This window comes from Ochotona curzoniae, unplaced genomic scaffold (genome assembly GCF_017591425.1).
Source record: "Ochotona curzoniae isolate NIBS_2020 unplaced genomic scaffold, NIBS_Ocur_1.0 scaffold_2453, whole genome shotgun sequence".
Classification (NCBI taxonomy): Eukaryota; Metazoa; Chordata; class Mammalia; order Lagomorpha; family Ochotonidae; genus Ochotona; species Ochotona curzoniae.
In genome coordinates this window covers 1,796,674-1,938,187 of record NW_024467094.1, presented here as the reverse complement: position 1 = coordinate 1,938,187, position 141,514 = coordinate 1,796,674, and the positions used below count along the sequence as shown (strand labels likewise).

General features: G+C 49.2%; 4 protein-coding genes, 1 non-coding gene and 1 pseudogene across 10 annotated transcripts; 2 read left to right on the top strand and 4 right to left on the bottom strand.

Annotated features, from left to right (window-relative positions):
* Nucleotides 1-43,852: 43,852 nt before the first annotated feature.
* Nucleotides 43,853-59,738, bottom strand: LOC121169976 (Golgi apparatus membrane protein TVP23 homolog B). Of its 4 annotated transcripts, XM_041000822.1 has the most exons (7): nucleotides 59,604-59,733; nucleotides 55,551-55,633; nucleotides 54,625-54,769; nucleotides 48,925-49,014; nucleotides 47,823-47,954; nucleotides 45,857-45,985; nucleotides 43,853-44,603 (listed from the first exon to the last, which is right to left on the bottom strand). In XM_041000822.1, exons 1-7 carry the CDS (start codon nucleotides 59,613-59,615, stop codon nucleotides 44,577-44,579), a joined length of 618 nt encoding a protein of 205 aa, XP_040856756.1. In that variant the 5' UTR covers nucleotides 59,616-59,733; the 3' UTR covers nucleotides 43,853-44,576. The 4 variants fall into 4 exon arrangements, with proteins under 4 accessions (XP_040856756.1, XP_040856757.1, XP_040856758.1 ...); XM_041000823.1 differs by lacking the exon at nucleotides 45,857-45,985 and having other exon boundaries at nucleotides 59,604-59,738; XM_041000824.1 differs by lacking the exon at nucleotides 47,823-47,954 and having other exon boundaries at nucleotides 59,604-59,736.
* An 807-nt stretch (nucleotides 59,739-60,545) lies between these two features.
* CDRT1 (CMT1A duplicated region transcript 1) lies at nucleotides 60,546-91,631 on the bottom strand. The gene is made up of 13 exons (XM_041000783.1): nucleotides 91,103-91,631; nucleotides 88,952-89,109; nucleotides 87,774-87,972; nucleotides 87,563-87,690; nucleotides 86,208-86,330; nucleotides 83,587-83,696; nucleotides 81,982-82,182; nucleotides 78,116-78,237; nucleotides 74,583-74,731; nucleotides 72,814-72,956; nucleotides 69,618-69,776; nucleotides 65,933-66,204; nucleotides 60,546-61,369 (listed from the first exon to the last, which is right to left on the bottom strand). The coding sequence occupies exons 1-13, from the start codon at nucleotides 91,629-91,631 to the stop codon at nucleotides 60,546-60,548; spliced, it is 3,117 nt and encodes a 1,038-aa protein (XP_040856717.1).
* LOC121170488 lies at nucleotides 67,848-68,299 on the top strand (annotated as a pseudogene).
* Nucleotides 91,632-96,703: 5,072 nt separating the features above from the next.
* On the bottom strand, nucleotides 96,704-110,688 carry TRIM16 (tripartite motif containing 16). 3 transcript variants are annotated; one of them, XM_041000744.1, is made up of 7 exons: nucleotides 110,515-110,688; nucleotides 110,047-110,379; nucleotides 105,324-105,419; nucleotides 100,653-100,886; nucleotides 99,148-99,313; nucleotides 98,607-98,702; nucleotides 96,704-97,620 (listed from the first exon to the last, which is right to left on the bottom strand). In XM_041000744.1, the coding sequence occupies exons 1-7, from the start codon at nucleotides 110,686-110,688 to the stop codon at nucleotides 97,037-97,039; spliced, it is 1,683 nt and encodes a 560-aa protein (XP_040856678.1). In that variant the 3' UTR covers nucleotides 96,704-97,036. The 3 variants fall into 3 exon arrangements, with proteins under 3 accessions (XP_040856678.1, XP_040856679.1, XP_040856677.1); XM_041000745.1 differs by having other exon boundaries at nucleotides 110,047-110,424; nucleotides 110,563-110,688; XM_041000743.1 differs by having other exon boundaries at nucleotides 110,047-110,442; nucleotides 110,566-110,688.
* A 1,245-nt stretch (nucleotides 110,689-111,933) lies between these two features.
* Nucleotides 111,934-112,124, bottom strand: LOC121170607. The gene has a single exon (XR_005886031.1). It is a non-coding gene; the product is annotated as a U2 spliceosomal RNA (small nuclear RNA).
* Nucleotides 112,125-125,954: 13,830 nt separating this feature from the next.
* ZNF286A (zinc finger protein 286A) lies at nucleotides 125,955-137,542 on the top strand. The gene is made up of 5 exons (XM_041001435.1): nucleotides 125,955-126,233; nucleotides 127,033-127,121; nucleotides 131,411-131,525; nucleotides 132,393-132,485; nucleotides 135,729-137,542. The coding sequence occupies exons 1-5, from the start codon at nucleotides 126,179-126,181 to the stop codon at nucleotides 136,943-136,945; spliced, it is 1,569 nt and encodes a 522-aa protein (XP_040857369.1). The 5' UTR covers nucleotides 125,955-126,178; the 3' UTR covers nucleotides 136,946-137,542.
* The last annotated feature ends 3,972 nt before the right edge of the window (nucleotides 137,543-141,514 follow it).

Below are 141,514 nucleotides of genomic sequence, written 5' to 3'. Positions count from 1 at the left end.
TAGTCATCAAGCTGCACTGGGCATTCCCTTGAGACATTTCTCCCTGTCTTCCAGGTTCCTTGATCTTCTCCTCCAAAACCCCTCTCCCATCCCTCTAATCCCCACCCTTGACCTAAAGTGTCTTTGTCCATGTACATCGAAAGCAAACCCTCTTATTTTTCCTTCATTTTATTTCTTTGAGTGACAAGAGACACGTGGAGAAGAACAGAGATCATCCACCTGCTAATTCACTCCCCAGTTGGCAGTAGCAGTAAGCAGTCTGGACCAAGCTGAAACCAGGAGCCAAGCACTCCATCCAGGTCTCCCACATGGACACAGGGATCCAAGCACTTGGGGCATTTTTCATTGCCTTCCCGGATGTATTAGCAGGGAGTTGGATGGGAAGTGGAACATCTGGGATCAGAACCAGCACCTATTGGGATGCAGCAATCACAGGTTTAACTCACTGTGTCTCAATACCAGCCCCCCATTCAGCCCTAAAAACAAGCTCCTTTCACCTTCAGTGAAGGGGACTTTGGGACCAGGGAAGTATCATGAACAAAGTCATGGAAGGCAGAGTGGCCTGGACTTTCAACAATGCTCTGGGGTCTGCCTGGGTGAGGAGGGGGAAGCTGGATTGATCCATTCTAATATGATTCTTGTGCTCCATCCTAGCAAAGCTAATGGACATGCGTCCATGGGGGGGCAGGGGGCAGGGAAGTGGGCGCACAAATGGCCAGGGGCAGGGGCGGGTTTGAAGGGTGGACTTCAGAGCCCCACTAGAAAATTTGCAAGCTCCCTGCAACTGGAAGTGACTCCGTAACCTGCTTAGAGACCTAGCATTGCACCTGCAGTGGGCCAGGAAGATGATTTAGAGAACCACCTGAGGAGACATCACCCCCACCACCTGCCGGTGCTACCCCATGCTGCTTTCAGGAAGCCGTGATGATAACCACGTCTAACTGTCTGCTGCTCGTGGCAGGACTCCAAGCCTGGAAAAAGGAAATCTACAACCCAGGGTATTTTTCCTCCCACCGGGCTTGCCAGGCCTTGGGCTGTGAGCTTTAGGGAGGTGCATGGGGCAGCAGATTTCCCCCACAAGTCAGCATGACGTGAGCCTGCACTCACCACCAGTTTCTACTGCCTGTGGGCATGGGTGAGTGAGCCAAGCAGGTGTGCCTTGGGACTTAGGGACTGGACCTCAACACTATCAGAACCCCTTGGTGCCTGCCTCTTCCCTGTCGTCTTCCCTGCCACCTCCCACCTGCCCCCTCGTTTGGGCAGAATGAATTAAGCAGCTTAGGCCCTCAGAGCTGGGCTCAGGGTCCCCCATACCCAGGCCCTGCCAGCAGCAAGCACTGAAGTTAACTCTCTGATGTCCAATGCCTGAAGGAGGAGTTTAGGACAAGCCTGAAAAGCAGGCTCCTTGGGCTCTAAGTCCCCATCGCACAAGACGATAACATTGAAGGGGTGCAGAGGCTAAATGAGTTGCCCACTGTCTCAGCCTGGTTCTTGCAGCTGGTAGTTTAAAAGGAATAGACACTTTTGACTCCTCCTTTGCAGTCCTGGAATGGGGAACACCCAGGAACACAGCGCTGGCATATGACTGACCTTCAATGAAGGTCACAGTGTGGGGGAAGACTTCCCGTGGTGGGACAAGAGCAGGTCCACCAGACAGGGCTCAAGTTCACAGCAAACTCATTTTCCCCCTTGATTCCTCTACCCAGTCACCCTCCAGAGGTCCCATCTCCAAATAGCAGCCATGAGGCTTTGCAGATTGGTTTCCAACTTTCAAATCACAGCCCTAGTGGACACAGAGTTCATGGGTGGAACAGGCCAAGGACAAGGTACCACTTGAACCACTGAGAGGAGGATTCCCAGGGCATCTCTGTAGGCTGGTTCCACAGGAGAGGCCACTCAGTCCAGAGCCCTCAACCCAGCTCTCCCTCCTGTCCCCATCCCCGTGCCGGGGGCGGGGGGTCAGGGGCACACAGGCCCTGGCTTGTTATCTCTGGTTCAGTGGGATTGCCTGAATGTCCAGTCGACTGAAGTAAGGAACACCTAGGGGACTGGCTGAGCATTATCCAGGACACGTCTGTGAGGGTGGACAATTCCAGAGGTCAGCATGTGTGTCTGAATGGATGAGATGAGAAGGCCGACATGGGCAGGAACCTTGATATGGGGGCCAGTTCTGGAGAGAATGAATACAGAAGGTGGGATGTACTCTACACACTGAGATCCCACCTTGGACATTGCATTTGCTGCCTTGGGGACCCCAGGACTTAGACTAGGGCCTACCTAACTGCTAAGCTTCCAGCTCAGTGCCCTTGACTCCAAGGTCTTTGCACTTGCCATCCCAGGGTGTCCAGCCCACAGGCACCTGTCTTGGAACATTCCCACTTTTTTCCTTCATTTATGTGTACATTCTATTATTTTTGTCTCTTTTTACCTGCACATTCACATTGTACATGAAAACCAAACAGAAAAAAAGATGTATTTGGTCGGAGGTCTGTTAATTCTCCCTCTGGGTGCCTATGCTGGTTTTGGGGCACCCGGATCCATCACTCCTCACCTCTCCCTAGTGGACACTCCCATGGTCCAGTATGTCCAATGGAATAAGTCAAGGGTGGCGGGGAGGTGGGAATATGGACTCAACTCAGGAAATATGGAACAAGAGGGTCAGGGCAATTCTGTCTTGGACATCCAGACTGGAGGCAGGGAAAGAACTGGCCGTTGGCCGAGGCTTGGTGGAGTCTTTGAGTAATGAAAAGTCCATGAGGGGTTATAGAGAGAAAGGGCCCGAGTGAGATCCCCATGTTGCAGCTGGTGGACACAACTCCCAAGTCTGTCTGTCTGTCTCTCTCTCTCTCTCATGCTGAGGCTCTCCATCCACAGAGAAGCTGCGTGCTGCACAGTGAGAAGTGTGCTAAGTCCGTCTCTGCAATGATCTTCTTGCAAGCCCCTCAGTTCCCCTCTAACTCAGCCATCAGATCAGAAGCCTTGAGTGTGCCCGAGTTTGTCCGTAGATGTACTGTATGATTCAGGAGGCACGCAGTTCGGAGTTGCGTCTTCTGCTATGACGTCAGGAGCTGCTGGTGACCTACCAGTCGCAGAATTATTTCATGAGTAACTGCAGGTGACAAAGATGTCATTCGCTCAGTCCCTCTTCATTTTTTGCCTGGAATATTGAAGTGGGAAGGCACCTGCCATCAATACTTTTGGTCTTGCAAAAGTACAGTACGCGTTGCATTGTGCCTCCTTCACCTACTGTTTCTCCAAGGAATAAATGGGATTCATGCAAGCTCCAGAAAGAACTAAAGTTACAGAGCTTCTGCGGTGGACCTACAGGCTTCAGTAGCACCCCCTTATTCACAGGGGATACTCTCCACGACCTCCAGGGCATGCCTGAAACCTCAGGTAGTATGCTACTCTAGGTATGTTATGAATTTCCCTTTAAAAAGACAAACCTATGACAAAGCTGTATGTATAAATTAGGCATACAGCTGACTTCCAGCAATGACTAATGATACAATAGAACAGTTGGGTCCGACATGGTAGCCTAGTGGTTTAAGTTCTCGCTTTGCACGTGCCAGGATCCCATACAGGCACCGGTTTTAATCTCGGCAGCCCTGCTTCCCATCCAACTCCCTACTTGTGCCTGGGAAAGCAGTCGAGGACAGTCCAAAGCCCTAGGACCCTACACCCACATGGGAGACCTGCAGGCGGTTCCTGGCTCCTGGCTTCAGAACAGCTAAACTCCAACCATTGAGGCTGCTTGAGGAGTGAACCAGTGGATGGAAGATCTTCCTCTCTGTCTCTTCTCCTCTCTGAATATCTGCCTTTCAAATAAAAAGAAATAAATCTTTAAAAAAAAAAAAAAAAAGAACAGTTATGGCTAACTGCTCCAGTAAAGTTGCCAGCCTGCTCTTAGGAGCCATCATCAGGTAATATAGAGTTAAGAGACCATTGGCACTGTCCAGGGCTGTCTATCCACAAAGGCAGTCACCAACTTGGCAAATGGGCTGGTAGTGCAGGCTGCATGGGGGATCGCAGACAAAGCGGTGATTCACGTCCTGGATGGACAGATCACACACATCGGAGTGCAATTGAAGCCTTCTGAACTGTGTCCTTCTGGGACTTTCTACTTCATAGTTTTGGTTGACTGTGGGTGACTGAAACCACAGAGGGAAAACCACAGATAAGGAAGGACTACTGTGAATACTTTGAAGTTGTTTTTCAAAGAGTTCCTCGCTATTTCATTGCAAGCTAGAGTTGCAGAAAGCGTGAGAGACCTTCCATCTGCGGTTTACTTACCCCCAAAATGACTTGCAATGGCTGGGGCTTGATCCAGTCCGAAGCCAGGAGCCAAGAATTCCTCCTGGGTCTTCCGTGTGGGTGGCAGGGACCCAAGCACTTGGGCAATCTTCTGCTACCTTCCCAAGCGCATTCACAAGGAGCTGGGTGGGAACGCGAGCAACCAGGACTGAAACCGGCGCTCACATGCTATGTTAGCCATGCAGCCTAACCCACTATGCCACAACACTGGTGCCTGCAACTCTGTTGCCCAAATTGCACCTTCTCCAGCTTGTCAGAGCTTGGCTAATTGGTTCTTAATGCCTTTTGACACGATGGCTGTAGAAGTCTGTCTTGAGAGGCAGAGAAACAGATGAGAAGAGGACGAAGGCAAAGAGAGAGAGGACCCATCTACTGGTTCACTTCCCAAATGCCATTAACAGCCAGTATTCAGTGCTGGGAGCTCAGTTCAGATTTCCCATATGGAAAGCAGAAAGCCAGCTACTTGAACCATCATAGCTGCCTATCTGTGTTAGCAGGAATGTGGGACTGGGCACAGGGGTGGGACTGGACCCCAGGCACCCTGATACAGAGCGGGAGCAGATTAGCTAGTACCTTACCTGCTATGCCAAACACCTGCCCACCTAGGTCTTCCTGTTTCCTAATGCTGTTCCAGGCTTGTCTAGACCATGAAAGGAACACTTTTGGGGAGGTCCCCTGGTGGGAGAGCAGTTCTCAGAGGTTGTGACTACGTCTGGACACTTGCTCCTCTCCTGGGACCTTCTCCACAGGTTCCTGCAGCCTATGTCCCAGGCCTTCAGAGCAGAGCACCCCAAGCTGGACTTCTGTGGCTCCTACAAAATGTATCTCACTTTGGGGTCCAGAATTCAGAAAAGGTGCCGGCGGCCAATGTATCTTGATCTCGGCACCAAGCAAGAGCAGCTGGGCTGGGAACACCCACTTGCTGCAACATCTCAACTCACATGTCTGGCATCGCGATGCTCCAGGGTCTCTGCCTGTAGGTCTGTCTTATTCTCTCACCTTCTCTCTCCATTTGGCCTTTCCCTTCCAGCTTTCTTACTGAGCGGAGTGCAGACATGATGTGCCATTCGGTGACTTTGGGAGGGGATCGGACGGGAGGCAAACCAGAGCAGAGCGATTCCCCTGCTAGACTCTCTAGAGTGTGTGTCCCGCACATTCTCACATCTGCAGTGTTGTCACAGGCGCTCAGTTTGCAGCAGGTGCTCAAAGTGAATTCTCCAAATTACAGAGCAAAAGCAGACGCATGTTCACCAACCAAGATGCGTAGAAATGGGTCACCTGAGCTTGCCTCCAAGCTTGCACACCCTGATAGGAAATATTAAATCCACACAAGGACTAACCACCCAGACAGCAGAGTGGAGACCTCTGATTGTCACACAAGGGCATCAAGCCGAATGTGTCCGGTGACACTGACTGTGATGTCAAACCTGATCGCACACTGTGTCTCTAAAACATACAAACAAATCCATGTCAACCGGGACCACAGTTTGTATGTAAGCAACAACAGTTTTCCATACATTTGAGAAAAATTCTGTTAATAAAGATGAGCATGGGGACCTGGCGCAATATCTTAGTGGTTAAATCCTTGCCTTGCATGTGTCAGGATCCCACATGAGCACCAGTTCATATCCCAGCTGCACTTCCCATCCAGTTTCCTGCTTGTGGCCTGGGAAAGCCATGGAGGACGGCCCAAAACCTTGGGATCCTGCACCCACATGGGAGACCTGGAAGAGGCTCCTGGCTCCTGGCTTTGGATCAGCTCAATTCCAGGGTTTGGAGAGTGAAACAACTGACGGAAGATCTTCCTGTCTGTCTCTCCTCCTGTCTGCATATCTGCCTTTCCAATAAAAACAAATAATTCTTTTTTTAAAAAATGAGCACACGTCAGGGAAGAGCTGAGTTTTAAATGGAGACATGGGAAAGAGGAATCTCCCATCACTGGTCCTCTAAGTCTGTAACCTTTGAGATCCATACAGTGGGACATCCCCGCTGCCCCACCCTGGCCGCTGGGACTCTGTTGAGTTAATGCCAAAGGGACCAATCGAGACCATCTCCCACAGCAGGAGACCAGAGGTTAGGAGGAGGAGGGACAAAGAGGAGGTTGGCAACAAAAACAAAGATACTTAGTATCTGAGGTACTGAGAGCTGGTAGTTGCCCAGTTAGGGGCTGAATTCCATGGGCTTCAAAATACATCAGCAGCCCTCCCCAACCCACCCCCACGGGCTGCTTGTTGACACTTTCATCTGTCTCTCCTCCCCTGCCAGCACCACCCCTGCCCCCAGGGAGGAGCAGCCTGTCCCTTCTGCTGCACCCCAACCCCACAGACCTTTGAGCCTATCAAATGCTGATGCATTTATATGGCCTGGCAGCTTTGCCTGTGCCTATCACAGTACAGCTCGCTAAACAACTAAGGGCAATGCTTGCCAAGCTTTACTGAACACTGCTTATCCCGGGTCAAGCGAGAGGCTAAGAGTCTCTCTAGTTCTCGACAGAAATTAGACTTGACTTTCCAGCTCCATTTTTCAGATGAGTCCCAGAGAGGTCCAACAGCCCCCTCGAGCTCATTCACCAGCAATGATGCGGGCAGAATCCACCTGCTGAGCCAGGGGCTTGGGTCCTAACCCCAAGTGGAGCACCCTCATTTAGATAGAGTGAAATGAACTTGGCAATTCTTTATCAGGTGCTTGCCAAAAACAAGGTGCCTTTCCCTGCCTCCACAAAGGCGCCACAAGGAATCATTTTTACTGTTCCTTTCTCAGACCCCCGAGATCTTCACAGGGAAGATAATCACTGGAGAAGGCTTGGAAGCACCATGGAGGGGACTGGTGAGGCCATGGGGTGGCCCCCTCCTGCACTGGGGCAGCAATGGATCCCATGGATCAGCACAGCAGAGAGTGAGGGCGCATCTGGTGTGGCGAAGATGCTGTGTGGGATGCCGGCATCCCATATCCAAGGAGCCATCCATGGTTCAGTCCTGGCTCTGCTCTCTGCTCCACCTTCCTGCAGATGTGCACCCGAGAGAGGCAGCAGACTCAGATGAAGTCATTCGGGTACCTGGATGGAGTTCTGGACTCCCAATTCACCCTGGGCCAGCCCTGACTCTCATGGGCATTTGGGGAGTGAACCAATGGTTGGACGATCTCTCTCCTCCTCCTCCTCCTCTCCCTCTCTGCTTCTCTTTCTCCTTGTCTTTTAAATAAAATGAAAACAAATGTACTTTTTTTTTTAAGAAAATGCCCTTGGGCTGGCCCCGTGGTGCCAGCATCCCATATGAGCGCCAGTTTGTGTCCCAGCTGCTCCACTTCCAATCCAACTCCCTGCCTATTGTCTGGCAGAACAGCAGAGGATGACTCAAGTCCTTGGGACCCTGAACCCACATGGGAGACCCAGAGGAGGCTCCTGGCTCAGCTCTAGCCATTGAGGCCATTTGGGGAGTGAGTCAGGATAGAAGAGTCTTTCTCTCTCTCGCTCGCTCTCTTGCTCTCTTTCTTTCTCTCTCTTTCTCTTTTTCCTTTTCAAATAAAAACAAAATAAATCTTAAAACACAAACAAATAAGAACAAAAATGTCCTAAAAATTGATTGCAGTGATCATTGCATACTTTTGTAGATAATCTACAAACAACTGAACTGTACAATTTAAACTGGTATACTACGTGAAATTATGTGGAAGATGAATTTTATCTCCAATAAAGCTGTTTTAAGGTGAGAAAAAAAAAAAAACTACCGAATTGTCTTTTTTCAAATACATGCTGATGGATGGATGAAGAAAGAACAGATAAAAGACACAATTAATAAATAACGGGCAATAGTTGGCCAGCTTAGGGAGACAAGACACCTCAGCACACGGAAGACTGAGAGTCGTAGGCATCTGATTCCTGATTATGTTTTCCTGGGGTTCTCCCTTCTAACACCAGCAGCCCAAGAGGACAGAAGATCTATCAACAAGCCATAAGAGTGGCTACGTAGCTACTGTGGCAACAAAAGGGGGAGACTCATACACTCAAGTTCTCCCTCCCCAAATGCCTACGACATTGGGTCCAGGCAGGCAGAAGCTCCGGGCAGCCAGGAGCTCCACCCGGGTCTCCCTCGTGGGTGTCAGGGACCTAAGTACTGGGGCCATATTTCATTGCTTTCTCAGGTGCCTTAGCAGGGAGCTGGGTGGACAACTTGGTGGTGGTGGCGATGGGGAGGCTACCTGTAACTTCGCTTTTTAACTTATTCATGTTTGTGACAGACACGCAGAGGTCTCCCATCCATTGGTTCACTTTCCAAATTCCTCTCCCCATGCCCGCCACCCTTTCCCCCAACAGCCGAGGCTGGATCAAGCCAAAACCAGGGAGCAGAAACTCCATCCAGAGGTCTCCCTGCATAGATGCCAGGGAGCCAGTTACTACAGCGGTTCTTGTGGAAACTGACTACTAAGCCTCATCTCCTGCCTCCCAAGTTCTGCATGAGCAAGATGCTGGGATTGGGGGCAAAGCCAGACCACAATCAATTTCCCAAGCTCATCCATTAACATAGCTGGAGGAAGGGTCAGGATTAGGTGTTTGTGGGGGTCATGATTCCAGGATGAGGTTTAGCATCTGAACTAAGAAAAGGGAGAAAGATTCCCACTAGTGGGCTTGCTCTGTTCTGCCTTGGATGTGTCTGCCAGGCTGTGTCCCGGCAGCCTCCCCAGTGCTGGCACCACCTTCTTAGACCTGAACCATGAACCAATACAGCTCTGTTCTTTATCACTCTCAGTCTCTGGTATTTAGTGACACAAAGGCTCAACACTTAATAATTGAAACTGTGTGTGGTTTTTTTTAAAAGATTTATTTATTTTTATTGGAAAGGCAGATATACAGATATGAAGACAGTAAGATCTTCTATTCCATGGTTCACTCCTTAAGTGGTCCAACGGCCAGAGCTTACCCGATCCAAAGCCAGAAGCCTCCTCCAGATCTCCCACATGGGTGCAGGGTCCCAAGGCTTTGGACCATCCTTGACTGCGTCCCCAGGCCACAAACAGGGAGCTGGATGGGAAGCAGGGCTGCCGGGATTAGAACCAACAACCATGTGGAATCCCAGAGCATTCAAGGTGAGGACTTTCGCCACTGCGTTATCACACTGGGCTCTTGAAACTGTGTCTTTAACCACAGTTGCCTGTTCTAAAGGGAGTGAGACTTCTCAACGTCAATGTGGCTTCAAAGTACAGACAGCGACGAAAAGAGGTTAAACTATCAAGAGAATCACAGCAGCTGAAGACAAAAACCAAAAATGAGACCTGTAACCAAGCCTTGTATCACACACACACACATACACACACACACACACACACACACACACACACACACACACACACACACGAGACAAAGTTCCTGGGAAGGCTGCCTTAGTAGGAACAATGCAAGCAGCCCACAGCCATAAAGTGGGCGGGTAAGAGCTACATGGCCTGATCAGCAGGTGCACAGTAGAAAGTTCTCTGATGACAGCCAGGAGAATCAGCCTCGCCAACCCAAGATCAATGCAAGTTTGATGGATAAGATTCTACAGAACTAGGGTTCATATATACACATACATATATATGTGTGTAAATATGGAATTATCCGATAGGAAATATGTAATATGGCCTTCTTTCCCTCAAATCCATTGTCTTATGTTTCTAGCTTCCTCCCTCCCCCGCCCCACAATGACATGGAAAGATTGTATGAAAGAAGTGGCAGTTCGTGTGCTTATGTTTGTTGTATATTTGCCATTTGTATGTGACAAACATAGGGTTCTCTGTAGAGAAACCAAAACATGATACAGATAAGGCTCTCAGTTGCTAGATGGTCAGAGGTTGAATTGTGTCCTCCAAAATGACAGTGATGCCCTGGCCCCCAACATCTGCATGATGCGACAGCATTGGCGCCCAGGGTCTTTGCAAAGGTCATGGACTTCTGATCCAGCTTCGTGCTAGTCAGAGCACATCCTGAGATGCAGCAGGGATGGCTCAGGAGCTTGGGTCCCTGTCACCCATGTGACAGACCTGGGGACAATTCCTGGCTCTTGCCTTCAGTCTGGCGCAGCCCCAGCTATGGTAGAAATTGGGAGGTAGAGCAACGAAATGGAAACACACACTCTCTGCCCCCTCCCCTTTCAAATAAAATGAAAATAAATAGTAAATATATTTTAGTGAGGTCATTAGGGTGCATAATAACCTAATACGACTGGTCTCCTTATAGACAGGAGAAAACCGGCCAGGACAGTGTGCTCATGGGGAAACAGCAAGTAAAATGAAGGCAGATCCTGGGGTACACGTCTCCAAGCCAGGGAACACCAATGATGGCAGAAAATCACTGAGCTGGGAGAAGAGATCTGGAACAGCTTCTCCCTTCTTCTCCTTGGCAGGAACCAACCTGCCACCACCCCGTGAACTTGGAGTCTCCAAAACCCAGAGGCAGTAAGTGTAACTTCCTGTCGTGTGGGACACCTAGCTTGTGTCCTTGGCAATGGTGGCTCCAGGAAATTAACACAGAGGGACACCCCTGTTCTCACGGAAAGCAGCGTCACTGAGACTTGAACGTTCCAGACTCCAACAAGGTTCTCCCCACACCCCACCAGCCTGGTCTCAGCTCCCGGGAAAGCTGTCATTTCCCAGAGGTCCCGGGAAGCCCACGATTTGCAATCGTTCAGTTTCCTGTCTTTGGCAGAGGGGTGAGCGTCTCTTCCCAGGATTTCCCAAAGACCTGGAATCACTTCTTAGTGATTTGAGCTTGAGAGTGGAACCGGCTGCACTGACTCCACCGGGTCTGAGAGAGAGACAGGGGTTGTTCGTTTTCCCTCCGGTGGAAAGCAGAGGAGAAGAGAATAAAGGAGACTCACCTGGCCAAGCACAGGAAGGTTATCTAAAATCACGGCAAAGATTCACATATAACTGGGTACAGGACACTGTTCTAGATTCGCCCATGAGCAAAACGGACAAAGATTTCCGCCCTTTTGGAGCTTACGATACTCCAGTGGGTGTCACTGAGGGCCAAGAAAAATCTCTGAGCAGTTCGCTGTCTGCTGTCTTGAGAGCTCTGGAGGTTTGTTGAATGAATGAATGAGGATGGAAGTCCCATTACTCAGGAGCCTACAGCGGTACAGGTGGAGCGGGCGGTTCATCAGATTCCCAAATGATCTGTAGCCCAGAGGTCAGTAAATAAAGAGTGCCACGGAGGATATACCAACTTCATTCTCGCAGAACCTGCCTCCTAGTTATTTGGCACTTAAAAAAAAAAAAGAATCAATTAAAAACAACCAAGAACCCAGCAACCATAGTGCTTTCACGGACTTAAAACTGGCTATGTCCTAATTATCAGCTTTCTGTTCCCTTGAAGAAGTCAGCACCAGGCTGTGGAGAGAATGATGCTTATTCTAAAGCAGAAAAGACAGACAGAGAGAGAATGAAGTCATCGGATTTTGCAATCAGGATTGTTCAGTAGCCAAATGTGTCCACATCCAAAATGTCCCTCCCTGGGTGAGATCACGGATGGAGTGAAGCCTTCAAACTGTGTTTTGAAATTTTGGGGAGGAAAAAAAAAGGAACCTTCTAAAACAGTGGTCTCGGCACCCACAGCTCCCTCTGAACTCCTGAATCACTCAAACGCTGAATCCCCACTCCCTGGGGTAAAGGGCCAGGCCTAGTGCCTACGGTCAAGGGCAAAGCTGGTGACCCCTGGCGAAGGCAAAATGCAGATTCACCACCTCCAAAACCATCACTGATGTCTCCTTCCTTGATGTAGTCATTCATCTTTTTCGTTTTGAGAACTGTATCCAGGCATGCGAAACAATAAACAAAAAACAGAATAAAGTCCTCCCCGGCCCTCATACAGCCTGTCCTTGCTCACAGTTTGTGTGGCCTGCACACTGGCACCTGTCCATCTCACCGATGCCAGATGACTTCAAGTTGCACAGGGGCCGTAACACGGAGACGGGAGCCAACCAGGGAGGTCGGAGAAGACCTCCCAGGGAGTGACTGTCTCTCTGGATGTAAAGGACTGAGCAGAAGGTATCAGATGAAAGCAGAAGGACATTTCCAAGAGAAGGAACAGAATGTACCAAGGTCAGTCGCAAGAACACACAAGGGAACGCGGTGGGGAATGAACTTGGAAATGCTGGCAGAGAAAAACAGACCAGGAAGAGAAGCCATGTCTTCTTATTAAGAGCGAGAGAAGTTGGGGAGAAGTTAGCTGGTGAGTTTGACTTTAGTCAACACGTTATGTGACAGCAGTTTTTGTTTCCTTTTTTAAAAATTGGAGAAATATAGTGTTCTTGCCATTCCCCACCATTAACAATTGCCATCGGAGCAGCTTGATTTGGATTTTTTATTTGTTTTTACAGTTGGTAAGTCACTACTGAGAGTTGTTGTAAGCCAGGGTCCGTAGTTGATGCTAGCTAGGGTTCATGCTGTGTTGTCTATTTCTATGGATTTGGAAGACTGCACACTGTGCCCACCATGTACAAGCAAGAGTGTTTCTGCCCTCAAAATACCTTGTTCACCTGTTCATCCCCCTCTTGGCATCACTTAGCTGAACAATTTTACCTTTCCAAGAGTGTTCAAATCATACAAGCAACAGGCTTCTCAGACTGTCTCTTTTCATTTAGCAACCTGATATAAGCTTCTTTGACGCCTTGTTTATGCCTTAACAGCTCAGTTGTTTTTCTTGTTCAATAACATTCCGTTGTGTATGCATGTGTCAATATTTTATCTACTCATTCCCTGACAGATTCCAATATGGACAATTGTGAATAAAGATATAATGAAGATTTATATGCAGAGACCCACTTGGGAGACCCAGGGCTCCTGGTTCCTGACCCTAGCCCTGCCTGTTGCGGCCAGGTGGGGAGTGAACCAATAGATGGAAAATTTCTCTCTCCATGTCCTTTTTTTTCTTCTCTTTCTGTAATTCTGCCTTTCCGATAAGTAAATAAATATTTGAAATAATAAATATTGCTGGACTTATGTGGGAGGAATATGATTATGTCATCCAAAGAAGTTGTCCCATTTTTCCATCCCCACCAGTGATGAATGAGGGTTCCTGTCACTCCTTATCCTCACAGGTATTTGATACTGTCAATGTTTGGGATGTTAGCCACTCTACTAGGTATGTGGAAATGACTCACTGTGGCTTGTATTTGCAGTTCCTGAAGACACAAGCTGCTGGCCATCTTCATGTAAGTGTGTCTTCCACCTGTACGTCTTTTGTTGGAGAATCTGATATTTTTGCCGACTTTTAATAGCCCTGGTTACTTTTTTTTTTTACTATTCAGTAGGGAGATTTCTTTGTATCCATTGGGTAAAATGCTGTCTCATCTATGTCTCTTTTTGTGGCTTAACTTTTCATCCTCTTAGCCTTGTCTTTTGCAAAGTATAAGTGAGTGAATCTGACTTTGAACTTGTTAACCTCTGTATTACCATTGTAGTATCAAGAAGGAGGGAATGCCAAACAGCAGAACAAAAGCCCAAGGGTAAGTAAGCTCCAGGAGCTCAAGATGCTGAGTGTGGCTAGAACAAAGTGAGAGCAGGCCACAGGCCACTCTGTCCAGGGCTCTGGGTTGTAAGGAGATGTTTGAGCTTTCCTCCCCAAAGGAGTCCATTCCTGAGGTTTTGACACAGCCCCTTTAAAGACAACCCTTTCAAGTTATTCTCATTCCCTTGTAGGCACCAGTTCATGTCCCAATTGCTCCACTTTCCATCTAGCATCCTGATTCTGGCTTGGGAAAGCAACAGAGGATGGCCCAAATCCTTGCACACGGGTAAGTGGGAGACTCAGAAGTTGTTCCTGGTTTCCAGCTTCAAGTCAGTTCAGGTCTGGCCGTCGGAACCATTTGGAGAGTGAGCCAGCAGATGGAAGACATTTTCTCTATCTGGCTATGTCTCTGAAAAAGAAAATGCCTTTTAGGAAGGAAGGGAAGGAAAGGAAGAAAAGGCCCTGGGGTATTGAGTTAAGGAAGGATCTGGAAATTTCCAGGAAAGGCAAGAATAACAGGTTGCTGTAACAAAGAAATGGAGTAGAACATAAGAGGTGAGGCCCTAGGAGACAGCAGGCCAGGCTGCAGAAAGGCTCATAGGCCAAATGGTCACTACACCCAGGGCCAGGCTGAAACCAGGAGCCTGGAACTCCACTTGGGTCTGCTGCATGGGTGTCAGGGCTTCCGGCACTCAGACCATCATCAGCCGCTTTCCTAGGCACATTAGCACAGAGCTGGGCTGGAAGTGGAGCAGCGGAAACTCAAACTGGCAATCACAGGAATGCTGATATCATAGGCAGTGGCTTAAGCTGAACACACGCATTACTCCTACAGTCAGGGCAAAAATATAACAGGGAAAGGAATCCTGCTACTGCCCCCTCGCCCCCTGCCCCAGCTGTCTTATAGGATGAAACTCTAAAGACCTTAGCAGGCTTTGGTCTACCCAAAATCAAAATTCTCCATCCGCGCTGCACCCTAGACCAGCCAGGTCCTTTGCAGCTCTGGCTCTCCAAGACAAACGTAGACATTTCCCAAAACAAAAGGACAGGGCCCCCCGTGCTCCCACATGGTTACCAGGGTGTTTGCCGTGCTTGGAGCCTTGGCTTTGCGTGCTGTGGAGCCCCAGGAAGGCTTGTGTGGTGGCAATCCTACCTGACAGAGTTGACCCCACAGCCCTCCTAGGATTCTAGGCCCATCTCCAAGGACCAGAGTTCTACAGAACAAGTTGTGGGAGCACCACCCTGGTCCAACAGGACTCCTGGCAGCACCGACGGGTCTCATGCTGTCACCAACTCAGGCTTCTGAAATTCTCTCCCTCTTTCCACCTGCAGAAACCCCTCCCTTGCTACCTTGTGCCCAGCCCACGACATCTTCCCCATTTCCTGCTTGGGTGCCTTAAGCTCTTGCATTTCTCAGAACCCGAGTTCTCTGATGAGAGCCCTCGTCGTAGTGGCTGCTGGGGCTGCAATCAGTTTGTGCAGACGTCTCTCTCCAGTACCCAAGTGTGACAGCCTTTTGAGAAGTTAGCCATGGTACCTCCTCTGGGTGGACTTCCTGACATGGAGCCAGGACCCTATGTGCTCAGGCTCCTGGAGCCACCTTTTGAAAGCTGACAGGCCTCCCTCCCCGACATTGCAAAGTTCAGCAAGTAGGCTAGGGAAGAACCTCATTCATCTTGTTCGGCTCTCCACCTAGCGATGGTGTTAGCCCATTTCCTGTGGCTACTAATCCAGCATCACAGACTGCACTGCAGCCCACAGAGACCTAAAAGCATGGCACCTTGCAGCAGCTCCTGCTGAGGGCATTATGGCAGGTGGCATCATATGGCAGGAGCACAGGTAGAGAAGAAAAAAAAAAACACAAAGGAAGTCATCTCAGGGCCTGAAGGGGGCAAATGAGAAATCCAAACTCATTTTATAACAAGCTCTCACAGTAACCAAGCCAGTCCTGGGAAACCTAACCCATGACCACATTGAGGAATCAATTCCTTCATGCAAGCAGTGCCTCCATCCACCTTCCCCTGGGCCCCACCACCTCTCAACACCTCCACACGTGGAGACCTTGTGTCCAGCACACAAGCCTTTGGGATGGGGACACAGTACCTAGCCCACCATCCTGCAAAGGCCCCAGCAACCTAGGCTGAGCATCCTCAGTGCCATTTTCTGAGTTGTTCTCCATCTGTATCTGGAATGTTTTCAAATGGCTGTCTTTAAATTAAACAGTCTAGGGCCCGGCACAGTGGCTTAACAGCTAAAGTAGTCATGTTGAACGCCCCAGGACCTCAGATGGGCGCCAGTTCTAATCCCGACAGTCTGCTTCCCATTCAGCTCCCTGATTGTGACCTAGGAAAGCAGTCGAGAATGGCTCAAAGACTTGGGATCCTGAACCCGTGTGGGAGAGCCAGAAGAGCTCCTGGCTCCTGGCTTCAGATCGGCTCAGTTCTAGCCACTGTGGTCACTTGGGGAGTGAATCGTCGAGCAGAAGATCTCCTCTTCTACATATATATATCTAACTTTGCAATAAAAATAAGTCAATCTTAAAAAAAAAATTAAACAGTCTAGGTTTTGGAATTCAACTGGTCTAGTCACGATGGTGTCACATTGGTCCCCCATCTTTCACCAACATTTAGGCAAGCAGAGGAGCCATTCAGACCACAAGGAGGGTCTGCTCTGTGGGAAGAGGAGTGGAAGCTGACCTTTGAGTCGTATCAATTGTGCTAGTGTTATCGAGCCTTGAGCAGATCACTTAGCTCTTCCAATACTCTTATTTCCTCCATTCTAAGGTGCAAGAACCTTAGAGATTCTTGATAGGTCAAAGGCTAAAGATCAACTTAAAATTAATGAATCTAGGGGGGAGAGGAGGGGTGCGCATTGGCTGAGATTGTTCTTATAAAACATTCTGGTGACCATGCATCCCTTCCAATGACCAATGAGGACTGCCCCCTCTAGCAAGAGGTCCATGGCCTTCCCTGCCCTCAATAGCCAATATCAGATGGGATTGTTTGCTTCTCTAGTCGCTTCCAAGATGGTCTTGTAGCAGGTGGGTATAGAGGAAGCTTCTATCTCAATAGAATATGGGTGGTCCAGGTCAAGGAGAGCTTGAGTGTCCTTTGTACCCACCCTAACACACCTCCCTATGGGTAAATGATATCCACAGAACCCATTTATAAGGTCAATTTCTTTTTGGTTCATATTTATTAAAAGCAGAGAAAGAGAGAGACAAAGACAGACACAGAACAAATCTCCCATCTGTTGGTTCACTCCCCGAAAGCCCACAGTAGCTGGAACTGAGCCAGACCTAAGCCAGGAGCTGGGAAATCAATCCAGGTCCCCCAAGCGTGTGGTGGGGATGCAGTTGGTGAACTAGGACATGCTGCCTCTCAGAGTGTGCATTCGCAGGAAGCTGCAGTCCGAAGTGGAGCTGAGCCTTGACTGCAGGCCTTCCAGTGTAGGACATGGGGATCTCAACTGTCCGGGCTCCTCCACCACAGGCCAATGTAAAATATTTGGTCATCCTGCTCCATCAGTCACCCTCTCTTTAGCCGGGCCTCTTGACCCAGTTCAGCTAGGAAAAACAGGATGATTGTCCTGCTGGTTCCATTCCTGCTGCAGGCAAGGAGTCCTGAGAAGAATTAGTCATTTCTTCCAAGAGGCTCAGGAGCTTCTGAGCAGAGGGAGGATGGAAAAACAAAGAGAAGCCCTTAGAGAGCCAATCATCCTGGGCTGTTCCCAGGACCCACCCTGGGGAGCAGTGAAAGGCCCGCTCATCTGGCCGGGCAGGGAGTGGCCCTGCCTGGGGGACACTTGGGGCAAAGGAAGGCACAGATGTCTGTGCTGGCCGAGATAAGGAGGCTTCTCAGGAAGTCTGTGTTACGTTGGGCTGACGCTCACTCGAAGCATAGAGGCCCCAGTGCGGCACAGCCAAGACTTCCCCCCAAGCTTGGGGAGGGGAGAGCCTGGAGGTTCGCATTTCCTGCTGGTACCCTTTGACCTCTAGTCGCCACCCTCACCCCATGCATGCTCAGCCTGGTTATTCACAGCCCTGTGTCTCTATACTGCTCATCTTGCTTTGGTTTCCTCTGGAATGTTCCAAGCCTCTTGGGTCGTCTTGTGTGCCAGGAATCTGAGCATTCCAGGGTGGGAGCAAGACAACTTCGTGTTACTCATCCCCTGTGTGTGATTCCCGGGTGGAGGATCGGGCGATCTGCACACCCTGTATAAACAACTAATAGTCACGGTCAAAGCCCTTCTCTAGGTCTTAGTCTCTTCATATGCCCCCATTGGCGGAGGATGTAGAGTGGCACAACTCAGAGGAAACAGGTCTGTAGAACGGAAATGATACCAGGAACTTGACGTTTCCTGCAAATTACTACACTTGCTGCTGCCTGCGCTGCCATTAGCTAGAACAGAACTTAAACTTAAGAGTCATCCCTTGATAGCTATGCGGGATTGGTTCCAGAACTCAGATGCCAAAACCCAGAGGCATAGTATCCCTGGGCAAGCATTGGGGTACCACAGGCAAAGATGCTCATATTCCCAATCAGAACGTGGGTCCTCTGTCTCCAATCCAGCTCCCTGCTAAGGCACACCGTGACAGGCAGCACGTGATGGCTCAAGTGCTTGGGCCCCTGCCACCCACATGGAAGACCTGGATGGAGTTCTAGGTCCCCAGCTTCAGCCTGGTCCAGCCCTGGACATAGCAGGCATTTGGGGAGTGAAGCAGGGGATGTGTCTCCCTCATTCTCTGCCTTTCAAGTAGATGAAATAAGCCTTTAAAATGATGCAGCATCTGCTTACAACCTATATCTCTTTTTCCCTACACTAAATCATCTCTAGGTAACTTACAATATCTAATAAAGTCACAGGCGATGCTATACTGTGTCACCTAGGAAGCAATGACAGGCAAAAAAGAGCCTGTATGTGTTCAGCACAGAGGCAGTTGTACAATCCTTGTTCTATTCAGGGTGTGCTTGGTTGTATCCACAAACACAGAAAATGTAGAGAAGTTGGGGTGGGGAGTCAACAGCAGTCTCTGTCCTTCTTCTTTCCTTAGAGGGCTTCAGCGGGGGTCTCTGGTAGAGACAAAAACAGCAATAGAAGTCACCAAAGGTGCTGCTGACCTAGACAAAGCCCCGGTAAACGCTGGGAGAAGGGCCGGAGCATATGGGGAAGATTCCACAGCAAATACGGCTTCGGTTATGGCTTCAGTAGAGAAACATCCAGAGACTACCACACAAGTTTGCTAGAGTAAAACTTCATTGGAATGCAAGGGATCCATCCTTCTTTTTTTTTTAGGAATAAAAATATTTATTTATTTTCATTGTTTGCTTGTTTGTTTGAAAGGTGGACAGAGAGAGAGAGAGAAAGATCTTCCATCCGCCAGTTCACAACCCCAAAGAGGACACAGCAACCAGCTTTGGACTAGGCTGAAGCCAGGAACCAGGGATTCCATCCAGGTCTCCCACATGGGTGGTGGGGACCCAGGATTTGAGCCACCATCTGCTACTCCCCAGGCTGATTAGCAGGAAGTTGTATTCAAAGTGGAGCAGCGGGGACTGAAACCAGCACTCCAGCACGGGATATGAGCATCCCAAGCTGAGGCCTAACCTGATATGGCACCGCACTCATTGCTTCTCCTATATTTTCCGACCAGGGAGACCATATTCCCGCAGCCAGTAGTAGTACCAGGTGGCTGGCCTTAACAGCCCATGACCTTGGGGTACTCAGTCTCTCAGATCCAAGGGTCCTTAATGTTGGGATGGGGGTGATTGTTAGAGATAAATGAGAGCAGACAGACCACATCCAGCAACAGTAAGTATGCAATAAGGATCATCATTGTGATGCTATTGTTTGGCTCTACTTACTGTCCTTGCCACCTGGGTCTCCCAAGAAGTCCTCCCCCTAAAACCATACCTTTACCATGCTCCTAACCAACACCCCACCCCCAAAAAATGGAAATTGTTATTGAATAGTTCTTACATGAGGCAAAGCTCAATTTGGCACATTCATGTCCCACAAGACCCACCCACCAAGTAAAGATGGAAAACTCACCACCATAATCCCACTTCCCCCCATGAAGACCACGATGTGGGTCATGGTGCTCAAGCCCTCCACAAGTGCACCCTGGAACCCCCAAGGCAAAGTAAGGACATGGACGCATTTGGAGCCCTGTGCTGACCCAGCAACGGGGTGCATGCGGGGCAGGCACTGAAGGAAAGACTGGTGTGTGGTTGAGGCTTTCCCTCACTTTCCCAACCTGAGTCTGAATCTGAGTTGGAAGCTAATGAGCTGAAAGAGAGACAGCTGCTGACAGGGGAGGACAGCCATGTGGCCCTGCCAGGCACCAGAGCGCCAGAGCACCAACCAAGGGAGTCCAGAGTCTGCCCCCAGTGCAGCTGCCAGGGCCACGGCTGGGGTCAGCTCGTGCTGCTGAGCTGTCCCGCTCCCTGCGAGCATGCCGGTCTCTGTCAAAAGGATGGATTTGTGCAGCTAAAGCCCAGGCAGCTAGGCCATTGTGGACCTGTCTCTCTGCATTTCAGCCACGGGTGTCAGAGCTCGGGTGAGAGAGGAACCTCTAGTTGTACAAGCAAGCCAGAGTGGAAAGGGCAACATCACCTCATGCTTTTCATGCAGGAGTTCCACGTGACTTCCGGCCACAGCCCGACGGTGGGGGACAGTGGGAGATTGGCAGGAATCTGGACATCTACCCCTGGTCTCTTGGAGTATGCTCTCCGCGTGGTGTGTGAGCAGTGAATTTCTTGGCCATTACTGCTCACACAAACACTAGCTTGGCCTTTGTTAAAATGTTGTGTTGAAAGTCACCCATTGGTGGTGGGGGGTCTTGGGAGGTAATTAGAGGGAGCCTGAGGAATTAGTGCTTTTAGAAAGGAATGGATAGACAACAGCAAGTCTCTCTCTCTCTCTTTTCACGCAAAGGAAAATGGGCCAGCTACAAGCCAAGGAGAGTCCCTTCACTGGACACCCCATTTGGGGCTCCCCTGCCCTCTGAGCTGTAAGCAATAAATGTCTGTTGTTAAAACCAAAGGTGAAAGCTTAACCAACTACACAGTTCCAATGAAGCAGATCTCGGAACCTTCAACCTGTTCAGTTGGCAGAGGACCCAGTGTTCAGGTCACTCACCAACAAGAGGCGTGTGGTCAGCTGTGGTCATGGGAAGTCCATCTTCTGAGTTTGCCTTGATGAAGAAAGGACTGTAGGTCTAGATTTTTTCCTTTTCCACTCTCAAGAATGTAGACCCTGGGGCGGAGGGCAGGGAGAGAGCTTCCTTGAAGTATTGAAAGGATTATTTGCATTAAAATCTTTTTTTTTCCTTGACAAAAATTATGTCCAAAAAGGCCAGTCTAGAAGTTTCAAGCAGTTACATCCGCCTAGGAAGGAGTGGAAACCAAGACTGAGCTTGCTGCTGGAGGTCCCAGAGGATGAACAAAGCCCACCTGCTCTCTGCTGTTGGTCTGTTAAGCCCACTCAGGGACTCCCCTATCTGCCCCCAACCTCATCCTTTGGAGCTAAGCTTGTCAGAGGAGCCGGTGGGCCTTCTAAGAAAATTCCACTGTCACAGTAACTACACGAGGACTCTCAAGTTGAGATGATTCCAACGCCTCCCATTTCCCACAAGAACAAACCAAAATGCAGCTCAGCATACACGGTGGAACGCAACGCAGACACGACCAAGCAGAAACCACCAAGCAACAGCAGGCTGGGGACTCTCGCCTTCAGTCAATCACCTGTTTTCTTTGTCTTGTTCCCTGGAGCTTCCAGTTCTCCCTCCAGGCCCCTGGGTGGAGCGCTGAGCCCCTTCTGGTCTGGTGCTGTCTAATGTATGAACGCATGAATTTGCAAACAAACGTGTTGCCATTTCAGTGCACGAGGCAGTTAAGACACTGACAGCCACCGTCAAGGTCCCTGGGTTTGGTGCCCTTACACAGACCCTGGCAGGCAGTGGTCATTCCTGCTCCCCATACGTGAGACCTAGATTGCATTGCAAGCCTCTTGGCGAGTGAACCAGCAGACATGGGAGTTCTGTCTCTGCCCTTTAAATCATAATTAAAAAAAAAAAAATCAGGAGTTGTCCAAAAACAAAAACCAAAAAAAAAAAACCAACCTGAAGCATGTAATTTTCCAAAACTTCAGTGTGCCCGAGTGTTTTCTGGTTTAACAACTCTTTTGTTTCTCCTTTATCCCTTTTTTTTTCTTTTAAAGATTTACTTATTACTTCAATTTGAAAGACAAGGAGAGGAGAGAGAGAAAGAGATCTTCCATCCACTGGTTCATCCCCCCCCGATGGCCACAATGGCTGGAGCTGAGCCGATCTGAAGCCAAAAGCTTCCTCTGGATCTCCCACATGGGTGCAGGCACCCACGGCTTTGGGCCGCCCTCTGCTATTTTCCCAGGTCATAAGTAAGGAGCTGGATTAGATAGAAGCAGAGCAGTCAGGACACAGAGCAGCACCCATATGGGACGCTGGTGCTACAGGCAGAGGATTAAAGTGCTATGCCACCATGCTGGGTCCCTCTCCTTCATCCTTTTCTCTTCCATATCAAAGAGAGTTTCATTCTCTTGGGTAAGAGGATTTCTGTCTCATGTTGGGAAAGTGGCCACCAGGAGAGTGGCCTAGGGATTTCTCCATAGGGTGCCCAGGTGACAGAGCCACAGGTGACCTTCTAGAGTCCTTGTTCACTGCCTGGACTAGGGGAGCAGTCCCACGTCCACTTTCCCACAAGGTGCAGAGAGAAGCAAGCACAAGAATGAGAGACCTAGCCCCCGAAGCCCAAGGAACAGGCTACGAAGGCAAGTCCAGGGAGAACTGTGTGGCTTGAGACCAGGCAGGGAGAAGGACCCATCGAGGGTCGCAATGCGGACCTGCCGAATCGCCACCATGAGTGTCTCTCCATTGTCACAGGAGTGTCCAAACCCAGGTAACCTTTCCCGGAAGACCCTGGGAAGTGGAAGAATTCCATGCTCGAATTGAAGCAGAAAAGAAACATTCTCGCAGTGACTAAGAGAGGACTCTTGGCTGGCAAGACTGCGGGTCCTATGACCAGGCAAGACAACCTCAGAATTGACTTTCTCAGGATGACATATAGTAACAACATGAGGATAATAAACAAAGTTTCTTGGCTTGCAAAGCCAAGTATGAGACCTGGCAAGGTAGCCTAGTGGATCAAGTTCTCGCCTTGCATACGCCAAGATCCCATATAGGTGCCAGTTTATATCCTGGCTGCTCCACCTCCCTCCCAGCTCCCTGCTTGTGGCCTGGGAAAGCAGTCCAGGACAGCCCAAAGCCTTGGGACCCTGCACCCACATGGGAGACCTGGAAGAATCTCCTGGCTCCTGGCTTCGAATTGGCTCAGCTCTGGCCATTGCAGCTACTTGGAGAGTGAGCCAGCAGATGGAAGATCTTCCTCCCTGTCTCTCCTTCTCCCTGTATATCTGACTTTCCAATAAAAAATAAATAATCTTAAAACAACAACATCAATTGAGGTCCCTGGGATACGCATCAGGTTGGGTAGCAATAGTGGGAATACGTGGATTTTTACCTTACAGATGAGACAAGCATTCGGAAAGGAAAAATTTTGCCCAACCTCGAGCAAATTAAAAATCCAGGCCTTGGGGAATGTTATTCCGGCCCCAGCTCTTACCCTAACGACCACGCAAACACAAGCTCCATGACCACGTCAGGAGGGCTCTGGCCTGAAGCATCCATGGCACATTGAGAACAGACACCTGCAATTTAGAACATTTCCTTGGAGTGTACTCTTTGGGAAAGCGGGGGGGGGGGATGGGGGAAATGTCTACAAAAACACGACCATGTCCTTCGGAGAAATCAGAAGAGTTTGGGAAAAGCTGCAGACGCCTCTAGGTGGAGGAAAGTAAGCAGTTTCCGCAAGTCCTGTCTTGAAATATCCATGCAGATGCAAATTCCCAGAAAGCAGTCAGTTAATTCTAGCAAGTGGTAGCTCTATGCAGGCAAAGGCCGGGAGAGGCCCTAAGTATACCACTGACGATCCTTTTCGAAGCCAGCCCTCGCGGAAGGAGGGGATGACTCCCAAATTAAGCACACACCCACATTCACCAACAGGCTGCAAGAGAAATGGCAGCTGAGAAGCGTTTCCAAAATCACCCAGTCTGGCAGCATCGTTCTCTGAATGAGCACACGTTAAGACCATCAGGCCATGCCCGTCGTTACTGAGCGAGCTGGATCTTGCCATTCCTAGTGCCAACTGCTTGGATCCACCACCAGCAGTCTTAAAAGAGAAACAAACAAAGAGGGCATTATTACTTGGTTTTCTAACATGGTCTGTCTCCGGGATGACAGCAGGACATATCAAGGAGGGAAAACATCGCAGTTTTCGTTTGTTTGTTTGTTTGTTTGTTTACTATTAGAAGGTAGGAAGCTAGCAGCGGGCACCGTCTGAGAGGCCATGGCCCTGAGGAAGAGAGCAGCCTGGGTCAGGGGTTCCTGAATGTTCTCCCATGCCACACGCTAAGTCACAGATGCATCCTGCTAGATCAAAACGTGTGCGCCCAAAGACAGGACAGAATAAAGGATGACATTATTAAACAAAAATAAACTGTAACAGAAGTTGGCAGCCAGTACAGGCAGATGACTTGAATGTAAAAGTATATTCCCCACATGTCAGTGGCGTGATGGAAACAGATCTAGTTCTTTTTTTTTTTTGCAAAGACATAATTTTAATCCACTCTGTAATCACAACCTTAATTCACCACTAACCATAATACTCTACAAATGAAAAGTTGGAAGACCACAAGCCAACAGGAGGTATGAATAAGAGCCAAAATTGTCCACCATACCACAAGATGGCCCTTGCATCCTATATTTTTTTTGGGGGGGGGCAGGGGGGGATCCTATATTAGCTGCTACATTGCAGTTAATAAAGAGAAAAACATGTGCTATTTGGCGTTTTTTTTTTTCCCCCAGACTGGCTTATTTTATTGAATGCAATGGTTTCCAATGACATCCATTTTGTCACAGAAGACAGCACTTCACTCATTTTTACGGCTGAGTAGTATGACATTTTTTGACGTTGTATGTATCCAGTCATCCGTTGGTGGACATCTGCGTTGTTCATGTTGGGGTTCATGGAGGGGGTTCACGGAGAGGGTTCTGCCCCTCGCATTCGCTTGAGGGTGCAGGAGCCCCACCCCCGCCACCGCCTCTGTCCCTGCCACCATGTCGCCTCCCTCCTATAGCGCCTGGGAATCTTCATTCAGCCAGTGGATGCAGCAAGAGAGCGAGCCTTGAGGACTTCATGGCACCCAGGCATTGAAAAGCTATATTAGGAAGGGATATCCTGGGGCCATTAGAGCCACTCGGATTCTGTTGGTGCAGGTGCACCTGCCATGTGCTTTACTGATGACGGAGAAAAAGAGGCTGGGGGATACGGTCCAGCTTGTACCCATGGGGAAAGGCAATGAGGGTTGGTGATAGTAGCAAACACTGATGCAGAAATTCCCAGAGCCGAATTCCCCAGAGGGAAGTTGCTGGTCTGTAGGACAAGGCATACACCCTCCCTGCTGCCCCTCATTCTCTCTCTCTCTCTCTAAAACAGGACTTCCTGGGGACAGCCAGATGTGGGTTAAAATGAGAAGATGATGAAAATCATGGCTAATACTGGGATGGGCATTTAACCCAGTGGTCAAGATTTCAGTTGGGGGCGGGGGGGGAGGGGAAGGCACTGTGACCCAGAAAGTTAAGCTGCCTCCTACCAATCTGGCAGCCCACAGGAACACAGGTTTGAGTTCTAGCTGCTCCATTTCCAATTCAGCCCCCTGGGGAGGCAGCAAAAGATGACCCAGGTGCATGCGCCCCTGCCACCCCTTGTGAGAGAGCTACCAGACAGAGCTACAAGGCCCCTAGCCTGGCCCAGCCCCAGGCTCTGGGTCCTGAAGTTGGATTCCTGTTATATAAGTCCTGGGAGGCAACAGAGCCAGTGGCTCGAGAGACTGGATTCAGACACAGACACACACAGATATGCACACACACGAGACCCACATTGCATTTCTGGTTCCTGCTTTGGCCCCCAACTGGATAGGGAGGAGGGCACTGCAGGCATTTGAGACATAAACCAATACAACAAACACACACACACACACACACACACTCTCTCTCTCTCTCTCTCTCCATCTCCATCCATCTCTTTCAAAGAAAAGATAATCAAGCCACAGCAAATCCTACTGAGCACTCACTCTCTGCCCACAGATTAACTCATTTACTCCAACACACAACTCAAGGAGGTGAGTGGAATTCCTATCCACACTTTTCCTGGGAGGAAACAGAAGCCCAGGAGAGCTGGCATCACCTGCCCACAGCAGCAGGCATGAGATCTGGCCTCAGCTTCTGGCACCGGAGTCTGTGCTCAAAGCCACCACCCTGGGCTGACCCCAGTGGGAGAGCTAGCTGACTGCATTGCCAACACAGCCACACTGGGGGCCAGGCTTCCAACAGCTGAACCTGCAGCAGCCGAACCACTTCACCCAGACACGCGGGCCGCAGGGAACCATGGGGCGGGTGAGACCGAGGTGGAAATGGCAAAGGTCCTGAGGACAGGTGCGACCGGACAAGGCTGCACACAGGCCGACCCAGACCCTCCTCCACGTTACTTGGCCATAGGAGAGGGAAAAGGATGAGAACAGATCTCACCTCCCCAAACCCAAGAGTGGGCACCCCGAAGCAAAGCATGTCCTCAGAACCCAGCCAGCTCCTCAGCGCTAAGTGGTATGTTGGGAAAAACAATAATTATCTCTGGAATGTGACCTGTGTGGGGCCCCTGGCCCATGAAGGGACGACCTGCAGAGGCAAAAGGCCATGTCCCCAGGCAGAGTCACCCAGCTCCAGGCCGAGGGAGGAAGCCTTGGGCCTCCACCCCGTCCCTCTCGGTCCCCGCCTGGGAGGGGCTATCCTGCCAGGAACAGACTCTGAGGATCCAGTCCAGGGACTTCCAGCACCTCCAGCTCCTGTCTCCCCTCTGCCCAGCCACACAGCCACCCGCACCAGCTGGCTCAGGTTGCAAGGACCCCAATGATGGGCACACAGACCCTGGGCAGCCCTGACCCTGGCCCTGCTTGCCCTGCTCCCTGTTGCTGCCTCTCTGGCCCTCTGGCTCATTCCCTCCTTTGAGACTCAGAGTTGTGGGTTGTTCTTAATGCATTCCAGATGCCCTTGGAGATCCTGAGCCACCCCCTCCCGCTCTGGCATCTCTCTGGACTCTAGCTCTCTGTGGTGGGCCTGCTGGTCGGGAGGAAGGCGAGGCTGGCTGGCGCCATCTGCCGGCAACGTCCGGGAGTGTAACCGAGTTGGAGGAGGATTTGAGGGGCGGGGCCAAGGGTTTCCTGGACCGGATACCAGACGCGCGTCATTGATGGAAAAACAAGTTTTGGAGCCCCAAGAGTTCGCTAAGCACAGGGCTTGGATCCCTGGGCTGCGTGCGTTCAGGCCTCTAAAGATGCATGAGGCATCTACCATTTTTCTTGTCTGTTTAAACTGCAGTCTAGAACACACCTGGATTGCTTCCCTACACACACACACACACACACACACACACACACACACACACACACACACGCATCCATTGTGATGCTAGAAGGCTCCCTGCAACGTTTATTACGAAGAATACGGTTTGGCGAAATCCACTAAGGAAAATTTAAAGGATTTAAAGCAGTTAATGGGGGCCGATGTGATGTTGTGGTGCATCGGATTAACCCACCACCTTTGATGCCTGCATCCCATACAAGCAGCAGTTCGAGTCCTGAATGCTCTCGTTTTCCATCTAGCTCTCTGCTGATGCATTGATAGCCCAGCTGCTTGGCTCGGAAGTTCCTGGCTCTTGGCTTCCACCCGGCCCATTCCTGGCTGTTGCCAGCATCTGGGGGGAGTGAACCAGCACATGGAAGATTCCTTTTTTCTGTGTCTGTCTCTCTTTTTTAAAAATAAATAAATAAATAAATAAGCACATTTTTTTCATGGTGAGCAAAGCTCCTCCGAGGCAGTGAATTAGGGCAGAGTCCTAGAAGGGACAGTCTCAAGTTCCTTGGAAACAGGCAGGGGAAGGGCTTGGCAGAGAATGAGCAGCACAGGATGAAAGTTCACGGTCAAGGAGCTGGCACAACCTGGGGCCACGTGAACGGCACAAGGTCTTTCCTGGGAAGCTCGAAAGACAGACAGCCCGGCTCCCGGGAGCAGAGACAGTGTGTCTACACCCGGCTGTGTCTATACTGTACCTGTGTATGCACGCTCACAGCCCCGTCAAGCCTGGCCTCACTGAGGCCCCTGAAACACCTTCCAGATGTGGGCATGCCAGCCCAAGAACAAGCGTTCAGCCTCAGATCCTGGAAGCTTCCAGTCCGTGCAGCAGGAACGGAACTGACACGTGGGCCTTCTCATCTCTTCTCCCACCCCCCCTCCAGTGAAAAGCACCCCGTGTCCTGGCCTGTTTGCTCCTGGACTGCTGACACGAAGCCCGCAGCCAGGAGTGGCCGAGAGAGGCGTGTTCATGGGCAAGATGGCGGGGCCGCGGGAGGGGAGAGATTGTTGGGACAAAGCCGAGATTCACTGAGACCTGCACAGTGAGCAGGGAAAGAACTGGGCAGGCTGCGCTTCTGGGACAAGGTTTACAACGAAGAGTCAAGAGGGAGGGAGAGAAAGTCCCTCTGTGGATAGGTAGCCACGTGACCACTCAGAAAGCCAGTCCTGGCATCTCCCACCAGGCTCACGCCCACACCAAGGACACTCCCAAGACATGGGGGACAAACCACATCTGTACTATAGCAATACCCTGATAGGCATGCTCCACGCTGAAGATGCGCTGTAACGTGTAAACAGAATCTACAGCCTCGAGCTTTTCTTCCCCGCTGTGGTATGTACGTAAAGCAAACGCGTCCAGCTAGGCGAAGTGCTCCCTCCAGTCTCGGCAGTGGAGAGCAGCAGATCCCAGATCCAGATCCCACCCCCACAAACCGGGGGTTCAAGTCCTAAGGCTGCCACTTCCTCCCCTTATGAGACTTAGATAAGTCACTTGACTCTTAGTACTCTCATCTTTTCTCTGATCTGCCAGGTGCATGTCCAAATCGACCGGCTGCCTTCTAGGCAGTGCAGGATGCCATGACCGAAGGGGTCGGTTAGCCACAACGATCGCCTTCTCGTAACAGGGTCTTCACTGTCGGTGACTCACCCAGGCAGGGCGAAGCGGAGCTTGTGATGCATCAGCCCAGAACCTCGACACATGCCTGTGGGCTGACCAGCCAGCTGCTCGGAGGGACCCAGAGGCCAGCAGACACCGGTTCCAGGGACTGCCGTCGGCTCCGCGGGGAGCGCCTCTGTGGGGCCTGAGGGGCCTTCAGGTTGATGGGGGCTGGCTCCGCATCCTCCACCTGACTCTCTCCTCCGTCTTGCCTCTTGTCGAAGCTGGGGAAGGAAGGGTATTGGCAGACACCTCTGAGTCTGTGTCCAGACCCGGGGCAGCCACGGTCTTTGTCTTGTTTCTAAGAGATTTCTGGAGCAATGGAGAGGCATCACGCAATTCCATTCAGATTCCACAGAACCGCCCTGGCCACGACGCACCAGGGACAGGCAGCACGCACGTGTGTACGCACGCACAGGCCGTGAGCTGCCAGCATTGCACCTGCTCCGCTCCAACCTGTCCAGGAGGTCCTCTCTCATTTCTTGGGACAACTGAGGGTCCCAATCTTCATTTGCTCTTTCGGAGACAACTGTCAGACCCTTGTTGCCCTCTCCTGTGGCTTCCCTGTCACTTGTCATTCGCCTACTGTGTGGAGTCATGTAAGTAAAGTATGTCATGTCACTGCGGGAACCAGGCAAATGACCAGTGGGCTCAAATATGCCTGTCATGTCTGAAAATGTTCCTGGGTCTGCTTCCCGGTCGTGTGTCTGAAGGCCATCTCCTCAGCCGCAGTTCTTCTGCATCTTTCCCGCAGCACATCCACAGCTGGTCCGTTTCCTTGGCAGGGTCCCAATCAGCAGGCTCCCCTCGCCCAGGGCAGGAGGCTCTCTGGACTCACCGTGGGATGGACAGAAAGCACTCTAACTTGCGTCTCTCTATGTTTGAGCCTTATTTTTGTTTCACTGTGTTTTAGATTGTGCGTAATAGCACAGCAGTACCTGTGTGTTTAGATGGACACACAGCGGGATGCTTGGCTGGAAGCCGCACGCGTCCTCCTGCATGCCCCAGCTCAGTTCCAGACCACTTAGGATAGCCAAGGCAGTGGAAATGTCATCGGAGCACTTTGCTTTAGTGCAACTGGATAGGGAGCGCTGTGTTCCTCCTCCCCCTCCTCCCCCAGAGGCCTCGGTGTGTTTGGCATGGATGCAATCATCTCCTCTGATTATTTCTAAGCGTCGGCCGGTTGGACCCGGACTTGGCTGAGCTCAGGCGTGTAGAAGCCGCAGCACCTAAGGCCTCACACTCTCCCCATGCACCCCCTTTGCTCTGTGCTGCATGGCAGCGGCTCTTTCTTCCCCCCAGCTCTCTGCAGCTCTCTTACCTCGAAGGAGGATTGTCAGTGCCAGAGAGGAATGCGTTTCAACAAACCTAAGACACAACAACTGCAACATGAACCATGACAGATTAGAAGACATAACTTTGACCTCAGAGACACTGAAACTAATACACACACGTGCTCCTTCACATGAGCAATGCGTGATGCCCAATGTGCCTTTGTATCTGCATCAGCCCATGCCTAGAACTGGGCTTTCTTTTTTTTTTTTTTTTTTTTTTTTTTAATATTTTTTATTTTAACAATCTTTACATGGTTAATTTGGGTAAAAAGGGTCAAGGGCTACAGGCAAGTGGATAAGACTATTATTTCCATACTGTTTCCTTCATATATCTGAGGTAGAGGGGGATATTGAGGGAGAAGCCCCACCTGATTTCCCACCCACCCCAAGTCCCGCATGTGGGGCGCATATGCTCCGAGATACTCATTGAAGTGGTTTCAATAGGTCACCAGTTTTGGAATTGCTGCTAATCTTGCCTCTCCAAACACGATGAAAAATCCATTAATTGACATTGTCCATCATAGCGTCTCTATTTGCCCGGTATTTTGTTGCTGAGGTGGTTGATTAACTTGTTCCATCTTCTGTCCCTTCATGGTTTGTGTTCTGAGTCTGGCATTTCAATTGGGCAGATCACCAAAGAAACTTCGTCTGAGGTGTTCCCAGGCCAGATACTCATATGCACCAGTAAGCACAGGGCGAACTGGGCTTTCTTTAAAGATTTATTTTTCTTTATTTGGAAAGCGGAGGTCCAGAAACAGAAGAAAAATTAGAAAAAGATTTTGCATCCGCTGCTTCATGCTCCCAAATGGCCACAACAGCTGAAAGTGGACTCTTCCTCCAGGTCTCTCACACAGGGGTGTGGGGGTCCCAAGGACTTGGGCCATCCTCCACCGCCCTCCCAGGCACATTAGTGGACAGCTCTATTGGAAGTGGAGCAGCTGAGATTCGAACCAGTGCCCGTGTGGGATATTGGCATGGTCCAAGGCCAGACCCTGACATCGTGCCTCATACGCGGTAAAAGTTTAGTGAATATTTTCACTTGCTTTGTTGGAGGATCCAGCAGGAGGCAGCCAAGAACCAGGGGTGGAAGAGTTGGATGCTGAGATGGAGAGACAAGCACCTGGGCTCAGGTGTAAGGTGCACCTGCCACCCACTTCCTCGTGGCTCAGGGAAAGGTTTCAGGCTGAGAATGCCATTGTCCAGTCACAGTTCCAACTGGGTCACATGTCATCCGCACAAACTCCTCTGAGACACCCCCTACGAAAGTGATCGCTAACTATCATCTACCCAGTTCTGACCAAAGACCAGATTTTTCATGTATTCATAGATTTTTCTTCAAAAAATACAAAACCAGGAGATACATTCTGTGGGGCCAGAGAATCAAGCCAGTGCTTCCCATACCAGCATCGCACATGAACAGGGCCTAGGTCTGAGTCCCACGTCAGCTTCCAACACAGCTTCCTGCTAAGATGCTCCTTAGCAGACAACAGTTCATGGTCCAAATACTCAGGCCCCAGCCCCAGACAGGGGAGACCCAGACTTCCAAAACTAGGCTCATCCAGGTACCTGGTCTATACCGGCAAAGATGCTTTACCAAAAGAAAAGACAAGACCACACAGCACGGCAACAGACAACCACGAGAAGTCCACATGGCCAGGAGCGGCTGAGCAGAGCAGATCTGTGTCCCAGTGCCGGCAGAGCAGGGATCCACTCCACGACAGGACCAAATCCCTGATCCTAAGGGGATAAACTCCCCCCGGCTGACAGCCTCCAGAGAAAGTGGAAATGACAACTCCCCCCAAAAGCCAGCATTCTGAGAGAGTCTGCAGTTTCCAGGAACCCTGAAGGAAATGATTGGAGATCCTGGAGAATTGGAACCATTAAGAAATATAAAGTATTCATGGGCCTTCCAGAGCTCCCACCACTGAAGTTCTCTACACAGACAAGAAATTGGAGAAGAGAAGGTTTGTGCAATTGTCCTCTTTTCTGTTCTCTCTGCTCTGGTCAGAAATGATTCCTGTCACCAAATCGAACGGCCTCTGGTTTACAGAGTGGGTTTCCTTTGACCTCACTTAACGGCTCAGGAAAACCACTACTGTACCCTTCAGAACCTGATACTGAGCCTGGCACAATGGCTCAAGTCCTCGCCTTGCACACATAGGATCCCATAAGGGCGCCAGTGTGTATATAGGCTGTTCCACTTCCCATCCAGCTCCCTGCTTGTGGCCTGGGAAAGCAGTCAAGGATGGCCCAAAGCCTTGGGACCCTGCACCCGCATGGGAGAGCCAGAAGAGGCTCTGGGCTCCTGGCTTCGGATTGGCTCAACTCCGGCCATTGCAACCACTTGGGGAGTGAATCAGTGGACAGAAGATCTTCCTCTCTGCCTCTCTAACTCTCCTCCTCTTTGTACATCTGACTTTCCAATAAGAATCAATAAATCTTACCAAAAAAAAAAAAACCTAGATACTGTCAATATCTATTGTGATATTACTTAGCTATAGATATTATATTAGATACTTTCACTAACACTCTATGTAAACGTCACAAGACAGTTTCAGTGCTAAATGTCAGATTTAGAAGTGCCAGGAACACTCAAGAGTTAGAGATGATGGCTTACACAGCAGTGATTGAGAGATGTGATTCCCCAGATCTCCTGGACCACAGAAGCACAGCCTGCTGGGCCCCATCAGCCACAGGGGCCGGTTTGGCCAATCCAGAAGAAACAGTATCACTGGTGCTTGTAACTTTCCCATAAGCTGCTGCTTCTGCTGGGCCAGGGAGACCACACTTGGAGAACCACACTTATAAAATGGACACTGGAACAACAGACATTCAGCACAGCAGCCAAGAAGCCATGGTGGGGTGGGGTTAGGGGGTCCTAGCACAGTGGTGTTGCAAGCTAGTCCTCCAACAGTGGTGCCGGTATCCCATAGGGACACCAGTTCCTGTCCCAGCTGGTCCATTTCCAATCCAGCTCCCTGCTAATGGCCTGGAAAGTAGCTGAGCATGGTCCAAGGCTTTGGGCCCCTGCTCCCACACGGACAGTAGGGAAGAAACTCCAGGCTCCTAGCTTCAGATCAGCCCAATTCTGGCCATTACAGCCACTTGGGGAGCAAATTAGTGGATGGAAGATTCTTCTCTCTCTTCCTCTCTGTAAAACTCTGCCTTTCAAATAAAAATGAATAAATAAAAAAAAGAGAGAGATATCAGGTTATCCTCACTACTCATAAGTTGCCTGAAGCAGCCACTGTGTTTCTTTCACTTTTCTCTATTTTTTTTTAAAGACTCATTTTTATTTATTTGAAAAGTAGAGTGGCAGGACAAGAGAGACAGAGAATTCCATCTGCTGGTTCACTTCCCAAATAGTCGCAATGACCAGGGCTGGACCAGGACAAAGCCAGAATCCTGTGACTACATCCGGCTCTCCATAGGGGTGCGGGGCCCAAGCACCTGGGAGACCCTCTTTGCTGTGTCCCCAAGTGCTTCGCAGGGAGCTGGTCAGAAGCAGATGGACCAGACTCAAACTGGAGTCCCAACATGGGATGTGGTCCCATGGCAGCTTCCCCCGCTGCACCCCAGTGCTGGCCCCAGCCATCGTCATTTCAAAAGGGGACACCAATCCTATACCAGACCCAACCTAAGTGAACCAAACGGGCCACACCGAAATGAAAGAGGGAGGAGAGTGGGAGATAAGGGAGAACCACCCGCTCGGGGAGCCCTCCCTGCTGGGGGACCCGCAGGAGGGAGGCCAACGGGCTGTGTGGGACTGCAGGCACTGCCCATGGCACAGGCTCCAACGCCCTTTCTGCCCCGATAGCCGTCACACAGTAACTCTGTGCTCCTGCACATGAGCCCTGGCTCCCTCGCCTCCATGATGTGCAAGGAACTTGCCCTCTCGTTGGATCTGAGTGGGGCCCGGGGTGTCTGATGCCCAGAAAGGCCTTGGCTTCCAAGGGGCACATCTCAGAATCCAAGGGCACATCCAAATGGCACAAATGGCAAGACACTTAGACAATGTGACATTGTGGACTTCTAGAACACGCACTTTTTTTTTTTCCCAACACACTGGGCTTACTGAGTCAGCAATCTGGAACATTCTCAAGAGACTAAAAATATCCTGAGAGTACACTGAATTTTAAACTATGGCTTTAAAAACAATTTAAAAAAAAAACTTTCTATGTGAAAACAATTGAGTATTTCTTCCTCAAAACAGTCTTCTATATTCTCCATGTAGATGTTCATGACTAGGATTAAGTACAGAGGGGGTTTCCAGGCTCCGGTGAAGAACTCAACATCAAGGACTCAAAGGCTGGGCAGCCCGAGGTCCTACAGCCAGGGAACTGGCTGGGAAGTGTCCAGCTCCCAAGTGAGTCACACTTTCCAAGAATGATCAGGCTTTCCCCTTCCTGACGGTTGGCGGGTCACAGCACGAAGCACCAGGACATGAAGGGGTCTTTTCAAGCCACAAGGCAGATGCTAAGCCTTTCCTGAGCAAAACAGGAGGGACAGATCCAGAGGCCCGAGATGTCCCAGTAAGATGGACACTTGACTATCATACCACCATCACCAAGCCCTGCCAGTTCTCCCTAACAGGTGTGGAAAAGTCATTAAGAGGGGTAGACCAGATGCATGCTCTGCTCAGCCCGGCTGACACACAGGGAATGGTTCCTGGGGGAGTCTGGTACGTGTGTTGGAGCTGCCACTGTCCAGAACGGCCATTGTATCCAGTCAGCAGGAAGCAGACCTGACATTATACTCCTCATGCCAGTCTTTACAGGTTAAGATGAAGTTATATTAGACTAGGCTGGCTTCCTGAGCTCCTCCTTGCTGAGTTTGGCCTTGAGTTTTAGGTTTTTAAATTGCAAAAAGGCAAAGAGACAGCCAGGTAAAGCAGAGAAAAGAATTTTATTTTCGGAATGAATGCACTGAGGATGGTACAGTGGCCCAACAGGCTAATCTTCCGCTTTTACAGCATCCAAATGGGTACCCACTCTAATCCCGCCTGCTCCACTCCTGAGCCAGCTCCCTGCTTATGGCCTGGAAAAGCAGCTGAGAATGGCTCAGATCCTTGCCCTGCACCCATGTAGGAAACCCAGAAGAAGCTCCTGCCTCCTGGCTTCAGATGGGCTCAGTTCCAGCCGTTGAGACCATCTGGGGAATGAACCAGTGACTCAAAGCACGCTCTGCCTCCCTCTCACTCTCTCTCTCTCTCTCTCTCTCTCTCTCTCTCATGTCCTACTCTCAGCAGGATTCAAGGTGCCTTTCACATAGCCTCTTGGTAGCTGGTATGAGGATGGTTATAAGAAATCCTGCACTGGGCCCCCCTCAGCCTCACTGTACCTCTGAGTTCAAGTCATGACCCTTTACACTGATATAGCAGAGGAGGTGGAAACCTCCCCAGAACTGAGTTGCTGTGGATATAATGCCCTTGAACTTCCCAAATGATGAGCTCAATAAACCTCTTCATTATAAGCAGCTTTTGCTGGGTATTTCCCTCTTAGTGATCAATGACGGACTAGTAAGTCCTAGGCCAGCCTTCTGGTAGATGCCTCCACCCTCCGGGTGCCACCCCATCACCCTAGCTTTCTGTGCTTTCTCAGAAGGGACAGCCGGGCCGAGGAGGGGCGTGCACCAGTGGCAACAGGTGCTCCTCAGGACAGTGACACACTCTTGACTTAATCTCGGCACCAGGAGCTGAGAACAGGTGCAAGCATACATGCAATGTCCTAGAGGACTGTCACAGGCCCTTGGCAGTCACAGCCCTGCTCATGGTCCGATCTTCCAGAAAGAAAAAAACTACCCAAATTGGCCAAAGTGAATACCCAGGTAAGAGGCATACCTACCTTATGACACAAACCAATCCTCCCACCCTGGCCTGACAGCCCCCGCAAGCAAGTCACGTGGGAGAAGACCACCAGGAGAGCCTGTGCTAGCCCAGGTCTAGAGTGGCAGACTGGACACCCACGCACGTTCACGTTCAAGTGGGCTGTTCGAGGAGTGTTTGTTGAGTGCCCTTGGGTGCCCAACACTGAACTGCACACCGAGCATCTTAACAGTGAGTGAAGACAAACTGCCTGACAACTGGAAGGGTGCGGTCAATGGTTAGTGCCCTCTGTTGCTCAGCCAGCCGCCAGTAACTGAGGCCGCCAGCAACTCACTCATCTAGACAAGGTGTTCTTCCGATGCACTTAACACCTACAGGCTGTGTAGTCAGAAAATTGTTCTCGAGAGAGTTGAGTAGGTTTCATCTAATTCGCTCAAGACCTTAAAAGCAAAAAGGGAGATATCCCTCAGGGAGGGAGTTGGCCTAGAGAATGCAAACTTCAGCCTCAGCTCAGGAGATCCAGCCTGTGGTTCTGTTCTATGAGTTTTGGCACAGGTGGTTCCGACAGCAGCATAAGCCAATAAGCCAAGTCACTGAAACAAACTGTGTGTGTGTGTGTGTGTGTGTGTGTGTGTGTGCGTGTTTGCTTATGTATCTCCCACTAGTTCTGTTTTCTCTGGATAACTAAACAACTGGCACACACACACACACTTACTAGGTGACTCCCAAGTGTACTACGCTTGGGGGAACGTGCTTCATGAGGTAGCAGTGTCAGCCTAACACAGACTTCAGATTTGCACCTTGGGACTATGCTGGACGCATCATGACCCAGGATCAGTTACCATCATCTCTAAGCCTCAGGGTCCAGATAGATAAAATGGGATCACTGTCCCCCACACAGGGTGACGCAAGGAGTACAAAAGGCTGGGCATCTTAGACACAACAGCGAGTAAATGCTGTCTGAAACCAGGATGGAAGCCCGGGTCTGCCTGCATCCAACATGTGTGCCCCAACTCCCTGCCACACCACACCACTTGACTGCCTGGCAATCACACTAAACCTGTGTTTTCGTGTCACAGACAACCCATACACCGTCCCATCTCCAACTCTACAGAGGCATCACCTAGGTACACGTTGGCCTAATCCCAAGGTTGGGGTCCAGGTTTCTGTCACATTCCTCTACCCGTGGGCTGCTGGCTTCTAGTCGGTCATCTTCCGCCCAACACCAGCAGGCAGGTCCTGGCTTCCCCTCTAGGTAATAACCCTAGGAAAGCTACCTCTGACCCTCACTCTTGTCTGATTGGTGTAAAGGGGGCTGTGACACACACACACACTTCACACCTTGTCCCAGGAGCTCCTTGTGTCTGCAGTACCTAGCTCAGCATCCGGTGCATGGCAGGTGCCCGACCATACTTGTTCAAGTTGGTGCTTTATTACTGCACACATTCACTCGGCATCTATTCACTCCTCATTACTGCCATTAACTAGCTGTACAACAGGAGAAATGAGTTCGGTCTGAACTTCTTGAATGGGAATTTTTTTCCCCCCAGGAAAACCATCATTTCCTATTCAGCCAAGGAAACTGCAGGCTAGAGTACCCTTGTATTTACAGCCTATGTTGGTGTACTGCCCCCTAGCGGGCTTTGTGCAAGCAATAAGTGTAAAGAGGGAACTGGCGTGTCCAGAGAAAAGCGACATCCAAAAGAAGTGCTTCAAAAACAGGAAGGCTGAGCCACTCCACGTGGAACCCCAACACGCACCTGAAAAACCTAGCGTCACCCATTTTAAGTGTCAAGCAAAATTTACGTGAGCACCACGGCAGGTTACTAAGATACAATCTTAAGATAAACAGCTTATTCTAAGCAAAGTAAAATATAAAAACCAGCATCCTTTCCTGTAACTGACTATTCTGCTGCCCTTGAACTCACATCATACATCAGATCAAATTAAAGAGCAGTCCTCCAACTAGGGGGATAGATTTCCTGACGGTTCTACCTTGAGCTAGCCAAGCAACTTGACTCCTGCTTTCTCCGTGGGTTTGGGACTATGCTGCACATCTTATAGGAATTAGCTCATTTAACCTTTGTGAATTCCTCCACCCTTACTTGGATGAATATTAAGATTTAGGACTTGGATTTTACCGCTTCGTCTGTTAAAATGACATAGGCAGGTAACTTGTTGAGAGCCCACTCCAGGACACAGCACTGGATGTACAATCCCACTTCTGCCTGATGCCAAGACCAGTTCCCCATGGCTACATCTTACTAAATATAACAGCTGCTACGTTCCAAGGATGCAGAGACCCAACAGTTCCTGGAAAGCCCTTTTCAGGGACAACGCAACGCTACACGAGAGAACGGGAACACTCAAAGTAGCTGTAAATGTTCTTCTAGTCTGTTGAGACCATTGTTCACTTTACCAAAAGACGTTAAATAGTGACGTCCCCTTTCGCTGCCGACCTTAGCGATTTTACAGCCTTTGTGAATACATACTGACGTGAAAGGCAGAATTAGAGGGAGAAACACAGAGGCTGATCTTCCACCCACAGCTTCACTCCCCAAACAGCTGCTATGGCCAGAGCTGATCAGTCCTGGCCAGTCAGAAGCCAAGAGCTCCTTCCAGCTCCTTCCACACTGTCCAGGCCAGGTCGGCTTCCCATTGACAGAGTAGGGCTTGCTTTTAATCTCCCCTGCACAAGACTTGCAGGTATGTGGCTCTTCAACAGGGTACGTGGAAAGCATGAGCAACACAGGACAACCCTGTGCTGCATGCAAATGCCTTAGGCTGCATCAACGCCAGCCTCCCTGCTCCCCACCAGCCCCCACCAGCCCCCACCAGCCCCCACCAGCCCTTACCAGCCCCCACCAGCTCTCACCAGCCCTCTCCAGCCCTCTCCAGCCCTCACCAGCCCCCACCCGCCCTCACCAGCCCTCACCAGCCCCCACCAGCCCTCACCAACCATCACCAGCCCCCACCAGCCCTCACCAGCCCTCACCAACCATCACCAGCCCTCACCAGCCCCCACCAGCCCTCACCAGCCCCCACCAGCCCTCACCAGCCCTCACCAACCATCACCAGCCCCCACCAGCCCTCACCAGCCCTCACCAGCCCTCACCAGCCCTCACCAACCCTCACCAGCCCTCACCAGCCCCCACCAGCCCCCACCAGCCCCCACCAGCCCTCACCAGCCATCACCAACCATCAGCCCTCACCAGCCCTCACCAGCCCCCACCAGCCCCCACCAGCCCCCACCAACCATCACCAGCCCTCACCAGCCCCCACCAGCCCTCACCAGCCCTCACCTGCCCTCACCAACCATCACCAGCCCTCACCAGCCCTCACCAGCCCTCACCAGCCCTCACCTGCCCTCACCAACCATCACCAACCATCACCAGCCCTCACCAGCCCATGTGTCAACCAACCTCTCCCTTCTCAAATTACACCCCACCCCCCGGCCGAGAGAACAACTGCTCTGGACAGTGTAAATGAATGGAACCCCTGAATCACACTGAAGGGGGGGATACGTGAAGTGGCCTAAGTCTTCCCAGAACTCCTCCAAAATGCATTTTGATGGATTTGCATCAAAAAAGTTGGCATGGGCCTGATATGATGGCTCAGTGGGTGAACCCTCACCTTACACGTGCCGGGATCCCATATGGGCACTGGTCCATGTCCCAGCTGCCCCACTTCCCATCCAGCTCCCTGCTTGTGGCCTGGGAAAGCAGTCAAAGATGGCCCAAAGCCTTGGGATCCTGCACCCACATGAGGGACCCGGAAGAAGCTCCTGGCTTCAGATCGGCTCAGCTTCAGCCATTACAGCCACTTGGGGAGTGAACCAGCAGATGGAAGATCCTTCTTTCTGTATTTCCTTCTCTCTGTAAATCTGCCTTTCCAATAAAATAAATAAATCTTAAAAAAAAAAAAAAAAAAGATGGGAAAGAAAAAGCTAGTGAGACCCAAGATTTAATTATACAAATTAAGGTCAGGATCATTAGTCGTCCAAGTATCCTCTGCATTCAGCCAGGCCAAAGCCAGGAGCCTGAACTCCAGCTACGTTTCCCGAGGGTGATCCTGCTTTCTCAGGCACATCAGCAGGAAGCTAGATCAGAAGCAGAGCAGGGACCAGGCAGGATAGCTCAATTAGTTGATCCTCCACCTTGCAAGCACTGGGATCCCATGTGGGTGTCAGTATGTGTCCTGGCAGCTCCATTTCTGATCCAGCTCTCTGCTTACGGCCTGGAAAAGTAGAGGAGGATGGCACAAAGCCTTGGCACATGCTTGGGACAGACAGAAGAGGCTCTTGGCTTTGGATCGGCTCAGCTCTGGACACTGCAGCCACTTGGGGAGTGAACCAGCAGATGGAAGATCTTTCTGTCTCTCTTTCTCTCTGTAAATCTACCTTTCCAATAACATAAATAAGCTCTTTAAGAGAAAAAAGAAGTAGAGCAACCAGGATATGAACCAGTGCTAAGATACGGGCAGTTTAACCTACGGCACAATGCCAGCCCCTATGAAAGAACTTTTAATAAGCACTTGGAGTTACATAGGTTTAAAAGAACCACAGTATCTACACCATGGTGGAATTATGTACCTTCACCTCTAAACACGTTCTTAACCATTCAGAGGATGGACTGTAGAATAAATGTAGCTTTCATTTTCATCACACTGTCAGTCCGCACAGTTGTTTCCAAGGCCAACCCAGTGAAGAGAAGGAAAGATAGCTTAGTACTCTCGCTCTCCCAAATCGATGTTTCAGTTCCGATGGAATGATGCAGACTTCATCTTCCAGAGACAGCAGCAGCACAATCACCCACCCCACAGACTCTTCCTATGATGTAATCTAAACAGCTCTCTCATCAGGCGATGGGGCCTAGGCACCCTGAACCTGGGTACACTGGGCGTATGGCAGAATCTCGCCCTCCTGTGAATTCCAAGGCTGATCTAAAAACCACCACGCACTTCTGCTCTCCTGGAAGGCCCTCAGAGCCCAGGTCAGGCCGAGAAGCAGCCCCCCCAAGCTGACCTGCAGAAACTACAGTGCTCAGCCACGCAGCTGTTCCACCGAGCAGTCCAGCCGACGCCCCAGCTGACGGCCAGCATCGCCCTGCAGATCCCGGAAGTTTCCTGTCCCCAGCCGTTGTAACCAAGCCCAGCCTCCCGTCTTCCCAGCCAAGCCCCGGATGCTGCTCAGCAGGGTGGCTGTGTCCACGGTGCTCCAGCCAAATCCCTGTGCCACACAACTGGAGAGCGGCTGCTGAGACTAACTCTGGGGGTGAATGTTTATGCAGCAGCACCATCTGATACTATATTACAGCACTGAAAAAAGGTGAAATACTCGTAGGTTAGTAAATCATTACATCTCAAACACTCTAACAATACACTAACAGTTACAGGTGATGTAAAAATGCATTGTATGGATTAAGAATCCAGTGAAGCTATAACCAAATGAAAAGAGTAGCGGCAGCTTGTATGGCCAGCACTGTGGGGGAGTGGGCTAAGCTGCTGCCTGCAACACCGGCATCTCATATGGGTGTCTAATTCAAGTGCTGGCTACTCCACTTCCATCTAAGTCCCCACTCCCCACTGAGCCTGGGAAACGCAGTGTAAGATGGCCCAGGTACATGACCTCTTGTCATTCGGGTAAAGACCCAATGAAGGCCCTGACTGCAGCCTATCCCAGCCCGGACCACTACAGCCTTTTGGGGAAAGAACCAGCAGATGGAAGCTCTAACTCTTTCAGATACATAAATCTTTACAAAAATGTCTGGCTCTCTCTCACATAAAAAAATTATGGGCACTTTAGGGCTGCTCTGCCCACCACCAGGCATTCAGGTCACCTCCTCCTGTTTCTGTGCCACCCATTAAACAAATCCTCCACATTACACTCGGCACAGCTGCTCACACACTCCAGCTCCCGTCCGCACGCCGGCCAGGTAGGATGTGACAAGGGCAGGACGGGGCCGCCCCTTCCTTTTAAGGTTACCTCCTGGAAGTGACTGCATCAGGCAGGACTTAACCATGGGGAAAAGGAACCCCAAGAAACAAGTGGTCGATCCGATCACATGCATGTATTACACTTGGGTAAGCACCACAGCTTCAGGGACCTCAAGGACTGTAGCAATCTATCCCACTAGACTCGCAACCCTGAAGATTTTGCTCTTATAACGATTTGCTTATTTTTATTGGAAAGGCAGATTTTACAAAGAGATGGACAGATTTCCCATCTGCTGGTTTATTCCGCAAACGCTTGCAAAAGCCAGAGTTGAGCTGATCCAAAGCCAGGAGCCAGGAGCCTGGAGCTGCTTCTAGGTCTCCCATGGTGGGTGCACAGTCCCAAGGATCGGGTCACCTTCTGCTGCTTTCCAGGCCATAAGCAGGGCAGCTAGACTGGGAGAGGAGCAGCTGGGACCTGAACAGGAGCCCATATGGGATCCTGGCACTTGCAGGTGGAGGATCAGCCAGTTGAGCCATTGTGCCAGCCCCTTGATCTTTTAAATAAATAAAAATGGGTCCTTACTGAGTTGATGTCTCTCACTAGGCGGAACAATAGCTGAATACAGCAAATACTTTAGATTACAGCTCTTCGGAAAAGGAAAGACATTTACAGACAAATATTTCCTATAAAACCAGTAATATTTCCTGTTTTTTTTATCCAACAGATAATCCTGTAATCTTTTTTCTTTTTTTTTCTCAGCACGTCACCAAACAGCCTGAACTCCAGTTCTATTACGGAAGGCAGGGGTGGGGAGCATCCGGCCAAGAACCAGATAAGGCCTGTGAAGCCATGCTTGGTCTGCTCCTGCCAAGGCAATCACAGGGGAGTCCCCAAATCCAACAAACCCCTAACAGACTAACTATTACCCTGGCACACCTGCACAGCCCGCCCACGAAGGAGGTTCTCAGGACTCAAGTGGCCTTGGCAGGACACAGCTTCCCCACCCCTGATCCACCATGACATATTTGTTAGGAGGATAAAACGCATCCTAAAAAGCAGCTTTGCTTTTTTCTGTTTTTTTTGCTAAGTGTTATTATTGATAGGAAGGGCAGAGTTACAGGCAGAGTGGGAGTGAGAGAAAAGAGATTTTCCATCTGCTGGCTCGCTCCCCAAGTGGCCGCGCCAGTCAAGGCTGTTGCAGGCTGGAGTTCGGAGCCTAGAATTCCATCGGGGTCTCCCACCTAAGCTGCCGGGGACCCAAGCCCTGGGGCCATCCTCCAGTGCCTTCCCAGATGTGTCGGTAGAGTGGCAGGAACTGGAATCGATGTTCTGATGTGGGATGCGGCCAGTGTCTTAACCCACAGTGCCACATCACTAGTCCCAACAGTACAGACTTACACAAATACGAAGTTATGCACCTGCAGAGCAACCACTCCAATCAAGACACTCAAATTTAACAAAATCTCTTTAAAAATGTTTAACAATGTAAATACATTCACAACATACTCTGCTCCAGTCAAGTTTACAGTACCTACAGCAAAATTTACAGATAGCCACAATAGTTTGTTGAATAAACATATCACCTTGTGTTAAGAAATGCCATTAATACAAATGCACGATTTACAATATCCCCCACAATAGCAAGAAAAAAATATATATTCCCCAAATGAAATATCTTTCAGGCATTTATCATGTCGAACATTTAAACTGAGTATTCTCATTATGACGTAAGGAAAAATACTCTTTTAGTGTGGTAAAAGACAGATTTTATTAGCTCTAAGCTCACTGAAGAGCTTCCAGGAAATTCCAGAGTGAACCCTGGCTATCCCTTCCAGACAATAAATACAACAGCAGCAACCTGGGAGTACCCCTTAAACATAAACCATGAGGATTCCACTAGTGTTTATCAGGCCTTAATTAAATGACTTACACCAAATAAAAAATAATTAGTTAACTAATAAAATATCACTGGGCCCAATTTGATATTTGCTTACGTACATCTAAGACAAGGAAATTCACCATGAAATGCATACTCAAAACTAACAGTTTTGTCTAGCTTTTACACAAGCCAAAGTGCCCACTCCTATCATGGAATCAAAATTACTTCTGAAAATAATCTATAGAAAGAATATGTAAACACACAGACTTTTGAAACAGCCACCCGTTTGGAAGGGATCCAAATGCACAGATTTCCATGACAAACACCTTCAGCAACCCGGGACACACTGGCATTATGGGACCACGTACACACACACGCATCAGAAAGCAACACTATCGAGCCCCGACTGCTAGAAAGAAAGCAAAGGCTGAAGACAAAAACTACCTTTCTGGTCTTAAAGTTTTAAGTGGAGAAACCAACCCGACACTCCTCTTTGCAACACGGCCTGAGAGCTCAAAGGTTCAGGCGGGATTTAATCTCTTCAGTTGCTCCCCGACGTCACAGGAACATAAGCTCTTCCTGCCACTCTTCTGCTCACGTAGTCTGATCACCTCCAGCATTCTGCAGAACAGAAACACAACAACTCCTCAGTTGTCTCGCTTCCCACCTGCCGCCTTCACGAAAGGCCCAGGAGCACAGGCCCAACGTGTGCGCAGGGCCCAGTGCTGCAGCACCAACGCCCAACGCCCCAGCCGAGCCACAAGGAAGGCGGCCGTGCTCAGGCAGGTCTCTTCCCGTTTGTCGCTGTGTCTTTCAAATAAAGATGTCTTTTTTAAAAGACAGAGAGAGAAGGTTTATTTAGAAGCCCAAGTTCAAGATGACGGTTAGCCATCTGTCCGGTAAGGGTGAGAAGTTGGCAATGGCACAGCCCATGCCAAGGACGGTCACAGGGGCAAGCCAGGAGGCAGGCGGGGTGGCTGGACTCTACCTTGGCCTAATAACCACCCCCTCATCAGCACCACCTGCTGCGGGCACGCTCTCAGGGATGAAGGCCCTCCCACCGGGTGCACCTTCTACATATTAAAACAGGATCCACGCCTCTAGACTGTTAGTGCCATGACTGTGACATCTAAGGTCCTGGATGAGCCAGGGAGCTCCACCATGTCCCAACGGTGGCAGCTCCATCTAAGTGTAACTCTTTGACCAGCAGCATCACCTAGACACTTCTCAGCAAAGAGTGGGACCCCCACACCCAGATCCAGGAAAAAGGACACACGAGAGTTGGAGTCCCACAACCCTGCGCCCAGCAGGTGCTCCTGGGGCACCTTCCAAGTCTGGGACCAACAGTCTTTTATAATACCACCTGCCCAGGTGACTGCACTAAACACACAGGAGGTGTGACTCACACGACCTAGTCATCAAAATGATTTAACTTCTGATACCCCTGCCTTAGACCCTCATCTGGAAGTACTGCAGTACAGTCCCTATGTTCTGGGGAGGCAAGTCCCACCTTCAGTGCCGGTTCCAGGTTGCTGTTAACGTGTACCTGGGGAAGCAGTGGTGAATCCCACCCCGACATGGGAGATCCAGATCAACACCCCAGCTCCTGCTTCATGCAAGCGTTTGTGAAATGAACAGGCAGATGGTAGCTTGCTCCCACGCTCTCCCCCTTCTCTCCCCACCCCTAGCCTGGTCCAGCCCCGGACACGGTGAACAGCTCAGGAGTGAGCCAGAGGATCTGTCTCTCTGCCTCTCAGAGAAACAAATTACACAAATCAATGACTTAAAATTTTTCATGAAAAGCAAACTCGGCTTAGAATTAGAAGAATTAGAAACCGTTGGATGAGTTCCCCATCGCATCCAGAAACACTTACTTGTCTCAAAAACTGCCTTCCAAGATACGAGGTTGCCATGTTGGTTAGATTCTTTCTGCTGCCCACTTTACACCTGATGTAGCCATACAAGTTGGCACCTTGCAGCACCACGCCCATTATAACCACTGCCTGGGACAAGGAGAAAGACAGCCTGTGGTGAATGATCTGAAACTGACCTTTCTCTACAGCAAACAGACAGACCCAGAGAGAAAAGGGGAGCTAGTAGTAGTCAGTAGGTTCGGCTGCTCCTTTTTTTAAAGATTTATTGCAAATTCAGATTTACAGAGAGGAAGATCTTCCATCTGCTAGTTCACTCCCCAAGTGGCCACAATGACCGGAGCTGGGCCAATCCGAAGCCAGGAGGTTCTTCCTGGTCTCCCATGCAGGTGCAGGGTCCCAAGGCTCTGGGTTGTGCTCCACTGCTCTCCCAGGTCACAAACAGGGAGCTAGAAGGGAAGTGGAGCAGCCAGGATACAAACCAGTGCCCATAGGAGATCCTGGCATATGCAAGGCAAGAACTTTAGCCTCTAGGCTACCGCGCCAGGCCCATAGGCCCAACTTCTTAAACATGAAAAGAGTCAAAAGTAAATAGACCTTCATGTTCTTTTTGAAAATATGACCCAACCAATGGGGCAGTGGTTTAACTACTACCCGGAACTCCCTCTTTCCCTGTCAGAGTGTTCTGCCTCAAGTCCTGGCTCTGCTCTCCATTCCAGCCTCCTGCTCAGGCATGCTTGGAGGCGGCAGGTAAGGGCTCACATAGCTGGGCCTGTCACCCACATGGGAGACCTGGACGCTGCTCCCAGCACCTGCTTCCGGCTGTAACAGTGCCATCTACTGTGGGCATTGGGGAGTGCACCAGCTGGGGAGTGTATCCACAGCAGATTAAGGTTCCAGCAGATAGAAGATCAGTATCTCTCTCTCTCTCTCTCTTTTCTTGTCTTTTAAATAAATTAAGTAATTTAAACAGAAAATATTGGGGCTGTCATTGTGGTACAGCACAGTAAGCCACCACCTGCAATACCAGCATCCCATTCGCATGCTGGTTCACACCCTTGCTGCCCCATTTCTAATTTGGCTTCTACTAATCTACCCAGGCAGTCAGCAGCAGATGGCCAAGGCCCTGAACCCCAGACACCAGGAGACCCTGATAAGGCTCCTGGCTGCTGGCTTCCAGCTGTCCCAGCCTTGGCCTTTGCGCCCATATGGGGAGCAAACCAGCAAACGAAAGATGTCTGTACCTCTGCCTTTCAAATAAATGCAATATATGTATATATTAAAGAAAAAAGAAACAGCTCCGTGCTTATGACTTGGGAAGGCAGCGGAGGATGGTCCAGGTCCGTGGGCCCTGCACCCACTTGGCAGACAGCAGCATCATCTCCTGTTCCCGTACTCTTCTAGAACCTTCCTACTTCACCGTCAAGAGGCAGAACGCCATTCTCTTTCTCCTGAATGAGCGTGACTGGCAAACGTGACACTGTGACATCTTCGACTAGGCTGTAAAAAGCGATTCAGGTACAAGAGGCCACCACCCTGCAGTCAGGAAGGCCAGAGGCACTCCTGCAGGGGGCCTGCCTCACGGCCTGCAACCACTCCAGCTCCTGTCTGCCCAGGCCAGAATCCCCCCCAGCACAGCCCTTCCCAAGGTCCAGAGCAGCTGAGAGGGAATCAAATTCCTTTTATTGTGGCTGTAAGCATCAAATTTTGAGGTGACACACTAACTCATCAAACCAGGTTGCCAACCAGCATTTTTATTAAAAGAACACTGTTATAACCTGGAAAACGGGTGCAAGGGGTCTTCCACGGGTTCTATTGTCTAGCACTCGGAGAAGAGCAGAGTCGGAAAACAACGGGGAAGCTGCCTACAAGACAGGCCCCTCGTGTTACAGAGCACAGGTGGTCACTTGCTAGGATTTCCTATCCGCGGTCTCCATGGAGTATTCCAAAATGCCACGGGGATGCTCACCAACCACTTGACCCTGAAGGAGAAGAGGGCGCTGAAGGCGAAGATGACCCAGAGCAGCGGACAGGCAATCAGCCCGAGCCAGAACATCCTGGACTCAGCCTCCGAGACGGCCTCACCTTCCTCAGAGGATGCCTACACAGCAAAGACAGGACAAAACCAAAAAACACACCACGTAATTCCAATCGATAGTTTAACATTTTTTTAAAAGGACCTATTTATTTTTATTGGAAAAACAGATATTCAGAGAAGAGGAGGAGACAGAGAGGAAGAGCTTCCATCCGCTGATGTGAAGTGAGCACATCCAAGTGAGCACGGCGGCTGGAGCTGAGCCAATCCAAAACCAGGAGCCAGGAACTTCTTCTAGGTCTCCCAGGTGGGTGCAGGGTCCCAAGGCTTTGGGCCGTCCTTGACTGTTTTCCCAGGCCACAAGCAGGGAGCTGGATGGGAAACGGGACTAGTGGGCTATGAACAGGTGCCCATAGGAGATCCCAAAACGTTCAAGGCAAGGACTTTAGCCGCAAGGCTATTGCACCAGGCCCCCTGTTCTTTTTTTTTTCAAAAGATTTATTTATTTTTATTGGAAAGTCAGATATACAGAGAAGAGGAGAGACAAAGAGGAAGAACATTTTTAATAAAAGCATTTCACTCTCAAATTGAGTGCTGGGCAGAGCTCAGCGGGGTTTCTCTCCCATCAGGCCCCTGGCTCTTACAGATCTGTGCTCTGTTTCTTTCTCCAGCTGTGTGTCAGCTCCCTCTTCACGTACCCCTCCCTGGTTCACGCTGCGCCAACTGCAAGCAGCCCAGCACCCTCCAAGCAGCCCAGCACCCTCCAAGCAGCCCAGCATCCTCCAAGCAGCCCAGCATCCTCCAAGCAGCCCAGCATCCTCGCACATCCCCTCTGAGGACTCTATCCCCACACCTGCTTTGTGTTTGCTCCGAACTGGACCAAAACAATGCATTCAGTTTCATGATAGTTCATTACTGATATGTCTGGTGACACAGGGTAGTGCATTCAGTCTTGAATACTCTTAAATAATGAATGTAATCTAAATGTAATTTATCAAATGATACTACTTAATAAGGGAGAAAAGAATCAGCTTACCTTCCTGGATTCAAACACCCAATGGCTCTTTCCATCTTCATCAATATGATTCCACCAACGTAAGCCTACCATCAATCTACCTGTGACATTCTGGAAGAAACGTAATATACACTTAAAAAACCCACTGGAAGGTCATACCTTAGTGTCACATTTCCCCCCCACAAAACTCTCTACCCAGCTAATAAAAAAACGGTTGGTTATCCAGCAGGCCTGGCTACAAGACCAGCAGGGGTGAAGGCGAGAGGCTAACAAGTATACCCCCAAGCACGAGGCCAGCTCCTTCCCCTCGCTCTGTGTCCAGTTCCTGACTCCCCACGCCCTGTCTTCACATGCAGTGACTTACGCTTCCCCGCACATCTGACTGTAGCTACTTACACTTTACCACTGTAGATGGCTACAAATGGTAACAGCCACCAGCCTTCACTCAACCCCTGAAACACCGCAACTTGTTTTCTTGCTTATTAAAGTGACAAATTACTCTGGCAGCTTTCTCAGCTGCTAGACATCAGGACTAAAGTGTACCAGCGGTACAGGTAGGTGCCACCTGTTCCTCCAGGAGCTTCAAGCGTCAAGGAGAAGAGAGGAAAGCACCCACGTGCCAATGTGTCGTCACTACGTGCAGCACATGCTGGGAAGGAGACGCACTGGAAGCTACAGTGCAACAGGGGAAATGTGCTCAGTCCCTCAAAAAGTCAACATTTGGGGATAAAACTTGATGAAATCTTAGGACTCAATAATACAGAGAGTGCTTCTTTAGTGGTATCCACTAAGAGATTCGGGGATTCTATGAACTCAGAAAAATCATACCTTTATTTTCACTAACGCCCGCCTGAAAACTGGCATGTTACACATACAGACAACAAATCATGAATGTGAATAGAATTAATACCCAAATCTGTCGCAATAAGAACTACATATAATTTTCACTTTGTGGGCCCGGCATGGTGGCCTAGCAGTTAACGTCCTCACGTTTCACACGCCAAGACCCCATAAGGATGCTAGTTCTAATCTCGGCAGCCCCGCTTCCCATCCAGCTCCCTGCCTGTGGCCTGGGAAAGCAGTCGAGGAGGGCCCTGTACCCGCGTGGGAGATCCGGAAGAGGATGTGGATTCCCAGCTCTGGATCAGCACAGCACCAACCACTGCGCTCACTTGGGGAGTGAACTACCGGACGGAAGATCCTCTCTGTCTCTCCTCCTCTCTGTATATCTGACTTTGCAATAAACATAAATAAATCTTTCAAAATATATATATATACATAATTTTCATTTTGTACAATACTTACACTGCTGTGTCAAAATTCTGTTCATGCTTATCATTGTTTTGAAATGTTAGTTTTAAGTCCTGTCAATGCACTCATAAAGAAATTTCATATGCTAAGTCAGAAACTCATATTTTCAATACTTTTAATTATATAATCATAGTCACTCCTTGGTACCACCGGGGGAGTGGTTCTAGGATTCCCCTACAGACAACAAAATACGTGGTGGCTCAACTTCTTTATATGAAATGGCACCTTATTACGTCTGACCTACACACATCTTCCCAAATACCTTATCTCTTAATTACGTGAGGCACCTAATACTCAAGCAGTGTGCCATCTACACAGCTTCCTACTGTATTGTTTGTGGAGTGGTGACAAGGAAAGTCTGTATTATGTTTAGTACAGACGCAAATTATTTCCTTCACATATTTTCAGGCTGTGGTTGGTTGATTCCATGGCTGTAGAACCAGCAGATAGGGTGGGCTATGTTTCAACATAAATGACTCTCTCTGTGGCCTTATGTATTTTCTTACATATTTGAAAACACTGCTCATGGTTTCATGAGACGATGAAAGAAGTCTGTGGCATAAGACAGATTAGAAATTCTTGTATGAAGGTGATGAGGGAGTGTCAAGAACATTTCAGACACAGTCGTAGACTCAGAAGCCTCGAGCTAGAAAGTAAAATGCATGGGTTTATGAGACATGGAGCCCAACTGGATAAGGAGACAACACTCATGTCGGGCTTGCTCAAGCAAAATACAGTGATCCAAAACGCACAGAAGGGAATACCTATGCAAAAAGCAGTGTTGTGGGGGATGGAAGATGACAAGTATTTTACATGCGCTGGATTCAAGGTGTCTTCCACACAGTCATAAGAAACTAGAACAAATGGAGACGACGGTAGCTGGGCAGACAAACTTGGATGGAGATGGGCATCTGGGACCCCGCATATAGAGCAGCAACAGAAACCAGTGGCAGGGATGGCCGTGCCCAGCAAGGGAACACGGAGGGCAAAGACCCCAATTCCATCCTGGAGATGTGAGCCCTGAAAGGCTGAGTGAAAGAGAAAGGCTGGCGGGACACTCCTGGACAGCCCTTCCATGCTCCCACTTCCCAGCACTCTACTTTCTGCCTTTGTGAGTTGGTCTGTCCTGACACCTCCAGGATTCTTGATTTTAGAACTTTCAGCCCTGAGTGGTCCAGACTTTCACTCTTTCTGGCCAAAACTCAAAAGAGCCTGCAGCATCTTGTTTTTGTTCTAAACACAGTTTTAGATACATTCCAGAGCTTGGCACAGCCATTAAGGTCTAAGTTATCTTTACACTTTCAAGGTTTTTTTAAACCAAGACATTTAGCAAATTTTTACTTTGGGTTTTTTGTTGTTTGTTTGTTTCTGTTGTTGTTTGGTTTTCAGGTTTTTTTTTCTTTTTTGTGTGATGTCGGCAACCACTTTTTAATTACTTTCTAGCTGTACTGACTAGAAAATGAATGCTTTTGCAAATTTATCTGCATTTCCTTCAGAGTGGTATTTAACCAGTTTTTGGAAATGATCCACAGACATTCTCTGTACATAAAAAGTGCTAAACACTGCTTAATTACCTTTGCTAATTATTCCTTTCCACCAGTCGTCACTTTTGGGTTGCATCTTATCCGGAGTGATGACTTGTCAGGCCTACTAACACAGTGTTCCTTCCATCTTTCTCTAGTATTTCTAATGTTCTTCACGATGCACATTTTGATCCATCATTTTATTCTGCAAAAGACCCTCACTGTGAGTCATAAAATGAGCTTTTGAGGGTTTGTACCCAGGGCTTTCCATCCTGATTTCTCTTTCATCTGATAATAATCCCAAGTTTCTTTTGATCTGAACTGATTTGATGTTATCTTTGTTTTAATTCTTACAAATATTGATATTTTAGTTTGACCTTTTTGCTTGGACCTTTTTTTTTTTTTAAAGATTTATTTTATTTTTATTGGAAAGGCGGATATACAGAGAGGAGAGACAGAGAGGAAGATCTTCCGTCCAATGATTCACTTCCCAAATGAGCCACAATGGTGATGTTATGCTGATCCGAAGCCAGGAGCCTCTTCCGGGTCTCCCACGTGGGTGTAGGGTCCCAAAGCCTTGGGCCGTCCTCGACTGCTTTCCCAGGCCACAAGCAGGGAGCTGGATGGGTAGTGGAGTAACTGGGATATGAACTGGCACCCATATGGGATCCCGGGTGCGCAAGGCGAGGACCTTAACCACTGCGCCACCGCGCCGGGCCCTAGACCTTTATTTTTTTAAGATTTAATTTTTATTATCTATTTGAAAGACAGAATTATACAGCGATAGATCCATCTTCCACCTGCTGGTTCACTCCCCAAATGGCCGCAACAGCTGGAGCTGAGATGAGCTGAGCTGAAGCCAGGAGCTTCTTCCAGGTCTCCCACATGCGTGCTGGACCCCAAGCAGCTGGGTTATCCTCTGCTGCTTTCCCAGACTTCTACCTTAGCAGAGAACTGTGTTGGGAGAGAAACAGCAGGACTTGACCAGTACTATATGGTTTGCCAGCACTGTAAGCAGGAGCTTAACCCACTATATGCTTTCCCAACTCCATTTAGTAATTTCTCTTAATTGCTCAGATAACTGTAATTAATTTTCACAAAAATAAACAGGTGACAATTTTTTTAAGTCCACATTTTAAAATCCTACAAGAAAGTATACTATTTGGAGACCTCATTGCTAATCCTCAACTGGCTAATCCTCCATCTCCAAGTGCAGCATCCCAAATACATACTGGTTCATATCCTGACTGCTCCACTTTCCATCCAGCTCTCTGCCTATGGCCTGGGGAAGCGGAGGAGGATAGCCAAGTACTTGGGACCCTGCACCCATGTGAGAGACCTGGCAGTAGTACCTGGCTCTTGGCTTTGGACTGGCTCAGCTCTAGCCATTGCAGCCATCTGGGGGAGTGAACCAACAGACGCAAGATCTTTCCTCTCTGTCTCTCCCTCTCTCTGTAAATCTGCCTTTCCAATGAAAATAAATAATAAAATCTTAAAAAAAAAAAAGTAAACATACTATTTTGGTCACGGTTTCAAAAGTCCTAAACACAGAAGGATTTGGTTTTAAGAGCTTGGCAATTACCAGGAAAACCAATTGAAGGCCATGCTTTACTAGCCTCAGCAGAAATTCAATGAATAACAAAAAGAAACATGGATGCAAACCTGTGACCAAGATACATAATTCTAGAGCATAAAGCAACACAAGAAATTCAAAAAAACACAAAGCAAAGAAGAATGGCCGGAAGGTGGGGCAATAGGCAAAGGCGGCCGTGATGCCAGCATCCCATACAAGCACCACTTTTGAGTCCTGGCTGCACCTGCTTTCCAATCCATCTCCCTGCTAACGCACCTGAGACAGAGCAGAAGCCAGCCCACACACTTTGGGCCCCTTCTACTCATTTGGTTCACCAGAATCGAGTTTCTGGTTTCTGGCTGGTCGCATTCTGGCCACTGCCTAGGGAGTTCATCAGCAGATGAAAGATCTCTCTCTCCCTCTGTATCCCTGCCTTTTAAATAAATAATCAGTTTTTAAAAGAAAGAAAAAGAAAACAGACCTTTGAGATCGTCCTTCTCCACATTATGAAACCTTGGAAAACTGGCCACCTCCTAACCAACAACTTTTGACACTTTTAAGAATTAAAAGTTCTAAAACCAGCCAGGGTAGCACCTGCCAACAGATTTCACTTGAATCGGTGCGCATGTCTCTAAGAGTCCAAAATTAGCCCTTGATATGTTTTCCCCCATCATTTTCTCTTGCTCCCCTCTCTCCCCTCCAGCAGGATTTCTTGACCTTGACATAACTGACATTGTGCTTCAGATAACTGTTGTAGAATCATCTGGCCCCTGGGCGTCCTATGATGTTGAGCAGCATGCCAAGTCTCTACACACCAGGTCACACCCCCCTCCTCCCCCAGGTAGGACAATGAAAAATGTCTTTGGGGATTCTGATAAATGTCCACTGGCCCTGGCTTAAAAGCACGGCCCTACAGAGCCCATGGGAGCCTTTGCAAACAGTGGACACTCCTTCAGCATCTACGGAAAAACCCACAGCTGACTGAAGTACAGCCAACTGGAGGGCTTAGAGGCAATGCGTAAGTCCGCGGCTGCCAGTCAGAGAGAGAGAGAGAGAGAGAGAGAGAGAGTGTGTGTGTGTGTGTGTGTGTGTGTTTTAACTGTAAAGCAGGTGCAGGCTGACACACAGTAGGTCGACTCAATGGTAGAATAATATGTGTAACATCTGACACACCTAGCAGTTTAACATAGAGGAGGCCTGATGTGACCAGGTTAATTAAAACGAACGCAAACCCGAGTTCCTATCTCATATTCTTTGTACATCATTCAATCTCACAGTAAATATGATTTGAAAAGTAAAGCAACAAAAACCTACCTTCACTGCCCAAAAGTCACATGACAACAACAAGATAATTGTCACCATACAGGCAATAAAGCTGCTGCTGAGTAATTCACAGAGCAGATACACTACAATTGCACTGACTCGAAAGAACAAATGGAAAAATGATGCCACTGGATGTCTGAAAACCAAAACATAATAAAAAGAAATGCAATTACATTCTGTGACAGGTACGGGTATAGATGACAAGGCGTTCGCCCCAGCATAACCATGAACAATTTGCCAAAACAAAAGAGATGAACTGAGAAAGAAGCCAAGTGCCTGTTTCTCTTCCCTTCCGTCCCACCACGGGAATAGGCCCTGCTGTCACGGGAGATCACTGCCGTAAGCGTGACTTCAACATCACAGTGAGCAGGAACTTTCAACAAGATACACAATGACTACCTGGCCTGGAGAGATCAATCACACCTTCAAGTTGGAATTCTGTTTTTACACGATGCCAAAAGAATCTAGAAGGTCCGAAAATCACTTTTTTCCGGCTTTATTCATTCACATACCAATCATTCCTCATTGAAAAGTGTACAATATATTAAAGGTTTTTAATATATTCATGCAGGTGTTCAGGCACTAGTTCACTTCAAATTTTGATCACCCCAAAAAGATATTCTGTACCCATTTGCAGTCACTCCCCATTTATCCTCAAGCCCTTCAGCCCTAGGCATCCATAAGCTATTTTCCGTCACACACAATTCTGGATATTTTCCATAACTAAAATCACACTGTATGTGGTCCTGATGACTGGCACTGGGTATGATGTTTCCGTGGCTCTGGCAGAACGCGGTTTCCTTGAGAACATTTTCTCAGAGAACTAAATATGGACTCGACGCATGTTTCCCACTTCCGTGACATCTACAGACAGAGCAGCACTGAGCACTGGCAACCCGCACGACTTCCCCTCATACCTGATTTTGGATTTTCTTGGTTTGTTAGTTGACTCCTCCTCTGCATCAAAAAGGGAAACATCCTCCGTGTCATCGTTACTGTCCTGGTAGGAAAATTAAATATTCATGAGACAGAATAAAAGTCAGCATTTGGATGCTGCCTACATGCCAGGACACAAGTTTATAAAGGCAGAGGACAAAATGGCCACGTGGTCACAGCCATCAAGAATTCACAACCTAGGGAGAGGACACGGGCAGGTCCTCCAGCCCCATCCCAACCGCCTGGCAGAAGGCCTACGGGGTACCACCTCCATCCTGACTGCTGGGCAGCCAACGGCTCTGAGAACCCTTGTGTGTGAGAGCTACTCTGCTTGCTAAAAGAATGGGCAAATAAGTCAAGGAAGCATTTGATCAGCTCTAACAGACTACCTTCAGCGCCAGGACAACCCCAAGCAGCGGAGCAAACCCGGGCTGAGAAGAGATCATGTCCCTTGGAGGGCTCTGGGGGGGCGTTCATCACTTGGGCCTTGATCCCCCAGACCTGCTGCTCACTCCAGCTTCTCAGTCAAGGATGCAGGAATTCAAGGGCATGGGAAAGAGCGAGCCCAGCAGGTCACACAGTAAGCGAAGGGTAGGAGAAGCACACCGGGCACTAAGGCTGGTAAAGGTTACAGATTCAGATAGCAGCGGTTCTCAACGTTGACTACACACCAGAATGCTCAGGAATAGTAAAATGACAAAAAAAAAAAAAAAAACCAATAACCTAGTCCCTACTTCCAGAGGATCAGATCCAACTGCTCTGAGGTATGGCCTGGGCATCTGGCAAACTTCCAGGGAATGCACACACGCAGCCGAGGCTATGGAATAAAACCTGCGGCTCTCTGCTCTTGACCAACAATTCCTGGGCACCTTTCCATGTCAGACCACACCATTCCCCTCCTCAACACCCACAGCAGTCACCCATCACCAACCTGCCCCTGCCCACCTCCTAGGCCACTTTCCTTTCATTAACCAAAGACCTCCTTCTCAATCCTGCCCCAGATACCCAGGCTCCCATTCCCAGAACCAGGGATTACAGCAAAAAGGAATTTTTTAATTGACTGAAGGGTCTTGACCTAGGGCGATTCCTGGGTTATCCAGATGTGCTCAAGGACTTGACTACAAGAACCCTTGTAAAGAGGGACACGGGAGGTGCAGGGTCAGAGATGATGATGGCCTGGCACAGTAGGCTAGTGGCTAAAGACCTCGCCTTGCACGCACCTGGATCCCATATGGGTGCCAGTTTGTATTCCAGCTGTTCCATTTCTCTGCCAGCTTCCTGCTTGTGGCCTAGAAAAGCAGTCAAGGCTGACCCAAAGCCTGGGGAACCTGTGCCCACATGGGAGACCCAGAAGAAGCTCCTGGTTCCTGGCTTTGGATCAGCTCAGCTCCAGCTATTGCAGTGACTTGAGGAGTGAGCCAGCAGATGGAAGATCCTTCTGTCACTCCTCTATAAATCTACCTTTCCAATAATAAATAAATCTTTAAAGAAAACAAAGCAAGTAGAGATGAGAGATCTGAACATGCTACATGGAAGAAGAAGCGACCATGAGCCAAGAAGCCGAGGCAGCCTCCAGGGGCTGAGACAAGACCCTCCTCGCGGCCATCCAGAAGGAATAACACTGCCCACATCTTGATCTAACACCCTGATACTCCGGATATCTGACCAGATTTTTTTTAAGACACTTTGTTTTAAGGTACATTTAGTAATCTGTTTTCATAATTCCGAGACTGGCCGCCTTTTTGAGTAAAGAAACACATCCCACTTGTATCCACTGGGTCCATTTATTTATTTATTAAGATTTGTTTTTATTGGAAAGGCAGATATACAGAGAGGAAGAGAGACAGAGAGGAAGATCTTCCATCCATGGGTTCACTCCCCAAGTGGCTACAACAGCCAGAGCTGAGCCAATCTGAAGCCAGGAGCCAGGAGCTCTTCTAGGTCTCCCATGCGGGTGCAGGGTCTCAAAGCTTTGGGCCATCCTCCACTGCTTTCCCAGGCCACAAGCAGGGAGCTGGATGGGAAGTGGAGCAGCTGGGATTAGAACCGGCGCCCATTTGAGATCCCGGCGTGTTCAAGGCGAGGCTTTTAACCACTAGGCTATCACACCGGGCCCACTGGGTCCTTTTAGACCTGTGATTCCTCTTCCTAGCAGCACGCCTCTGTCCTACCGTTTGAAAGCCCGGCAGCTTCTCACACATTCAGCAAATACTGAGTGCTTGCTAACTGCTGAGCCCGCAGGCACAGGCCAAGGCGGGGACACACAACCCTGTACTCACGGAACTGCTTTTATGCAGAAGATAGAGACCACGACACAACACATATGAGAGCAACACCAGGAATACTGAACTCGAGATGCCAGTAAAAGATTTTGCTTTTTCCCAGAGACGCTGAGAGAACCATTAATGCCCTGTAAACAACAGAGAACGGACATGCTCTGACTCACATGAAAAGTCTGGCTTCTTGTATTAAGAACTTGCAGGGTGGCGCGACAAAGGCACAAAGCAATGGCACTGCTGAGGGAGGGCTCCCCATGGAGCCTGGTGCCGCGTGGACCGAGCGGAGTTAGCGGAAAGTGGGAAGACGGAGAACAAGCTTTAAAGCACAGCTGATGCGGTCTGCCGACTTGAATTTGGAGGGTAAGAGAACGGCACTCAGGGAAGAGTCTGAAGTTTGGTCCCCAACATCCCAACAGGGTCAAGACGCCAATGACGGGGTGTGGGTACCCCGAGGTGAGGTGTCCAGCAAGGTGAGAAGAACAGGCCAGGAGTGACACGGGACGGGAGGTGAACCTGGGGAACAGTCTCCAGGAGGGAGCCCAAGGATTGCTTACAAGATGCGATTGCAAAGTGGCCAGTCTCTTTTGAACAGATCACAGCTCAGTCAGCGCAGAGGAAGGGGAAGGCACTCAGACGAGAACGCACGACAGAGAATACAAGACTTCGGGAGGAGTCCCAGGCGGCTGTTCTGAGAGCCAAAGACGGCGTGAGAGGCGCGAGGGCACAGGAGTCCCGAAGACAGGGAAAGCAAAGCATGTTTATACCCTGGCGGTGTGAACAAGCTTTCAAGAAAGAAGACTGACATGCAGGAAAAGAGAGCCGCTGGAGCCAAGTTTCCCAGCAGGCAAGAGGGGATGAGAACCAAAGGGAGACAGGCTGTCAAGTCCAGCTGCCCCAGAGGAACGCAAGTATGGGGCGATGCTGGGCCAAGATGCAGAAGAGCAAAAAGGCGGTGTGAAAACTCCCCTGGGATGGGGGTCAATTCCTCGGCGAAACAGGGTTGCGAGAGTGGCGAAAGCAAGAAAAGCTGACAGTCTAAAAGACGCTCTGACAGTGGCCCACGACCGTGGAGACGTGGAGGACACGACCGCCCACCTGAAGTTCCCCCGCGCAGCAGCTTCAGAAGTGACAACAGCCTCCCCCCAGTCAGGAGACAGAGAGCTCCGATCTTAAGAGTCCTGGGATTGTTCTCGAGTCCACGGCAGTACTTTTTAGGATCCTAAATCCTAGCTGTGCTAGCTGCAGGTGGTTCACAGCTGATGGCTGTTCCGTTCACAACCCTCTCCCTGGGCCTACAACAGTTCCGTGGAATACAGTGATCTCTCAAGAAATTATGTGTTAAACGAAAAAAAAAAAAAAAAGAAAGAAACCTTGGTGAAAATATAAACAACCACTGTAAAAAAGCAAGAGATTCAGTTATGCAGAACCCTTGACCGTGAGGCTCTGGCGGGGTCCTCCGTGCCTACAATGACCACCACGCGCCCCTCATTGGGGCTGGTCTCGGGGGTCGCCCCCAGGTACCCCGATCCACGCTCGGGGGGCCACAGGCTCCTGGACAGGCCCCAAGCTGGCCCTGCCCGCCGGACACCTGTCCACAGCCCCCGCACGCCCGCCGGGCCACACCGCGCTCCTCCGCGTAGGTGACGGGGCCACACGCGGAAACAACCACCCTCACCCCAGAACGTGCCCCTGGACGCCCCCACGACCCTGACAAGGCCAGCCCCTCGGCCAGCTCCACCGCCCACCGCCCCTCACCTGGGACAACATGGCGAGCCTGCGCCGGCCCCACTTCCGGGAGCCACGTCAGCGCCACAGCCCCCGGGTCCGGGTCGGAACCGACGCAAACTCGTCCCTACAGGCTGGGAGGCAGGGGCCGATAGACAAGGACACTTCCGCTAGGAGGTGCGTCGCGGGAGGAGTGACTCCGGGTGAGGGCGCGCACGGGCGGAGCTACATGGGGGCGGGGCTGGGAAGAGACAAGAAGAGCGAACCGGCGTGAGCGGAGCGGCTATGGGGCGGGGCTAAGCGGGGACGGGGCGAGGTGCGCATGGGCGAAGCGACTATGGGGCGGGCATGAGGGTGGAGCCACATGGGGCGGAGCTAAGCGGGGACGGAGCAAGATGCCTGGAGAGGCGTGAGCGGAGCGGCTACGGGGCGGAGCTACGTGGGGGCGGGGCTAATCGTGGGCGGAGCGAGTTGCCAAGAGCAGCAAGGGCGGAATCAAAGATGTAAGATGTTGCCCAGGAGTAAGGCAGTCACAGTTACCTGAAGAGGCAGCTTGGCCCAACGTTGGTGAGGGCAGCCCTGCCCCCTGGCTCATCTGCAAGGCCCGCCCCTGAGGGTAGTGGCACTTGCTGGTTTTGTTGTTTTAATTTTTTAATTTTGTTGCACATTCTACTTGAATTCATTACCATGCTGCCTAGGTGGGTAGAGATGCGTGGAATCTGAACTTGCAGGGGTTGCCTCCCCATCGCCTATGAATGAAACAGACTTTCCTGAGTCTCCCGGAATGGTTTTGGGGTAGAGGGAGATGCAGGTGCCTACTCCTCCTGTTTTCTGGCATTGTTTGGCTTACAAGAAGGTAAAGCTAGGGGCTCGCGGGTTGCCTGCGGGAAACACACACACAAGCATCCTGCGGGAGAATAAGCCACTTGGTTTTCTGTTTATTGTAAGATGCTGTTCTTTCCCAAGGCTGGTTTAGATAAACACGTTGTGTCCAAGTTCTGGGGCTGCTACTTTCCCTTCCTTCATGAACTGGTCGATGGCCAGCCCTTTGAGCTTCCTGATCCATGCAGCTCGGCTGGCTTTCCCCATGTCGACCACGCCTCTGGCCCCGCAAGCCTGGTACTCTTTCATCTTGGCTTCCCTGTACTCGCCCTCCTCCTTCACGGTCAGCAGCAGGTAGTCAGTGTTCAGCCTCAGCGGGTCCAGCGCCGTGCACACACGGGGCCGCTCTTTTTTGAGGCACTGGGCCGCTGTGCCCACTCGAGGTGTGGTCACACTGCTGGGCTTGAAAACCTGCCTGCTGCCCAGGGGACCCAGGCTGCTCACCCGGCCCGGGGTGGAACTGGTGGCTCCACCTTCCCGCTTGAAGCCATCAGGGGGCTTGGAGCGGATTAGCACGGGCTGGGGGATGGTGGACTGCACCCCCGGGCTGTGCAGGGACCTCTTCAAGTTGGGTTGCAGTTTCTGGAACTCCAGGGGAATGTTGGTTTCTTTCACATCCAGGGTGGGGTTGCTGGCTCGCAAGCGGTCAACCGCCTGCTGGAGTGATTTTCCTTTGAAGCTCAGGATCTTCCGCGGGTGGGAAATGGGAGGGCCCCAGGCATCCAGGACCTGGGTTTGTGGCCTGTGGGGATAAGCAAATTGTCCCGAGTTGTGTGCTTGCTGCAGCGCGTTGATGGTCAGCAGGAACCGATCCGGGGACATGGGGATCTTCAAGAGTTTGTCCTTCATGCGAGGGGTGAACTTGACAGTTTTCACTTGTTTTTGCTCTTGTACTTTCTGCACAAAATCTGCTTCTTTGAAAGAAAAAGACAAAGTCAGCGTTCTTTGCGAAATGCAGAGGACTGATGCACAAAGACAATGCTATTCGAACTGGCAGGCTCTCCGTGGGGTCTTTGCTATCCAACAATAGCCGTGTGATATTCCCAGTGATGTCACAAGTGACAACACCAAAAATTACTTCACAAGATTTGAGTGACTATGCTAGCACCTGTCACAAATGTGCATTAGCCTCTGGACGTATGTATTTTGCAGGTGACACTGCCTCCTGAGTCTGCGCGTGTCTGAAACATCCTTTTGTGAATTCACTTCACAGCTCCCGTGGGATTTCCAACACTGGCTTTTAGTCACATGGGGATTGCTACAGCAATCACCACCTTGTTACTTGGATCTCATTCCAAGCCATCTTGGAGTTTTCCCAAAATCAAAGCTGTCTTTTCAAAGGAAGTTACATGCTCAGTAAGGTAAAATACCACACGAGTAAGAGGAGGCTCCCACACAGGAGTTTCCCAAACATGTTGAACAAGAGCAGCAGGTCCAAAAGCCACTGACAACAATAAGAGGATCCCTATTTTATGTTAATGAGATCCTCCCGGGGCTGGTGCTGTGGCACTGTGGGTTAAGCCATTGCCTACAAGGCCAGCATCCCATGCACGTGCCAGCTCAAGTCCTGGCTGCTCCACTTCTGGGCCAGCTCTCTAGCAATGCTCCTGAGAAAGTGGTGGAGGAGGACCCATTTTTTTTTTCCCCCCTGATCTTTACTTGGTTAAACTCTATTTTATTAGAAGACATAAGGCTGAGTGAAATTAAGATGTCAGGATCCTCCCCTCTCTCATTTCAAACTCATAAAACACAGAATGCTCTCCATTTGTTTTTAAAAAGTAGAGAGAGAGTTGTGACAAGTTCTCTTTTCACTAATTTGTCCCTTTTTGCATAATAAACAAAGGGCTTCAGAAAGTTCATAGGGGAAAATGGAATTAAAGATAGGATTATTTTGGTGCCAATAAAATGTTTACGAGGGGCCTGGTGCGGTGGCCTAGTGGCTAAAGTCCTCGCCTTGATGCACCAAGATCCCATATGAGTGCCAGTTCGTATCCCGGCAGCCCCACTTCCCATCCAGCTCTCTGCTTGTAGCCTGGGAAAGCAGTCAAGGACGGCCCAAAGCCTTGGGACCCTGCAACACACACACACCCGCCCCCATGGAAGACCCAGAAGAAGTTCCTGGCTCCTGGCTTTGGATCAGTTCAGCTCCCGCTGTTGAGGCCACTTGGGGAGTAAATCATCGGATGGAAGATCTTCCTCTCTGTCTCTCCTCCTCTCTGTATATCTAGCTTTGCAATAAAAATAAATAAAGCTTTTTTTTTTAATGTTTAAGATTTGGAAAGCAAAACATGAGTGAGAGAGAGAGAGAAAGCGAGAGTGAGATTTTTTTCCATCTACAAGTCCACTCCCCAAGTAACCACAATAGGTACTAGACTAAGACAAAGCCAGGAGCTACGAATTGTGCCTGAGTCTCCTATGTGGGTGGCAATGGCTCAAGCATTCGAGCCATCATCTGTGGTCTTCCCTTGGACGTTAGCATGGAGCTGGATCATAAAAATAAGTAGCCAGGAATCGAACTGCTGTTCCAGTATGGGATTCCAGCACTACATGCATTGGCTTAACTCACTGTGCCACAGTACCAGCCTCAGATGGGGGACTGAGGGATGGAGGAATGAATCCCAAGCATTATAGGGGTCTTGTAAAGCTTGTGGGAATTCCTGGGGCAGGTGTTTGGTCTGGTGCTTAAGACAAAAGTTAAGAAGCCTGCATCCCATGTCGGAATGTCCAGGTTCAGTCCCCACGTCTCGTGTCCCTCTTCTTCCCTCTGATGCAGACCTTGGGAAGGAGCGGTGCTGACTCAGGCCACAGGAGTCCTATGGTTCACGAGGGAGTCAAGGACGGAGGTTCCAGGGTCTGGCTTCAGCCCAGCATCTTGCTGCGTTTAGGAGAAGAACCACAGGAGGGAGCTCCCTCTCTGATTATGTATATATTTGTCTTCCTTCCTTCCTTCCTTCCTTCCTTCCTTCCTTCCTTCCTCTCCTCTATGTTAAAAGTGCATGAATATAAAATTCTCTGCACACAGATAGGCTTATCTTTTAATTCCATTTTCCGATGAATTTTTTGAAAGACCCTCATATTGTGGCTCTCTTTCCAAGCCGAGAGAGAGAGAGAGAGAGAGAGAGAGAGAGAGAGAGAGAAAGAGATCATCATTATACAATTTTTAAAATTTTATTTATTTTTATGTGAAGGGCAGATCTGCAGATAGAAGAGGTGGCAGAGAGAGAGAGAGAACCATTCACTGGCTAAATCCCCAAATGGCTGCAACAGCTGGTGCTGAACTAATCTTAAACCAGGAGCCAAGACCTTCTTCCAGGTCTCCCACATGGGTGTAGGGTTCCAAGGCTTTGGGTGATCCTCCATTGTTCTTCTAGTCCATAAACAGTGGTCTGGATCGGAAGTGGAGTATCCTGGATTAGAACCAGCACCCATAGTGGATGCCAGCACTGCAGGTGGAGGATTAACCTGTAACCCACCATGCCGGTCCCCATTATACAATTTTTTATGTATGATATAACATTCCATCATATGGATTTCTCATCAACTTAGCCATTTCCCACTGAAGGATATTCAGCTGGCTAATGACCAAATACAAACGTCAATTGTACTTATCACATAAATGGGTACGCAGTGATGGACAACAGAGTTCCCATGCATGGAATAAAAACCCTTGTGCATTGTCAGTGAGGAAGGAAATTGGCACAGCGTGCGCAGGACAGCCAGGTCCACCTCCTCCTAGTTAACTGCAGTTCCCTTTATTGGACTATGCAGGTGTAAACACAAGGACAGCAGCTATGCAACGACCGCACTGTGTTGGCACCACCTTGAAACCAGACTGTAGGGAGTTGGTTTCGGAAACAGCACCAGGTTGTGAGTCAGAAATCCTTGAAGAGCATTTACAGTTTAAGTGTCCTTCAAGCAACACAAAGGGACTGCGCTGTCACAATGCTGAGCAACACTTCTCAAAAGGCCTGTTCCATCTCTTTCTCCTTCATCTCCTTCGGTCGCGTACCTAGCACCCAGCCTAAGCACTCCCTTGAGACGTTCCCTCCAGTGTTCTCTGAGAGCAGCCTCAAGCTCCTCCCCTTCCCCACACTCAGACTGCAAGGAGGCCCAAGAGGGGGCTGAGAGCTCAGGAACTGGACACGCAACTCTCACAAAGGTTCCTCCCCTGTCATCTTGAGTTAGTAGACAACTAAGGGGAGCCACTCACGCTTAGAAGTCAGACACTATCCCTTCTGAATTCTCAAACAGAAGCAAAGGTATCAGCCTGCTCGAAAGCAAAAGGAAACGGAGGAAAGGAAAGAAAGAGAGGACGGGAGGGGAGGAAGCTGGTTGGAAGCTGCAGGATAAAGACACCACATCACCGTTCATCTCTCTCGCCAAGGATTTTGCTTCGGCACTCTGCTGTCGGCCATCCTGGATATTAGTTTCCTTAGCAACAGGATGAGCTCTCTTCTTGGCGTCTTTTCGGGGCGATTTCGACTTTCTGTGACGTTCCTCTGCTGACATGAATGAGTCAAGGTCGAGAAAGAACTAAATCAACAAGGACCAAACAACGAGAGGGACATTACAGTACTATAATACGTAATAACGGGGGGCTGATCACTTAACTGGTCTTCATGCAAAAATGTCACCCTGATGTTTATTGTTCTATGAAACTAAGTGATCACCTCAAGTCCAAGACGTACAGCTTATTCTGGCTCCCTCCTAACTGTTCTTCCCACCGGAGGTCGAGCATGAACTGCTGCCTAAAGCTCTTTCTCCATGAGGGTCAACTGGCCCCTGCTCAACTGGTGTTCGCTATAGATCCATGACCCAACTTCACATGCAAATATAAGACAGGTGCAGAAAAGAGAAGGATCCTGCCACCCATGTATAACCTTTGGGTGCCATATAAATGGCATGGGCCATGCATAAAATCCCTTATACAGTGTCCACGCACACACACACACACACACACACACACACACACTCACTTGCTTTGTAAGTAATATTTTCCAGAGGCCTAACGATCATCATTAACTTTTTGCCACATCCTAAGGAAAAACTCCGGGAAGAGTTTATGAAAAATGGAATTAAAATTAGATTTATTTTAGTGAAAAAAAAATTTCAAATCATTCAAGATTTCCCCGGAATATGCATTTTCCACGAACCTTTTTTTTGAAAACTACCTCATCTATGTTTGCATTTGGGTAGAGTGCTTCTTTCGATGGCAAATGTGCAAACCAGCCTGGCATTCAGTACCAAGGTTGTAATAAGTTTGCAAATCCGGGTCTTGAAAATCAGGGGTTTTCCTTTGGCTAATGAAACAAGTTATCAGGTGGAGCCTACAGAATGGTCGCCACCTTCATGAAGTATTTGGATTTCTGCCATCAAGAAACCAGTGGCTAAAATATCCCACCACGGAAGCAGCCCTGGCGCTCCCTCCCCTCCTCCTTTGGTCATCAGGGGCATTGCGTGGAGCTCCGCTGCTTTACCTGATGTTAACTTGGCGGCCTTGCCAAGGACACGGGACTTGGGGGGTTTCCCCAGCAAACTCTCGGGGGCCACCGTCTGTTTGCTGGATGGCGAATCTCTCGGGCTGTATGCCTGAACGCTCGTCTTGGAGAGCGCCTCCGTGAAGCCGTTGTCCTCCTTCTCCTCCTCTCTGTCTTTGTTCTTCTTGGATCTGCCTCTGTCTGCGGAGTACTGCCACTTGACAGGCTCAAACTGGAACATGACAATATTGCTCTCCGTGTTGATCAGCATCCTGGCAATCAAAAAAAAAAAAAAGCCGAGATGGCTCACAAAAGCAGTGTGGATGCCACCGAAGCGACCATTGCGGCTACCGTCCCAGCCGAGCCTCGTGCTGTGCCCAGGGATTGACCACACAAAAAGGCAAGGGGCGGGAACAAGTAAAGGGCAGCTGGGATGCCATCAGAAGGGGCCACTAGCCTTGTAGCTGCCTTCTTTATATAAAGCAAATATATATAATACGTGATAAATGTAATATATAAATATTAGAATATTTTAAAGTATATGTAACTTACATAGAGATAGAACTATATATAAAAGTAAACATACATGTGGTGCAGGGGTTCTGATTATTGTGCTTCTCAAGCTAAAATATCTATAAACAGGAGGCCAGCATGATGGCTCAACTGGCTAATCATCCACCTTGCAGCGTCAGCATCCTGTATGGGCACCGGTTCTAATCCCAGCAGCTCCACTTCCCATCTAGCTCCCTGCTTTTGGCCTGGCAGAAGAGTGGGGGATGGCCTAAAGCCTTGGGACCCTGCACCATTTAAGTTGGCCCCTAGCTTTAGATCAGCTCACCTCCAGCCATTACAGTCATTTAGGAAGTGAACCAAAGAATGGAAGCTCTTTCCCTCTGTCTCTTCTTCTCTCTGTAAACCTGCCTATTAAAATAAAAATAAATAAATCGTTTTTTAAAAAAAAATCTTTAAACAAAAATCTGCTCCTACAGTGAGTGCCAAGGATTCCCAAGGTTACTAAGGCAGAAGCCTGGGACTTGTGCAAGTACAGTTGTCTTAAAATTCACTCCCTATTTTTAAAACTTTTTTTAAGATTTATTTTATTTTTATTAGAAAGTCATATACAAAGAGAGGGAGAGACCGAGAGATAGGTCTCCCATCTGCTGCTTCACTCCCCAAGTGGCCACAGTGCCTGGAGCTGCGCCGATCCAAAGCCAGGAGCCAGGATCTTCTTCCAGGTCTCCCACGCGGGTACAGGGTCCCAAGGCTTTGGGCCATCCTCGACTGCTTTCTCAGGCCACAAGCAGGGAGCTGGATGGGAAGTGGGGCTGCTGGGACTAGCAACAGCACCTGTATGGGATCCCAGCACATGCAAGGTAAGGATTTTAGCCACTAGGATGCCGCGCAGGGCCCCACTCCCTATTTTTAAGCACAGCTTGCAAACCCGGTGTTTGTACTGCAGTGATTGGAATGAAGAAAACTCCCTAGCGGACGGACCATCCCTTCTGCGCGGACCCACCCCATGAGGAACTCCTTCATGCTGCACCTGAACTGTGTCTGCACAGTTGGGCAGCAGGACCTCCAAACTCCATCAGACAGGGTGCTTTCCTGTCTCCCTAATCTGAGTTTGCACCTTCCCTCTCCTGCTACTGCTATATACCACTGCTGCCTGTCACCACTGTCCTTCACGGGACAGCCAGGTCCCTTTCCGCTGCGAAGGGGCTACGAGGTTAGGTTCTTGGCTGTGAGCGTGAATTCTCTAGCAAAGGCGGGCCCTGCAGTCCTTGGCTAGAGGCTTGCATGCGTTCTGTCTGCAGCCCAGGACTCCGGGCAAGCGGTTCCGGTACTCGGGGGCTGTGGTTTCGGCGTGCAGGTCAGGTGTCGTGTCCCACAGCCTGGACAGAGGCACAGGAGGACCATGCAGAAGAGCACAGACCCGCCAGTGCCTTTACGTTATTTTGGCTTTGCCTACACAGTCCTGGTGGCCACTGGTGGAATCACTGGCCAAAAGCAGGTAGCATGCCGTCCCTGGCCGAATTCCTCCTCTTCGGAAGCTTGGCAAGCCTGGGGGCCTGCCATCTGTCTCAGGACCGGAGGAACATTTGGGTTTTCCTGGCTATGTCCGGGACCCTGGCTGGCACCATGGGAATAAAATTCTACCACTCTGGAAAATTCATGCCTGCAGGTTTAATTGCAGAAGCCAATTTGCCCATGGTCGCCAAAGTTGGAATTGGTATGTTGGACAGACCCCATCCTAAGCATCATGTCCCTGGGTTCATGATGCGTTATACATCTCCAGTCTTCACTCTTTTCAATGTATTCAGGAAAGAAAATGTGGCGTTCTCACGTATTGTGATGTTTTCCCTTTAAAAGACACTGAACCTGCTGGGAAAAATGAGTCATTACTGTCACAATCATTTAAAAGTGGCAAATCTATAACACAAGGACTTGATAACAGCCCATCGGTTTGACCCTGTGCGTTGGGCTTAGCTTTGTCTGTGTATACAATCTCGGTGTGAAATGCTAGGTTTCGACACTGGGGGGCGCTGGCTCCCCATTCAGTACTCAGAGGACCAGGATGAAGAATCGTGGCATTCAGGATACATGTTCTTGGGTCATCTTAGAGCATAGACCTATTTGCAAATTATGTTAAATGAAATATTACTGAAACTAAAATGCATTGTAATTTTTTTTAGTTCTCTAGAAGAGTGGCGTTTGGGGGCTGGGAATGCTGGACTGGGATTTAGAGGAACCATTCCCTTCAAAAAGAAAAGATTTTTTTCAGACGTTTTTATCCCCACAAAAAAGAGACCATCTCTCTGGATGGTGCGAATAAGAAAGCATTCGAGTGGATTTTTTTTTTACAGTATTATTAGTTCATGGCTGATTTTTTAAAACTTGATCAAGCCTTATTACCAGCCCCACTCCTTTTTCTTTTAGATGGTAAATAGTATGACTGATATTTCATTTAAAGAGGGCAATCAGATTCAAGAAAATTAACTGATGTCTCCAGAGAGACCAAGATAGAACTTACAAGTTAATAATGCTCTTTGGTTATTTCCATATATCATCCCCCGAGCCCATTTGGGTATAACAATCACATAGACCAAATTATTTCCCCAAAAGAAATCACAGGAGATGGAATTGTAAACTTATCCTGATGCTAAAAAAAAAAATCGAAAGTCATGCACAGTTTTTTGATACTATACATTGCTGATGAATTTCATGAGGATCCTTCATACCGTGAGCTCAGTGAGGGCACAGGTTTCTACAAACGTGGCTGTTTAACTCGTCCCCATGAGAGCCCAACGACTGCGGTTCCCCGACCCTCGGCATCAGCAGTGAGCGTCAGAAGCAGCTGAGAGAGCCTCAGGCGACTGAACGCACACCCAGGGAGCGAGTAAGGGCGATGCCTTAGGCAGAACGCCCACCTGCCAGAAGAGCAGTGCTGCATCACAGATGACCTCCGCAAACACTCAGAGGGAGTTCAGGACTCCAGCGGAGCTCTGATTACTACATGTCATGCAAGAGCCAACTGGTTCCCCCACAAGAGCATTCCTTCCTGACAGCCAGCATCAGAGAGAAGCTTAGCCCACTCTCTCCTCTGGCCAGCCGATCCAGGGCAGCAGAAAAAGCAGTCATGCCTAGGGAATCGCTCACGGCTCTGACCGCCACACCGACCACCCACCTGTTGCCCTGAAAAAAGAAGGACAGCACAGGATCGCCTCTGCCATTGGCCTTGATCACCTTCAGACAGTTCCCGTTGAGGAAGTTGTAAATGCGGATCTTGCCGTCTGCGCAGGCGCTGATGACCCGGAGGTAGAGAAGGGCCACGTGGAGCACCTCCCTGGAAGGAACAGAGTGACAGGTGGCACCCCGGGCTTCGCTGTGCTTCGGGGCATTGTGTGCAAGGGGTGGGGGTGGCAGGGGCCAGAACTCGCCATTGTTTCATAGTCCTGGATGTACACCACTGATGCCCAACACATCTCCTCCCAGGTTCTTGATTTTCATTTCCTCAGCGACACATTAGTCATGCAGTAGCATGTTATTTAACTTCCTGGTGCTGTTAATTTCTTTTTTGTTTTTCTTCCTGTTGTTGATTTTGTTTTGTGGCTTTTCATTTAAAGGGATGTATAGTAACTGTGTAATGGAGACTGTCATATCCAGATGTGAGGAAACAATGCAGCATGCCTCTTTACTTCCAGACAAAGATGGACTCCCAATGAAACTGTTTACTATATTTTGACAATAGGATGCTGGACTCTCTGCCATTGTCCATGCCCGCAATGATGGACATATGACTGTGTATGAAGAACTGTACTATAGTAATGATACAGGGGAACTCAGTAAAGGGGGGGAGAAAATTGGGAAGGGGAGAAGGGAAATCCCAGGGCCTAGGGAACTGTATCATAAAATGATAATAATAAAAAGAAGTAAGACTTAAAAATAAATAAATAAAATATCTCTTCCCATTCTATAGATTGACTTTCCCAGCAATTTGATCCCAGAGACACAGGAGAACAGGACAAAAAGACTGACGCCATGCATTATATTAGGACCCAAGAAGGCCCAATTTATAGGAGATACGTTTCCCTCCTGCAGTTGGCTGCCTTAGCTATTTACTTCTACAAACATCATGCTGAGGTCTTATTTAATGTTTCGACTTCTCTTAAAATAGTATAATCATGGGGCTCTTGCTGTAATATAGAACCTTAATACTCCACCTGCAGTATCAGCCATCCCAAATGGATGCTGGTTCAGGTCCCGACTGCTCCCCTCCCATCAAGCTCCCAGCTGCTCGCTTCCCATCCAGCTCCCTGCTTGTGGCCTGGGAAAGCAGGCAAGGACAGCCCAAAGCCTTGGGACCCTGCACCTGCATGGGAGACCCGGAAGAAGCTTCTGGTTCTGTGGTCTGAAGACCAATCAAGCTTCTGCCATTGCTGCCACTTGGGGAGTGAAGCAGCAGATAGGCAACCTATCTCTCTGTCTCTCCTCCTCTTTGTAAATCTGCCTCTCCAATTAAAAAATCAATCTTTAAGAGAGGAATAACAATTATGTAAAAAAAAATAAAAGGAAAAGGGTTATCTTTACCTAAAGCATTTTGACAGTTTCTGCTGTTAGTGGCTTTCATACAGCAAATAACCACCCTTTACAATCTCAAGCAGAATCATAACCAGGGGGTGACATTTATGAATATCCTTGTGTGATGACCCAGTAGGAAGAGGGAAGGGCCCCAAAGAACAGAGTCCGCCAGGAAAATCTCCCTCAGCTTACTCACCTGCATGCCTATTCATGACACTGAAAAACTAAATTTGATGCCATCGGTTTGTTAGGTTCTATATGGAGTCGCCCTCTTTCAAGTCTCATCTCTGTCCCAGAAATAAATTCTGTCTCCTTCTTCACTCTTCCTTCATCAAAGATACTGCAGAGTCAGGTGTCTGCAGGGTCCCATCCTGATGTCAGTCAAAATGCTGAAGGATGACAAAAGCCTCTCCTTCCGTAAGAAAAATGGGCAGAAATGGGCAGAATCCACTTCTCCAGAGCTCTGGGAAAATGAAGTCTTGCAGCCATGCGGGGTCCAAATTTGACAAAACAAAGATTCTCTGACATCAAGCAGCGTGAGCATTGTTAACTTACCCTCTAATCCTTTCTTTCCAATACATAGATTTTCACAAAAGCTTCCCATGAGGCTATGAGGACATTTAGGACCATAACTTGGGAAATGAATATCCTCTGATAAATTCCCCTGGAAAACACACTCACCCTTCGCATCAACCAAGATAACTTTTAGTTTCCAGGAAATGTTGACAATGCACTCGAGGAAGGGAAGCATGGTTGGAATAGCATGAGACTTCAGGAGAGCCAGGATCCCTGTGACCACGGCAGCACCACTGATGGACCACAATGCCCCGGTGACTTCAGAATTCTTCCTCAACTCCACAGCCGCCAGCCCTAACTTTGAATCATGAATGCAAAATGAAGTCCATTTGCTATCCTGGAATCGAACTGAATCCACAGACCACAAGTATAAACTCCTTCTTTTTGTTTTGTTCTGATTTGTTTTTCAGGCTCTTCATCATTTTTAAACCACTTGGACCATCTTAAGCATAGGTGAGCACAAGTTTCCTGACATAAAGACCAATCCCAAGAATGTTAAATTTACTGGAATTGGCACTTTTGGAGACAGTTCATAAGCCTAGTAGGTAAGAGATTAATTTATCATGGGGAGTTTAGATATAAAATGTAAGTAACGTCTCTAAGTCCACATAGAGTATTTTTTTTTCTTTTGAAGATTTTTTAAATTATTTGAAAGGCCACGTGATAATGAGAGAAGAGGGAAAACCCAATATTTTCCATCCACTGACTCACTGTCCAAATGACTGCAGGAACCAGGACTGGGTCCAGTTGAAGCCAGGAGCCAGGAACTCCATTCAGGTCTCCCGCGCAGGTACAGGGACCCAACAGAAAGCTTCTGCTGCTCTCCCAGGCATATTAATCAAGAGCTAGAAGGGACATGGAGGGGCTAGGACTCTAACCGCTGCTCACATGGGATACTGGCATTGCAAGCAGTCTTAATTTGCCGCACCACAATGCCAGCCCCACAACTAGTATTCTTATTTCATAAGAGAATCAGGAGAAAATAGAAGAGAAATGGCTAATCAGAAGAGATGCGGGTAGCAGATAGTTGAAAAGAGAAGCAGCAATGAGTGAGATGTAGAAAGAATATGGGGTCAACAGGGGGCAGAAGGGGCCAACAGGCCAAAGGTGGCCGACTAAGCTGTGGTCATGGGAGGTGGCAGCAATGTCATGTTATAGGACTTGGTAGCACCTAAATTGGATGCAGCAGTGCCACCCTATGGAATTGGCATCTCACCAGCACCTACTTTGGATGCTTGAAGGCCATGAGGCAGCGCTCGTATTTCCCCACCATGCTCCAGGCCATGACCAGGCTGTCGCTGCCTCCCGAGACGATATGCCACTGGTCAAAGAACAGGCACTTCACAGCTCCCTCGTGGCCCATGAGAGTCTGTAAGAAAAGAAGGCACTGTTTTCAGCCCCTCAGACCAACTCCTGCAAGGAGTCAGAGCCGACGCTTCCAGAGGTAAAGGTCAGCGTCTCACTCTACTAATCCAGACTCCCTGAGCCGACTCCACTGGGGGAACCCTCCTCTCTCACTCAGCCTCTTATTCTCTCTCTCTCTCTCTCTCTTACTCACTCTCTCTCTTTCTCATTCTCCTCTCATTTAAGGAAAAACACATCCAACAGAGACCTTGTTCTCAGTAGCTCTGTGGCCAGGCCAGCTCCATTATCGCAGAGTACGAAGGAGGACCAGTTTGTCACTGCCTCTGCTTACGGAAGGATGAAGAGTAAACTCCTCCAATGCAGTTCCTTGCTGGGAAATGGATGGAGGGTACCAGCGACATCACTGCCCTGCAACTGCCGGTCCTTCAGCAAGGTCAAATTTGATGAGAAGTTGGGGACTGGCATTGTGGCACACTAGGAAAAGCCATTGCCTTCAATGCCTGCACCCCAAATGTGCACCAATTCGAATTCTAACTTCTCCACTTCTGACCCAGCTCCCTGCTAATGGCCTGGGAAAACAGCAGAGGACAGCCAAGTACTTGAACCCCTGTACCCACATGGGAGACCTGAAAGGAGCTCCTGGGTCCTACCTCCTGGCTTTGGTCTGGGCTAAACATCTGGGGAGTGAACTATAGAAGATTTCTCTGTCTCTCCACCCCCCCCCCGCCCCTATCCTCAAATCTTACTTTCAACTAAGTCAAATAAATCTTTAAGAACAAAAGATTGGTAGGAAGCTAAGCCAGCCCCTTCTCCCTGTGATACTATGTTCCTGGCACAAATGCTCTCTCAGCACCACCCACTCAAGCCAGTGCATTCAAGTCCAGCAAGAACGCATTCTATGAACAACAGCTGAGATTTAAGCATGTGACGCAAAATTGCTGGAAACTCGATCCTCCTGTGTCAAATACTTTAGGGTGGAATCTTTGGGAGGTGGTTGGGTCAGCAGTGCTCCACCTCCATGAATGACCCATGATGGCGAATTCACAACTCTCCCTCTCACGGAGTGCCCTCAGCCTCCAGGCTCCATCTTACCATCTGATGCTCTCACTGTGTCCCTGTCCCAGCCAGGAGCCCCTCACCAAATCCAAACCAAGTAAACTTCATTTCTTTATATGTTCCCACAGGCCACTCATTTTTTTTAACAGCAACAGAAAATGGGCTAAGACTCCTCCCAGTCACTTTCAAAACAACTTAGAGAATAAGTAGTGGGAGAGAAGTTTGTTCATTTATTCATCTCCTCTCCCCTGCTAAAAAGAGAAACATGCTATGTTCAACTATTCAACACATGCCAAGTCAGGAGAGAATAATATAGAAGAAGAAAGCATACTCCATTGCCATTAAAAGGCTAACTCTGCTAACTCCAAGACAATATTGGGTCACCACATGGGTAGTGAACCCCTGACCCTCCACCGGCTTGGAATGTCCCCCTACTCTGGAGTCTTCCTTGCTGCTCAGGAGCCCCCTTGCCTGTGGCTATCAGCCAACTGATGCAGGACGGTCTAGGAGGCACCAAATGGTCCCCATCATCCCCCTTCCCCTAACTGCCTCCTCCAGCCCTCTGTCCTCTCACCTTTACCAGCTGGGCTGTGGCCATGTGCCACACTTTGATTAGTCCCCGCTCACAACTGCTCACGATGTAGGTGTCATTGATCCTGATGGCCAAGATGGGGTCTTTGTGTTTATATGTCTTCAGACACTTTCCCGTGTCTATGTCCCATTCTGAAGAAGACAGAAAAGGGGGGAAGGGAGAAGAGGCAGGTTGTCAGTGGAGTTATGCTCCCTACTCTAGGAAACCAGACCCACTGAGCCTTCGCCCCATCTAACAACCCCCAGCAGGCCTTTCCCTGGCCCTGGCAACAGAATTCCCCAATCGTGGGCCCCTGGCAAGAATGGACAGAGCAGGAGATCTCAGTTCTGACCTTGGAACTTAGCCTTGGAGTCCAAGCACCAGACTTCCCATGACCAACAAGCCTACGCTTGAAGCCTGAAAAACATTTGCTACCCTATCCTACAGGCCATCATCAAACAAAGATGGAATAATGGCCAGAGCTGACACTTCCTAGCTCTAGCAGTAAGAGGCCAAGTGTTTGAAATATGTTAACTCACCTTCAAAAGACAGGTGCTATCATTATTCCCCACCTTCAGAGAAAACTGAGACTGAGTGAAGTTCCAGAAGCTGCTCCTGGTCACAGCAGAGCTGGGATTTGAACCCTCTCATGGATTCATGGGTTATTCCGGGAGTGGCCTGGTTACCAAAGTGAGCGCTCTTGGTCTCACCATTGGATGTTCTCACCAGCTCATGGCCCCAGCTAAGACCTCCTTGCCAGAGCCCACACAGATGCTGGCACCATGCTGTGGCACTGCCCAGCCTCCAAAACAGAACCACACAAATTTCTTTTCCTTATACATTCCCAGAGGTTGGGCATCTTGTTAGAGCAACAGAAAACGAACTAAAACACCACTCCATCACTTTCAAGACAAGGGATGCAGAGGCTGTGCTCTTAACCATTTATGCCAGACAATCCATAAGTAGGTGTGCTTTCATCACCCGTTATTTAAGAGCCCTTGGTCCATTTATAAAATTACCAGGGCAGGTAGGGGAGGGTTGAAAAATGGATTAATAGTCCTTGAGAAGGTGCCCTGGCTTGTGGAATTTCACACCTCCGGCGTCATCTTTCCCATTTCCACTAGTCCCTGAGTTGGGCTCATAGGGCAGAGTGAGATGCTGGCTGCCAGAGGCTGCGAGAGGAGGATGGAAAGGGAATGGAGAGAGGCTGGTTCACAAGCATTAGGTTCTAATTACATAGAAGAGAGACTTTAAAGTGTTCTATTAAACAGTAGGGAGATTTTAGAGAATGATAATATCTTGTATATTTTTCTGAGAAAGAAAAACTCCAAGAACTCATGTTGTGGCACAGCTGGTTAAGCCACTGATTGCAACTCGTACATCACAAAGTGCAGAGCTGGTTCAAGCCCCAGCTACTCCCTTCTGATGCAGCTCGCTGCTGATGCATGTAGAAGATAGCAGGGATGGCCCAGGTGCTTAGGCAGATTTTTCAGAGAGAAGGAGAGACAAAGAGAAAGATCTTCCACCTGCTGTTCACTCCGCAAATGGTCAAAACATCCAGAGCTCAGTCTATCTGAAGCCAGGAAGCAGGAGCTTGTTTCAGGGTCTCCCATGTGGGTGCAGGGGCCCAACGACTTGCACCATCCTCCTCTGCTTCCCCAGGCCATAAGCAGGGAGATATATCAGGAAGTAGAGCAGTCAAGACTCAAACCAGCCACCCATATGGGATGCCAGAGCTTGAAGACAGCAGCTTAACCTGTTACGCCATGGTGAAGGATTGTCCAGTATGTTGCGTATGATAGTCAGCATGTCCAGAATGGAACCCATGGCCTCCCCACTCCTTGCCCTATCTTGATATTTCCCTGTAGACTCTATTTTCATGAATGGGACTGTCATGAGCCCAGTGGCCTGACATTTTGAAGCAAATCTTTGACCTCCATGGACCTCACTTTTCACCTGCAGATAGTGGTCAAGTTCTGCCTGCTCTCCTTAGTGTCCCTGCCCTCTGAGTCTTCCCCATCTGCTTGCTTGCAGGAATTCTAGAGACATCAGGAGAGTTCTCTAGACCAAATGGGATCTCAACTTGTCCACTATCCCCATGTGGGCCACCATTCCCCTAATCCTCTTCCAAACTCTCACTAGGGCTATCCTCTCTCCTTCTTTTTTTTAAGATTTATTTATTTTTATTGAAAAGTCAAATATACAGAGAGAAGGAGAGACAGAGAGAAAGCTCTTCCATCTGTTAATTCATTCCCCAAGTGGCTGCAACAGCCAGCATTAAGCCAATCTGAAGCCAAGAGCCAGGAGCTTCTTCTGGGTCTTCCATGCAGGTGCAGGGTTCCAAGGCCTTGGGCTGCCCTTGACTGCTTTCCCAGGCCACAGGTAGGGTGCTGGATGGGAAATGGAGCAGCTGGGATACAAACCTGTGCTTATATAGGATCCTGGCATGTGCAAGGCGAAGACTTTATCACTAGGCTACCATGCCGGACCCGGTTATGTTCTCTTCTAAGAAACACATTCGTTCATGTCCATTCCCAACCACAGTGCTTGCCACATCCCATTGGGTAAAGCCCAGCTGAGGACTATGACGCCAAAAGGTCCTTTGTGGTCTGGCCCCACACAAACCTGCACTGCAGTCCAGCCACCTCACACAATGGGAAATTTCCTGAATACGCTTCATGCTTCTACGCTTTGGCCTTTGCTGTTGTCTCTTTGGCCTGTGAAACCATATCCCTCAAGACCACATTTCTATGGCACCCTGCCTGTGGGGCTTTCCCTAAATTACCCTTAGTTCTGTGGTTCCTAAGAACTCTGCATTGGGGCAGGGGTGCACACAGTGGCATGCAGGCTAACCCTCTTCCTAAGATGCTGGCATCCTATATGGGCACTGATCCCCAGTCAAGCTTTGGCCATTGCAGTCATTTGTGGACTGCAATGGAAAAGGGTGGAAAATCTCTCTCTCTCTCTTTCCCTCTCTCTCTCTCTCTCTCTAACTCTTCTTTCAAGTAAAACAAAAAAAAAAAAAAAAAAAAACTCTGCATGGAGTTACACGGGACTGAGTGCCAGACAGCCTTGGGTTCAAATCGCCTGTGCCATTCAACAGCTCTGATTTGGGGTAAGTTACTTTTCTGAGTTCTGGATTTGTCACCTATATCCACCTTGTGGGGTTCTTGGGAGGATGAAATTAACTAGAAAAGTATCTGCCTATCACATGATAGGAGTGGTCCATATATGGGTCAACCGTGTCCCTCATTCGATATTTACATATCTACTCTTACCAGGACATTATGTGCTTAGTGAAAAAAGATGTTTAATTGTATGTCAATAACTTCACCATATTAATTTTTTTCTCTTTAACACCAAGCACAGTATCTAGTATGTGGTATGCACTGATCAATAGTTATTGGAGGTCTAGATGGACATATATGCAAGGATGGGTAAAAGGATTATTGACTATAAAGTAAGTACATCAAGCATTTTGGTAATTCGTGGATTTGGGGAAACTTCTAAGAACAAGTAAGGCGTTGCCTTCTCACCTTTCACCTGGCCATCTTTGGCTCCAGACACGAGCTTGCTCTTAAACAAATCCATGCAAGTGACCGTTCCCTGGTGGCCATTGAAGATACGCAGGCAAGCCCCACTTTTCAGATCCCAGTATCTGCAGGAACCAGGCCAAAAAAGAAAAACATTGTTGAGATTTTAGAAGTGACTCACAGGTGTTTCCACATGGAGGTCCATTGGGTCAGTAAGAAGTGGAAAGGCAGCAGTCTCATGGTTAAACTGAGAGGCAGAGATCTGGATTTGCATCTTGGTTCCGACACCTGTTTGGCATAACTTGGGGTGAGTTCTCTCTGTGTATGCTTCATTTCGTCATGGATGAAATAGGAATGATGCTAATAAGAGCTACCTCATAGAGCAGTTGTCAGCCGAGGGGTGACTTCTGACCCCAGGAGTCTTCTGGAAAATTCTGGAGACATTTTTGGTGATTGCAGGTGAGGAAAGAAGTGCCTAGAGCCTCCCCTTCTCACCTCTCCCTTCTCCCCTCGGCCAAAAGGCTGCTCAACTTCAGCCCACATGGTGGAAACTCTGCCAGCCCCGCAAGTCCTAGAGCTGGGGTGGAGAAAGCCTGCAATACTAAAATAAAAGAAATCTTTAAATATTTTACATCCACCTAAATCCTGGCTATGAGGGATATATGCATGAGTCGGGCTGTTTTGTCAGTAAGAAAATGAGACTGAGATTTCTCAAATGTCACTAACATGGGCTTCCACTTCAGCTAGATTGTGTGTGTTTAAAGGTTTGTGTGTGTGTGTGTGTGTGTGTGTGTGTGTGTGTGTGTGTACACACACATATATATATGAAAGGCAGATAAGATTTACAGAGAGGAGAGACAGAGAGAAAAATCCTGCATTCACTGGTTCACTCCCCAAATGGCTGCAACAGCCAGAGCTGAGCTGATCTGAAGCCAGGAGTCAGGAGCTTCCTCCAGGGCTCCCAAGTGAGCATAGGGTCCCAAGGACTTGGACCTTCCTCCACTGCATTCCCAGGCCACAAGCAGGGAGTTGGACAGCTGGGACACGAACCGGCGCCCATGTAGACTGCCCAAGCTGCAGGCAGAGGATTAGCCTGGACTGTGGTTCTGACAGGACACAGTGCTCTGAGAATGGACTCCAGAACCAGCTGCCTGAGGTCGGATCACAGATCCATCAGATCCTTTGAGCTGAGCAATCTTGGGCAACCACTTACAGAACCGCTCTGTGCCTCAGTCTCTTCATCTATAAATTGGGGTGCAATCACCATGAAGCTTGGTACATGTTGTTTAGTAAATGTTTCCCTGTATATCATGCGCCTGACACACATACACGAAGCTTTCTGTTCTGGTACTCTCCGAAGTGCCCTGCCAGAGTCCTCGTACCCTGTCTCAACCTACATTGCAGCCAGTGCATTCCACAGTGTCCCAGAGGTCAAAGGCAAGGCATGCCTTCGATTTTTGTTTCCAGCAACACAACAGTCCATGTGACCAAGGTAGCTTTCTTAACGTATTTAAGGATAAGCATTTGATAAATACTTTTACAAAAATCGGGCTGGGAGGGATGGGGAGACAGCATTGTGGTACAGTGGGTTAAGCTCCTGCCTGCAACACCAGCATTCCATGTGACATTGACGGCTGGAGTCCTGGCTGCTCCAAGTCCCATCCAGCTCCCTGCTGATGCACCTCGGAAGACAACAGGAGATGGTCCAAATGTCTGGGTCCGTTTGACTCACGTAGGAGATCTGCCATTCCTGACTCCTGGTTTTGATCTGGTCAAACTCTGACCATTTAAGCCATTTGGGTTGGAAAATGAACCTGTAAGTGGAAGATTCTCTCTCTCTCTCTCTCTCTTTCTCTCTCTCTTTCTCTCTCTCTCTCTCTCTCGCTCTCTCATTTCCAAAATTAATAAACCCTTTTTTAAAAAGAGAAAAACAATAGAGAAACTTCTTTGACTTAGTAAAACCTGTGGATCAAAGTGATAACAGCAAGTATTACACTTAGTACAGAAATCATCAATAAATTACTTTCAAGGAGAATGAAATAGGCACGGCCAATGTTACCACTGCTGGTTGCTAGGAAAGCCTTGGCAGAGGTCCAAGGAGAAATGAAATAGTGACACAGGCATTAGAAAAGACAACAGAATGTCATTATTTGCAGTTAGTAAGAAAAACCAAATCAACATCCAAGTTTCTAAAAATCCCAGAGACAAGGTTTGCAAGGACGCTAGACACAGGATCAAATTATAGTAGCCAGTAGCCTTTCTCTATCGCAGTAATAACAAAATGCGAAATATAAAGAAAAAGCAAGATGAAATTCACAATAGCAATAGAATGACAAAGTTTGTAGGCATTCGATAAGAACATGTAAAACTCTCAGGAGTTTTGAAAAAACATCGAGTTCTAAGAAATGAATATATTTCTGTAAAAAAGTCTGTAAATTCTGTGCAGTCCCAACCAAAAATGTAGTTGGGTTTCTTCAGAAGTTGACAGGGACAAGTGTTTGGACCCAGTGGTTAAGACACCGCTAGGGAAACCTGCATGCTGTATCGGAGTGCCTGGGTTTGAGTCCCAGCTCTGCTCCCAGCTTCCTGCCAATGCAGACCCTGTGAAGCAGCAACGATGGTTCAAGTGGTTGGATCCCTGTCACTCATGTGGGAGACTCAAAAGTAAATCATCAGAAATGTAGCTAAAGGGAAAAGAAAAAGTGGGACTAGCCTGGTGGCGTAACAGATTAAACCTCTGCCTAAAAGCACGCTGGCAACCCATCTGGGTGCCAGCTCGTGTTCCGGCTGCTCCACTTCCTGATCCAGCTCCCTGCTTACAACCTGGGAAGACGGTGGCAGATGGTCCTGGTCCTTGGGCCTCTGCACCCACGTGGGAGACCTGGAGGAAGTTCCTGGCTCCCAGCATAGGACCAGCCCAATTCTGGCCATTGCAGTCATCTGGAGAGCAAACCAACAGATGGAGTTCTCTGTCTCTCCCTCTCTCTTCTCTGTAACACTGGCTTTCTGATAAAAATAGATCTTTTTTCTTTTTTTTAAGATGAGCAGGAATTTCATAGAAAAGGGAAGCACAAATGGCCCCAAAACATACAGTGGCAAAAAAAATAAAATAAAATTAGCTAATTAGTGAATGAATTAAAAAGCATACTGTGATGATTGTTACGTGTCACCCTCAGCATGCTTTGGGCTGAGATGACTGCTGACTGGTGAGTGTTAAGGAAAGCACACTGCCCTCCGTAATGTGAACGCACAGCATCCTCTCAGCCGAAGGCCTGAACTAAGCTAAGAGACTGGCATCTGCCGGCAGGGAAATTGTCCAGCAGCAGCCTTCGATCTGCATTTGCACCAGGGACTCGCCTGGGTCCCCCATCTACAAGCCCATGGTGCAAATTTTGAACAGATCAGCCCCCAGAGTCTCACAAGCCAATTCCCTGTAAGAAGTCGCTTTTGATTGATTTATACATCCTACTGGCATTGCTTATGTGGAGAGCCCTAACGTGCATACAAAAAGACAGTTAACCTCACTAGCAGTAAGGGAACCTAAAATCAGAACCCCCAAGATGGTGTTTAGATGTAATGGTTAAGGGCGCTGTGAACACACCTGTGTCCTGGCTCCAGCCTAATACAGACCTGGTTGCATGGTGATAGCTCAACTAGTTTGATTCCTGCTACCTACTTTGGAAACCTGACTTTGATCATATGCAAATCCCAATATTTCACTTTGCAAACTACAAAAAAAAAAAAACATTGTGAGTGTTCTAGAAACAGTATCATTAGGGGGGCGGGGGGCGGGGGTTGGAAATCAACAAATATAAAAAAAAAAAAAAGCAGGCGAGTATGTGAGGACCTGGTCTCCTTGGGCTACTCACCTGATACTGAGGTCGTAACTGCCACTCAGGAGAAAGTTTTCCTCCTCACACAAGAAAAGAGATCGAATGCTCCCAGCATGGCCTCGGAACTCGGTGGGCAACACTTTCACTTGCACAAGATCCAGAAGATGGACCTTCCGATTAGAGGACACAGCAACTAAGTTCCCACCAGAGTAGTGGATGACTCTGTTTTGATCCCACCTGAGTTGCCAGGAGAGAGAAGAGTTAGACACAAAAGAAGAGTTGATATCCTCCCTGCCCTTTAGCACCAGAACTTTCCCCAACAGCACTGCTATATGGTGAATACACAGGGCCTTGCAACCCTGGGAGACCACAGAAGAGAGAGTCTCAGTTGGATTTGATGGGTCCCTACCTCACACCATAACGAACATCCATGTCAGGAGGGCTAAAGATGAAAGACATGAGGCAGACATTTTCTTAGTCTGCTCATGTGTGCTAAATTCCCAAGAGGGAGAAGAGTATATGTGGCATGTCCCAAACTTAATTGTCCCTGGGAACCTTTCATCACAGAAAACCTCAGCAGAGGAGCCAGAGATGTGGTACAGCAGATGAAAGCTGCCGGCTGTAATGCCAACATCCCACACAGAAATGCCTGTATGAGTCCTGACTGTTCTCAGCTAGTGCAACAGGGAAGGCAGAGGAAGACAGTCCAAGTACTTGGGTCCCTTCCACCCATGTGGCAGACCCATAGGGAGTCCCCAACTCCTGGCAGCCACCTGCAGAATGAACCAGATGATAGAAGATCTCTCTTCCCTCACAGTCCCCCACCACTGCTTCTCTCTGCCATTCAAATAAATAAATCATAAAAAAAAAAGAAAAGATCAGAAAAACAATTGGAAAAGCCTATTCATATGTTGCATTTCTTTTCTCTTATAAGATTTTTTACTGCAAAATCAGATATACAGAGAGGAGGAGAGACAGAGAAGAATATCTTCCATCCACTGATTCACTCCCTAGGTGACCGCAACAGCCAGTGCAACACTGATCCAAAGCCAGGAGCCAGGAGTTTCTTCTGAGTCTCCCACATGGATGCGGAGTCCCAAGGCTTTGGGCAGTCCTTGATTGCTTCCCAGGCCACAGGCAGGGAGCTGGATGGGGAGTATGGCTGCCAGGATACAAACCGTACCCATATTGGATCCTAGCACATGCAAGGTGAGGACCTTAGCTGCTAGGCTACCACATCGGGTCCACATTTCTCTTTTTAACCAATATCCAGTATATACAAGAGGTTATATACAAGGAGTTTCAAAATCCCATGGAAATCTTGGGTTAAGAGGGGGAAAAATCTAGGCATAGATTTCTAAAAATCACACCCAAAAAATGTCTCCCAGTTCTATTTCTTCATGAACATTTTGAAGTACCAATGACAGATTTCATGCACACAACTTGATTAGTAGTAAACTCTGGAATTTATAAAAGGTGTCTTCTATCAGAAGGTGGCAGACTCTAATCCCTGTTGACCAAATGGCATCTCACGCACATTTCGGGATGGAGCTTCAAGTGAGGCAAGCACTGCCTATCCAGATGGACAAGGGTTGGGCAAAGTCAAGTCCCTGAGGACTAGCTGCTGACCCCAGAACCTACGTGTCAAAGAGAATGCGGATATTGTAGCTCCCACAAAACACATTCCTCTCCTCCATCTGGATCTGTTGGGTTTCTTGGTTCTGGTACGCAGTCCACAGGTTGTAGTCATTCTAGCAAGTGAATTTCTGGAGTCAGAGTATGGCGGGGACTTGGCTGCAGTCTAAAAAAACCCCCCACAGACCAGCCATTTTAGTGACTGCCGAGAGTTCACAGTTACGGTACAGGCATCTGACAGTGCACAGCACGCTCACGGGAACTCCCGCCACGCGACAAACAACTGTCACACGCTCTGTGTAGTTGAATGTCAGCGTTGCCATGCAACCATGCACCTGCGGCTGTTGTCGGGGCCCACAGCTAGCTGCCTTACGGAGCAAATCACTCTTCCAGAACATGTTCTTGTCATTTCACAACTGAGGTATCTGGAACTCAGGGAAGGAAACTCAATGGTAGGGACTCTCAGTTGGGGTGCTTTTCTTAGCTTCCCAATCTTTCCTTCCCTTTCTCTCTCTCCTTTCTTCTCCCCACCCCCCCCCCCTTTGTTTCTTTCCCTTCTGTCTGCTTCCTTACCTTTCCTCTCACCCTCCCTCCCTTCCTTCGTCCCTCACACACTTTCTGAGCAGCCACGGCATCCAGGCGCAGGTGGCCGAATGGACTCCCAGTTCCGCTCTTCCTTCCAACCATCCCCCACCCTCCAACAGCACTAAACCAGCAGGATTGCAAATGCAGACCAGGTCTGTGCTGAGGCCAAGGAGAACCACGGCATCACATTTGCACCCAAGAGTCTTGGAGACATCTCAAGTCTCCTCTGGGCCTTCCACAGAAAACACTTCTTCACTCACGCGCTTTCTTACTCTGTAACTAAGTGGTGAAGCCCACCTAGGAGCAGTTCTTCCCGGAAAGATCTGCCCATCTTCCTCCTCTCCAGTGTCCAGACAGACTCCCCGTAGGAATTAAATGAGGCTTCCTCGGCTTTCCCTCTGTGAGCCCACGGAGCCATAGCGTGGAGTCATTGGGATGACAAGGACCTGGGTTCAAGTCCCAGCTCAAGCAGCAAACCACGGTGAGACCACAGGAAAGTCTTCTAAGACCATGCACCTCGTGTCCACATCCTTAAACTGGGAGTAATGATATCCACTTGACCTCTAAGCAAAATCGAATAAAGGAGGCATACAAAGTCCTTTGCACCTTGCCAGACATGCTGCGTGGGCTTAGGAGGAAACCTAACGCATTCACGGGCAGAACTCAACCTCACCCCATCGTTGCTTAGTCTTACTGTTTCCCATGCTTTCTTCTCATTCCCACACTGCTTTACCTCTTTTCCTTCTCTTAAATGATACGTCCCCTGCATGACAACCCCATCTGTGGAGTGGTTGTGGCTGCTGTTGAGCCATTACAAGCTATATCCCCCGTGGAAGACTGAAGTTAGCCTTTGTCATACATGAAATAGCGAGAGACTTACAAAGGGCAGGTCTCCCACGCTTCTGTCACTTGACAGAGCCTAAGGCTTCTCAGCAGCCGCTCTGAGCTCTGACAACAGAACACGGACCAGCTCGGAGAGGGAAAAGTGTAAGTCAAAGGAGACCCACACCTGTGTGTTCTTCCGTACCTGCAGAAGTTGTGGGTTTTGCTTGTTTGCTTCAAGCATTTTTAGTTTGAAAAGCAAGTGCTTTCCCTGGAGACATCACGTCCTTCTGTCTCCAGAGTTTGACAGATGACGTCAGATCCACAGTCCCCCCATTGCAAAAATGAGCTGGAGCCGGGTAGCAAACAGCCCCATCAGCTGGGGAATGAGGTCTCGAGTTTATCAAGTTTCTCTCAGCCTCAGCATCCTGTACCACCTACATGGCCGCACCTTCATTTCTGCAGGCTGTCTGACCCCTACTGACATAATGCATTAGAAAGTCTCCTGGGAGGCTGCCAACTCTTGTTAAGTCCCAGGCAGCTCCTGATGGAAAGCTACAGTCACAGCATCCCTCATTAAGCATCATTTTTTTAGCCAATTCACTGGGATACAAAATACAAGGAACTTGAATGGAGAGAAAGGAGTCAGGAATCTTATCATATTAGCAATAACAATCATCCCCAGACAGGCATAGCATGGAACTTAAATTTACTCATTCCTGTCCCCAGATGGGCAGGCGGGTCTTCAGTTCACAGACTCCCACCTTTATCCCAGAACCAGAAAGAATCTGCAGGTGCAAGATGAGGGAAGCTGAATGCCTTCTAAACCCTGGGTCAGCCCCGGTCCTTCCGGCCCATGCCGTTCTCATCCCGGAGAAGCGGCCCAGACCAGCCACAAGATGCACGAGCTGCTAGGGTTGAGGGAGGCATCCCTGCTGGGGCTGACATTGCTCCTGGCCCTGCCCTCCACTAGATGACCCCACTCCCTAGACAAAGAACAGAGTGATGGAATTCGACAATGAAACCAATCCCTTCATTTAACCCATGAGAAAATCAAGGCTCAAAGAAGGACTCGGATCTCCTTTCGGGAACCAGCAGTCCTCTCTGGGATCCTCTGGCCTTCCCCATTCATTCCAGGCTGACTCAGAAAGGCAACCTCCAATGACCACAGAAAACCACCGACTCTCGCAGCCACTTGCGTTGGGCACCCCGGGACACACCTTCGTTCTCAGTTTCAACTTGGGATTTTTGACACGTGTTCGCTTCCCATCTTCTACCATTTTGGGAACTGGGATAGACAGTTTGTTGGCGTAATTAGGATCAACTCCTCGCATGAAGGACCCCTGGAAAGGGAAAAAAAAAAGGACAAAACAATGCTACCTTGGAATACCTGCAGGCCCATGTTCATTGCAGCATAATTCACAATACCTACCGAAGGTATGGAATCGGCCTAAGACTCCGTCAGTGGGTGAATGGGTTAAAAAAAAAAAGTGCTGCGTGCATGCAGTAGAAAACCATCCTTCCTTTGTAGAGGAGGAACTCCCTTCATTTGCAATCTGTGCGTTCCTGGAGGCTATGACGTGAAAAGAAGCAAGGCACTGCAGAATCTAAAAGCATCACTCTTGAGGGAGTAGAGGGTAGAATGTCTGGGGTGGTTGGGGTGAGGAGACAACAGTGGAGTAATGTCGCTCAAAAGATAGGAAATGGAGTTAGATAGGAGGAACAAATTTCAGAAAGCTGTTGTTCAGCATGGTCACTACAGTGAGTGATCATATGTTCTATTCTTGAATAAGGCAGAGGCCCAGTGTACTGCCAGCACAGCACACGGGCTAAACCTCTGCCTGAGCCCTAGTTCCCCATAGGGGGCTGCTCCACTTCCCATCCAGCTCCCTGCTTGTGGCCTGGGAAAGCAGTCAAGGACGGCCCAAAGCCTTGGGTCCCTGCACCTGTGTGGGAGACACGGAAGAGGCTCCTGGCTCCTGGCTTCAGATTGGCGCAGCACTGGCCGTTGCAGTCACTTGGAAAATGAATCAATGGACACAAGATCTTCCTCTCTGTCTCTCTTCCTCTCTGTACATCTGACTTTACAATAAAAATAAGTCTTTAAAAAAAAAGGAAAAATGCTGGAGATGATTACTATGGGGAGGGGATTATATTTTCACCTGAACATAAACCTGATGGCCTTGTAAACTTCTCTGTACCTGATCTGATTAATCTAGAAGCACATGCATGTCTTTCCTATCAGGTGAACAGGAATGCAAATCCTGGGGAGGAGGCAGGGAGGGGACAGAACTCCCCAGGATGCGACAGGTTGGGTAGTCTGCTCATCTGTTCCCAGGGGGTTTTCACACTCGATGCAGTGACAGAGGAAGAGTGTGGACAATGACAGAGGAAGCTACATCCGAAAGGAAAAGGGGACTGCTGAAGCCTAGTGGGCCCGGACATCATACAAGAAGCAGGAAGTCAGCCAAGGGTCTTTCAGGGCGGAGGCAGACGGAAAAAGTTCCCATGCAGGTCAGCCTCCACATGGGCATGAGGCCAGGGTCGGGATGGTCCCCTCCCAGCCAGCAAGTACCTGCAACAGGGTAATCTGGTTCTGAATGAAGGTGTGCGTGACCAAGTCCATCCTGACCTGCTGAGCCATGGCGGCCCAGTGCTGGCTCACAGAGGCACACTTGTTGAGAGTATTTTTATCCAGCATTCCTGAGGAGGGGGGAAATAAAGATGGACCCGGAAGTGCCAGAATTGGGTCAAGATGGGAAGACTCTCTGTGAACCCCAACATACTTAGAATGTGCTTGGAGAGGTGGATGGGCAAGTAACGGATGAAGTCTCGGTATTTGCTGCACCCGGAAGACAGGTCTCCGACCTCCTCCAGGCTCAGGAGCAGGTGGCAGGGGTCGAACCCTGGCTTGGCTGCTTTGGCTCTCCCAGTGAACAGCCTGTTCATCTCAGAGATACACTGGAGCGAACTCTTCCATGGTCCCTCTAGAGTAAAGCCAGACATAGGAGCATATTTGAGTGCTGCCTGCAAGTCAACCCAGAAGCAGCCCTCACCCTGAGCTCACCCCCAGAGGACAACACCTCATGGTGTTTCCTTTCAAAACATAGCCAGGACTAAGAATGCTAGACAAATGGTTAAAGGAGGAATGGAAATTGACATGGCGATCTAGCGGCAGTGCCAGCAGCCTATAGGAGGGCATGTTCAAGTCCCAGCTGCTCTACTTCCCCTCATCCAGCACCTGAGAAAGCAACAGAAGATGACTCAAATGCTTTGGCCCCCTACACCCATGTGGGAGACCCTAAAAATCTCGGGCTCCTGCCTTTGTCCTAATCCAGCTCTGGCCATTGTAGCCATTTGGCCCTCAAATCTGAATCCAAAGCTGGTAGGCTGAACCCTTCTAGCCCAAAGGCTGGAGAAAGGACCATAGCCTTGGGTGGGGGGCAGGGAGGGGCCGGGAAAACTTCAGAAGAAGTTCTTGGGAATTTCCTTTCTCAACTCTCTTTCTGCACAGTGTCTCTTGCAGCACCATGGCAGAGAGGTGAAGACGTGGGTTTTGGGGCCTGCTGGTTGAATTTTAAACCTTCTTTCTGTTGCCTACCCAAGAGTCCAGTACATTGTACATGCTCAATGAGTGTTAGCTTCCCTGCTCACCCACACAAATTTTCCATCTGCAGGTGCCACTGCCCGGAAACTCCCCTGGGATGTCTTCCTCTCACATGTACCCATGCTCACCAGAACCCAAGAATACTGCCAACTCCAAAATGAGCCCAGTACCCCCGTGCACCAATCGTAAGATCAACGAATTCTAAACCAACCAACACGCAGATGCTTCCTCCCTTACGATGGGATTACAGCAGAGAAGTTCATCCCAGTGGCAAGGATGTGAAAGCCAAAACATCTAAGGACCCTCCACGTTCGCTTTCTCGTTCAAGGTCAACTCACGAGCATCAGGTGCCTTGACCTCCGCACCTTCCACCTGGATGTGCTGACTTCCGGAGGCTTTAGACAGAGGGAAGGAAACAGGCCTGGGTGCAGCTGCCCACAGGATACGCGAGGTGGCAGACTTGGAACTGTCTTGCTCAGGTGCGAAAGACACACTAGCAGAGTCTTGACTGGACCCTGAAGAACAAAAACAGGGAGACAGGTGTGTAGGCAGAAAAGGGGGGGGGGAGCAGGATGGTTGTATGTTTTTCCTCACTTCTGTTAAATGCACACAAAAGGGACCAGGGCAATTGTGTCTGTTGGTTTGGAATTTCCACATTCCAATGGAAAAGAAAAATCTCAAAAAAAATCTGTTAGGTTTTACCAACCCATCTACAGTGCAAAATGTATTAGAGTTTTATATACAATGATACCCCTATAAGTTGGTGGAAAAAGAAAAATTAAGATATATTCATTTTGATGAAAAATGGACCTTTCACATTGTTTTTTCATGACGCACATTTTCCATGAATATTTTAAAGACTCCTTGGGTGCATGGATTTCAAAAGTCCATGGGAAATATCTATTATGGAAAAACTATGCATGAAATTCCACAATGTTTTGTGCCAATATAAAATTATCTTTCAATTCCATTTTCATGCTTTTTTCATTTCTTTACTTGAAAACACACACACACACACTATTTACTTGAAAAGTATGGCAGCCGGGCCCAGCGTGGTAGTCTAATGACTAAAGTCCTCGCTTTGCACGTGGCTGGATCCTATATGGGCACCACTTCTAACCCCAGTGGCCCCGCTTCCCATCTAGCTCCCTGCTTGTGGCCTGGGAAAGCAGTGGAGGACGGCCCAAAGCCTTGGGATCCTGCACCCGAGTGGGAGACCTGGAAGAGCTCCTGGATTCAGAGAAATCTTCCTTCTACTGGTTCACTCCCCAAGTGGTCACAACAACTAAGCTGGACCAATACAAAGCAGGAGTCAGGAGCGTCCTCCAGGTAGCCCACGTGGGGGCAGGAGCCCAAGGATTTGACCGATCTTCTACTGCTTTTCCAGATTATAAGCAGGGAGCTGGATGTGAAGCGGAGCAGCCAAAACTTGACCCAGTGCCCATGTGGGATGTCAGCACCACAGGAAAAGGTTTAACTTGCTACACCACTGCCTCATGCCCAAGAAATAAAACCTTAATAAAAACAAAAAGAAACACAGGACCTCAGGGCCCATCTCGGACCTGCAGAGTCAGAGGTTGGAAAGCTCAACAGTCGGGGCTGTGACCCACAAACAGAGGCTCTGATGCAACTCCTGCCTGGGGCTAATTGGGTCCTGAGCCATCGCAACCTAGGACCTAGTCGGCTTCCAGCTTTATCTTTTTTTTTTTTCTTTTTTCCTTGTTTTCTTTTTTTTTAAATTTATTTTTATTAATTGCATTGCATTATGTGACACAAGTGTTATGGGCACTGGGATTCCCCCACCCCTCCCCGAACCCTCTCCCCATGGTAGATTTCTCCATGTTGCTGTGTTACCACAGTTCAAATTCAGTTGAGGTTCTTTCATTGGAAGTATTTACCAAGCATAAAGTCCAGCATCTTATTATCCTAGTGGGTTCAACGATTTCTTGGTGAGACCATCTCTGGCCTGAAGGTAAAGCCAGCAAATTATCATCCTAATCAATTAAAAGCCCAAACATAACATCAACAGCCATTTACAACCTTATGGCATTCATTGACATGGTATTGATTAATAGCATAGGAAAATGCGGTTTCTTATTCCAGCTTTATCTTTAAGGAACATGGTGGAATGGATCTTTTTGCAGCCTCTTGGCCTGGTTTCCACGCAGGACAGCTGAGCAGTGAAACAACTGAATTGACTCCTCCCCGAGGGCAGCCACACTCCTGCTATGGGACTAACACCCCAGCATGGCACAGACACAGCTGGGGACGGGCCAGCTCTGGGCAGAAGGGGTACAGAAAATACTTTTCAGCTCCATAGTTCAAATTTCTGCGCTTCCTTGTCTGTATCTCCTACAGAATTTCTAGAAAGAAGTCACAGTTTGCAATTTCTCCTTCGACAAGCAGGGCTGGGGTGTGAGTTCACCGAACCCCGGGCTGTGCTCTGGATAACCCCTTAGCACCCCCGCTTGTCTCCCCACCTCCATCGTGGTCCCTCGGATGGCTTACCTGACACCCTGTTCCACTCTCTCACAAACAGGACTTGGATCACGTCAGCCGCGGTAAGCAGTAATGGGTAGTCACACACCTGCAGCAGCAAGAGCAGGAAATTGGCCTTGGTGCGGTTCGTGCTGCTTCCAAACCAGTACAAGATTTCCTTCATCTTGTGCTCCACGCTCCTATCCAGCATCTGGTTCAGGGACCACCTCACCACCTTGGCCTCCTTGCGGCTGCCGCGGGAGACCCGCGCCCGGTGGTAGATGAAGTCCTTGCCCTGCATGCCCTGGAGGAGCGTCTGGAAGTAGTGCAGCAGGTGCAAGTTGTTTAACTGTTGCAGCATGCTCACCAGAAACCTCCTCTGCGACATTTCACTGATCCTCTGGAACCACTCCTTCGTGGAGAAGATCTTCCAGGCCAGGACGCACGTCTCACACTTCTGGCACACCGGGACCGACTCGTTGCTCTTCTCACAGCGAAAATAGGGGGCATTCTTGAACCTGGATTCCAGATTTTCATAATCCTGAGCCCAGCAGCTCATTTTACCCTTTTGGCCATCAGCAGCCCCACCAAAGACAGGGACAGGGACGACGGGTAAATACCCCTAACTGAGCCTTCCCTTGTATAAACATCTCTCAGAGAAAACAGTAAGCCGCTGGCTGGTGGGAAAGTTTAATCTCTAGGAGGAAACTGCCGGTGGAAGTCTAGCTTTTTGTCCTGACCTCCTAGGAAACAAGGCTTTACCGTAAATCTCCTAAACCTAGCCCTGCCCAGGTGGGAGGCAGTTGCTGTATATTTTGAAAGAGCCGCTCATCACATTTCTAGAACGGGACTGCTAGAAGTGGAATCCTAAGCATCTCCAGTTGTTGTTGTTGTAATTAATGACTTCGTTCTTTTGTTTGTTTTAAGATGTCTTTATCTTTATTGCAAAGTCAGATATATAGAGAGAGGAGGAGACACAGAGAGGAAGATCTTCCATCCCGTGATTCATTCTCCAAGTGACTGCAACAGCCAGAGCTGTACCAATCCAAAGCCAGGAGCCTGGAGTCTCTTCCGGGTCTCCCACATGGGTGCAGGGTCCCAAGGCTTTGGGCCGTCCTCCACTGCTTTCCCAGGCCACAAGCAGGGAGCTGGATGGGATGTGGGGCTGCCAAGCAACCATATGTTCAAGGCGAGGACTTCAGCCACTAGGTTACTGGGCTGGGCCCAATTATAATGACTTTCAGATGCTTAAGAATACACATTAGATGCAACCTGTTCTGTTTCAAAGTGGCTATCCAAATGATCCTGCATATGCTTGCATTAATCTCTTTAAGTAACCTTCATAGTAAACACGTAATGGTTTCATGTAAATATATGTAATTGCTTCAGAATGCTAATCAGAAATCATTGCAGGAAACTACTCCCTGTGAAGAAGAAACATCTCGCTCTGCTGAGAATACCGTGGGGCCAGACACAGGGTTTAGCAGGAGACGCCTGGGATCTGGAGCCCAACCCAGCTCTATTTCAGAGTTGTGGGATTAAATGAGATACCACATGCAAAGCGCTATGTATACAGCTCTCAACATGTGCAAACTACGGCCCTAGCATGGTCATCTTTAAAAGTTTGTCTGAAAAAGCAAATAAAGAAATGGGAGAAACGGAGACCTCTTCCATTTGTTCATTCACGCCCGAAGTGGCTGCAACATTCAGGTGTGGTCCAGGACAGATCCAGGAGCCAGGAACTCCACGCTAGCCTTCCACGTGGTTGACATTAACCCATGCGCTTAAGGCATCTTCCCCGGGCTTTCCAGGCACATTGCACAAAGCTGGCTCCAAAGCCAAGTGCTCCACACCTCATTCCAGCCTCCTGTTGATGAGCATCTGGTGTGGTGGAGGGGGGCGGCAGGGAGCAGCAGAGGATGGCTCAAGCAGTTGGGTTCCTACCACCTATGTGGGAGGTCTGCATTGAACTCCAGGCTTCTGGCTCTGGCCCTGGTCTAGCCTCAGCCAGCTATTATAAATGCTTTAGGATTTGAGGAGTGAACCAACAAAACATTCTTTTCTCTCTCTCTCTCTTTCCAAATAAATGACATCATTCTATAAATCAATCAATCAACCTCTTATGATCAAAAGACACAGCTCACTGTCTTCTGGATTATTCTAGCTTAGTATGTAGCACAGCTGCTTGCATATTGGAATGCCACATGTGCTAAGTCTACTTGCTTAGAGCAGTCCTTCCTGAACTAGACTGAGCCAGCTGCTACGATCGGGATGTATTTTCCAACAAGGTGTGTTGAAAATATAATCCACAGGGCAACTGTCTGGGAGGCGCAGCCTAACACAAAGTGTTCAGCTCAAGAGGTCTCTTCTTCAAGCATCAAACAACACCGATTTTTAAGGCTCCCCCAACACCCCACTTCGCAAGCGCTCCCCTGCCCTTTTTCTATTAAAAGTTGCAATGAAAAAGCAAATACAGGGCCCAGCGCGGTGGCGCAGTGGTTAAGGTCCTCGCCTTGCACGCCCAGGATCCCATATGGGCGCCGGTTCTAATCCTGGCAGCCCCGCTTCCCTTCCAGCTCCCTGCCTGTGGCCCGGGAAAGCAGTCGAGGACAGCCCAAAGCTTTGGGAATCTGCACCCGCGTGGGAGACCTGGAAGAGGCTCCTGGCTTCGGATCGGCATAGTATCGACCGTTGTGCTCACTTGGGGAGTGAATCATCGGACGGAAGATCTTCCTCTCTGTCTCTCCTCCTTGCTGTATATCTGCCTTTCCAATGAAAAAATAATAAAAATAAATCTTTAAAAAAAGAAAAAGCAAATACAAACTCCTCAGGCTCAGACTTTTCCAGCCTCTGGAACTATAAAACAGGTTTACCGTCTGCCTCATTTACTCCATCTGTGGTATTCTCTTATGGCAATATTAAATGGACTAAGATAAGAGCCGATGTTGGCAGCACATTATTTCATCACGAATCCCAGGAGAAGGTGGGGATTTGAGGATACGCTTTCTGGAAGAGAATGGTTTCTGCTCTTAGATTTGCAAACACAGGGACCAAAATAAAGTAGATGGTGGCTAAAGGCACAAATAGTTCACTCCTCTTGTTGTGAAACTGAGCAATCTGGCACGGAAGTGAGCTCTTGATGAGCTCAAGTTTGAGTGTACATTGTTCTGTTGTGGTTGTTTGTAAGTCAGTCTGCACAATGGAAGATAAGGGTGGGAAAATACACAGAAACTTAGGGAAATTACTGGAAAATGTGTAATAGGTCTTTGTTACCTATTTTTTTTTCCTTCTTTACTTCATTTTTATTTGTTTTAGGCCATTTGTAGCTTACAGACCCAAAGAAACATGACAGGCTCATCGCATGACATAAAGCCAAAACCAGCCAATTTTTCCTTGTATCTTGAGCTTTCATACAAAGAAGAAAGGTGTTGAACCTGGACGCTACCAAACAAAAGTACTTAACAGGGAATGGAGTTCAAGGTTGGAAAGGAGACACCTAGGCTGCTCTGTGTACTTGGACTCAAGCACACCGGCCTAACTGGATCACATCTCAGGACACGAATGGGTTTCGCCAAGGTGACGGCAAATTGGGCCAAAGTTGTTAAAGAAGAAAAGAATCAGGTAGATTTTGGAAATAACAAGCTAGTAAGCTTGGTATCAACCCACAAGGAGAGGTCTACCAGTTATCCTTTGGTAAGCATTTACAAACCAAAGCAGGAAGCGCAAACACCCCCACAGTCATTCCCTAAAGCAAGGCAAAGTTGATCTCATCTTTCTCACTCAAGAGCGTTGTTAGACACATAGGTCAAAGAAATTCAGACCCAATACACATGTTCATTTCTGTCTTGGAAAAAGCTCTTTCTTATGCCCAGGGAGCATGCTGGGTTATTCATGTGTGGCTGGTGGGTAGCCAAACCCAGAGAGAAATAAGAGAACTGTATGATTCTGGGCTTAGTCCTAGCCTAACCAATATCAACATGGTCAAGACCCAACAGGATGAGGTTATGGATTCCATGGGGGTGAAGCCCGGGCCAGGAAGGAGATCTGAGCCACTGGATAGAGAATCGTGAATCTACCTCAGCATGCAGCAATGATGCGATAAAATCAAACCAGAACAAAATCTAAAATAACATGCAAGTCTTATGGTAGAAATATAGGAGAAAATCTCTGGAAAGGAATTAAGCAGCGCTAGTCAGGTACTCTTGAGAAAGGACCATCAGACCAGCAGAGAAGAGATGCGCTTTCCCACAGGTCATAATGACCCAGAAGTTACATGCGCACTTTTGAGGACTCCTCCTGGGGCTTCAGGCTATGTCCTTGGAAACTCACTTAAAGACAGCTCGTCATTTGCTTAGGGTTCTTATTTTTAAAAGATTTATTTATTGCAAAGCCAGATATATATACAGAGGAGGAGAAACAGAGAGGAAGATCTTCCTTCCGATGATTCACTCCCCAGGTGACAGCAATGGCCAGAGCTGCACCGATTGGAAACCAGGAGCCTGGAGAGTCCCAAGGCTTTGGGCCGTCCTCGACTGCTTTCCCAGGCCACAAGTAGGGAGTTGGATGGGGAGCGGGGCTGCTGGGATTAGAACTGGCAACCATATGGGATCCTAGCACATTCAAGGCGAGGACTTCTGCCGCTAGGCCATGGTGCCAGGCCCCTGCTTAAGGTTTCCATTAGTCATAGTGAGCCTCTCTGTCAAGAGGGAATGAAAAACTCGGGAGCAAGAGGAGGGAAACCACAAAGGGGATGGGAAGCTCAGTACAGAAGCGACAGTAGCTCCCACAAAGGGGACAGGGACATGAGAGCTGTCCTCAGACACTCGAATCACTGCCCCTTGAATGAGATGAAACAAGTCCATGTGGTCCAGGCAACTTCAAGAGAGAAAGGTGTGGTCCGTCCCTGGAGGTCACAGGAAGCTAGGAGGTCATTTCTTGTCCTTCTTGCTGGCCCCAAATAGAAGGGTGAGGTGGTGCGCTGTCAGCCAGTGCACGGCTGTGTGGCCACGTCAGACTGGGGCACACAAGGACATTTGCAAGAGGATGATTTAAGATGCTCTATTTCCCTGCTACGTTCATCATCACACACACACACACACACACACACACACACACACACACACACACACCAGACATGCTCTAACCAGAAGGGCACACTGTATGTGGTGGTTAAAAGTGCAGTGTCCCATCCACCAGGATTGGAAGGCCAGCTCTCTCAATTGCCGACGGACCAGTATGAACTTGAGTGTTGTTCACTTTCCTGGACCTCCACAGACCACAGTTTTTGGGCATCTACAAGAGGGAACTCAGAAGCACCCACCCCATGAGTCTGCTGTGAGGACTGAGTTAATCAAGGAAGCACTCAACACATTCAAGTCAGCATCAGCTACAATTACTCTGCGATCCTTTTTTTTTTAAGGGTTATTTATTATTTTTATTTGGAAAGCACATTTGTAGATATACAAAGGGAGACAAAGAGTAACCTCCCACCTGCTGGTTCAATTCCCCAAATGAATGCCATGGCCAAAGCTGGACCAGTCCACACGGGTGCAAGGACCCAAGATTTTGGAACATTCCAGCCCATTAGTAGGGAGCTGGATTGGAACTGGAGCAATCGGGACTCGAACCAGTGGCCACATGAGATGCCTGCTCCACCGTCCGAGGATTAGCTTACTATGCCACGGTGCCCGCCCCTTGATTACTCTGCAATCTATTTAATTTTCTTTAAATTCGCAGTGAACTATTCTGTTCACCTGAACAGACAGAAGCATATTGCCAGAAGATGGCAGGGGAGACCTTGGCATCTAAGACTGACCCTAAAGACAGAGATAACTGACGCCAACGTGAGCAGCCCAAGAACCTTCCATGGTGAGAGCCTGGAGCTCTCCGAGGCCAGCTGCACAGGCAGGCTGCCGTCTCTGGCCCTGCCGTCGTGGTCAGCGAAAGGCGTGCAGCTCCTGGCCTCTAAGGGGCAGCTTCCGCAGAGGCCGGGGCTGCCTTCTCTGGTTCCTCTCCCAGATCCACAATGCGGATGGTGTTCTCTTTCTTGGAAAGCCAGAAGGCGGCGTAGACCGGCTCGGAGAACTTGCACTCAAACTTGTGGATCCGAGTCATGGCATCGGACTCCACGCCGTAGAAGGCCAGGGTCCCCCCGGGGAAGTCCACGTAGACGCCGAGCCTCCGGAAGGGGCCGGCTTTGAGGGGCGTTTCGGTGTCACTGTGCCAGGCTGTGAACTCCTTCCCGTTCCAGTGGAGGCTCCAGGAGAAGTTGTTTCCAGAAATGCAACCGTTACGCTCCTCGCCTTTCCTGTCGATGCCTTTGCACGTCAGGCCCACGTAGCTGCCTGCCCCGGAAATCTCTACCTCGAAATAGTACCTGTGCAGGTACATACTCTGCTGGGACAGCACCTGCCGCCAGTGCAGGAACCTGCTGGGGTGGTCCGGGTAGGGATGCTCCCAGGGCGCTGTGTTGGCCACCTTGCGGTTGTCGTCTTGCAGCCGAAGATACCTGTGGGCTGTGTCCGGGTCAAAAGTGATGTCCAAGGCATCTGGGGAGACACAAAAGGCAAGGAGAGAGGTTGGGCAGCCGACAGGTGCTTCGTACAGAGAGCTCAAACAAGACCTCTCCCTGTCTCTGCTTCCCCCACCCCCTCCACAACTCCCAGCCAGGCCACGCTTCCCCCTAAATGAGCAGAAAGAGCACCAGTCACCCGCACTTCCTTCCCTTCCGAAGCTCAAATTGCGTGGCCTGCGCCATCTTCTCTGCTGAGCTTAATCAAGAAACGAATACGTTAGGCCTGGTGTGATGGCCTAGCGGCCAAAGTCCTCGCCTTGGACACACCCCGGGATCCCATATGGGCGCCGGTTCTAATCCCGGTAGCTCCACTTCCCATCCAGCTCCCTGCTTGTGGCCTGGGAAAGCACTGGAGGACAGACCAAAGCCTTGGGACCCTGCACCTGCATGGGAGACCTGGCAGAAGCTCCTGGCCCCTGGCTTCGGATCAGCTCAGCTCTGACACAGTAACTTGGGGAGTGAAGCAGTGGGTGGGGGCTCTCTACCTCTCCTTCTCTCTGTATATCTGACTTTCCAATAGAAAATATATCTTAAAAAAAAAAATGAGTGACTGACAGCCCAGATGCGATCTTCCCCCTACTGGGAGATGCCACTCACTAATGCTGAAACCCAAACTAAGTCCACAGATGAGGCAATAGCATTGTAGCCATGTGAGTTTTGGAGCTGTGCTCGATGCAACACAATACTTGTGGGAAACATGCCTAGAGAAGCTGATTGAACCATAGACAGGAATCCCTCATCCTGGTTTTTGGTGGTTTTTTTTTTGTTTTTTTTTTGTTTTTTTTTTTTGCCGTGCTTCTCTAAGTTTTTAAGCCATTTCAGAAGGCAAAGGTAAATTTCTTTTAAGCGTATTGTGTATGGGGGAGAGAAGAGTGGCTGGGAGAACCTGGCTGCTAGACAAGAAACGGTGGCTCTGGTTTGCACGCAGCGTCTGTGATGGTGACCCCCGGGGGTACTTACAAAGGAGGAACTGCTCCCTGGTGCTGGGCTCAGGTTTGGAGGCCCGATGCTTGCGCTGAACGACGGCAGACACCTGAGTTCTGATGTCGTACTCCTCTGGAAAGATCAGAGTATGATGAATGTACACCTGCCCTGGGGGAGGCGGGGTCAGGGGATACCCCCTGCAGCCACCTTTCCTTGGGGTTTCCTGGGGGGCAAAAAGGGGCCAGAGCCTAGGGCTGTCTCACAGAAGTTACCCCTGTGCCACCCAAGGGGCACCACAGGCTGGTGAGGATCCCAGACTGGACTTGGATATCACGTAAAAGCACGAGGAATCGACCAGTCACGGACAGGCCAGTCAGTGGTGCCTAATCATTGGTTTACGCTAGAAAGTCAATCAGTCATCCAGATGAGAGCTGCTTAGCAGCTTGACCTTGAAAGGAAGGCTTTGAAAACAAGACCTGCCTCCTGATTTCCCCCCCTCGCCCCGGCAATCCCCACCAACCACTCCTACACGCACAGCTGCTCCCACCACTGCCCACAGCCCAGATATCGCCCCCACCTTCCGCAGCGAACTCCTGGAGCTTCTCCTTGTAGTTCTCCAGCAGCTGGATTAAGTGCACGGTGGAGTCGGTGAGGACCTTGCGGATGCCCGAGAGTTTATCCTTCAGTGCTATGTAAACGCTGGGGAAGGTGCTGTCTTCTGAGCTCTTGAACTTGCCGTACTCCTGTGGAAAAGCAAGCAGCACGACGGGCTTAGGTTCCTTCTGATTTGCTCATTGTAAGGCTTGCAGCATCTGTGAAATGAGCTGAGAGAGTGTAATGCACAAACATGCGAAAACTCCCCGGGGAAGGGTTCTAACCACAGGGAAAGCACACATGTGTATGTATTATATAACCCTCCAGTGACCTCTGTCCTATTCTCAGAGTGGGGTTAGCAGCATCCTGGCTGATGAATATCAAAAAGAAACTGGAGGGATCGGTGTCGCGGCACAAAAACGTAAGCTGCTGCCTGCAAAACCTGCATCCCACAAGATTCCAGCCCTTCCAGTTCTGATCCGGCTCCCTTGCTAATGAGCCTGGGAAAACAGCAAAAGATGGTTAGGCCCCTGCACCCCTGTGGGGGACCCAGAAGAAGCTCCTGGCTCTTGGCTTTAGTCTGGTCCACCCCTGGCCATTTTGGCCATTTGGGGAGTAAACCAACAGATGGAAGATCTCTCTGTTTCTCCCTATCTCTCTGTAATTCTGCCTTTCAATTTTCTTAAGTTATCTATGGGTGTCTTTGGATGCTGACGTATAGCTGTTTTTTCTCCTTCATATTGTGTAGTTTCCAAAATTTTTCACAGTGAGCATTTATGCTTATTAAAACTAGAAGGAAATTATCAAAACTGCAAAAATGATTGATGTACAAAATGCAAGAGCCGGAAGGAGCCTGGCCAATTATTCACTCCAATCCATCAATCCGATAAGGGGGACATGTGAGATGTACAGAAGTTCAGCGACTTGGGAAAAACAACACAGCCACCACAGCGGTTCAGTGAAGGAGCCAGAATGCTGGAATCTTCCACAGCCTCCAGCTCCTCCCCAACCTGGTACCCCGTCCTTTAGCCCTGGCTCCAGTGGCAAACCCTGCCATGTGTCACAAGGCATTGCAACAGAAAATGTCACCCCTCTGAGGGACCCTCTCCATTGCCCTAGCCCACACAAAGCCCATCTCCACCCTGCCAGGCCCTCACCCAACTGCTAGCAAGGCTCCTAAGACCCTCAACCAGCACCCAAACTCCTCTGCAGCTAGAGGCCTGAGTCTCCTATCGCCACACACCCAGTAACCTATGCTCCGAGCAGGTGTCTCTGTTCCTCATGTAAAAGCTCTCTGCTTTTGCACACACTTTTTCTATACCTGGAACATACTGCACCTTCAACATGACATCCCCAAGCTTCCCTGTCCTCCCTCCCTCCCGGCCGCATGTCCCTGTGACCTGCGTCTCTGGGTTCCTGGGCACCCCACTCAAAAGCCGTCCCATTCTCAGCTCCACCTGCAGCCCAGGACAGCCCCGCCCACCTTACCTCCAGAAACAGAACGTTGCTGCCAATGGTCGCCAGCCTCTCCAGCTCCTGTCTGAGCTTCTCCATCTCCACGCTCCTGGACTCTAGGTGCGTCTTAATGCCATTGGCTTGGTTCAGAGCCGCTTGCTCCTTCTCCTCCAAGAAGACCATCACGTCGGTCTGGGCCTTCCGCACAGCCGCCAGGAGCTCGCCAAACTGCTCCTCGGCCGCCACCTTTACCTCCGACACTGATACCTGGTAGGAAGCCAAGAGCCGGTGAGCCAGGTACCCAACTTGATGGAAATGCTGCCAGCAGAAGGCTGGGAGGCACACAGAGGAAGGGGACTGCTTTTTCTAATTGTCAGTGGAAGTTTCTAGATGCCCAGCGAGTCTGGGTTCCAGCTGCCTTGGCAGGACCAGACCCAAATGGTTGCAAGGACCTAGGTATGATCCACATCCCCCAGCCCCACATCTGAGTCCCCAGGGTATTAAGTTGATGATACTGCAACTGGGGGGGGGGGGACATCAACCAAACCATAGTGTTGAGAAAGTCATCAAGTTGGCATGGGTCTTGGAGACAGAGACTTCCCTGTGGAGCCCTGGGGGCTTTACAAGAGACAAGCCTGAATCTTGTCAAGCGATGTTCTTTGCCACCACCAGGGGGCGAACCAACAGACCCATCCAGTCAGACTGGGGTTCTTCAACCTGGTAACCCAGACTTTTTTCTCTGCAAGCCAGAGCTGTTGCAGGCATCTGTGGGAGTGGCCAGCAGGTGTAAAATCTCTCCCTAACTTTGCCTTTCAAATAAATAAAACTTTTTTAAAAGATTTATGAATAATTGAGAAGAGGTTTGCTCTCTTTTTAAATTTTTTTATTTGAAAGGCAGATTTACGGAGAGGAGAGATAGAGAGAGCAAGAGAGAAGGAGAGAGAAAGAGAAAAGTCTTCCATCTGCTGGTTCACTCCCCAAATTGTTACAACAACCGGGAGAGTTAAGCCCATCTGAAGTCAGGAACGGGAGCTTCTTCCAGGTCTCCCACATGGGTGCCCAAGCCCTGGAGCCATCCTCCACTGCTTTTCCAGGCCATTACCAGCGAGCAGGATTGGAAGTAGAAGAGCCAGGACTCAAACCAGCACTGCAAGCAGAGGATTAGCATGTTGAACCACCACACCAGTCTGCTCAATTAGCTTTCTTGGCACGATATTCTTTTTTTTTTTTGAGATTTAATTTATTATTGTTTATTGGAAAGGCAGATATATAGAAAGAAGGAAAGACAGAGAAATATCCCCCATCCACTGATGGCCACAGCGGCCGGAGCAAAGCCAGGAGCTTCTTCCAGGTCTCCTGCATAGTTACAGGGTTCCCAGGCTTTGGGCCGTCGTCCACTTCTTTCCCAGGCCACAAGCAGGGAGCTGGATGGGAAGTGGAGCAGCCGGGATTAGAACTGGCGCCCATACGGGATCCCAGCAGATGCAAGACAAAGATTTAGTCACTAGCCTTTCACACCTGGCCCTTAACATGATATTCTTATGCTTTATTAGACCAAACACTGAATCCCCCGCCGCAAACTGAAAGAACATCTAAGATTGCAGTGTCTCCACCAGGCCCAGAGAGGCCACAAAATGCTTAAGGGATGCAGGCCACCACAGCACTATTGCCATTGCCCCCTGACCAAGCATTCCTACGCAGAGTAGAACATGACACTCCAACTTCGACAGGATGCACAATCAATGTGAGGATCCTTGGGACTTGCACAATGACACCGTTGCTCTTGGGACTCTGTCCCATGGTGGACGTCCCAGCTGAGTGGCCTCCAGCAGGGTCAGATGTAGTGTCAATGCAAGTTGCAGGTGCTGCGTGTGTGTGTGTGTGTGTGTGTGTGTGTGTGTGTGTGTGTGTGTGTGTGCAGCGCCCTCTGATGGTACCCAGCTGCATCTCATCGCACTGATTTACACTTACCTGGTTAGCTAGAACCCCCTAGGTTCAAGCCCCCATCAATCAGCCTGTTAGACTTCATAGGAAGGTCTTGGAATAAGTTCCAATGTTCTTAACTTCCTTTCCTCGTCTGCTCCATGGTGCTCAACAGCTACCCACTTCAGTTTCCCCCACTGATCCGACTCACCGCCAGCCCAACCCAGAGCTCTCTCAGCCGTCCCTCCAGGTGCTATTCCCTGTCTCTTGTCCATCCTCCCCGTCCTCCTCCCCAAAAGCCCATCCCTGAACATCGAGGTTCCCAAAGAACCTCCCCAAACCTCGGGCAGGTGGAGCCTGTGTCCCTTCCTCTCTGCCCTGGCAAAAGGAAAGGGGAGTCAAGGAGGGGGGAAAAAAAAGACCCAAGCAAAAGGGGAACTCACTGAGGGGACCTCTGGTTAGGAGCGCCACCTACAGCCATGCTGGACTAAATACCCAGCCTGCAGTTGAGCAGATGACCAGATGCAAAAGGCACAGACTTCCCCTTCCTTCCTGAACTAAGCATTCCTACACATCACCTCCTTGCCATCGTAAAAGCCGTACCTTCTGAGAGAGCAAACAAGTGCATTTAAACATGCATGTCAGGTTTTATGCCCATATTACAAAGAAGTCATTGCCAGGCAATTCTGTGTTTGCTAAGGTGATGAGTCTCCAGCGGGTTTAGGTCATTATATATTTCTTTTCTGTAAAGAAGTAGAGGTGGAGGAAGCGAGCTCAGAAGACAGGACAGTTTTAACTATAACATCTGGGGGCAGGTACTGTGGATGTTCTACCAGGGCTCCTGTGAAGATGACTCGTTCTAGCCTCCAGGCTTACTCACGCCTCCTTCCCTTCAAGCTCTGTAAATCAGTCACACTGGCCAGCAGCTGCTTCCCACCCTGTCCATTCCTGCTTGCTCACCCCCCAGAACACAGGAGCCAAAACAAGCCTGGGAACGCAAGGGCATCATGGGAAACGACAGCAGGTCCGCTTGGTCTCTAGAGCTACGCGGAGGTTCTGTATGGGAATATGAGACCGGGAGTCCAGATGAAAGCTTAGGATTCAAATCCCTTCTGTCTACACTGAGGCTGTCCTGAAGAGGCATGGAGAGAGGGAGGCCTCAGAGGATGTCTGCAGACTAACTTCTGCTCGGATCTCTCATTCCTAACCCTGCCCATTTGGAATGTGCAAAGGGCTTCATTCCCACGCGGATTACGACATGTAAATAGTACTGAGAGGAGGGGCAGTAAACATCAAAGCAACCAGCAGTTAATGGCTCGAAGCTATGAGGATGTGCACAGCCCTGTCAATGTCAATGTCTCATTCCTTCCATCTGAAGGGTCCTAGCGAAGCTTATCATCACACACGTGTCCCTTGCTCATGGCAGTCGCCATAAACACCACCTCCTCTAGTCACTGTGTCACTGAGTAGGAACCTAAGGGTGAAAATTAAAGAGCTGCAGAGAACAAGATATTCTATGCAGTTCTCTGGGTCATCTACATTTGGGAAATCAACAGTCTCCAAAAGTTTATAAGGCTATTATGGGATTGTTCTTTTTCATCCTTTAGCAAGATACTGTGGGTAAGGAAGAGATTTTACCCTTTCACAGTTGGTTTGTTTTAAATGCCCAGGAGAGAGAAAATGAGAAGAAATGGATATAAGTAATAGAGATGGACAGATGAATGGATGGATGGACAGGTGTGTGGGTGGAGGGAGGGAGCAAGGGATGGATGGATGGATGGATGGATGGATGGATGGATGGATGGACAGGTGTGTGGGCGGAGGGAGGGAGGGAGCAAGGGATGGATGAATGGATGGACAGGTGTGTGGGTGGAGAGATGGATGGATGGACGGATGGACAGGTGTGTGGGTGGAGAGACGGAGAGAGGGACGGATGGACAAATGGACAGATAGGTGATAGGTGGATGAGTGGATGGATGGATGGATGGATGGATAAGTGGGAGTATTGATGGACAGAATGGATGGGTGGGTACATGGATGGACAGGTGAGTGGATGAATGGAACCATTCTTTCTCACTATACGAGGGTGACACTGCTGACTCACTGTCATGGGCGAGGTATTTTGTCCACCCATCTGGACACTGGTCACTCTCGGCCACTAACGAGAAGCATTTGTAGAACTGCTTGAGTCGACTTAGGGCCTATTTAGAAAGTGGCCGTAAGCCCAAAAGACTAAAGCTAAGCAGCCCGACCTTATCGAGCACCGTCCACTAACCCAGCAGCCGTCAACTCCTTTTTTGTTAGAACTTCAGACTGGTGAAACCCACGATGCAAACACCTTCCTATGATGGAAGAATCCAAGGTTATGTATAATTCCTGGAACTCTAATAACTAAAGGCTTCCTAAACAGTCATTAAACACACCCCCACCACACACACACATACACACACAATCCTCCAATACGCATTACAGATGCTCCGAAACCACATGTATATCCTGGCCAAGAATGCATACACAATGTAAAAATAAGAATATTGTTATTCTAGGACTAGTCTGGGTTCTACTCTATATTATTAAAAATCACTTGCCACATACACAATTTGAATTAATGTTGTACCTAATTCTTTTATTAAGGTGAGACTACTCCATGGTTTAACCACCTGTACTTGCAGTTCAGATTGGCTGAACAAAACCAAGAAACCTATAGATTTAGACAACTGGGCCCACAGCCCCATGTCTTATGAATTCAAATAGCCGACAGATGGCCCAGAACAGCCTTACCAAAACGGATTTGTGGTTGGCTTGGAGCCTGGCAATGGCGTTGTCATTCAACTTGAGTTTCTGCTCCAGGTCTAACACGGTGCGGCGAAGTTCAGCCTAAGAACAGAAAGGAGAGGGTTAAGGAGGAAGTCCAGTGCTCCCAAAAGGTCCCCAAGGACAAGGACACTGCCCAACCCTGAGGTCTGACCTCTGGCGGCAATTTTAGAAGCCACCTAGGCACACCAAGGGTGGACTGTGAGCCAGCTCCCTTCCGGGGGCTGAGCTCAGCATGACTCAGCTAACAGGCAGTGAGCAGCACACAGCTGGCAGTGGCCATCATTGTAGTGTAGTATTTATAAGGAGCACTTCATTTTGTCTTTATCATACGCATATTAAGTTAAAAATAAGAAGGTTTATTATTTCCACATTATGGACAGTCAGAGAGAACCACTTGTTACAAGACCACAAAACTCATGTTGATCCTGGGTCACCCGGCTAACAATGAGAGGGGGGCCCGCTGGGATGCCCCAGGTGTGAACTGAGCTCAGGTGTGACCACTCTCTGCAGTGGCTCATGAAGCTCAGGGAAACACTTGCCAGGAGGTCACGAACCCCATTTATCAGGGAGGACAGAACTCAAGAGTAGCCAGCGGTGGGGGCGGTGGGGCGGGGCTGGGGGGCACAGATGCACAGGGCAAGGTGTGGGAAAGGGGGTGGCAGGAATCTCCACTCTGCCCGGCGGGAACTGTGTGCAGACCCCCTTGGTGCAGTTACAACTGGTTACACCATTGTGCAATGGTGAGCAGTTGAACCTTCCACTCCGCTCCCCTCCCTGGAACTTGGCAGTGAAGCTGAGAGGCCCAAGCCTGTCACCCCAGGATTGGTTGCCCCTGGACCAACCTCCATCCCAACACCCGTCAGGAGCCCCACGTCACTGGCCTCCAAAAGACTTCATTACTTCCCAGATGCCCAGGCTTTTGAGAGCAGCATGCCAACACGTGGGGCCAGAGACCAAACAAGGATTTCTTAGCATTTCACAACTTTCTTTCCCTCAACATGACAGATGGGAATGAACAATGTGCCTCTTGGGGATGGCATGATGGCTCAACTGTTTAATCCTCTACGTTGCAGCACCCATATGGTGTCGGCTGATGTTCTGGCTGCTCCACTTCCCAGCCAGCTCTCTGCAATAGCCTGGGGAAGCAGCGGAGGATGTCCTAAAACTTTGAGATCCTGCACCCATGTGGGAGGCTCAGAAAAAGCTCAGGGCTCCTGGCTTCAAATAGGCTCAGTGCCGGTCATTGAGACCATTTGGGGAGTGAACCAGCAGATGGAAGATCTTTTTCTCTGTAAGTCTGCCTTTCCAATAAAAATAAAGAAAGAAAAAAAAAAGGATGTGCTTTTTTCCCAGGGTTGTAAGTTGCTGGGTAGAATGAGATAATGCAGGTTGCCAGGAACTGTGTAGTTTTGAGTGCATTGTCAGCGGCCCATGAATGGCAGAGCTTTGTCATCGGCCTTGTCATTCACCTTATTGTTTTTGCTGCATGACTTCTACCCACCCCGTGCCTGGAGTCCGCCAACCTTCTCGGCCAAGGCAAGTGCCTGCCTGAGAACACTGGGTCCCCGACCCTGACCTTGCTTCACTCCTCCCTCCTGGGACTCACGGAAATAAGCCTCACCCTCGCAAGCTCCAAATAGCCCTGTCACTCTTGCACAAGGTTAGCCAAATAGCAATAACCCTGAACAGCTTTCCCTGCTCTATCTAAATCGCTTATGTCTCCTTTAACAGCTCTGAGTCATCCCTCCCTGAGAGCTCAGATGGCATGCATTCTCTGGGCCACTCTCTTCTGAAGCCCTGGGGGAATGCCAGGCGCCCAGGGAGGAGGAGGAGAAACAGCTGGGGACAAGGGATGCACTTCAGCCAGGACACCTTGCAAGAAGCAGGCAGCCCCAGCAGGGTCCCTGCTTTGGAGCTGGAGGAATCCCAAGAGATTCTTACTGTTGAGACCCCAGATCAGATGCCTGAGGGCAGGGAATGAGGAGGAAGAGAGCTTTGGCAGGCCTGGGCAGGGGAGCAATGCTAGAATCTTTTGCCACTATCCCACTTACTTAGAAGAGGTGAAAACGTGAACTGTTTGTTTAAAGATGGCCTAGAGCACCACAGAACACTTCTTGCCATTTCATGCGATCCCAAGACAGTAAGGACATCAGGACGTGATCATAGGTTAGAGAAAGTGGTTGGAAGATGGTCAGGAGGCACTCAGAGAGTACCCAGCCAGGGGACCTCTCCCTGCTGTCTGCACATGGCCCTAAACGGGAAAAAAAAAAAAAAAAAAAGGCCTCCGGAGCACTGGATGGGAACCTCTGGGAGTGAGTCAGCCCGAAGCAGGCACTCCCGGTGACCACGCGAGGTGGAGCCATCCTGGGAGACTCGACCGTCTGGTTATCCCAGCTCTACAAAATGAGGGGTTGCCTCTGCCTCTGGCTTCAGGGTTTTCCACGAGGTCAGGCAGATGCGTGTCATGGGCCAGGGTGGTGCCCGAGAGTGTGGCCAGCCCTGCAGGGAGGAGGGGCTCGGGGAGTCCCATCCACGGCAGCCAGGCGATGAGATGTGTGCCCAGGACACAGAGTCAAGCTCTCAAGACCTGCCATGTGCTTCTGTAGCATCTTGTCCAATCATCTAACTGTTCCTGCAGCAAGCATGGGCTAGCTGGAGGGAACATAGAGCATCCGGGGCCTGGGACACTCTTCTAAGCGTCCTGCTGGCAGGTGCAGCCTCATCCAGGGACTAGACCACGCTTCCCGGCTGACCTCTTCCAAGGAGCCCTTTTGACTTCTAAGGCTGGAGAGCATTGTGCTTCCAGAGGTAGCTGGCCCCCTGACCAGAGAACGGAAAAGAGCCAGAGAGCGGGGAACTATGGGGTATCGGCCTGGGGCACTGTCTCTGCAGACCGGGCCACTTCTCTGCCCAGACACTGCCCTGAACACCCTCTCCCAATTGTCCTTGATGTACAATGCGTGGCTCTCTGCCACGAGTTCAAGGAGTTCGGCATTCGGGGTGCTGCACACCCCACACACAGCTCCTCCCACTCGGAATGACAATCGCCCGCCTCTGCAGCATGCCTGGTGCCCTCCATTTGCAACTGTGCCAGACGAGGTCATTTCTGAAGGGAGCCAGTGAAGTGTCCACAGTGTGCGCCCCCGCTGAGAGGCAGGAACCGTGAGGAGACAGGGTGGGCGGGAGCCGCTCTTTTCCTAGCAAGACCGATTTGTTCTTCCTCATCTTCACGGATCACTTTCCTGGCTAAGAACTGCAAAATGCAGGGGCCACCTGGAGTGCCAGTTCGAGTCCTAGCTGCTCCACTTCCAATCCAGCTCCCTGCTAATTAGTGCCTGGAAAAGCAGCAGCAGAAGGTTCCAGGGCTTGGATCTTGTTACCCACGTGGGAGTCCTGGAAGCAGTTCCTGGCTCCTGGCTTCAGACCTACCCAGCTCCAAACCTCTCTCTCCTTTCTCTAACACTCTGCCTTCCAAATAAGTAAAGATAAATCTTTAAAAAGATACAGATGTGATACTCAAAAAAGAATAACAATCCATTTGTTTTACCATTTCCAGTAGTAGAGGCAACAAGAGCCCCCATTTGACATATTTTCAAGGATTGGACAATACAACGCATGAAAAGCATCTACGTGCACCTTGTTCAGTTACAGAATTTTGTCTTCCAATCTGTTTATTGACCCACTCAGTCTCCTGATGGGACATTCTTGACACCGGAAACACTGAAGCCAGCGGCTTGTTGGGTCAGAAACAATGACTCACTGGTCTCTGGGATACAGAGATTTCCAGAACAACTCCCATGGGCATTGGCTGCCAGGACCTGTGTCTACGGGACAGGACTGCAGGAGTGGCACCCAGAAAGAGGAAACGGCTTTTCCCGGAAACAGCATCTTTCTTTTGTTATCTGGGGAACATCTGTCAAGCCCGTGCCTCGAGCGGGCCAGGGTGTATGTGTGTGTAGGGCCAACAGGAAGCTGTCCTGAATGTGCTGGAGTACAAGGGATGTGGGACAAGGGTCAGGAGACAAAAGTACTGCCTGGAAAGCAGAGGTGGGCACAGCCAGTCCTGGAGAGTCGCTGCGTCAATTCCTAAGAACCTCTGCAACCTGCTCAGCTGTAGGGCAGAACAAGGCTGAGAACCACAGCCTCCACGTCTCTCCCCACACCCGGGGAATTTTCTTTCTCTTAGGTTAAACAGTGCTTGGCAAGACGCCCAGAAGGAAAATCTCACACTCTCCTGCCCTCCCTGAGCCTGGTGCGAAAGCTCTTGAATTTCACTCCACTTATCTCCAGAGAGGCACCTTTTATTGGCTTTTGGTATGGGGTCAAGGAGACAAGGGAACTTAGGGAAAATCTTTTCTCTCTCCTCTGGAATCTCTGCTAAAGCGTGTATTTTATTGAAAAAAAAAAAAAAAACCAGGTAGGTGCATTTCCTTAAAACAGTAGGAAATTGGCAAGCAGAGGGGCTTGGTCTACGGACGGCGGGACACAGATGGGATTGGATGACCCACTTTGAACAGCTTCCAAACTGGCGTAACACATGCCTGCTTTGAACAAACAGCCACGCACTGACGCCAGCTAGGGCACAGAAGCGACAGGAACCACAACCCGGCTGGACTCTCACCGGAGACTCCCATCTCTTCCACCGCCACCCCCTGCCCTTCCCAGTGGGCAGATCCCAAACACTTGCCTCCTTGTCCCTGCGGGCTATGTCCAGGGTCACAGTGTTGTGGTCCCTGTGCTGGTCCTGGCAGCACTCCTGGCAGATGCACTGCCCATCGGAGCAGCAGAAGGCGACCAGCGGACTGCGGTGGGTGGGGCAGGCGTGCAGGTCCTGGTGGTCCCTGACCGGCTCCGTCAGCTGGTGGCTGTGCAGTCGGCTGTTCTCCTGATGCGGCCGCAGGTGCTCTTCGCAGTAATTCACCATGCAGGTCAGACAGGACTTCACTGCCCTCACCCTGCGGTCCCCCAAGCAGAAGTCACACAGGATCTCCTGCTCATCTTCACCAGCAGGAGCCCCTGGCTCCTCCGCCTGCACCCCAGACTCCTCCGCCTGCACCCCTGGCTCCTCCGCCTGCACCCCTGGCTCCTCTGCCTGCACCCCTGGCTCCTCCGCCTGCACCCCTGGCTCCTCTGCCTGCACCTCAGGCTCCTCCACCTGCGCCCCGGGTCCCTCCGCTGGCGCCCCAGACCCTTCCAGGCAGGCCACATCCTCCTCCTCTTCTTCCTCTTCTGCAGGGCTGGCCGATCCAGAGTCTGGACTGATGGGGGCCAGTGGGTGAGCGGCGGCCCCAGGTAGGGGCCCTGGAACCATGAGATCCAACTCCGCCATCTGGGAGGTTCTGGAGCCAGGAGGAGCTGCCGGCGCCTTCCACTACCCCTTAGCCTCCAGGGAGAATCAGTGCAGCTCCGGTTCCGCGAGCCACGCCTAGAAGATTGCAGCTGCGCTGAGTTTTTAACTGTTTCCTTCCTCCCTAAGGAAGCCCAGTTACTCACGACTGGCAGTGCGCAGGACTGTGCCTGCAGCCAGCTGCGGTGACCAGGCGGCTGGGCTGGGCTGGGCTGGGGAAGGCGGCTCTTCAGCAAGCTCAGGCCCCTCCTCCCACCCCACACCTCCCACTCCACCCCACACCACACCTCCCACCCCACCCCACCCCACACCTCCCACCCCACCCCACCCCACACCTCCCACCCCACCCCACCCCACACCTCCCACCCCACACCACACCACACCTCCCACCCCACACCACACCACACCTCCCAGGCTGAAACTTCTGCCTGCAGCGCCCATGCGTGTTTGCGGCTTCTGCCACAAAAGGACTGGGGATTCCTGAGCTGTGCTGTCAGTCTGCGCGGTTCGTTCAGGCTGGAATGGTTCGCTTTGCTCTCCGGAAGGGACCCAAGACGTCAGGATTATCGCTATTGGAGTTCTTGTCTTGGAGAAGCGGCTGTGCAGCATGGTGGAAACAGACGCCGACCGTTCCCCACCTGCGTTCCAGGCGGTAGCTTTCTCTGTGGGTGCTCAGCATGGGTCAGGGGAAGACCTTGGCCTCTATTCCCTTGCTTTCACCACTGTCAGACAGCAGGTCCTCTTGGGCCTGCCAGAAGCCCACTCCTGGGGTTCATGGGCCTCGCACCCACCTCACCTGCGGGCCCAAGGACCTGGGCCAGGCAACCTGGGCCCCAACGACACCTGACCCCTGGGGCTCGCGAACCCAGCATCCAACACACAAGTCCACTGTACTGGTGGGAGACCCAGATGGAGTGCTGGGTTTTGGCCTGCGTGGTAGGAATGGTGGTCCTGTGGGAAAAAGTGGATAGAAAGCATTTTGGTGTAACCCTACTGTTGAAAGCAATGGCGTTGGGGTGCAAGGTGTGCTGGTAAGCTTATGTGAGAATGTGGTATGCTATAAGTGAGCTGTTGTGTAGCCAGTGGAGGTGAACAGGAAGTGCAGGAAAACAGAAAAGCAGTTCTTGGTAACAGAAAAAAATAGTGGGATATCAGGATTAGAAAAAAAATAACCAGAACATAAAAAGAAGCAGAGGTCTGTTCTTGCAACCAGGAATACTTCCCCCAAGGGGGTGCACCGTTCCTGGAAGTACTGCAATACCAGGTCGATGCGCGGAGTGGACGGAGCAAGCCCCTATTCCAACTCCAGAACCCAAAAATCCATTTAATATATTGTCCTCGGATAGAGGACGTATCAGATATTAAACTGATAAGAACAGATACTACACTTGATCTTAGCCAAAAGGCCGAGAAGCGATGCTGAAGTAGGCACAACGCGCCCTCCACCCCAACACACCCTGCCCTTCACACTCACGCCCACCCCACGCGCGACCCCGGCCCCGCCGCCCTCACCCGCCCGCGCATGCGCCTGCCCGCGCCACCTCCCTCTGCTCCCCCGCTCCTGCTCGGCCGTCGCCGCCAAAGCTCGTCTCCACTCGCGCGTGGCTCGGACGCGCTGCTGGGCGGAGCCCGAGCCCCGACATCTGCATGCCCCGCCCACCGCTGTCGTCGCCCCGCCCCACCGGCCGTCGCGGGAGGCTGGAGCGGCGCAGGCGGGGCTCGCTGGGGGCGGGGCCCGAGCCCTGACATCTGCATGCCCCGCCCGCCCCGCCGTCGCCCCGCCCCACCGGCCCTCGCTGCAAGGCTGGGGCGGCGCAGGCGGGGCTCGCTGGGGGCGGGACCTGAGCCCCGACATCTGCATGCCCCGCCCACCGCCGCCGTCGCCCCGCCCCACCGGCCCTCAAGGCAAGGCTGCAATGGCGCAGGCTGGGCTCGCTGAGGGCAGGGATCGGCAGGCGGCCGGGTTCCCACGGGGTCGGGGTCGGGGGTCTCGGCTGCCCACGCCGGGAGGGATGCCTTCCCGACGACTGCGAGGGGGTGTCCTGAGCTGTCTGCGGCTCGGGAGCGGGCAGAGGGATGTGGAGTACAGAGGGAAAGGCTAGCCTGCCTCCCACGTGCCCGCCCAGTGGACCAGTTTGGATATACCATCATCGCTGCTGTGTGACAGTTCTGAAATGCTGTCGGTCTGGCCGATCTGTGGATGAGAAATCCCTTCCAATGTCCATTGGCTGGCATACTCAACCTTAGAGCCTCTATTTTGTCCAGATATTTGCCATTATCATCTGCCTGGGGTAATTGTCCATAGGTTCTGTTCTTTATTCTCTGTTTGGGACCAGATATCCTCTGCAGGAACAATGGTCTGTGTTCACCGTGGCCTGTGATCCAGCACTCCACCGTTCACACCGAGGAAGACTAATTCGCACAGGTGGGACATGTGCCCAAAGTCCTGTGCCCTGCCACATCCCAACCCTGGGGCTCATGGACTTGGCACCGACCATGCAGGTGAGTTTGAGAACCTAGGCCAAGTGACCAGAGAGCCGTGCCAGACTCTCCATCTCTGGGGTTCACAGAACCAGCGCCCACGACACAGATGGGCCCAAGGATCCAGGCCAGGCAACCAAACCAAGGACCTGCCAGAAGCCCACTCCTGGGGCTCATGGGCCTGGCACCCACCTCACCTGTGGGCCCAGGAACCTGAGCCAGGCAACCTGTGCCCCAAGGACATCTGACCCCTGGGGCTCGCGAAGCTAGCACCCACCACACAGGCAGAGTGAAAGTGCTAGGCCAGATGACCCCAGGGCTGCCCCCAGGGATCAGAAATCTGGCATCCACCGTGTAGATGGGGCCAAATGCCCGGGCCAGGCAACCTGGGCCCAGGGGAGCCCCCGCAGCTGAAGTTAATGGACACAGCACCCACTGTGCAGACAGGCTCAAGGACCTGGGCCAGATCGCACAGGCCTTGTTGGACTGCCCACCTCCAGGGCTCATGGAGCCAGCACCCACCTTGCAAGTGGACAGAAGTATCCTGGCCAACCAGCCAGGGCCATCGGACCCCTCCATCCCCGGTGCTCATGGACACAGCATTCACAGCTCCTAGACTGGCATGGCTCATCTCACCATGGCATCTACCAGTGGTGCTTCAGCCTGCTTTGGTCCAGCTGCTCCCAGTTCGAGCTTATGTTGGTTGGTGCTATCACCCAGCTGTGCACAGTAAGATCCCCATCCCGGCTCCAGTGTGAACTGGCCCGTTCTGCGGCCCGACCCAGCCCCTCCTGTACCCCATTCTGGCTCTCAGTCTGCCAACGGATGTCATGAACTGGCCCAGCCTGGCCTGTGCACACCCAGACCTGACCCACGGCAACCTGGACTGGTTTGGACTGCTCCTTATCTTGGTCCTAGTGCTTACGTGCAGGGACTGCAGCCTGGCATGGGTGTATGACATGTGTGTGTGTGTGTGTGTGTGTGTGTGTGTGTGCGCGCGTGCGCGCGCAAATGTAAAAGAGATATATATATTTTTTTAACTAGAAAGGCAGATTCACAGAGAATGAGAGAAGGATGTTCCATCTGCTGTTTCACTCCCCAAGTGGCCTCAACGGTTAAAGCTGAGTGAATCTGAGGCCAGGAGCCAGGAGCTTCCATGTAGTCCCACCCAGATCCTGCTTCCCACAGCTTTGGCCTAACAACCACATTGTGACTTTTTGACATCCTGCCCCTACCCTCCTGAAAACTAACCAGAAATACACAACTTCTGGAGCCACCTGACCTTCAACTGTGAACCTTCAGAGCCACGAGCCTAGGAAGCCTCTTTCCTTCATGAACAACTTACTTAAGACATTCAGCTGCAGTAACAACAGGTTAACAGAGTCGTGTATAACCAGTACAAGCCTGAGTGGGCATGGTGATGGATGACTAAGACGCCATGGGGCACCTGCATCCCTGCTCAGCTCTGAGGCCTCACTGCTGTTTCGCTGCTGCTCATACAGACCCTGGAAGCACACAGGGATGACTCAGGCAATTGGAATCCTGCCACCTATGTGAGAAATCTGGACAGAGTTCCTGGCCTGGCCCAGCCTGAACAATGGTGCTGAGTGAATCAGTGGGTGGGAGGAATTCTGTCTCTCTGTGTCTCTCCCTCCGACTGTCTCTCTGTCTCTCAATTTTTTATTTTTGATTCTTTTTTCAGTTGGCCTTTATAGAAAATACACCTTACCAGATCCACTCCTGACTTAGAAATATAAGGCCATCACACTAAGAATCTAGATAAGGGGCCAGCATTGTAGCATGGCAGGTAAAGCTACCACCTATGCCATTGGCATCTCATATGGGTGCCAGTTCATGTCTCAGCTGCTCCACTTCCTATCCAGCTCCCTGCTCGTGACCTGGGAAAGCAGCAGAGTGTTTGGGCTCCTATCACCCACATGGGAGACCCGGAAGAAGTTCCCAGTTCCTGGCTTTGACCTCCGGCTCAATGCTGAGGGCTGTGGCCATCCAGAGAGTAAACCAGCAGATGGAAAAAAACCTCAGTCTCTCCCTCTTCTTATTTCTCTGTAACTCTGACTTTCAAAAATAAATAAATAAATTTTTAAAGAATGCAGAGTAATTTAGGGAAAGAACTTTCTTAATCCAAAAACTCTACCCTGCAATTCCTGGCTGAAGAAGTTCCCCCAAAGCTTTTCTCCTACACCAAAAACCATCAATTTGTCTTTTCAAAATCTCCCTAGACTTTTTCTTTTTCTTTTATTTGTGCCTCTGCTAAGTCAGGCAGAGCTGTGACTCATAAATAAAGATATTTCCCCCATTAGACTGCAGAAGTTAAATTTTAAAAATCAGCTTATCAGCCTGAAGAAAGTAACAATAATGCCATCAACCAGCCTTAACATTGAATTTGATGAATTTAAAGGATTCTGCTTTGTGGAAACCATAACTTTTCTCCTTTTTGGGAACTAAAAGCCTCACCTTTTATGACACAGTGGGGATAATTCAGGAGTGTCTAGGAGAGTCACAGGTGAGTCAGTTTTCCAAACTCACTTTGTAGTTTTTCTGATGAAATCCCAAGCTCTGAGAGATGCCAGAACTTGCCTCCACCCTTCCAGAAACCAGCCCAGAATTTTCTAGATTCATCTTGTGGCTCGGGCTCCATAGACTTCCTGAATTGGGTTCACTGCCAGCCAACTGATGCCCAGCCCTAACTGTTCTTCTAAAATCAGATGATGGACTCTTGGATTGCTTTGGCAATCAATGACTGTACCGACATGAGGAGGAGGAGGACAAGGCATAGCACGCTCAGTTACTCTTGCTAACTGCTGAACACCATGGTTGCTATGAGCCCCACCTCCCCAGCCTCCCAGCATCTCTGAAGGACCACTGCTTGTGCCTTCCCTTCTCAGAGACAGAAGGACACACACACAATGCAGAAGACAAGATGGCTGGTGCCACAGGAAGATGGGTGTACCCTGTCTTGCTCAGCCCAGAGCAAGGACACCTGTAATTGGACAAAGGGCACTGGCCAAACCCCCTTTAACTGTGCCTGCGTTTGTAGGCACCTGCCTCCTGAGGAGATACACAGGGTCATTTCCTCATGAGATGCACAAGGTCTAGCCCTGGATTCTTGTCAGGTTCCCTTTTGTTTGCCAATGTGGTATAGCCGTGGGGCCCCAGGCACAACCTTGACCTCGTTGCAAACCACCCAAACCCCACTGGATCAAAATTAGCAGGTGGGGCCTACTGCAATGCCCTGGAAATAGGAAGCTCAGAAGTCTGCCCACACACACTGATCATTCCTAATCAATTCCAGACCAGAGACCTGACACACCTGGTTAGAACATTAGTGCCAATTGTTTATCAGTCTCCATGTCAGCCTCTGAAATAGCTCTAAGAACCACACTATAATAAATGCCAAAGGAATTACAGAGCAAGGTTTGTTTATCCTACGCCTTATGCCAAAAAAAAATTATAACAAGGAAGAAAATAAAGCATTTAAATTACACAAGAAAAGTTGTTCTTTTTGCCCAGGCACAGAAGACGGTTTCCAAAGTGAGGTCACCGCAGAAGTCCTAAGTCAACCAAGGTCTTTCTGATATCCTGGAACTGGAGCAGCTGCCCAACCCTCACCCCCCAATAAGCACCTCTAATCTCGCTGTTTGTTGAGATAGCACACATTCCAGGGAGCATGACTCACCTTTATGAAGGAGAGAATTTTCTCAGGTCAGCCTAGCCCCGTTGGGTGTGGCTGTTGCAGGAAGGTGCTAAGATGCTCACTCGGCAGCCCGGTAAGACCTGGACAGGCCACGTCTGGTTGCTGGCAGGAGGCAGACAGATGGGTGGGCAGGAAGACACCTTCTGAGCACAGGCTCCGGGTGAAAGGGTGGACTCTCCTGCATAAAGGAGTCATTTCCTTCCTCCGTTTGTCCTGTCTCTCCGTGGTGCTCACATCAGTCCCTAATTCCTTAACACGACCTTGTTGTTTCTTTGAGCTTCCTTTATTTTTCCATTTTAAATATTCATTTTTATTTATTTGAAAGGAGGAACAACAGTGAGGGAGAGGCAGCAGACTTCTTGCATCTGCTGGTTTGCTCCCTATATCGCTGCAACAGGCAAGAATAGACAGGCCGCAGCCAGGAGCCCATCTTGGTCTCCCATACCGGAGGCAGGAAGGCAAGTACTCAGAACTTTTTTCTGTTGCCTCCAGGTGTAACAGCAGGCAAGGTGCAGGATCAGAGGGTGCAGGGGGCGCTCAAACGCCGGCATTCCAGTATGACACTCTTCCTTCTCTAAAATTCTTGGTTCATATTCATCTCCGCTTCTGATCACATAGAATGCATCCATTCTGTTTTGAATCCCTTAATTTCCCTGCTGTCAGACTTCACCTCTCACAGACCTGCCTAAGCCCCCTTGGGATCCTTCCGCTGACCTGCCAGTCTCAGAACATCGCTAGCCCGAAGCACATATCGGCTTCAATGGGTCATCCGGAGCCAGAGAACAGATCTGTCTTTGAAACCTGCCACCACTGTCGTTGGTCCCTCTGCAGGGACTGTGCTGTGAATGCATGTCTAAGCGAAAGCACTTGACAGATGAGAAAAGCATCGTTTAGTGAGACTGAGTAAGGGCCCTGAAGCCATACATTTTACATACGATGGAGACAGAATTTAAATATGCATGCTGTATTCCAAAGGCGGAAAGTGTCCCACCCCAGGTCCGTACTTTAGGGGTCCTTCTCGTGGATGCCGGGGTCAGACAAGGCTCCTCCGACCTATTTTTCATTCTCTTGGTGTAGAGTGAAGCGACCCCACCCTAGAGATTGGTGGAAACTTCTTTCAACTTGGTTGACAGTACAACAGCAGAGCTGTTCTTTTAAGCCCTTCTGCTCTGTCCGCCCCTGGAGAGGCTCAACACTCTGTAACCGGGACTTCTTATTCCTGAATGAGAATTCCTCCTGTTAACTCTTTCAAAACCACCCTCTGAAGCGCATTCCTTTGTCCTGGAGTCGGCTTGATAAGCTAGGAGCCATTTCCACCCAAGGATTCTTTCAGCTTTTAATCTGCATTCTGCATTCATTAAATGCCTGATACTAGCAACCACATAAGGCCCCAGACATCTTAATGTTTGATTATGTTTCATGGCAGTGTGCAGTGGGAAGGCCTGGCATAGTACCCGCTCCTCCATCACAGATGGAAAAGGAAATGCAAAGAAAGCTTTGAGAATGTAGATCTGCTGCTATTCCTGATCCGGTTAAGAGCCTTCCATGGGGCCTGGCCAGTGACCTAGTAGCTAAAATCCTTGCCTTGTACGTGCCAGGATTCCATATGACCATTGGTTTGTGTCCTTGCAGCCCCGCTTCCCATCCAGCTCCCTGCTTGTAGCCTGGGAAGGCAGTCGACAAAACACTGTGGATCTGACGTACGATGACACACGGCAAAACAAACGAAAGACCCACATGTGTGTAATCTTTCAATTTCGTGAGAAAGGAAGTCATTATTTAAGAAAGACTGATGGGCCCAGTGCAGAGCTCTAGTGGCTAAAGCCCTTGCCTTGAATGCAACAGGATCCCATATGAGCACCAGTTCTAATTCCAGCAGCCCCGCTTCTCATCCAGCTCCCTGCTCGTGGCCTGGGAAAGCAGTCAAGGATGGCCCAAAGCCTTGGGACCCTGCACCCGTGTGGGAGACTCAGAAGAAGCTCCTGGCTCCTGGCTTCGGATCAGTTCGCCTCTGGCCATTGCAGTCACTTGGGGAGTGAGTCATTCTCTCTGTCTCTCCTTCTCTCTGTATATATGACTTTGCGCTAAAAAATAAATAAATAAATAAATCTTTAAAAAAAAAAGAAAGGCTTTTCATTTCTTTGGTTACTTATGGGACAATATGTTAAATGCTAATAAGTTGTTCAATTCACCCCATATTCAAGGAGAAAGTCCAGACTATTAGTAAACAAGATGTATAAAGAGCCAAGCTGATGTGAAGATAGCAATCCAAAATAAAAAGGAAATAGTTCATGGGAAAAGCGCAAATAGATACAAACATATAGGAAGGTATTCAACCTCATTAAGAATAAATGTAGATTGATATAACATGAGTATTATCAAATGTGGGGGAGGACGTGGGGAACAGGAACTCTCCTAAATATTAGAGTACAGATTCACACAGCCAATTCATCAATATTGAAAGGCGTGTATACTCTAACCCTGATTTCCAGGAATTTATCCTACAGAAATAACACCACGATTGTAGAACTATTTGTATCCAAACAATTTTTTGTATCCATATATATATGTATGCAAGGAAACCAAATACCCATCCATGAGACTATAAATTATGGTCCATTCAGTTGTCAGAATGCAACATTGCCATTTTTTTAAAAAAGATTTATTTATTTTTGTTGGATATACAGAGAGGAGGAGAGACAGTGAGAAAGATCTTCCATCCACTGATTCCCTCCCCAAGTATCCACAATGGCTGGAGCTGTGCTGATCCAAAGCCAGGATCCAGGAACTTCTTCCGGGTCTCCCATGCAGGTGCAGGGTCCCAGGGCTTTGGGCCATCCTCAACTGCTTTCCCAGGCCACAGGCGGGGAGCTGGATGGGAAGCGGGGCTGCCGGGATTAGAACCGGCGCCCATATGGGATCCCGGGCGTGCTAGGCGAGGACCTTTAACCACTTGCGCCACCGCGCCGGGCCCCAACATTGCCATTTTTAAAGTGAGGTGGATCTAGATTATTAAACTTCTGCATTGTAACATCAAAAGTTAAACTGAATTGAGAAACGAAGACCAGTATCATACTAGCTAGCGTGTGTATATACATACATACGTGCAAAAATATTCATATGGATACACAAGGAAAGTGTCAAAATAGCTGCAAACAACTCTAAGATTAGAAGGGAGGAGAACTCTTCCTTTTTACCTTGTACATTTTCATATGATTTGAATCTGACCCACAAAGTACTTGACTTTTATCGTGTATAAATATTTGTGTGTTATTTCAAAGGGAACAGCAAATGATGACTTTATAACAATCAGCTGCTCTTGATGAACCCATCCTGGGGCCTGGCATCTCAGCAGGAGGCACTGGTGCCATCTCGTGGCCACACACTGCCATGTGTTTGGTCTTTCCCTATTTTCATCTCCCGGAGGGCCGCCGGAGCTTCCCAATTTATGACATGTTGCCCGCCACTGGCAGTCAACTACCCACCACCAGTGGTAAACGCTGCGTTGAGAGCCACCGATCTCAGCAAAGTGCACAGTGTTCATTCCTTCACTCATAAAAACATCACCCTGGACGAAGTCTCTAGGAGACGTTTCTGATGTCTGCTGGGATGTGTGACCTCCAATCTCAGTTGTTCTCACATAGCACAACTTTCAACCAATCCAAGGTTTCCATTGAGTAACAAGAAAGCCCATGCTCACCCCTATGGCCCCAAGGAGATTCAAGAAGGATGCAGGCCCTAGCTCACTCACCTTCCTCGCACTGCCAGACTTCCTGGCACCAGGGCTGAGAGTCATATCACCGGGTTCTGGTTAGAGACAACCGTTAACTAACTCCCAAGCCTTCTGCACCTGCTGCAGTCACTGACCTGCCCCATTTAGAAGCATTCTTCCTGTTGCTCTCCCAGCATTGTTCTGGTAAGGCCTACACGTCACTGAGAAGTTTTCTACTTTTTGTTTGTTTTGCTAGAAAACAAATCCGTAGCAATTCAGCTCTCCTACAGATGATTCCCGAACCCCCAAAAAGACTAAGCAGTGCCATTTCATGGCTCCTCCAGGCCTCTGTCTTCTAGTTTGTACAACAAAGACCTACGATAGATATTTAACATACCTTTTGCATTCTAAACCTATGATTAAGGACACTTAGAAATGATCCACAGTAAGCTTTTTGTGTCCATTACAAGGTAAGCCCTTTCTCCAGAAAGTTTTATCCCAATCACTAGAAGAGTGTTACTGGAACTTTTTTAAAGATTTATTTGATCCGGGCCCGGTGCGGTGGCGCAGTGGTTAAGGTCCTCACCTTGCACGCCCCGGGATCCCATATGGGCGCCGGTTCAAATCCCAGCAGCCCCGCTTCCCTTCCAGCTCCCTGCCTGTGGCCTGGGAAAGCAGTCGAGGACAGCCCAAAGCTTTGGAACCCTGCACCCGCGTGGGAGACCCGGAAGAGGCTCCTGGCTTTGGATTGGCATAGCATCGGCCCGTTGCGCTCACTTGGGGAGTGAATCATCAGACGGAAGATCTTCCTCTCTGTCTCTCCTCTCTGTATATCTGCCTTTCCAATAAAAAATAATAAAAACAAATCTTTAAAAAGATTTATTTGATCTGAAAGGAACAACAACAGAAAGGGGGGGTGAAAAATGAGAGAAACAGATCTTGAGTCTGCTGGCCCATTCCCAATATAGCCTCAATGGCTGGGGCTGGAGCAGATCCAACCCAGGAGCATGAAACTCCATCCAGGGCTCTCTCAAGGGAGATTGCCGTCCAGGTCCTTGGGCCCTCATCAGCTGCTCTCCAAGGTACTTTAGGAGGGATGCACATTATCGGGGAGCTGAATTAGAAGTGGAGCAGTCAGGACTTAACCCAGCACTCCAATATCACCAGCAGCAACTTAATTCATAGCACCATTCTGTGGTAGAATATAATTGTAGCACCATTCTGCCAATCCACACTTTTCTTCAAATATTGGCTTGCGAAGGGAGCCTATAAAAATTAGGGTGCTGAAGGGACCAGCACAGTGGCATTGGAGGCTAATTCTCTGGCTGCAGTTGGCATCTCAAACTAGAGCCAGTTTGTGTCCTGGCTGCTTTACTTCCCTTCCAGCTTCCTGCTTATGTCTGGGAAAGCAGTCAAAGACGGCCCTCATCCTCACCCTGCAGCCACATGGGATACTCTGAAGAAGCTCCTGGCTCCTGGCTTCGGATCAGCTCAGCTCTGGCCATTGCAGGTATCTGGGGAGCGAACCAGCTGATGGAAGGGCTTACTCTCTCTTACGCTCTTTCCTTCTCTCTGCAAATCAGTAAAAACAATCTTAAAAATTATAATGCTGAGTAAGCAACAAATTCTTTCTTTCTTTCTTTCTTTCTTTCTTTCTTTCTTTCTTTCTTTCTTTCTTTCTTTTTCTTTTTATTGCAAAGTCAGATACACAGAGAAGAGGAGAGACAGAGAGGAAGATCTTCCGTTGGATGATTCACTCCCCTAATGACTGCAACAGCCAGTGCTTTGCTGACCTGAAGCCAGGAGCCAGGAACCTCCTCCAGGTCTCCCACGCGGGTGCAGGGTCCCAAGGCTTTGGGCCGTCCTCCAGTGCTTTCCCAGGCCACAAGCAGGAAGCTGGATGGGAAGTGGAGCTGCCAGGATTAGAACCAGCGCCCATATGGGATCCCGGCATGTTCAAGGCAGGGACCATTAGTAGCAAGATAAATCAGAAATGGAGCGAGTGGAACTCAAAGTTGAGTTTCAGGGGCTTTACCCATTGTACCCCAGCATTGTCCATTGTATGTCTATTTTTGTCCTGGTACCACATTGCTTTAATCGCTATTGCTTTGTAGTATGTTTTGAACTCAGGTCTCACGATGTCTCTAACTTCCTTTTCTTCTTCCTTTCTTGCTTAGAATTGGTCTGATTGCTCTGGGTCTTTCATCATTCTATGTGAACTTTGGGATTTATTTTTTTTTTCCAATTTTGTAAGTAATATCAATGGTGTTTTTATTGGAATTACATTGAATCTATAAACAGGTTTAGGCAGCATAGATATTTGACAATATTAATTATTCCAATCTGTGAACACAGACTGTTTTTCCATTTTCCCGTGTCCTTGAGTATCTCTTTTATGAATGTTTTATACTTTTTTAAACTTGCTCCGATTTAGAGGTTTTGCAGCTATTGTGAACAAGATGGTTTCTTTGATCTCCTGTTCAGCAGTATCACTCCTGGCATATGAAAATGTCACGGTAGGGCAGGCATTGTGCAGGCATTGTGTTTAAGCTGCCGCTTGGAACACCTGCCTGTTATACCAAAGAACCTGGTATCATGGCCTAACTCCACTGTCAGTCCAGCTTCCTGCTACCAAGCCTCGGAGGCTGCAGAGGATGCCCCTTCCTCCTTACGGACAGGTAGAGTTCCTTGGCTTGATAGTCAACTTCGGATTTTACTCCTATTTTATGCATTCTTCTATTCAACCCACCTATTGAATCCTTTATCTCAACCATCATATTTCTCATGTGTGATTTTTTTGTGTGTGTGTATTTCTGTAAAGATTTTATTTGAAATTCAAAGAGAGAGAGAGAAAGAAATTTTCCATCTGCCAAAGCCAGGAACTTCATTCAGGTCTCCCATGTGATGACAGGAGCCCAAGCACTTGGGCCATTTTCTGCTGCATTTCCACCAAGGTGCATCATCTGGGAATTGGATTGGAAGTGGTGCAGTTGGGCCACAAAATGATACCCACGTAACAGGTGGCGATCTTACCCACTGTTCCTGTGTTGGCCACTTGTTTTTGCTTTTATGACATGATCTTATATATTTTCACTTCTAGGATATTTTTAATACTTATTTTTAGAGTTACTGGAAAGGCAGGTTTACAGAGAGGAGAGACAGAGAGAAAGATCTTCCAGTCGCTGGTTCACTCCCCAAATGGCCACAATGGCTGGAGCTGAGCTGATCTGAATCTGGGAGCCAGGAGTCTCCTCAAGATCTCCCACATGAGTGTAGGGTCCCAAGCCTCTGTCCTCTACTACTTTTCCATGCCATAAGCAGAGACCTGGCAGGTAAGTGGAGCAGCCAGGACATGAATGGATGTCCCGATGGGATGCAAGGTGGAAGAGCAGCCGGTTGATCTATTGCGTTGCCCCTAGGATAGCTTCTTAACTAGCTGACTCTGCCAGCGGTTGTTCAGTTTAGTGTTTTCCCTTGCAGCAGCAGAATTCTCACATATTCTCCCTTGTGAACTCATCATCTCCAAGCCCTGAGTTGCTTCTCACTCCTCCTTCAACTCATGAGGCAGGATACAAACTACAGGTCAATTAGGGGAACAGGAAGCAGCACAATAAAACCCTAAAATGCACCCCATCTCCTCACGCGCGCTCCATTGCAGCTACAGAAAAGAAGGTCATTATTTCATGTTAGAATGCTGTGTCACTGGAGGAGGCCGCTATGGAAATTAAGCCTCAGCCTGCACCGCAGGCACCCCACTTGGGTTCCAGTCCCAGCTGCTCCACTTCCCATCCAGTTCCCTGCTTGTGGCCTGGGAAGGCAACAGAGATTTTACCAAGACTTTGGGCCCCCTACACCCAAGTGGGAGGCCATAAGGAAGCTCCTGGATCACTTTGGATCACCTCAGCTCTGGCCATTGTAGCCATTTGGGGAATGAATCAGAGGATGGAATCTCTCTCTCTCTCGCTCGCTTTCCTTCCTTCTCTCTGTAAAGCTTTCAAACATAAATAAATACACACATATATATATATTTTAAGACTGCTATGTTGTCTTCTTCTGCAATATGGTACCACACACTATAATAACAGCACACATTTATCACCTCCGAGTCGCTGCAGGAGAGGGTCTGAGCACAGCCCATCTGGTCCCCTGCCATTTGCTGTCATGGTTCTCACGACACATTCCTACCTGGGAGTGCTCAGCATCCAAAAAGCATGGGAGAGAAAACCGGACTTCAAGGAACCCATTCGGTAGATGGGGTCTAGAACCCTAACGAGTTGACGGTGGCCCCAGAAAACCAGAGGTGGGCAAATTGAAGAGTTAATCCAGATTTAAGACAATTAGGGCTTCGGCGGTTTAGAAAAATCTAGCAAGACGAAAAACACTCTGATTCTGGTTCGTGCAAGCAGAGTGTGGGCGGCAGTACCGTTCACTGAGACCAGAGGGCAAGCGAGGCGATCAGAGACGCGGGTCCCTTGAGAAAACATCGGTTTTAAATTGGTTTAAACTAATTTTTTACTCCTCCAAAGAACCCATCTCTTCAGCTAAGCTCACCTAGATGAAATTTTTAGCATTTCGGGTCGCCTACGGATGCAAGGACATCGGATTAAGTCTGCAACCAAGACCCCTGCATCTAAAAACACACCGCTTCAGAGTAATTTGGGTTGAACTCCACAGTGCGAAGGGCCGTGTTGCGAGGTCGCGTGCAAAGCCCAAAAAGTAGGACCAAGTCTCCGGATTTCCTACGCCGCCCATCACTCTCGCGAGAGACAGCGCTCCTTCCGGAGTCCTGAGAGGCTCCCACCCGCGCCCACCTGCGGAGGAACGGGAGTCTGGGCGGGGCGCGCGGGGCCTTCTGGGAACTGTAGTTCGGCGCGGTGAAAGGGCCGCCAGCCCCGCGCCGCGGCTCCTCACGCATGCGCGAGTCGCAGCTGGCTCCCAGAAGTTGGTAGCCTTTGTCAGGCCCGGGATGGGAGGTGAGTTGGTGGGGCGGGTTTCGCGGTGGACTGGACAGCAGGTAGCTCCGTCAGGAGTCGGGACTGGAGCTGACATCTTGGGAAAGGGGCTAGAGGACAGGCCCCGAGCCGCCTCCCCTCCGCCAACACACACACACACACACACACACACACACACACACACACGCCTCGCACCCCGACTCCGGAACTCGGGGTGCCAGGGCGGGGGCGTCGCGGGTCTTGGGCGAGTGCCCGGAGCAGGGCAGCATGGGTCTTACGCCCCTTGCACCTCGGGGGGCGGCCTCAGCACCCCGCTTCTTCCAGGCACTCGGGTTCCCCCTTGTGCCCCCGCAGACAGCTCTAGAACGGTGGGCACGGGTGGAGGGACCCATCCCGAGCCATGCTTTCTCCTCTCTGGTGTCCAGGCTTCCACCGCGGGGCACCGAAGCAAGCTCCCCGGTGAGGCGGGCACCATCCGGACCTGACCGTGACCTTTTCTGCACATCCTTCAGACGGAAGGCTGGGTGGGCAGGACCGCGGGACCCCCGTGGGCTTGGGCCCAGAGAGTCCCGGGGCAGTAGAGGAGGGGGTGAAGAGCAAAATCCTCAAGACATGGAGGAGGTGGTGGTCATGGAGCCAGAAGTGGCCGAAATGCCGGAGCCGGGAGGTAAGATTGCTGGCCGTGAACTTGTGCGAGGGCACAGTTCTACTGTGGAAAGGGGGAAAATATGGTGGCGTGGGGCGGGGAGGTGGTTCTTGGCTGAATGGGCTGTCACTTAGTCTGCGGGGCTTGATAGGGAACCTCACCCCCTTGCAGGTGTAGGTCCACCCTTGAAAACCACCCAAAAAACGAAAGGTTGAGCTGCAGAGGCGCGAGCCCAGGATCCTCAATGAGGCTACTTAGCGTTTTCCTCAGTTGGGGTCCCATCCTCATCTCCATTTCTTGGTCTCAGAATTCAGCTTCATGCTTGGCAGAAATACTGCCCCACACCTGTTCTCCGCTTTATCCCTGCAATCGCCCTGCGATTTCCATACTACATTTTGTTGTTCTTGAACATACAAGAAAAGAGACATGAAAGTTGATCACCAACTTTGAATTTGCCTGATCGGCCTAGACCAACGTTACGTGACGTTTGGCGTGGGACCTCTGCCATGTATTTCTCTCCCATCTTCTATACTTGATAAACACCTCAGACTCAGCCGTTAAAAAATGGTTGCTGGGATTCAGCAGTCTGTGTTTTAACTAAGCACGTACAAGAATTTTTGAGAGCCAAACTTCTCCAGTATTTACCCTTGGGAAGGAGCTAATTTCCGGAGAGTGCCAGGATGTGTTAACTATAAACCCCACAGAGCAGGGACATCTCCGTGGTTCCTGGGAGGCGGCGGGGTGATTTGGGGTTCTTAGATTTGCAGTCCTGAGGACGAGGTAGATCGAAGCCCCGCGGTCACTGCTTTCCTGCCTGCAGGTCTGTGTCCCCAGGTGTCCCCCGTTTCCCAGGAGGAGAGTTCGGAAGAGGGCGAGGTGGCAGCCCTGCGCCTCACCGCCACATCCCAGGTGAGCTGCGCGTCTAGGGGGCAGGTACACTGCATGACGTGGCATTTCTTGAGTTCTGAGAGCCCACTCGGAACACGACAGACAGCTCAGGAGAAGATGCTTCCTACGTAAACTAGTACTTCTCTTATGCATCTGTGTTTGTTAGGCTTTGGCAGGCAGGTAGGGAGCGTTTTCCTCTTCTTGCCTATTCCACTCGTTTCTGTGTTTGGTCATGTGGGAAATGGGGCATGTCACTTAAGACGTGTTTCTCCAGCCCGATGCGGTAGCCTAGCGGCTAAAGTCCTGGCCTTGAACGTGCTGGGATCGTATATGAGCGCCAATTCTAATCCTGGCGGCCTCACTTCCCATCCAGCTCCCTGCTTGTGGCTTGGGAAATCAGTTGAGGACAGCTCAAAATCTTGAGACCCTGCACCCATGTGGGAGACCCGGAAGAAGTTCCTGGATCCTGGCTTCATACTGGCTCAGTTGTGGCCATTTGGGCCGCTTGGGGAGTGACTCATCAGATGGAAGATCTTCCTCTCTGTCTCTCCTCCTCTCTGTATATATCTGACTTTGCAATAAAAAATAAAGTAAATCTTAAAAGTCTTGCTTCGCTATAGGGAAATAATATCACATCCGAATGACTGTGTAGGAATTTAGGCTGATGGGGTTATAAAAGTAATTGTTCAGCTAGTTGAAAAGAATGCCGGGAGAGGAGGCCTGGGAGGAGTCAGAGGTTGCAGCCAGCCAGAATCCAGCCCTGTGAGATGCAGGATGCTCAAGGAGTGTGTCTGCAGTGTTGGCGTTCTCCCCAGCAGCAGGCAGGCGTCGCCAACATTCAGAATTGTCGGGGCTCATCTTGTGACACGGCAGGTGAAGCGTCTACTCGGAATGTCAGCGTGTCGGAGCGCTAGTCAGAGTCCAGGCTGTTCCATTTCCAGCCCGGCTTCCTGTCCTGTGCTTGCCCTCCCACCCCCACGTGGCCGACCTGGATAGAATTCCTGGCTCGGCACTGACTGCTGTAACCGTTTCAGAAGTTAACCAGTGCGTGGGAGGTCTCAGTGCGTGCTCGCTCAGTCTCTTCTCCCCTTCTCACTCTCTGTGGCTTTGTCTTTCAAATTAAAAAAAGTAATAAGATTTTTGTAAAATTTATTTTTACTTGAAAGGTATACTTTTTAGAAAGAGAAAGAAAAACACAGAAAGGGGTCTTCCATCCGCTGGTTCGCTCCCCACATGGCCATAAAGGTGAGAGCTGAGCTGATCTGAGGCTGTCTTCTTTCTGGGTATCCCACATGGGTCCAAGGGCCCAAGGGTCCAAGGACTTAGACATCCTCCCCTGCTTTCCCAGGTGATTAGCAGGAACCTGGATTAGAAGTGGAGCAGCCAGGATTCATACCAGCATCCGTATGGGCTGCTAGTACTGCAGGTAGAGGATTAGCGTGTTATGCCACTATACTAGCCTGCAAAATAAGTGTTTTTTTCATTTGTTTCAATTATTAGTCGCTTGCATGAAAACTGAAACTGTCTTAAGCCAACAGAGTTTCTTTTTTTTTAAAGATTTATTTTTATTATTTTTTTATTGGAAAGGCAGATATACAGAGAGGAGAGACAGAGAGGAAGATCTTCCGTCCGATGATTCACTCCCCAAGTGAGCGCAACGGCCGATGCTATGCCAATCCAAAGCCAGGAGCCTCCTCCAGGTCTCCCACACGGGTGCAGGGTCCCAAAGCTTTGGGCTGTCCTCGACTGCTTTTCCGGGCCACAAGCAGGGAGCTGGAAGGGAAGCAGGGCTGCCGGGATAGGACCGGCGCCCATTTGGGATCCCGAGTGTGCAAGGCGAGGACCTTAACCACTGCGCCACCGTGCCAGGCCCCAAAGCCAACCTTTTAATAAGGAAATTTACTCATTCATATTTAATATGTGTGTTTCAAGTTCTTCCTGCCGTGTGGTTTTCAGCATCCTGTTTCCCTATGGTTTCACTGTTTCTCCTTGGCTATTTCTCCTAAATTCGGTGCAATGGCTTGTATTTTTCTGGTCCTGATTATTTGCTGTGTGTCCAGCAATTATTTGCTGTGTGTCCACTGAGCGTTGGTTTAGTTATGTGTGTGCATTCCAGAATCAAGATCTTTTTACCTTAAAACATCTTTTCTATGTGGTGGCTACTTAGTGACTTCACATTTCGTTTTATTTTCAAACGATGCATGTTTTAAGGTGAAATCACAGGTTATTTCCATTTTTGTAAACTTGACTATGAGATAATTTTAGGCAAAAGAAATGCTGCAAATAATACAAACATTTCTGTAGGTGACTCATCCGGCTTTTCCAAAAGCTAACATTTTACTTGATTCTAACCATGATGCTCTAACCTGTGGACCTTATTCAGAATTTCCAGCTGTCTTATTTTTCTGTTTTTGAAATTGTGCTGTGTCCATGTTCTTTTTCTAACTTGATCCATTTGCTCAGCTTCCTTGTTTAGTAACATTGGAGTGCTTAAAGCTGTGCGTTTCTCTCAGCATAGTTTTAGTCATTTAACATTCATTTTTGAATTTTTGCTTCATTTTAATTTTTTTTAGTTACTCATTCTTTTGGATTTTATTGAAATTTACTTTGTTGCTTTTTTGCTAATGCCTCTTGAATATTTGAACAGAGAGATTTGTTTATCCAGTTACAGCATTTGATACATATTTATTCCATCAGCCTTGGATTATTATTCCTATTTTTATGGCTTTATTTAAATGGCGTGTTGCATACTGATGTGTGTCTAAATCCTTATAGCTTTTGTAATAGGCATGTCTTGTAGACGTGCAATATTATGATACGTGGTACATAAACATTTACTTGTATCCTTGCTCTTAATCTGTTGCAGTCATTTTCCAGTTTACTGATTTTTTGCCTTGAATTCCAAGGTCGGCTGAATTTGGTGCTCGTTGGCCTTTTTCCTCCTTTACTTCTCCATTCACAGCTCATATATTGCAGTTCATCTTCTGGTTGGATTGAGGCTGATTCTTCAGCCTTTTATTCATGAGTTATGGGAATCATGCAAATATAGTTTAGTTTAGACCCCACCCCATACACACACACTCTGCTTATATTTTGTCCAGTTTACCAAACCACATTGTGGTGAGGTTTTGGCAGTGATTGTTTGTTTGCTTTAATTTTGTCTGAGAGGCTGAGATCTGCATCCCATCGCCTTGTTCTCTGGCTGGGGTAAGCCAGGCCTGAGCCTAGAGCTCAGTGGGTTGCAGGGATCCAGCTAGCTTGCCCATCATGCACCTGTCTCCCAGAGTGGACATTAAGAAGCTAGAATTGGGAACAGAACCAGGATTTGAACTGAGGCATTCTGACCAGGAAGGCAAGCATCCCAACCAGGAGCCTAACAGCTGGACTAAAGGCCACCCCAACTCCGACCTTAATGCTTTATTCTCCAGCATGATGGCTCACTGGCTAAATCCCTAACTCACACGCCAGGATCCCACATGGATACAGGTTTATGTCCCGGTTGCTCCACTTCCCATCCAGCTCCCTGCTTCTGGCCTGGGAAAGCAGTCAAGGACGGCCCAAAGCCTTGGGACCCTGCGCGTGGGTGGGAGAACTGAGAGAAACTTCTGGCTCCTGGCTTCAGATCAGCTCAGCTCCGGTCGTTGTGGCCACTTGGGGAGTGAGCCAACAGACGGAGACCTTTCTGTCTCTCCTTCTCTCTGTAAATCTACCTTTCCAATAAAAATAAATAAATATTTTTAAAAAATACTTTATTCTTCAGGAAGACTGTCATCTTTCATTGTTAAAAGCATGAAGTTTTGGGCCAGGTGCGGTGGCGCAGTGGTTAAGGTCCTCACCTTGCACACCCCGGGATCCCATATGGGTGCCGGTTCTAATCCCAGCAGCCCTGCTTCCCATCCAGCTCCCTGCTTGTGGCCCGGGAAAGCAGTCGAGGACGGCCCAAAGCTTTGGGACCCTGCACCCACGTGGGAGGCCCGGAAGAGGCTCCTGGCTTTGGATCAGCATAGCTTTGGCCATTGTGCTCACTTGGGGAGGGAATCATCGGACGGAAGATCTTCCTCTCTGTATATCCGCCTTTCCAATAAAAATGAAATAAATCTTAAAAAAAAAAGCATGAAATTTTGCCTCTGAGTTTAGCAGGGTGACTTCCGATTTGTAACCTGAATAACTGTTAGAAGACCCATCACTTAGCACAGCTGCTTTCCCTGTTGAGTGTCTTTGTACCATGGGCCAGAAGAAACGGAGGTGGGGGGATGAAAAAGAGGCCTTCCCGTGAAAGACGGTGAACAAAGGTATGCTTTGTGTCCCAGGCAACGGTGACATTCAAGGACGTGGCCATGGACTTCACGCCAGAAGAGTGGGGGAAGCTGGATCCGGTGCAGAGGGCCGTGATGCTGGAGAACTACCGGAACCTGGTCTCGCTGTGTAAGAACAACGGCGCCCTCGCCTCCTCACTCAGCAGCCAGAAGGTTCTCGCGGACCTCCAGAGAGCTCTGTTTCCGCCTTAGCTTCTTGGCGACATGGGTTTGCTTGTTCTGAATCAGGACTCAGGTGGCAGAAACGAAACCCGCATCTTGCTTCAGAGAGTGGAACATTTCATCAGGATTTCTTTTATCTGTTTTTAGTGATTTGGCCGGGCTTCCCTCCCCGTTTTATTCTTGAGATCTGTCGCCCCATGTGGCAGACAGGTGGTCATCGGTGGCCTCATTGGCGGCCCACAGGGCTCTGTGTCATTCCACCTGTTAGCTGAACAGAAACACAAAATTACCTGCATGTGGGGTCAGTGCCCACCACTGGGGCCAGAAAAGCCAGGGAAGCTCAGGCCCATGGATGGCGTGTGTGTGTGTGTGTGTGTGTGTGTGTGTGTGTGTGTGTGTGTGTGTGTGTATACACATATGCATATGTTTGCATGAGGGCAACCCCCTCCCAAGCCCCCTGTAGCAAATCCCCTCAGGAACTTCTAACACTTGAAGAATAAGGGAGTGAAAATCCAGGCAAACCGCCGTGGCAGTTGCATTCTGTCGCGCTGCCAATGGGGGTCCCACTTTTTCCATTCTCTTTCCTGAGATAAGGATTAATACTCTCTCTCTCTCTGGAATTTCCTCACACAGTGAAAAGGTGTGCAAATCCAGTGTAGTGCCTCCCTAGCGGGGCCAGTTACTGCAAATCTTTCCGTGATAATGTGCCCTCTGCATGTCCAGGGTTGAAGCTTACACTGCAGGGGTGTGTGTGTGTGTGTGTGTGTATACCGCAGACGGTTCGAACCCATTTCTTTCCTTTTGTCATAAACAGGGCTTCCGATTTCCAGGCCTGAGAGCTACAGCTTGGAGAATGGAAGAGAAGTGCTGAAGCTGGAGAGGAAGGCCTCTGGGGGCAGCTGTCCAGGTGAGTGAGAGGTGGGAGTCTGCAGAACCGGCACCCAGCAGCTCAGTGGGGAAGTGACATTGTCACTGCCCGAGGAACAACACTAGATCGATAAACGTGCCCTTGTTTTTAAAAATATTTGAAATTGCAAATTATTTTAAACGCATGCGGAAGCTCAGAAAATAGAGAAGCACTCATGTTGTACCCATCACCAAGATTAAAGACATGTTAATATTTCTTTCTTCCCTCTCTCCTGCGATGTTACCATAACTCTACAGTGCTATGAGTTTGCACAAACTGAACACAGTGAGGTATCAGTGGCCAGAACCAGAAAACAACATCAGACACCTGTGACCGTTCTCTCTCCCCTCCCACGAGTGACCTTAGCCCAACGCGGAACACCGTAGATTCATGTGATGTGCTCTTGAACTTAAGCCGTGGTACATCTTTTCTTGTGTCCGACTTCCTTCGCTGAACGTTAAACTATGAAACCCATGCTTGCTGTGCCAGTCACGCATTCTCGATGCTATACACGTTTCCCTTATGTCAGTATAGCGACTTATACACTGGAAGATGGCCATTTGGCTGCTTTCCTGTTGGTGCCTGACAGTACTGCCCTGTGCATTCTTTGCTTGTGTTTTCATGAACACGTACTCCTATTGCATGTATAATACACTTAGAGTTTTTGAGCGATAAGGTAGGTGGGTGTTCATTTTCAGTCAACATCCCTAAAAGATTTCGAAAGTCATCACTCCAGTTATGTTCCCAACACCACAATGTGTCAACGCTAGCTGCTCCACGTTTACCAACACTGAATGCTGCCTGTCTTCATTTGAGACATTCTTAGGAGTGTTTATTTATTTTAGAAAGAAAAATATTAGACTCAGGTAAAGTCTTTGTATTCTGCTTTGCTCCTAGAAACAGCACCATATATTGAAAGAGGTGAACTACTCCCTTGTGTGCATAGATACAGAAATACCTATGTACGGTTGCCTCCATTTTTTCCTTCTGTAGTCTTTTTTTACCTTTAATATTAAGCTGTGTTAACACGTGTCATTTTATCCGTTACGGAGTTAGTCCAGTTTTTTTCTTCTTTGCTTTGAAAACAGCAATGATCATTCATCTATTAGCTTCCTGTTTTTTAAGATTTAATTTTATTGTGTTTTTTTTTTGTTGGAAGGTCAGATATACAGAGAGGAGGAGAGACAGAGAGGAGGATCTTCTGTCCGATGATTCTCTCCCTAAGTGGCCACAATGACTGGAACTGAACCAATTTGAAGCCAGGAGCCAGGAGCTTCTTCTGGGTTTCCCGGGAGGGTGCAGGGTCCCAAGGCTTTGGGCCGTCCTCGACTGCTTTCCCAGGCCACAAGCAGGGAGCTGGATGGGAAGTGGGGCCGCAAGGATTGGAACCCATGCTTATATGGAATGCATGCATGGCGAGGACTTCAGCTGCTAGGCTACTACCCCGGGCCCACATGTATTAAGCTTCTTATATTCACCTTGAGAGTTTGTTTAGCATAGGTAACAGAAGAGAAATTTCTGGAATTTGATGCCGAGTTAGTTATTAGGGACTGCCAAGGTCCTACTGCCATCCTGGCCAACAGTGGATATTACCAGATTTCTGATTTTCATCTGTCTGGTGGTTACAGAATGCTCTTCCATGTGCTTCAGTTTGTACTTCTGTGTTAAATACAGGGAGTTTGAGAATTCCATATTAGTTGCCTATTTAGGCATTTCATGTCTTTGAATTACCTCATATCCTTTGCTCCTTTGTAAACACGAGCTATGCAGATGTTTTTCTTGGTTTGTTGGAGTTCTTCACGTTAATACATGAGAGTTTATTAGAGTTTTTCTGTTAGTATATGACAATTAACAGAAGTCACAAAACATTGATCCCTCCAACTTGTAGCTAATTTTATTTTGAGATGTCTTAGGCATATAAAATTCTACATTTTAATATCATACTTACTTTTTTTAGCACACTTATACTTCAGTCCAGCATCATTTATTAAATAATCTTTTGTCATTGATTTGCGATAACTCCCGTTTATTTGATATGCTTGGATTTCTTTCTGGGCTGTCTGGTGTACTTGTCTTTATGGCAGTATCATACTTTTTTTTTTTTTAAGGTTTATTTACTTTTTATTGGAAAGGCAGATATACAGAGAGGAGGAGATACAAAGATCTTCTGTCCACTGTTCACTCCCCAACTGGCTTCAGTGGCCCCTGCTGAGCTGATCCAAAGCCAGGAGCCAGGAGCCTCATCCAGGTCTCCCACATGGGTGCAGGGTCCCAAGGCTTTGGGCCGTTCCCTGGCCACAAGCAGGGAGCTGGATGGGAAGTGAGGCCACCAGGATTAGAACCAATTCCCATTTGGGATCATGGTGCATGCATAGCTGCTAGGCTACCGCACCAGGCCCACCAGTACTATAGTGCAGCAAGATTTGAAAACTATATGTTGGCTTTTGCATAATACACATTTTCTGTGAACTTTTTGAAGAGTCTTGTGTCTCTCCTTCCTTTTCTTTCTACACACACACAACTGTAAATGCTCAATTATACTTCTTTCATTTAGATATTATTTCATACCAATATGCAAAGATTTTTCATTTTAAAAAGTTTCACAGTATTCTGTTGTATGTATATGCTGTAGTTTATTCAGTCATTTATCTATAATGGAACATTTGGAGCGTTCCCAGTCTTTTACTACCTGAGTTAGTGTTGCAATAAAAAGCAGTGTGCATATCATTTCATATATTTGCCAGTGTATCTTGGGAGACTGTAGGAGGTTTCAGATGAGGCACATAGTTAGGCATTGTTAGGAAGATGGCACTGCCAGTGGGTTGTGTGTTTGCTGTGGGCAGGATTGAAAGACTGGGAACTTAGGACTCATAACTATACCCTGGGATAATCCTGCAGATTTTCATTGCAGCATGATGGGTTATATGAAGTTAATTCTCTCATTCTGACCTGATGTAGTCCTATGTCTGCTCATAAACAGATATGTTGCTTCAAGTTCAGTCCTCCTTTTCCTGTATTTCTGGGTATCTTTTCCATCTTGTGACCCTGGATGGAGTCTGTTCATTCTCTCTGCTTATACTGAGTGTTTTCCTCCATCCTTCTCTTTACAAATCATCTGATGAGTCACATCCCTTACTGCGTGAGGGCATGCTTTTCACGTTCATTAACTTTTTACCTGTTACAGAATTGCTTTTCTGTTGAACACAGAAAACGAAGGGAATTTGCATTTCCAATGTCTTTCAGACATGGAGCCAAGAGCCAAGAGCAAGGATTACGCTTCAGCGCAAGATTTTTCCAAAGAATCGTCCTGCCAGGTTGCGATCATTGAGAGACTGACGAAGAACAGTGGCTCAGATGCAGAATGTGAAAGTTGGTTAGAAAGTCAGCAAGAAAGTCAGGAGAGACACTTGAAAGAGGCGTTCCCTCACATGAACACCTCACCTGAGGAAAGAGATCTTGAACGTGATGTTCCCTGGGAAAACTATAGTCAAAAGTCCGTCCGTGCCACTCAAGACAGAGTGCTCAGAGGAACCTGTTCCTTCCAGACACTGGGAAAACGCTTGAAGCAGAAATCAAACCTAGTGAAAAGGCAGAGAACTTACAACAAAGAGAAGAAGCCTCATAAGTGTAACGACTGCGGTGAACTCTTCACTTACCATTCAGTGCTTATTCGACACCAGAGAGTCCATACCGGAGAGAAACCCTATTCCTGTGACGAATGTGGGAAATCTTTTAGCCACAGGGCGAACCTAACGAAGCATCAGAGAACTCATACTAGAATGCTCTTCGGATGCAACCAATGCAAGAAGACTTTCACAGAAAGCGCATCCCTTGCGATCCACCAGAGAATTCACATTGGAGAGAGACCTTACGAATGCAGTGAATGTGGGAAAGGTTTCAATCGAAGCACACATCTTGTGCAGCATCAGTTAATTCATACTGGAGTGAAGCCCTATGAGTGCAATGAATGTGATAAGGCCTTCATTCACTCGTCAGCACTAATTAAACATCAAAGAACTCATACTGGAGAGAAACCCTACAAATGTCAGGATTGCGGGAAAGCCTTTAGCCACTGCTCATCCCTTACTAAGCACCAGAGGGTTCATACTGGGGAAAAGCCGTATGAATGTAGTGAATGTGGAAAAACATTTAGTCAAAGTACACATCTTGTCCAGCATCAGAGAATTCATACTGGAGAGAAACCCTACGAGTGTAACGAATGTGGGAAAACATTCAGTCGGAGTTCAAATTTTGCTAAACATCAAAGAATTCATATTGGAAAGAAACCCTACAAATGTGGTGAGTGTGGGAAAGCCTTCATTCATTCGTCAGCTCTTATTCAACACCAGAGAACTCATACTGGAGAGAAGCCCTTTAGATGTAATGAATGTGGGAAAAGCTTTAAGTGCAGTTCATCCCTCATCAGACATCAAAGGATTCACGTTGAAAATCAACCCTGAAAAATTACTGAGTATGAAGTAAAGTAAGTTGGGTTTATCACTGTATGAGGTACCTGAGTGTTTAAATGGAAACTTATTGTATGCCTTGAGACCCAATTATATAAGCATCTAATTTCATTTGCATAATATGTAGTTGTTGAGCCACAAACAGGCTGGTGCTTACATCTGTTGATTTGATAATTATTAAAACTTCCATCCAGGGATCTCAGAATTTTAAGTCTCAATCTCCCAAATACTCATTCACTAAAATTCATACAGTCCCAGAGAGGGTGGCCATATACACTGGGAAGTTGCTTCCCCATCTCCTGATCTTGTTAGAGACCTATTGTAGCCCCTCAGCTTGCAAAAGGAATTGTTACTTGGTAGGTTAGCTTGATGGCTCATAATATACCCTTCTCGTGAGGAGGACACAGAGTTGCTCGTCTCTGAGTCATCAGACATATACATGACATCAGCTCTCCAGAGAATGTAAAACTACCACTTACTGTGATGAGCGTAACCAGGCTGTATTTAGTTGTCGTCAGAGGAATGATGTTACTCGCAGAGTTGTGGTATTTGTTACCCCTGTTCTGTGGAGCCCTACCTAAGTTTCCCTTTTTTTGTTGTTTTTCCTGGAGTTACCAGAGGTAGAGTTGGCCAGAATCTGAACTGTTCATCAGGTCCCTATTTGCTTATCCTTGGCATTGAATTAATCCTTGGTTTTCTATTGTGAACAACTGTCCAGGAAACTTTCTACATCACTCAGCTTTCTGTAAATTGTGCTGTATCACCTTAAGGAAAGACTCCGTAGATACCAAGGGTCTAGAAAGCTGGTGGATTGGATCAGTGTGTTATTGTATCTAGGGTTCCTGTCAAGAAGAAGTGAAGCCACTGAGACACCTGGGCATATGTTTCTGTCAGTTATGGAAACCAGTTCACAGGACAGGCCTCAAGCAGCTCACTTGAGGATGAACAGGTCTCCATGAAGAAGTTACCATTTCTCTGCCCTTAAGGTTTACTCATATTGTTGTTGCTGCTGCTGTTCTCCATATGCTAATTAGTCTCTATCCTAGAGCAGCCCTAAAGAAGACAGACAAGGCATGACATCACAGTAATAAATTAGCATAAGTTGCAAGGGGACCAGAAAGGTGGTAGGACTGGAAACACAAAAACAAAAAGTTCAAATAAAGGTTTAGCAAAACACTACACAAATGTCATTTTTTATTATTCTTTTTTTTGAAAGATTTATTTTTATTAGTTTTTTATTGGAAAGGCGAATATACAGAGAGGAGAGACAGAGAGGAAGATATTTCGTCCTATGATTCACTCCCCAAGTGAGCGCAACGGGTCGATACTATACCAATCCAAAGCCAGGAGCCTCTTCTGGGTCTCCCACGCGGGTGCAGGGTCCCAAAGCTTTGGGCCGTCCTCGACTGCTTTCCCGGGCCACAGGCAGGGAGCTGGAAGGGAAGTGGGGCTGCTGGGATAGAACCGGCGCCCATATGGGTTCCCGGGCATGCAAGGCAAGGACCTTAACCACTTGCTCCACCACGCCGGGCCCGATTTTTTATTCTACCTATTGTAGGATATTCTATATATCCTGTGTATTACATAAAATTATATAATGATGGAAAAATATAGTCAGATTTTTACTTCTGTCCTGCATCCTATCCATGATCTTCTGTCAACACAACAAAATGTTCAGACTCTAGGGTGTCACTGTATATTGACACTTAGAGCTATTAAAATGCTTTCAGTATACCACATACTTCAGTGAAAAGAAAATCATTTGGCAGTTTAAACTAACAAAATAAAAATGCTCAACATGGGCATTCCAAAGTTCAGTTTAAAAATCTGCTACCACCAGTTAGCAGTTGTGGGACTTTGAAAGGCTACTAATTCTGGGTCCTAGTTTTCTTTATATGTAAAATGAAAATAACTCATCCCTTTCTCTTAAGTTGTCGTGAGGATTAAATAAGAATACGCACAAAGGACCTGCTTAGGAGAACGTATACTCCCAACTCCCCCTTCACCGTCTACATACAATTGAAAATGAAGTAGTTAAGCTTCAATCAGTACTGTATGTATATGTATGGATTATATACGTGAATGGGTGTAAACACTTGTGTATGAGAGTAACTCAAAAAATCCATGGGAAATTTGATTAAGAAATGTGTTTTCCTGAATATTGAAATTTCATGTGTGATGTATTTCTATACTGTGAATTTTCATGAGCTTTTGGAAAGCCCCTGCACATAGTTACACACACACACACACACATATACAAATATATTTTTCTGATGCTATGGCTAAGGACCAGTGGAAGTTAGGACTGCATTTTTGCCACACCTTTGGTTTATCTGTTGCAGACCATGGTTCTTCTGTCTGGCCTCTCACAGAGACAAGGCCATGCTTCTTTGTCTTCTTGCTTCTATCTGGTGTTTTCCACACAGCCTCTTTGACACCTGGAACATGCTTTTTTTACTCATGAGTATGATTTAAATAGGAGCTATGTGCTGGTTCCAGAGACTTGAGTTTGCAGTGTAGTGTGAAGGGATTTACACTACATTAGTTTTACTGGGAAATCTGGTCCTTTGCATCTCCATCCTATGCCCGCTTTATGCGTGAGGTTCAACTTGATTACATGTTTGCATTCAAACACGAATATTAGAAGTTTTAATGTTGTACATTTCACATGTTTTTGCTTACCTATAAACAATGTGTTCTTATTCATTGTCAATAAAGATGATGTTTGTATATTTATTGTCAGAAACTTTTATAAGTTGTTTTTTAAAAGACTTATTTTATTTTATTTTTTTTGGGGGGGTAAAATTCTTTTTTTTTTTATTTTGACATTCTTTACATAGTTAATTAGGGTAAGAAGGTTCAAGGGCTACATGAAAGTGGATAATACTAGTATGTTTTCCATATTGTTACCTTCATGTTTAAAGGGGGTTATTTAAGGGAGAAGGCCCACCCAATTTCCCACCCTCCCCAGGTCCCGGATGTAGGGCATGCGCTGAGGTTCTTGCTCAAGTGGTTTTGATATTGCAACAGTTATGAATCGTTGTCAATCTTGCCACTCCAAGCACTATGAGGGCTTTGAAAAATCCACTGATTGACATAGTCCATCATAGCTGAGATGGTTGGTTGACCCGTTCTGTCTTCTCTCTTTTCTTCGTTAGGGTTTTGAGTCCAGCATTTAGATTAGGAAGATCTCCAAAGAAACTTCTTGTATGTGCTAACAAGTACAGGGCCCGGCACCGTCCATCGCGCCAATCAGCTGGTGGTTGCAGTTGCTGGGTTGGTTCTGTTTTCACTCCCGACTTCCACTGGAACCAATGGGTGTTGCAGTCCAGCCTAGTTCTGCCCAGCACATACTTGGCCCTCACATAAACCAGCGGGAGCTGCAGCCTAGGTTGGAGCGACCCACAATAACCCCCACCAGGCCCACCCCCTACCCTGGTTTGCCAGTAAGTGTAGCAGTAATCCAGTCTGTCCCACACCCCATTCCACCCCAGCCGCTATCTTAGTTATCTTAGTTTTATGTCCTGTGGAAGTGGTAACCCAAGAGGGATGAGCCCACTATTTCCCTCCCAGGCCTCTCCCACTCCCAGATTCCAGTTGATGCTGCGTCTAAGCCCAAACAACCCTCGCCCACTTTAATTTTGTTTGCACCAGTAGGAATAATCCACCCAGCCCGGCTTTTCCCTGATCTGGTCCGCACGAAGCCCACAGGTGTGGTAGCTCTGCCTAGTCTGGTCTGCCCCCATCCCAGCCCATGCTCTCCTGCGGAAGTAGCTGTCCTGCAAAGGAACCCTCCCTTATTCCCCTGCCGGCTCTGCCCACTTCCTTTCTTGTTCTCAGGCTGGTAGGGCGCTGCGGTCCCTTCCGGTACAGGCCACCTCACCTCGGCATTCCATAATGTGCACTAGTCTTTGTTGCGACCAACCCTAGGTCGACCCACACTGGTGCCTGGATTTGCCAGTGGATGATGTGGACAGATTCAGCCTGGTCTTGCCCCCACATCAGCCAATTGTATGCCAGTGGGTAGCTTTCCATGGCCTTTTCTGGGCTGTTTCCTATCATGTTTCTTGCGTTTACCTGCCGGGTCTGTGTCCTGCCAGAGGAGTTGCCCAGGCTCCTCCATCAGAACCTCTCCCAATGCCAGGTTTCACGCTTACCAGTGGGTCCATGAGCCAACCTTACTCAGTCCACCTCCTGTAATAACAGGAACTGTGGCTTTTCCTGACTGGCCTTCCACCCAATCTGGTTCTTGCTGTTGGATGTTCCAGCCCAGCCATGGTTTGTCTATACCCACATATGGCTCACACATGGCTCAGTAGGGGTTTGAGACCCTGCCTAGTCCATCCCACAGCTGCCCTGGTCCTCCAGAACACCAGGGGGAGTCGGGGTCCGGCCCGGTTCGGTGCATCCAATCCCAGTCCACGCTTGTGCCAAGGGAGACTACAACTGTTTCCAGATCAGAACGCAGCTCCCCTTCCAGGCCATGTGCCTCTTGGTGGGAACCTCAGCCCAGCTAGGGTTGTCCCCTTTGCTCCCCAACTGGGTCTGTTCCCAGCCATAGAT

What these genes read in the sequence shown, in the direction of transcription:
- ZNF286A (XM_041001435.1), top strand. Translation starts at nt 126,179, where the DNA reads ATGGAGGAGGTGGTGGTCATGGAGCCAGAAGTGGCCGAAATGCCGGAG. An exon ending in CGAAATGCCGGAGCCGGGAG is followed by an intron (nt 126,234 to 127,032) that starts GTAAGATTGCTG and finishes TCCTGCCTGCAG; the next exon opens with GTCTGTGTCCCCAGGTGTCC. An exon ending in CTCTGGGGGCAGCTGTCCAG is followed by an intron (nt 132,486 to 135,728) that starts GTGAGTGAGAGG and finishes AATGTCTTTCAG; the next exon opens with ACATGGAGCCAAGAGCCAAG.
- CDRT1 (XM_041000783.1), bottom strand. Translation starts at nt 91,631, where the DNA reads ATGAGCTGCTGGGCTCAGGATTATGAAAATCTGGAATCCAGGTTCAAG. An exon ending in ATCCGCATTCTCTTTGACAC is followed by an intron (nt 82,183 to 83,586) that starts GTAGGTTCTGGG and finishes CTGGCAACTCAG; the next exon opens with GTGGGATCAAAACAGAGTCA. An exon ending in CAAAGATGGCCAGGTGAAAG is followed by an intron (nt 74,732 to 78,115) that starts GTGAGAAGGCAA and finishes TGTCTTCTTCAG; the next exon opens with AATGGGACATAGACACGGGA.
- TRIM16 (XM_041000743.1), bottom strand. Translation starts at nt 110,688, where the DNA reads ATGGCGGAGTTGGATCTCATGGTTCCAGGGCCCCTACCTGGGGCCGCC. An exon ending in CCAACCACAAATCCGTTTTG is followed by an intron (nt 100,887 to 105,323) that starts GTAAGGCTGTTC and finishes GCTTCCTACCAG; the next exon opens with GTATCAGTGTCGGAGGTAAA. An exon ending in CCAGGAGTTCGCTGCGGAAG is followed by an intron (nt 98,703 to 99,147) that starts GTGGGGGCGATA and finishes TGATCTTTCCAG; the next exon opens with AGGAGTACGACATCAGAACT.
- LOC121169976 (XM_041000822.1), bottom strand. An exon ending in GTGACTTTTGGGCAGTGAAG is followed by an intron (nt 49,015 to 54,624) that starts GTAGGTTTTTGT and finishes CGTTTCTTCCAG; the next exon opens with AATGTCACAGGTAGATTGAT. An exon ending in GAAGGCAGTTTTTGAGACAA is followed by an intron (nt 44,604 to 45,856) that starts GTAAGTGTTTCT and finishes TCTGTTCTGCAG; the next exon opens with AATGCTGGAGGTGATCAGAC.